This window comes from Phaenicophaeus curvirostris, chromosome Z (genome assembly GCF_032191515.1).
Source record: "Phaenicophaeus curvirostris isolate KB17595 chromosome Z, BPBGC_Pcur_1.0, whole genome shotgun sequence".
Lineage (NCBI taxonomy): Eukaryota > Metazoa > Chordata > Aves > Cuculiformes > Cuculidae > Phaenicophaeus > Phaenicophaeus curvirostris.
The window spans coordinates 63,343,077-63,486,202 of NC_091431.1; the positions used below are offsets into that span (position 1 = coordinate 63,343,077).

At 41.5% G+C, this 143,126-nt stretch overlaps 5 protein-coding genes across 6 annotated transcripts; 3 read left to right on the forward strand and 2 right to left on the reverse strand.

The window, feature by feature from the left end:
• Nucleotides 1-10,558: 10,558 nt before the first annotated feature.
• Nucleotides 10,559-42,551, forward strand: NADK2 (NAD kinase 2, mitochondrial). 2 transcript variants are annotated; one of them, XM_069880129.1, is made up of 12 exons: nt 10,559-10,709; nt 23,046-23,134; nt 23,494-23,582; nt 24,769-24,850; nt 26,175-26,258; nt 28,337-28,473; nt 29,531-29,609; nt 34,881-34,976; nt 37,164-37,219; nt 37,303-37,356; nt 37,850-37,973; nt 39,797-42,551. In XM_069880129.1, the coding sequence occupies exons 4-12, from the start codon at nt 24,780-24,782 to the stop codon at nt 39,933-39,935; spliced, it is 840 nt and encodes a 279-aa protein (XP_069736230.1). In that variant the 5' UTR covers nt 10,559-10,709; nt 23,046-23,134; nt 23,494-23,582; nt 24,769-24,779; the 3' UTR covers nt 39,936-42,551. The 2 variants fall into 2 exon arrangements, with proteins under 2 accessions (XP_069736230.1, XP_069736231.1); XM_069880130.1 differs by having other exon boundaries at nt 10,581-10,709; nt 34,833-34,976.
• Nucleotides 42,552-43,234: 683 nt separating this feature from the next.
• Nucleotides 43,235-55,676, reverse strand: SKP2 (S-phase kinase associated protein 2). Its single transcript, XM_069879775.1, has 10 exons — nt 55,570-55,676; nt 54,523-54,788; nt 52,904-53,015; nt 52,481-52,624; nt 51,769-51,903; nt 50,392-50,490; nt 48,770-48,897; nt 47,114-47,165; nt 46,333-46,440; nt 43,235-45,206 (listed from the first exon to the last, which is right to left on the reverse strand). The coding sequence occupies exons 1-10, from the start codon at nt 55,575-55,577 to the stop codon at nt 44,993-44,995; spliced, it is 1,266 nt and encodes a 421-aa protein (XP_069735876.1). The 5' UTR covers nt 55,578-55,676; the 3' UTR covers nt 43,235-44,992.
• A 10,831-nt stretch (nt 55,677-66,507) lies between these two features.
• On the forward strand, nt 66,508-88,792 carry LMBRD2 (LMBR1 domain containing 2). The gene is made up of 17 exons (XM_069880103.1): nt 66,508-66,736; nt 67,683-67,762; nt 70,362-70,457; nt 71,183-71,350; nt 72,652-72,862; nt 74,041-74,115; nt 74,456-74,569; nt 75,138-75,321; nt 75,847-76,028; nt 76,783-76,916; nt 77,145-77,250; nt 77,995-78,092; nt 80,023-80,126; nt 81,211-81,257; nt 83,558-83,660; nt 84,909-85,038; nt 86,949-88,792. The coding sequence occupies exons 1-17, from the start codon at nt 66,563-66,565 to the stop codon at nt 87,007-87,009; spliced, it is 2,067 nt and encodes a 688-aa protein (XP_069736204.1). The 5' UTR covers nt 66,508-66,562; the 3' UTR covers nt 87,010-88,792.
• A 20,315-nt stretch (nt 88,793-109,107) lies between these two features.
• CAPSL (calcyphosine like) lies at nt 109,108-117,065 on the forward strand. Its single transcript, XM_069880187.1, has 5 exons — nt 109,108-109,760; nt 111,711-111,847; nt 112,745-112,922; nt 114,018-114,227; nt 116,361-117,065. The coding sequence occupies exons 2-5, from the start codon at nt 111,711-111,713 to the stop codon at nt 116,460-116,462; spliced, it is 627 nt and encodes a 208-aa protein (XP_069736288.1). The 5' UTR covers nt 109,108-109,760; the 3' UTR covers nt 116,463-117,065.
• Nucleotides 117,066-125,473: 8,408 nt separating this feature from the next.
• Nucleotides 125,474-141,056, reverse strand: IL7R (interleukin 7 receptor). The gene is made up of 8 exons (XM_069880120.1): nt 140,809-141,056; nt 135,308-135,446; nt 133,775-133,929; nt 131,803-131,957; nt 130,566-130,743; nt 129,656-129,746; nt 127,656-127,731; nt 125,474-126,640 (listed from the first exon to the last, which is right to left on the reverse strand). Exons 1-8 carry the CDS (start codon nt 140,906-140,908, stop codon nt 126,137-126,139), a joined length of 1,398 nt encoding a protein of 465 aa, XP_069736221.1. The 5' UTR covers nt 140,909-141,056; the 3' UTR covers nt 125,474-126,136.
• Between the last annotated feature and the right edge of the window lie 2,070 nt (nt 141,057-143,126).

The following is a 143,126-nucleotide window of genomic DNA, read 5'->3' on the forward strand; positions in this document are numbered from 1 at the left end:
AATATATTTGCTCAAAATAAGCAAAGAGTCATTTGATAGATACTTAAGTCCTGTTCATGCATACCAGGCATGTAATCAAACCACAAGGTGTAGTAAGGAAGAGGTAAATTAGTGTCTACTAAACCTTTTGTAAGTGTGTCTGTTTACAAATTAAGATGCAAACCGGAAGTAACATCCCACAAACCCTGTTTTATGTAATACAGCAAGTTTAAACCCTTTTCCACATAGGCAAAGCTGTGTCAGAGACTTCCTTCTGGGAAACTTGGATCAATCACATCATGCTCTATGACTCAGGTCTGCTTCCAGAACATTAAGATAATACCTACTGGTTTGGATTTACTCTTTAAAATACCTATTTAATATTTTATCCTTATAATGCTTGCTGTGGGCATTAATTAAAGAAAATGTAACATGATAACTGAATAGCCTCAAATACTGTTCCATATACAAGCTTGCCTCAGTGGTTGAAGCTGATCTGTTTTTCAAAGAAAAATCAAAACAGCTCAACATAAAAAGATAATACATGAAGCACAGAATCCTGGAGGAGCAGCTCAGTGGCCAAATAAGTTGTAAAATAGATACCATTGAGAACAGAGCTGTAAATTTTCAAAGCCGCTTACATCTTTTTGGTCTGCAGGATCTTGTAATACCTACTGCTTTGTACAATCCAAAAGTTAATGGTTAAGCAGAATGAGGTATTTTCTGGTTAGCAAGGGAATTAGTTATGTTTAATTACTCTCCTGGTAATCTGGTTTGAGATAGATTCCTTCAAGGCTAAGCTAATTAGCAGATAGAAAATCTTCCCACCATCAGTAGGGACTGGATGGATGATATTGTTAAACAAGAGTAGGGAAGGGTTGAGTGGTTATAGCTGCTCTACTTTGCTAAGGCTCTCTTCACAAAGCACTGTAGAAGGGTGCTGCACTGAGGTTTAAAAGCTGCAGCTTCAACTTCTCCCTGTAGCGACTGGTCACAACTTCCCAGGGAAGGAACAGGCCCAAGGTGAGCAATGAAAAAAACATACATACACAAGGCTTTACGTGTGGAAGTGCTGCCTGTGGAAATCAGTGCCTGACAAAAATCACACAGAACATCTAAAAAGCTTGCTTACAACATTAAAAACTAACTTGGGGTCCATTATTCCATTTTTCTCGTCTGGGCTTGCGAAGTGCAGGTGCATGGATCTGCAACCAGCCCTGCTGCCCTCACCTCATTGGCTTCTCCTGTGCTTCCTCTGGCACTGCCATAAATGTCATAAAATCAGGAAGAACCATGGGAAAGAGAGGGGCTTCTCAAATAGAATGTTTCCTACCACATCCTCACAAGTGTGCCCAGGTGGCCAAGAAGGCCAATGGCATCTTGGCTTGTATCAGAAATGGTGTGACCAGCAGGTCCAGGGAGGTTATTCTCCCTCTGTACTCGGCACTGGTGAGACCGCTTCTCGAATCCTGTGTTCAGTTCTGGGCCCCTCACCACAAGAAGGATGTTGAGGCTCTGGAGCGAGTCCAGAGAAGAGCAATGAAGCTGGTGAAAGGGCTGGAGAACAGGCCTTATGAGGAATGGCTGAGAGAGCTGGGGTTGTTTAGCCTGGAGAAGAGGAGGCTGAGGGGAGACCTCATTGCTCTCTACAGCTACTTGAGAGAAGGTTACGAGAGGTGAGTGTTGGTCTCTTCTCCCAAGTGACACGGGACAGGACAACGGGAACGGCCTCAAGCTCCGCCAGGGGAGGTTCAGAGTGGACGTCACGAAAAATTTTTTCACAGAAAGGGTCATTGGGCACTGGCAGAGGCTGCCCAGGGAGGTGGTTGAGTCACCATCTGTGCAGGTTTTTAAAAGATGGGTAGACGAAGTGCCTTGGGGACATAATCTAGTAGTGGCCAGGTGAGTTTTGGCTTGATGATCTCAAAGGTCTTTTCCAACCTAGCCTTTCTATGAAGACACCATTTAGTCCTCGTAAAACAGAACCTGCTGCGTTATTCTAACTCTGCAAGCCCCTTTCCTCAGCCACGTTTAACCAGGAAGCGGGGAAGCCTCCCCAGGTTCCTCCTCAGCGTTCACGCAGCCCCCCCAGCGCCGCCTCCCCCTCCACCCGCTTCACCAGCTGCAGGCGGCGCGGGAGGAGGCGGGACTCGCCCCTGGGCAACAGGACCTGGGGGCGGCCTTGGCCGCCGCTGCGCCCCGATTGGCGGAAGCGGCAACCCGTGCCGAGCGCGGCCCCGCCCCCAATGTGGGCGGGGCGATCAGCGGCGCTGTCCTCTGATTGGAGGAGACGGCAGAGCCCAGTCAGCGCTCTCCTCTGATTGAAGGAGGATGTGGCAGTCTGGTTCGCCTTCCCCAGTGGGCGTGGCTTACAGCCAGCGCTGTGCTCTGATTGGCGGGCGCGCTGCAGCTCTGGCCACGCCCTCTTTGTGGGCGTGGTTTTAACCCAGCCCTCTCTTCTGATTGGCGGCGGCAGCGGGAGTCTGGCCGCCCCCTGAGGTGGGCGTGGCCTGCAGCCAGCGCTGAGCCGCGATTGGCGGCGGCGGCGGCTGCGCGGGGCGGGGCGCGGCCGGGCCATGTGTGGCGAGCGCGGCCCCGGGCGCGGAGGGGGCGGACAGCGCGGGAGCCGCCGCCGGGCACCGCCGCGGGGCGCAGCCGGCCCGGGCCATGTCCTCCGCGCGGGGCTTCCTGTACGGCTCCTTCTTCCTCGCCAGCCGGGCGGCGGCCGCCCGCCGCGCTCTGCCGCTCTGCCCGCGGGCGCCGGGCGCTCCCCCCGCGCCGCCGCCGCCGCCGCCGCTCGGCGCCGCCCGCTGGAACCTGCGAGCCCTCGGCGGCCCGGGCGGCGGGTTCCGGCCGTCGCGGGTGGCCGTGGTGGTGAAGACGACGCGGTACGAGTTCGAGCAGCAGCGGTACCGGTACGCGGGGCTCTCCGAGGAGGACCTGAAGCAGCTGGTGAGCGGCAGGCGCCGGGCGGTGCCGCCCCGGGGCTGCGTGCGGGCTGGGTCCGAGGAGGGTCCCCGCCCGGTCCCCGCCGCCTCCTCGCGGGGTGAAGCGCGCGGGCGGTCTGGAAATCCCTTCCCAGAAGGGAAAGGTCTCACTTTCGTTTCCTCCGGCTCCTTTGCTCGCAGTCCTTGCCTCGCTCCATCCTTCAGCTGCCTTTTTTTCTAAAGATGCCTCCAGCTCTGCAGCCAAAGCTCTCGTTAGCATCCGGCTGTCTCGGAAAAGCCTTTTTGTTTGGTCTTTAAGAAACTCATAGTACAAAAATAGGTGGTTGTTCCACTGATGAAGATGTGGCAAGGAAAGCAGGTATCTTGAAGAGTTGATACGTGCACCTAATGTGCAGTTCTTCATCTCCGCTAAACTCAGAGGCCGCATCCTGTTCTCCATGCAGCCTGTGGCCGTCTCGTTCCCCACCGGTGGGTTAAAGGACAGTACCTGAACTTTGGCTGCCAATCGACTGTGCTCACCAGGTCATGATCACACGTTGTTGTCTTTACTCTGAATAAGACCATTAGTTTGGGTCTGTCTGGTCTTTGGTGTCTTATAACTGGAAATAGTTTAGACCTCTTTTCATTTGTAGTGCTTGCATTATGGTTGTACAAGTGCTGAGCTATGTAGGAGGGACAGACGAATGCTGTGGTTGCATATCCTTGCTTTGTAAAGCACTAGGGTAAAAAGGACTGTGTCTACAGTCAGATAGTTCTTACAGTCTTCTGCATGCTTCATTTGGTCATCTGTCTCCTATGGAATTCCTTTCCAAACATCTTTTACATGCAAAAGCTCTCTTGTAAAATTGCATATGGCAATTGCATATTGTGGAAACATCAGCCTGTTTTCTTATTCTCACCTACATGTAGGTTTCTGTTGTTGAGATGTCTCTGTATGTCCTTTTGTGTACTGGCTGTGGGAAAGCAATGTCTTACAGCTCATCTGTAAGACTGCTTTTCTGTCTTCCTTTAGGCTTCTCTTGAGGAGGCATTTCTTGCTGTTAAGTGTAGAGTATTGGATTGTCTTCAGTGCGCAGCTAAACCCAAGAAAAACAAAATGGCCTGTTCACTCACCATTCCCTAATCGCTGTGTGCAGGTAGGAATGGGACAGGGAGGCAGTTAGCAAGTAAATTCATTAGTGTTGTGGTTGCTAAAGGTGCTCTTGACTGAATGCAGTGATATCTGGAGTTTCTCTTACGAGAATGTGTTTTACATGCTTGATAACCTGTTTCAGTCTGAAGATGCATTTTTAAAAAAGTAACTGTGAACGCACAGTGTCCAGTTGTAGTAGTGGCAGAAGTACATTAGAGTTTCTCCTTTTGTATAAACATGTAGATATAAGATAATTCTCTGCATTTTGGGGAATTCTAGAGTTCTTATTTGAGGCCTGGTGCTTTTTTAAATCTAGCTTTCCCCTGAAAATGCTTTCATGTGAGGGATTGCAGCAATAGAACTGTCATCAGGTATACAGAGCCTTACTATGGGTGTAGCAGTATTAAATGAAGCCCTTGCCATGCGGATGGGCATACTGAAAGACTAGTTCAAGAAAACATTGAAATGCTCTTCCAGAGTTATATTTTTGAAATAGGAAATAAGAGTGAAGGGATTGTCCTTACTGCCTGATTCTCAAACTTTTTTAGCTGACCTGTAAAAATTTCTGTATTTACATTCACCTGTGTTTCTGCTTGTTTGTCTTTTTTTTTTGTCAAGCTGCCTGAGCTAATGGCAGCCTCAGTAAGTAGGTTGGGTGAAGGTTTAGTAAACTCTTCCTCCCTCTGTTGTGGACAGGCAGCAGAAGGCTTGCAGCAAAGTGTCCTTCCCAGCCTTGCCCTCTCTCCTCTGGACAGATACCAGTGCTCAGCAGAGTGGTTGCTGCAAAGTGTCCTTCCCCCTTTGTGCCATGTCCTTTGTGGGCAGCTTTAGAACATGATGCATGTTGCTTCCAGAGGTTAGCTGCACTCTGTTCTCTCTGTGTCCCTGCTTCTCCTGGGGATGCGGCAGAAGCTGGACCCAAGGCTGCTGGTCTCTGAGAAGCAAGGCCAGGCGCTGCTCTTGGACGTGCAGCGAGTTCCTGCTGCTGCTACCCAGGGTAATAGTTGGTTCTTCCCAAAGGCTGTGAATTAAATCTGATACGGGAGTTCAGTCACACCAAACGGCCCCACGGTGGGCAGGGTGGGAGCTGAGGCTCACATGGAAACTTGCTATCGGGGCAGTGGCAAAGAGCGAAAGTGAAAGCGCAAGGGGGAGGTTTGGCTTGCATGATGCTGTAAGCTGTTAGCTAACCCAGAGGGTGGTGATTGTCTTGCATTTCAGGGGTTCAAGCTCGCAGGCCCTTGAGCTGGCTTGTGGAGTGGCAGCATTGTGGTGTGAGGGTGCCAGGGGAGGAGCACAGAGTTGCTGTCGTCAGTCATGGATCTTCAGATGCCCAGATGCTGAAACACTGGAAATATTTTTCAAGGCGGTGTTGGAGGCTTAGACTTGAGAGGCCCTCCCTGGGCTTGTTTGCCTACCAGTTGTGGGCAGAAGTGGTGTTTGCAAGTTCCTAGAAGATAACTGATGTTTGTATTTGAACGCTGCAGATTTTAGTATAACACAAAAAATGATCATTGTGGACCTAAGCAGCTGTGCCCTATCACCGAGACAGGAGAGCAGGCCTGAACTCTGCTGTTCCCATGGGTGTGTTTGTTCGTTACCGTAGAAAATGCCGGAAGTCCAATGCAGACGTGACAGTGCATGTGTACCTTGGGCACACGTCCTCGTTAAATGGAATTTGTTCCATATTAGAGGAAGGAGGCTGAAGGTGAGTCGTAAACATGCAGCAATAGATATTAAAATATGATACAGATGACAGCATTTATCATATAAATGATATACTCTATAGTATAGTCCAGGAAGCAGAATATCTCTGTGTCAAAGGTGGCTGGCTGGTTGACACTTATAATAGGCAATAGAGGCCCTGAGCAGCTGTGGCCTAAATACTCCCCTGGCCTTTCTTTTGGACACCCCAAGCAAGTTGTGCTATATGAAAACTATTACACGTTGCAAAGTCAAAGCTGCAAGATCTTGATTCCTGAATTCTTTATCTGTGCAGACAGAGATGGGAGAGGTGAAGTAGCAGTCAATGCAATAGAAGAGCAGGATAGATCAGGGAGGGATGGAAAGCAAGAGTAGACACTCTTGAAGAGTGTTTGGTAGATTTGTGAAAGGCTAATTCTTTCATTCCATCTCTGTGTACGTGTCATGCACGCTTGCTCTAGGTGGTTGTTTTTACCGATCTTGTGACAGATACTTACACACTTTAAAATTACTCTTAAAGCTGTTTATAACTGTACTTAAACATATCTGGCTATCACAAGCAGTATTCTAATTCTGAACTCTTCTGAAAGTCATCATTAAGTACATTAAGCGCTGTTGTATGGAGGAGGTTTTCAGAGTCATTAGTTCAGAAGGGAGATTAGAAACCTATAAAAATGAGAGATTTCTTTTCTAATACTAGGAAAGAAAAATGCCCCCAAATGACCCAGGCCTTAAAAAAAAAAAGTATCATTGCATCTGCAAATTCTGTGGAATCACACAAGGAATAATTCTTTTGCCTTCATGAGTTTAAAGAGGCTATTGGATTTCTAATACTTGCTGTTACCAGCATGAAGTTAAAAATACTAATCATTTTCCTAAGTTCCCTACAAACAGTTTGCTTACCAAAACTGACAGCAATTGAGTTTCCTCTGACCTAGTTATTGGGATTGGCATCTAAATATGGCTGGGTAAAAAAAATGAATGATCCTGTCAACTAATCCTGCTCTATGTCCTGACTTTTTAGTTCACTCTTAGCAGAGCAAACACTACTGCTGTTCTTACGTAAACTAAGGGAACTGAATATCCCTGATCGGCCCCTCAACCCCCAGTAGATAAAGCTAATTTCCTGAGTTTCCACATTTTTTTGTTTGAAAGTGCTATTGAGATGCAGCTGCCAGCTTCCAAACAAACTTAATATGTAGTTTTAGTTATCTTTGAAAATATCTTGTCAGATGAAAAGTTCTTTTTGTTTTGGTCTTAATTGGAATAAAACTATTCAGCGTGGCCACAGCTGATACTCTCTTGTGGCTGGTTATGTGTCTTAATTGAAGCAGGGAGGGAGAGCAAGGAGTGGGAAGTTTGGTATGAATTTTAGTTCTTTTGGGCCACTGCAATAAATATGCGGGGTTTGTTATCTCAGAAATGTGAATGAAGTTCCTATAGCTTTCTCGAAAACAGGTGTCTGGGTAGAGGAAACGTTAGCAGGATAATACCTTCCCTAAAAGACACAATGTGAACAGCTCTTCAGCATCGTGTACCAAGATTATATTGACCAGGGCTGGTCAGGGAGGGAGGAAGGAAGGAAGGAGTGTCTCCCAGCAGGTAGGAGAGAGTCAGTCGGAGCTTATATGTTCTTGTATAACAAAACACACCCCACAGAACTGGGGAGAGTGCTGGGGGTGTGCGTGTAGTACGTGGCTCCCCTGTCCTGGTCTAGGTGCTTATAGCACCAGCTGTTACTAATCTGTACATTGGAGTTTTCGTATTTCTTAGAGAATTTGCTCTTGGTGAAAAGAGTACTCTTTTGCCTGTAACTCGATCTTTTCTTTAATTACAGAAAAAAAATTATGTAATTTTGCATTAAGTGGTGAAAGAGACATTTTTGGTATCACTTTTGAATTGCCTTTTGCAAGTACTAGTATTTCAGGTTTGTGAATTTCACAGCACTGCCCCAGGGCAGGCTTTTGGAAACTAGCCAGGTATTTCATTCTTAGATTTCTAACAACTTTTACAGTTGCACTACCATTTTTACAGATGCAAGGAAGGTAGTAGAAGGAAAAAGTAATACGCAGGCTTCTAATTTCAACTAAATTCTATTTTTAAAATGAAATAGTATAATTCAAGAGAGTCTTTTTCTTAAATTGTTGTAATTCTTTTCTTTAAAAAAAATTGAGCTATTCTAAAAAGCATTATCTATCAGGGTATTTACCCTGTGTTCTTTTGTGGATTCACATATGCAGTGGTGTGTTTGAAGGTAGTACCTTTACATAGGAACTTATTTAATGAATGAAGGAGTGCTTCATGAAGCTTTTAATCTTTCTGGTGAATTCGGACTACCCATCTCTGCTTATTTTGTAATGTGAATTATTTCAGTAGATGTTCTTCTTGGGAGCACATAAAGTGTTTAAAAAGTCATAGGAGTGTAGTTGACTCTACTTCACCCTGAAAAAAGAGGAATGAAGTATCATCTCAATCTACTAAATTTGAAGTATACGGAATTCCCGGCACAGGTTATAGTACACTGAGGTTATATGCAGCTAAAGGCTTTTTTCAGAAATAAAATTTTTTAGTTTATCTGCTAGACACTGAGATGGTGTAAATGTTTTTCAGATTACACAACCACAGTGTGCGTTTGTTTATCTCTGTGTTTGAAATCTGATATACTTATATCAGTTTTAAGTAATTACTGTTGCATCTGCTTTGTTAAAAACTTCCTTCTAGGTTGTCATTATGCCATAGAAGGACTCTGGAAAATTATGGAAACATTAAATAAATGAGATGTAGTAATTTTTCCATGGCATTTGTTTTTTCCAGCGCGCTATTCAAGTACACTCAGTCATATAACACAAACAGATGAATAAATAGGGCATTTCAGTGTACCTAAATGAAACTTCCTGGGCTACCTCACCATGTGTCTGATTATATGGCTGAAAAAAGTTGGGTTTTTTTTGAAGTGATTTTGATATTAAGTACTCAGGTAGTTGTAGTTTGTGACATGATGTTGGCATAATTCTGAACTAATGAGAGCTGAATGACTGAATTGCCTGGATTGCACTGGCTTTCTGGAAACCCAGTACTGTGTGAAGTAGTTACTGCTCTGTTTATAGTTAACGTAATAGTTTGCTCTGCATTAGCCTTTGAATTAATACTACTATGCGTTTTCTTCAGTTAAAGTGACAATAACACTTTAATGTGGTAGATAAGAATTAGAAAACAGGTGATGGCATTTTTACTTTTGTTTATATATAGATAAAACTCTTGCCCCAAAGCAGGATTTCTGTGAAGCCTCAGGAGCATCATGCTGCCAGTTTTGCTTACCAAGTGAAGAAATTATCCAAGTCAACTACTTCAGAAATAATGGCATTCAAAATGCTACAACATGCAAAGCACTTAATAATCATTACTCTGTAGCAGTTCCAAAGGCAGCATTTGGAAGGCTGCCATGACTGTGTAATGGCAGTGAGGGATCTAAGTTGCTGAGGGAAACAGTGGGTAAAGTATAACCTAAAAAGTTCCCCAGCTCAAACAGCCCTTGGGCTTCTACAGCACAAGGGGTGATATAGCAAACTGGAAGAAAGCTAGGAAGTGGCCAGGAACAGTAATGGGAACAATTCTGGACAATCAGCAGCTGGTTAGTGCATCAGTCAACAGTGAGTGCAGGTCAGGTAGGACTGGCATACTGCCTTTCTTTGATGGTAGGTGCTGACCTACTGCATAGTTTAACTACCTCGTTTTTTATAAGCCAGCAATTAATGGGCGGTGTAATAACCTAGACTGGGAAGGGAAGAGGAACTGGGCTTAGCATCTGCAGCTTGCAACTCAGTAGTAGTTTGTAACTGAAGGTTTGATTCACATTTAGAGCTCTACGGTGAACTTAAAACTGAACCTAGGTAATGCTGATTCTCAGCAGGACTTTGTTTTGGGAAGCTGCATTGTTCTCTGCTACTTTAAATAAGGCAAGTGCTCATTATTAAATCCTTCCTGTAAACAATACATTGAGTTTGTGGACTACATTTTTAACTGCTGGATTATCTGAAACCAAAGCATTTCAAGTTCAGCCAGAAACTGCAGCTGCTCAGTGAAACTGGTTCTCGAGCCCTTACCTGGACTGCAGGTCCTGGAAAGACTTGGGTGTCCCAAAATGTGTTAATCCACTAGGTACCGTAAGTGTGATTCTCCTGAAGTCTGCCTCATTGTTAGCAAAAGGCTGAGTGAGAAGCTTATCAATCAAAGCATCAGTTCAATGAGCCTGGAATTTTTCAATAAAGAGTTAGATTTGCCTAGCTTTAGTCGCCACATTTGGAGAAAAATACTATAGCATTTTTTTTTCTCCAGCAAAACCATGAGACCTCATTTGATGCACTTAGTATTTCTAATGCAAAACCAAGTGGCAGAACACACTTGCCCTTTTAAGAAGCTTGAAAAGCTTTAAGACAAGCAGCTTTTGGGAAGGCAGAGTCATAGAATGGTTTGGATTAGAAGGGACATTAAAGATCATCTGGTTCCAACCCTTCTGCCACAGGTAGGGACATCTTTCACTAGATCAGGTTGCTCAAAGCCTCATCCAGCCTGGCCTTGAACACCTGCACAGCTGGACATCCACAATTTCTCTGGGCAGCCTGTTCCAGTGCCCCACAACCCTTACTACAAAATTTCACACTAATAGCTAATTTAAATCTATGCTCTTTCATTTTGAAACACTCCTATCACTACACTGCCTGATAAAGAGCTCTTTTCCATCTCTCCTTTTGGCCCCCTTTAAGTACTGAAAAGCTCCTGTAAGGTCTCTCCAGAGCCTTCTCTTCTCCAGGCTGAGCAACCCCAACTGTCTCACAGAGGAGGGACTCCAGCTCTCTGATCATCTTTGTGGCCCTTCTCTGGACCTGCTTGCGCTGAACAGTGTCTGTCTTGTGCTGGGAACCCAAGAGCTGGGTGCAGTACTCCAGGTGGGGACTCATCAAAATTAAGTAGGGGGGGTGAAGCACTTTGTTGGCCAGGCTCTTTTTGGTGCAGCCCAGGGTACAGCTGCCTTTATGGGCTGCAAGTGTACATTGCTGGCCCATGTCCAGCTTCTCATCAACCGTTGCCTCCAAGACAACCTCCTCAGAGCTGCTCTCAATTCCTTCATTCCCCAGCCTGTGTCTATACTGGGGTTTGCCCTGGCTCTGATGCAGGGCCTTGTATTTGGCCTTGTTAAACTCATGATATTTGCATGGGCCCACTTCTCAAGTTTGTCTAGATCCATCTGGATGGTGTCCTGTCCCTCCTTAGTATCAACCACATAACTGAGCTTGGTGTCATCTGCACAGTTTCTGTCGCTGGTATAAATACAGCCAACGAAGCTCGTAAATGGTACTTCTCTTGACAGTTTTCTAGTTAGAAGATATTGATGATTGCATGTCGTCCTATACTTACTATGAAAGTTGGTGTCGTATATAGGAATCAACATCTGTTGTATACAGCCTCCAAATTCATCTCCATCAGTTCCAGCTGGTGCTGGAAAAAAGCACTGAAGTATCAGGGCTGTGGTTCAAGGTTGCTGTGGCTATGCTGCTACCAGACTCTTTTCTGTGGAACACTTGAAATGTTTCTCCAAGGTGCACTTTTCTACTGGGCAGGTTCTGCTATAGCTAACTGCTCTTATGTGTTCTGTGTTTTATTATCTAGGATTCAGAAGCTGAATCATGCTTCAATCCCCCTTATTTGTATAAAAAATACTTCTACAGTGCGAAATACAATAGCTTCATATGTGATTGGAGCCTGTAAGAAATCTGAAGATTCAGGGTCTGCTTTAGTGTTAATGAGTGTTAACAGGAAAATTACTTGCATGCATCTATAGGTTGCCAGTCTTTGACTTTGGTATTTCTGGGTAGACTGGATAGCGGTGTTCTGTTTTTGTTTTCATTCTGGTGTGTGCATGTGTGTGTGTGTGTGGACAAGTCCATTGTGGAAATACGTGAGAGCGATTGTTTCTTTTTTTTTTTTTTTTTTTTCTTAAATTTCAGTCAGATGCTTAGAATCATAGAATCACCAAGTTGGAAAAGACCTCTTGGATCATGGAGTCCAACCATTCCTATCCACCAGTAAACCATGTCCCCGAGCACCTCGTCTACCCATCTTTTAAACAGCTGCATAGATGGTGAGTCAACCACCTCCTTGGGCAGCCTCAGCCGATGACCCTTTCTGTGAAAAATTTCTTTCTGATGTCCAGTCTGAACCTCCCCTGGCACATCTTGAGGCCATTCCCCCTTGTCCTGTCACTTGGGAGAAGAGGCCAGCTCCCTCCTTTCCACAACCTCCTTTCAGGTACTTGTAGAGAGCAATAAGGTCTCCCCTCAGCCTCCAGGCTAAACAACCCCACTTCCTTCAGCCACTCCTCTAAGACTTGTTCTCCAGCCCCTTCACCAGCTTTGTTGTTCTTCTCTGGACTCGCTCCAGAGCCTCAACATCCTTCTTGTGGTGAGGGGCCCAGAACTGAACAGAGGATTCGAGGTGCGGTCTCACCAGTGCCGAGTACAGAGGCAGAATAACCTCCCTGGACCTGCTGGTCACACTGTTTCTGATCCAAGCCAAGATGCCATTGGCCTTCTTGGCCACCTGGGCCACTGCTGGCTCGTGTTTAGTCACTGTCAATCAACACTCCCAGGTCCTTCTGCTCCAGGCAGTTTTCTAGCCAGACTTCTCCTAGTCTGTAGCTGCACAGGGTTGTTGTGCCCCAGGTGCAGGACCCAGCATTTGGCCTTGTTAAACCTCATCCCATTGGTCTCAGCCCAGTGGTCCAGCCTGTTCAGATCCCTTTGCAGAGCCTCCCGACCCTCCAGCAGATAAACACTTCCATCCAGCTTAGTGTCGTCCACAAACTTGCTAAGGGTGCACTCGATGCCTTCATCCAGGTCATTGATAAAGACCTTGAACAGGGTTGGACCCAGCACTGAGCCCTGGTTGACACCACTTGTCACTGGCCTCCAGCTGGATTTAACTCTGTTTCCCATCTCTCTCTGGGCCCGGCCAGCCAACCAGTTTTCCACCCAGGAGAGTGTGCGCCTGTCCGGGTCAGAGGCTGACAGTTTCCTGAGCAGAATGCTGTGAGAAACTGTGTCAAAGGCTTTACTGAAATCCAGTAAGACTACATCCACAGCCTTTCCCTCGTCCAGTAAGTGGGTCCCCTTGTCATAGAAGGTGATCAGGTTAGTGTGGCAGGACCTGCCTTTTTTGAACCCATGTTGACTGGGCCTGATCACCTGGTTCTCTTGCATGTGCTGTATGATAGCACTCAAGATCTGTTCCGTGACTTTTCCCAGCACTGAGGTCAAACTGACAGGTCTGTTGTTCCCTGAATCCTCCCTGCGACCCTTCTTATAGATGGGCAAAACATCAGCCAGCCTCCAGTCAAGTGGAACTTCGGCCAGGACTGCTGGAAGGTGATGGAAAGGGGTTTGGCAAGCATGTCCATGAGCTCCCTCAGTACTCTTGGGGGGATCCCATAGGCTTGTGAATGTCTTGGCCAAGCAAGTCTCTAACCACTTCCTCTTGGATCATGGGAGCTTTCTTCTGCTCCTCTTGCTCCTGGGGATGTGCACGCAAGGGCCAACTTTCCTTACTATTAAAGACTGAGGCAAAGAAGGCATTAAGTACCTTAGCCTTATCCTCATCCTTTGTCACAGTTGTTCCCTTTGCATCCAGTAAAGACTGAATATTCTCCCTGGTCCTCCTTTTACTACTGATGCATTTATAGAAAGAGTTTTTTATTATCTTTCATCAAATTGGCCAGTCTAAGGTCTAGTTAGGCTTTAGCCCATGTAATTTTTCCTCTGCGTGATCTCTCTTCCTCCTTGTAGTCCGCCCAAGATACCTGTCTCTTTTTCCAAGTTCATAGAGATTCTTTTTCTTTTTCATGTCCCTCAAGATCTCTCTGCTCAACCAAGCTCCTTTTTTTCCCCGCTGGCTCATTTTCTGGCACATGGGGACAGCTTGCTCCTGAGCTGCCAGGATTTCCTTTTTGAAGAGCACCCAGCTCTCGTGGGCTCCCTTGCCCTTAAGGACTGTCTCCCATGGGACTTAATCAACCAGCCTTCTGAACAGTCCAAAGTCTGCCCTCTAGACTTTTAAGGTGGCAGTTCTGCTAACCCTCCTCCTCACCTCACCTAGAACTGAGAATCCTGCCATCTCATGATCGCTTTGCCCTAGGCGTCCTCCAGCTGTCACATCCCCCACAAGTCCTTCTCTGTTCACAAACATAATGTCCAAGAGGGCACCTTCCCTTGTCGGCTCACTCACCGGTTGTCTTTCACACACTCTTGTCTTGGGACTTCTCCCAGTTGTTTGTAGAAGAGCTTATCGGCGTCTCCTTCATGGCTAGGTGGTCTGTAACAGGCTCCCATCACAACATCTGTCTTCTTGTGGGCTCCTCTGATTTTTACCCACACACACTCAATCCTGTGATCACTGTAATTGAGCTTAATGGTATCAAAGCACTCTCTAACATAGAGGGCTACACCACCACTTCTCCTACCTTTTCTGTCTTGCCTGAAGAGTTTATACCCCACCATAGCTGCACTCCAGTTACATGAGTTGTCCTACCACATTTCCATGATGGCAACTACATCATAGTCTGTTTGCCCTGCAATAGCTTCCAGTTCCTCCTGTTTATTGGCCATGCTGCATGCATTGGTGTAGATGCCCTTCAGCTGGGCTGTTAATCCCTCAGCTCTCATAAAGGGAGTAGTGTTCATTCCCAAATGACTGGTCCTTGGATTATGTAACCCATCAGTGCCAATTACATCTTTTCCATTACGAGATGTACTCGCCTCTACTCGCTCTGGGCTGATATACTGGAGGTCCTCGCCAATACACCATCCTTCAGGCACTCGAGTGCCATTTCCAGGCTCACTCCTGACTAGCCTGGCTTCATCCCCCTCCACCATCGTGTCTAGTTTAAAGCTCTATTAATGTGCCCTGCTAGATTTTTGGTCAGGAATTCTGTACCCCTAGGAGACAAGTGTGCCCTGTCTCTGGTAAGGAGACCTGGAGGCGTATAGGCAAGTGCATGATCAAAGGACCCAAAGTTTGCTAGTTTAGTTTAACTCCTGAATGAGCAACAGCCATGAAACAACCAATTCGTATGCCAAGGCACTAGATCCATCCTGGTGCCATGGCACTTTAAGGCAGTGTGAAAGTTAGTGCTGTAAATTCAGGATAAGCCTAGTAATTAGAACATGAATATGTGTTTTATACATAGCCAAAATGTATCTAAAAAAGTTCCTGTTAATCTTAGTGTCCTGGGATGAGATGTAGAGGGTGCTGACTTCACTATTTCACTCTGAATGACATTCATATCACTGTTTTGGGGAAAATGCAGTATTTTATTATAATGCTTAGGTTAGCAATGTCAGTGAGACCTGGCTATGGCATTTATTTTCCCCATCATCTAGATGAAGGATCATAATCCACATATGTAGACAACAGTGGGTATTCGGATGTTGCTTGGCTTCTTCTTACTTCTGTATTTATAGCTACAAGCCATGTCCTTATTCTGCGACGTTGTTCCCAGAGGGCCAGCATTATTCAAGGACAGCAGGCTCACAGAGACCTGCTGGAGGCGAGTGCAAAGGCCCCAGAAGGAAGGCAGTCACGCAAGCCTCTTGTGTAAATGGCTGTTAAAGGAGCTCCGTGAAAAATTATCCTTTAATTAAAAAAGGATCAGGACAGAAGACACAGGAAGAGCTTTTTTAGGCGTTTGGTCTGGGCCTTTTCTCTTTTAGGCTTATAAGGAAAAATAACTCTGTTATAGAGCATGTTCTGCTTGCCTGAGTATGTTTTCCCCTACAAGCTCTTCTGGAAGCCTGCTTTGCATTCAGTCTCTGCTGTGAGGTGTAAGAACATTGCTGAAGGTAGCCTGAATGTATTTGGGCCAGTTCATCTCTGTTTTCATATGCTAGTGTACTTCTAGCTAGAATAACTCTCATGTATACATTCATACATTTTGTTTTATGATCTTGCATGTATTGAGGTCAGATCAATAGGCCTAGAGTTGTACTTGTTTCTTCCCACACTCCATGAATACTTCTGCTTTTGGGTACTTCTGCTACTGCCACCTGTACCTGGCTACCCTTGTGCTCTGATGTGATGTTTCCTGTGCACTCTACCCCTACATTTTTCCTGTTCAAGGAGCCACAGGAAGTGGGACTCTGGGAACTCTGTTTCTATAGGAACTCTGTTCCTACAGATAACTTGTATTTATCATTACTTTTCGGTTTCCTTTGCTTTTGTTGATCTTTCCAGGTAAGGGCCAAAGAGGTTGCTTAACTTCCAGTGCAGGGCTCCAGACCTATGTGTGGCCCCTCACGTAGGCTCTCAGAACTTCAGCAGCCAGAAATGCCAAGTGTTCTCCGGTTTGAAGTTCCTGAGCTCTGTAGGAACACAGTTTTCATATTCTAGCCCATGTCTAGAAAGTCAGTCTGACAATTTCTAGAATAATTTTGCTAAGTTTAAAAGTTTTGTATTTTGCAAGATGCTCCTTGTACTGCACTGGCAGGCTTCTTAATGTTCTTCGTAATTTTTTAGGTTTTCTGTGTTAGTATGGGTAAGTTTAGTATGGGTAAGTATGGTAGCAGGAGTATGTACTAACTGCTACCTCATGACACTTAGTTTAGGTTTTTTTCAACTTTCTGAGCTTTTGATCAGTGTCATTGGCAGAACATCGCCACATATTTCGTGGAAGGAAGTGGCTTTTCATAAAAAGGTGAATGGGAAAATTAAGTTAAAGGATTACTCTGCATGAGATTTTTTTTTCCTGTAAAACGTCATAGCTCTGTTTTGCTGCATTTAAGTCTTCATGAGGATTTTGAAAAATAAAACCTGAATAAACTACCTTACAAAGTTACTTATATAAATTTTATCAGATGTTTGGTATAATTCCATTTTTCTTCAGGTAACCTTGATACTCAGATCAAATTGCTACTCTGTGCAGCTTGAAATACCAAGTAAACTCAACATGGGTCTGTCATAATAGTTGTTTTTTTCAGATTTTATCCAAATATGTCAATAGTTGGTATGAAGATAGTTGGTCTGTGAAATAGTCAGACTTGGTCTTGGACGTTGCAAGTGGAGAGAGTAGCCTTATCAAACACCTTCCTTTTGGAAGGGTGTCTGTAAATCAGAGCTTCTTCTGAAGGAAGAAGAATTTACAAGTTGTCTTCATGCAGAAGCTAAAACCAATGGGTCTTTTTGAGGGGTTGGCTGGTAAGACCCAAGCCTGGCATGGGTTCATGTGCCTGTTCTATCAGTGAGCTCGGGAGCTGGGCTGCCCTGCAGCCTGGGTTTTTCTGTGTCACAAGTTCCTCCCAGGCTCTTTGGAGAGGCAGTTGTGCACACAGCAACTGGAGTGTCTGGTCTTTGCCTTCAGCCTTTTCGAAGTTACAAGGGGGTGGTGGTGTCAGTTTGCCTTATTCTTTATCCTCGGTGCAGTTCTTTTAGGAAGCAGCATTTGTCGATAGTTTTAGCATGGCTTTCAGGCCCTGGGTGTGATGCAGGACCCCAGAGGCAGTGGGCACAAACTGGATCATGCGATAGTCTGTCTGAACTTTGGGAGTCACTGTTTCACGGTGAGGATGGCTGAGCACAGGGACAGGTTTCCCAGAGAGGTTGTCCCTCTGTGAAGATTTTCTAAAGCCACTGGACATTGTCCTGGGCAAGTGGCTCCAGATGGTCCTGCTTGAGCAGGGGGTTTGGACCAGATGACCTCCAGGGGTGTCTTCCCACCTCAGCCGCTCTGAGTCTGTGGTCTCTGACCACATGAATTTGCTGGTTCTTTGGAGTAGTTACATGAGAAGCAGCTGATGATTAGCGTTCCTGTTGGATATACTTGACTGTGGTTAGGCTGAGGCAGGCTGGTCCTTTGCGAGTTCCGAGATGAATGAAATTGTGAGTTATTTGTCTCTGAGCTAGCAGGATGGGGCTAGAGATAAGTAGACTTTTAATCTCTGAAGCCTTTTGCAAATTAGGACGATTTGTTAACTCTGTAGATGTAGCTTAGCCATTTAAACTCCAGGACCTAGCTTTTCATTTATCTCGTAGCTTACTCATAACTGCTTCCTTGTTCTAGAGCTAAATTCAGAGACGAGATGTCTCCCATTAGATACCTGTTCTGCAGTCCTGCTCTTAGTGCAAGAGTAGAAGTATCCGTAGAAATTGTTCAACCAGTCATCAGGATACTGGTTGCTTATTTGCTGAGCATCCTCTTCTGCCTTGTGAAGCTGTTGATGAAATAATTTAACATGCCTAAGGCAAATGTGAGCTACAGAATAGACTCTACAGCAATGACACTGCCTGTACCTCTCCTTGCTAGTAATGCCAATGAAAGCTTAGCTGTAGGCTTGCTACTGATGTTGGTGACTCAAAAGGCTGCAATTGGTCTTATGGAGATGCATTACACTGTCGCTGTTCTGAGGTAAAAGCTCTCTTGGCCAAGTTGAAAGATAGCATGCTGACAAATCACAGAATCACAGAATAACCAGGTTGGAAGAGACCCACCGGACCATCGAGTCCAACCGTTCCCATCAAACACTAAACCATATCCCTCAGCACCTCATCCACCCGTGCCTTAAACACCTCCAGGGAAGGTGACTCAACCACCTCCCTGGACAGCCTCTTCCAGTGCCCAATGACCCTTTCTGTAAAGAATTTTTTCCTAACGTCTAGCCTAAACCTCCCCTGGCAGAGCTTGAGGCCATTCCCTCTTGTCCTGCCCCCTGTCACTTGGGAGAAAAGGCCAGCTCCCTCCTCTCTAAAACCTCCTTTCAGGTAGTTGTAGAGAGCAATGAGGTCTCCCCTCAGCCTCCTCTTCTCCAGGCTAAACAACCCCAGCTCTCTCAGCCGCTCCTCATAAGGCCTGTTCTCCAGCCCTTTCACCAGCTTTGTTGCTCTTCTCTGGACTCACTCCAGAGCCTCAACATCCTCCTTGTGGTGAGGGGCCCAGAACTGAACACAGGATTTGAGGAGTGGTCTCACCAGTGCCGAGTACAGAGGGAGGATAACGTCCCTGGACCTGCTGGTCATGCCGTTTCTGATACAAGCCAAGATGCCATTGGCCTTCTTGGCCACCTGGGCACACTGCTGGCTCATATTCAGTCGGTTGTCAACCAACACCCCCACGTGCCTCTCCTCCAGGCAGCTTTCTAGCCAGACTTCTCCTAGTCTGTAGCAGTGCATAGGGTTGTTGTGCCCCAAGTGCAGGACCTGGCATTTGGCCTTGTTAAACCTCATGCCATTGGACTCTGCCCAGCAGTCCAGCCTGTTCAGATCCCTTTGCAGAGCCTCCCTACCCTCCAGCAGATCGACACTTCCACCCAGCTTAGTGTCGTCCGCAAACTTGCTAAGGGTGAACTCGATGCCTTCATCCAGATCATTGATGAAGACATTGAACAGGGCTGGACCCAGCACTGAGCCCTGGGGAACCCCACTTGTCACTGGCCTCCAGCTGGATTTCACACCATTTCCCACCACTCTCTGGGCCCGGCCAGCCAACCAGTTTTCCACCCAGGAGAGTGTGCGCCTGTCCAGGCCAGAGGCTGACAGTTTCTCAAGCAGAATGCTGTGAGAAACTGTGTCAAAGGCTTTGCTGAAGTCCAGGAAGACCACATCCACAGCCTTTCCCTCATCCAGCAGCCGAGTCACTTTGTCATAGAAGGCGATCAGGTTAGTCTGGCAAGACCTGCCTTTTGTGAATCCGTGTTGACTGGGCCTGGTCACCCGGTTCTCTTGCATGTGCTTCATGATAGCACTCAAGATCACCTGCTCCATGACTTTCCCTGGCACTGAGGTCAGACTGACAGGCCTGGAGTTTCCTGGGTCCTCCCTGCGGCCCTTTTTGTAGATGGGCACAACATCCCCCAGCCTCCAGTCCAGTGGGACTTCCCCAGTCTTCCAGGACTGTTGGAAGATGATGGAAAGGGGTTTGGCCAGCACATCCGCCAGCTCCTTCAGTACCCTAGGGTGAATCCCATCCAGCCCCATAGACTTGTGGGTGTCTAGTCGGGCTAGCAAGGCTCTGACCACCTCCTCTTGGATCACGGGAGCCTCATTATGCTCCTCTAGCTCCTGGGTTTGTACACAGATGGAACGACCCTCCTTACAACTAAAGACTGAGGCAAAGAAGGCATTAAGTACCTCAGCCTTTTCCTCATCCCCTGTCACTGTTGTTCCTTCTGTGTCCAATAGGGACTGTATGGTCTCCCTAGTCCGCCTTTTATTATTTATATATTTGTAGAAAGATTTTTTGTTATCTTTCACTGACTTGGCCAATCCAATTTCTAGCTGAGCCTTAGCCCTTCTGATTTTTTCCCTACACAATCTCACTTCCCTCCTGTAATCCACCCAAGAGGCCTGTCCCTTCTTCCAGAGGCCATAAACATTTCTCCTCTTCTTGATATCCCTCAAGATCTCTCTATTCAACCAAGCTGGTTTTCTCCCCTGCCGGCTTTTTTTCTGGAAGATGGGGATGGCTTTCTCCTGAGCTGCTAGGACCACCCTTTTGAAGAGCTCCCAGCCCTCCTGGGCTCCCAACTGGAGTAGTTAACACCAGAGTGCCTGCATCTCCCTTAGCACCCCGAGGTGTGTTCTCCCCCACTTTTTGTGCGGTGAGGTACTGGTGGTCCTCACCCGCGCACCCTCTCCCAATCACCAATTCCCCACGTCCAGGCTCGTTCCTGTCTAGCCTGGGCTCAAGCCCCTCCCCCTTCACATCTAGTTTAAAGCTCGATTTATGAGCTTGGCTAGGTTTCTAGCAAGGGCTTTAGCCCCCCTAGGAGACCCATGTTTCCCGCCCTTAGCGAGAAAGCCTGGGGGTGCGTGAGCCCCCCCATGATCAAAAAAACCAAAGCCCCTCTCCTCGCACCAGGCTCGGTGCCTGGTGATGAGGCTAATAAATGAGCCTAATAAATGAGCCTAATAAATGAGATAAATGAAATTGCAAGATGGAGTTTGTGTTTCTGTTGTGTGTGAAAGTAACAGACTGGGAAAATAACAGCCTGAAAAATGTATGCTGTGGCATCAGCTTGTCAGGTGCTCGTGTTTCATTCACAGCAGATACTTCTAGAGAATGCATGAAAGGGAGCCCTGATTTTAGTTACACGGTTGATTTTTTTTTTGAGGTTATTTGTTGTGGATTTCTTGTTCTTTCTGGTGGTAAAGCATGGTCAATTTGTGCTTCAAATGTGCAATTGAAAATGCCTCTTCTAGCAAATTAAACCTGTGGTGCTCAGCAACAGATGCTCTCTCTGGGAAGCAAATAACTTCTTTTCTCCTACCCACTTTCTCCTTTCTTTTCCAAATTCATCTTGAGAGGCTGACAGGAGACCCAGCAACAGGCAGCACTGTAACTGGCCATAGCCTTGCATACTCTTTTACTCCCCACAGCTGTGCAGTAGCAATGTGCAGGTTCCAAATGCAGCACTGTGGGCTCTGGAAGGGAAAGAAGTGTGTGGGAATGTGCATGCATTGCACCTGGAGAGTAGAAACAGAGGGTTTAATGTGTGAGGCAGTTAAAAGGACATAACGCCTCATACCCCAGCAAACCAGTACTAACAAGGTTTGTAAAGTTGACTTGAAGGCTTTGTCTAGATGTTTTCTGATCACCACATGCTTATCTATGTGTGACCAAGCGCAGCTGGAAGCCTTTCCCACTGACTGCCTGGAGTGCTGTTGGTGACATCCAGGCAAAGTCTAGGAGCATCTCTTTTGGAGGTGGTTTCCTTATGCCAGCTGTAAAACTACTTAAAGATTTTGTTCCTGCAGGCTAATTGCTGATTGTGAACACTTGAGCAGGACAGCCATGCAGCTCCAGAGTTGCCAATTCCATTCTTTTCTGCAATTCTTTTAGTGCCGAGTCTTTCCTTGTGCTTACCTCATGGTTGGGTTTCTTGACGCCGGTGGGTGTCAAGTGAAGAAAGATTGCTTTTGTTGTGTAGTGGATTGCAGTTAACTTACTTCCATATCCTGCCAGTCCTCTCGGCTGTGCTGTGGAATTCTATGGTGTGGGATTCTTCATAGAAATGGGATTAGATGTGGCTGTCTGGCACCACTTTGTTTTGGAAGGATGTGTAACTGAGTAAAGCCAGTTGAATAAATTGCTGGAAGTGCTTGTACAAACCTTCTGGCACAGATTAATTTCTCTAGAGAAATGCTAGGTGAAGTTCTGTTACTGAGCTGGTAAATTAGTTTTAACTCACTGGGCAAAAGGAAGCAGTGACAGCATTATTGCAGGCTAGAAGAAGTCTCAAGAGGTCATCTAGTCTAGCCAGCTGCTCCTTTTGATTAATATCCTTTTTACCCTCTTTCTCCTACTTGCTTCATCTCCATGCAGACTTCTATTTGTCAGTACCAGCCCCAGATGAGCATGCCAGAGGGAAGTGAAGAATGAATGTATACAGATCGTGACTGAATTACTCACACAGAAACCTGTTGCAAAAAAAATTTAATCTTCAGCCAGTAGTCTTGTCTGCCTGCTCATAAGAGTCTTATCTGCATGAACTGCAAAATATTTCTGTGGTTTAATGAGTATGTCAAAATTAAGTATTTAAATTCTCTAACATCGAAGAAGAATGCTGCTAGAATGCAACTGTTAAGTATTGTTTCTCTTGTTATTGATATGAATTTGTTTGAAAACTCTGGTCTGTAATACAAGGGACAGTATCAAATGTAGTAGGTAGATTGTCCTTAAGCTTTTTTTGACGCAGAAGAAATGTCACCTTTGCCACCACTTGGCAGTCTTCCATTTTAGTTCAAATACAATTTGAAGGTTAATGCTCTAGGTATTTCAGTGGTTCCTGTTTACTTAATTATCATTCCTGTTGCTTTTTCTGTTGTCTAATACAGTACAATGCTTATAACTCTTCAGATAATTAGCTAACTTTGTCTGGGTGCTTTTATCATACAGTAGGAGCACACTTATACTAACTACTTTATGTAGACTTACCTAGAGTTTAAATTACTTAGCAGATTCAGGGAAAGGAAAGTGTCTGAAGTGGCATAGAAATCAGTGTAATATGCCTGCTTGCATATTTCTGGAAAGGCTTCAAAAGGTCTGTTGTTCCTGGCTGCTGTGTCCATGTAGCTCGTTTAATGAAGTAGTCAATGTAAGCTGACTGGAGATGTAACTGATGGGGTACTTATGAAAGCATGTCTCGGCTGAGATAACATACCTGCTTTTTTACAGCTTCTATTTGCTTTACTCAGAGCACTTACTGTAGTGATTAACTTCTACAATATCAATTTATGTCTTGCAGCTTGCGTTGAAGGGATCTAATTACGCAGGTCTTCTGGAGCGGCACCGCATTCATACTAAAAATGTGGAACACATTGTCGACAGTTTACGGTAAGGATGTATGGGTGCTGAGAATTCCAGACACAGTGCAGATATCTATGGATTGTGTAAAACAACGAAGGAGGCTTTGTGTTGCAAGCTGTAATAAAGTAGGAATGCTGAAAACAGGGTGATGCAGAGGAACAGTCATTCCTAAAACAGTTGTTATGTGAAGTAGCTCAGTTTAGTTAAGTAATGCACAGCATTATCATCTTGAAAACAAACGAAAAATATATAAAGGATTTGTGTGAATGTCAGATGCTTACAAGCCAAATACCATTGTAATTAGTCCTTAATTACATGTCAGTTTTTCAGAAGGATGTGACAAGGAACAATATAGGGCTCATTCAGGCTTTTTCTGCACTTTGTAGGAACGAGGGGATAGAAGTTCGTCTTGTTAAACGTCGAGAATATAATGAAGAGACAGTTCGATGGGCAGATGCTATTATATCAGCAGGAGGTACGACTTCATTGAAGGGAAGTATTTGTTCCAGTATGTTTTCATGGTTGCATTTTCCAAAATATTTTGCAGTGTGTGAAGTGTCTGTAGGTATTTACATTTTGAAAGCAAATTGCCTAATTGTCAGAAAATATGACCAAATGCAGTGCTTGTGAGTATCGTCTCTGCTATCTAAAATTGTAGTGCTAGGATGTGAATCCCAGCGCATGGCCACTTTGGAAATATTTAGTATTGTCTTGTGTAAAACAGTATAAACTGGATTTTGCTATGTTTTTCAACTAAAGAGGGTAAAATACTTACTCTCATGATTATACATAGCCCTAAACCCTGCTCTTTGTTTTTTGCTTTGTGAGGTGGAGACTGGCATACTGCCTGCTCCTCCTCTTGCTCAAACTGTCTGTCTTGCTTTCATACTCAACTTCATTGACTGGAGTACCTAGTTGGATGGTACTGGTATAAGTATGCAACTTCCAAGTTGCCTATGCCACTGCTTAGAGCTTTTTAAATGAACTGATAAAGCAAATAATCTGATTGTTTCTTTTTAACATTGGATTGCAGCAATCCATCCGGTGTTTTTTTTTGATTGCTGCAAGTACTGCGGGATGCTGTGATCTGGCGTAATGTTCAGTCACCTGTGGCAGTTAGGCTTGACCACTGTGCTGCCTTTCTCTCTTTCCCACTGGTCCGGTTTACCTCTAGCTACTGGTTACTATGCAGAATGAGTAGAAAGGGATGTATACATTCCTGATGCATCCTAGTATACTCCCATGGCTTTCAAAGAACTCCTCTAAGCTGGATATTAAAGTGTCAGTTTGACTGTGGCAACAACTCTGATGGTTTTGAGGCAAGCAGCTGGGAAGTGGTACTTCATCAGCTGTTTCAGAGCTTATATTTTGGTGCAAAGACTGATTCAGGTTATAAATCTCTTCCCATACTTGCTTCTGTCAAGTTCAGTTGTCTGGGCACATAGAGCTGTCAAATAAGAAGTACTTTTTCCAGCCACATTGGTCATCTTTAATTCAGTTGTCACTACTCCTCTTTGAAAGGTTTGATCCCTTTTTTGGTTTTGTGCAGCTTACCTGATGGGTGGTTGTACAAAAGCAGGTAGTGGTAACACTGTGAGACTATTTTATTTGGGATACTAGAGTGTGGAGTGAAACTAACTTTTGGTTTGCTTTTTCTGTAGGTGATGGTACGATGTTGTTGGCAGCCAGTAAGGTCTTTGACAAATTTAAACCAGTTATTGGAGTAAATACTGATCCTGAAAGGTAAAAACAGATTTGGGAAAGCAACACTTTATTTAATATCAGGCACAATATACTTCTGTTTCTAAGATTTATGAGGCATGCCTATGGCGTTTGACAGCGTAAATGTCTGGTTTAGTGAACTGTAGTTATCAAATGAACTTACTGTTTTATTAGAAAAGTTTCCGTGAAGAGTTATCCTGTCTTATCTGAGGTAGTGTTGGATAATTATGATTGTTGAACTGCTGCAGCTGTTTTCACGCACGGGTGTAACAGCAGTGGGAGCTAGTTAACCTGTGTTATTAAGCAGAATTTTGGGGCTAGAGATGGCAGTGTGGGTCAGAGACGGGGAAAGGGACATAACAAAAGCAATTATAACAGTGTGGTGATGCCTGAACACAGCAGCACTTTTCTTTGTGAAGAAAGGAAATCCTGTTGCATATCTGATAGTGCCTCAGATGAAGTTTGCTCTGGTTTCTTCATGTAAACTATCTCATGCCTCAGAGGACGCTGTCACCTATGCCAGTCAATGGTATTTAGTTGTCCTGTTATAAACTCTGCACAAATTGCATCCACCTATCCATAAGATTGATTTGGGCAGGTGGAAGCAATGTTTTAGCGCTGCCTGGTTGGTGTAACCTTCAAATAGGTGGCAAGTAAAACTCAGAATTTACCAAGGCTCTGTCTCCTCAAATATCCAGATTTAGATTTCTGCTTTTGATATTACTTGTTAATTTAATCTTAGTAGATAAGAAAGACGTGGCCAAAAAGTTTTAATTTCTTTCATACCTTACTTTTATTCTAAAACTTTTGGAAGCTGTTGTGAATATTTTACAGTATCAAGCCTGAATATCAGGGTTCAAATAACACATGTCTTCAAGTTATCAAATATCACTTACGAAAGGGGAGCAATGTTTAGTCTTCTAGCTTTGGCGTGAGAGTCTTTTGATCTTAAGCATGTTGCTTACCTGTCTCATATCACTAATTTGTGTGTAAATTTTCTTTATAACTGGCAAGGTTTATCAATCTTGAATTGCTTGCCTAGTACTATGGTGACTAGTCCTATGGGAACTCTATTATTACCTATATATCGCAGCAGGATTACTAGCTGAGCAGCCGGTTATTAGGGTAAATGTGGGAGAAAGATCCTGTGTCTCACATATGTACACTCCAGGGGCTGACAAGAGTCCTGTTGTTGCTGATGTGCTGTTATATAGGAATAGTATAGGTTCCTAAAGGTCAAAATCTAGCTTTGATTCCTGTAACAGAAAGAGACATTTGGTTTGGTTTTAAAGTTACCAAATCTTAATAACTTACTGTCATTTTCATAGCTTTTTTTTGCTTCCAGATCAGAGGGTCACTTATGCTTGCCTGTGAGGTATACACACTCATTTCCTGAAGCACTACAGAAACTTTATTGTGGTGAGTTCAGGTAGGATTCACTGATCTTTGCTTTTCCAAAACTTATTAGGATCGGAAAATACTTAATGATGTACAATTCATAAGGAGCAGACGATGCTTAGTAAAATCTTAGTGCCTCAAACTGTGAATTCTGTGTAGATGTTAAATGTGTTGAAAAATGGGTTTGTTGTCAAGATTGAGATGGGAGTACAAAGGATAAAAACTGACTGCCAGATCCAGTAAGAAGACTTCTGTTATGACCTTCAGTAATGAAGTTTACTTAGCAAATTTATAAATGAGGAACTGCATTGTTGTAAAGTATTGGTTTACCTATTTTAACACTTAAAATCATACGTAGTACAGTGATGGGCCATAGTAAAGGAAGCTAATGAAGCCTATACAGTTAGGAAGTGGTCAGTGTGTTGCATCTGGGTTTTTGGTGATTACAGCAGGGTGGGTGGCTTAAATTTTGTCAACAGATTAGTGTAAGGCAAAGCTTTTCCTTATGCTGAAAATAGCTTGATGTTTCCAATACTAGATATTCTTTACATAGAAGAATCTCACTTGAATTAAGAAAGAAGCAACCTAAATTCTAAAGGACAGACTAGGGAAGACTTTTTACTGTTTTTAAATAATGTGAGCCAGCAATGCACGCTTGCATCCCAGCTGTAGGCCAACTGTATCCTGGGCTGCATCAAGAGATGCGTAGCCAGCAGGTCAAGAGAGCAGCCCCTCTGCTCCACTCTTGTGAGACCCCACCTAGAATATTGTGTCCAGTTCTGGAATCCCCAACATAAGTAGGATATGGAACTGTTGGAACAGCTCCAGAGTAGAGCTTCAAAGGTGACAGACAGCTGGAGCACCTCTGCTGTGAGGACAGGCTGAGAGAATTTGGGTTGCTCAGCCTGGAGAAGAGAAGGCTCTGGGGAGACCTTACATTGACCCTCCAGTACCTGAGGGGGCTATGGAAAACTGGGGAGGGTCTTTTTCCAAGGGCAGGGAGTAATAGGACAAGGAGGAATGGCTTTATGTTGGAGGGGAGAGGATTTAGAGTAGACCTTAGTATTCCTCACAATGACGGTGGTGAGGCACTGGTACAGGTTGCCCAGGGAAGCTGTGGATGCCACATCCCTAGAGGTGTTCAGGACCAGGTGGGATGCCTTGAGCAGCCTGGTCTAGGGGCAGGTGTCCCATGGCAGGGAGTTGGAGCTGGGTGATCTTTCAAGTCCCTTCCAATGCGAACTATTCTATGATTCTTTGATTTTAAAAGAGATTGTTCTCTGGTGGATTAACATTACAGAATACTTCTTTGATGGCAAATCGTCAAAACCATGAAATATATTGCAATTGGATTGTTTATACTTTTAGCATATTTAATTAGTAGCTTGAAGTGTAACTGTATTTGTGCCTTAGAGAAGTTCTAAAATGAGATGAATACAGTCATCAGGACTGATTATAAATAACTGAAGGAAACTATTTGGTTTTATATAACCTCTAAATTCTGATGGGAAAAAGAGTTGATATCTCTTCTAGGAAAAGAAATAAAAAACCTGAATGTTGTAATAGTTTAAGGAGGAATGGCTTTCATATTCTTCTCTTTATTCATTTGCATTTCTCTGCAGCATCCTAAAGTTCCTAGTCTAGGAGAGAGTATTAAAATGAGAGGATACTTGTGCCCTTTGCGTATAAAGGGACTAGAGCTGCTTTTCTGGATGTCTTCAGATATAAACAAAAGACTGTAACAATACAGCATGTATTATTTGAATTCCTGAGAGCTTGTTGTTCTCAAAATCATTGCGTTGGACATGAATTCATAAGTTAGGATCACTTGCCTAAAAAGATGTGTTGCTATTTGTAATTTTTGTACTTTTGGTCAGTGTCCTCTTATTTTATGCATACAAAAAACATCAGGTAGCAAGGTGGTTAAGTGTAAAGTATTTTTATTTTAGTATGATTAACTTTCTAAATTTAGAAATTAAAGTGGAACCTATAGAACTACTTGAAATATGACTTTGAATATATTTAACTTATCTAAAGATGACTCTGATCTTATCTAATTCTGTGGTTTATACTTCGGCTACTGATACCACCTTCTTTCTCCTCTCTAAGGTGGCAGTGGCGGCAAAGAATCCGACTGTATCTTGAAGGAACTGGTATTAACCCAACTGCTGTAGATTTACATGAACAGCAGCTAAGCCAAGAGCAGCACAGCAGGGCTCATATAAATGAAAGATTCCAGGATCAAAGTAAGTTAAAATCTAATAAAAATACAATAATTTTGCCATGAAAACTTGATATAGGAGATAAGGATTTGTAAGAGTTGAAGTATTTTAAGTCTAATCACTGTATCTTGAGAGTCAGGGAGAGATGCCTCTCGTTAGCTGAACACTTCCATTAAGGTTTTTTAGAAAGGGTATCTTTTGTTTTGATATGTTTATTCCTGACTGTACACATGAAAGCAGTCTTCAGTATTAAAAGTTAATTTAGAAATGTTTATAAATAGCAAAATCTGATGGCAAAATAGCTGAAATTTTTTCAAATATTCTCTCTTTGGGTTACTGTAGACACTTGGGGTTAAAATGTGGATATTGTACCTTGCTTTCACTGCTCCACAGTAAAAGAGAGAGTGTGTGTGTGTGTGCGCGCGCGTGCGCCTGTGCATGCACTCTAAACTTGTGTTAGATTTGGGGTAGGTTACTTCACAATTGAAAAAGTTGGTCATAGACTGCCATCAAGCAAATAAGAAACTAGGAGGGTGAATCTCTCCCTTGGTAATTCTTAGGTCATCAGACACCTTCAACTAATTTCTTTATGATGGATTAAAATGCATGATTCCGTGCTTAACCTGTGTCTAGCAATGGCTTTCCTTGCTAAGAGGTCCTAAATCAATATGAATAATTTGTTAATCTCCTTTCATTATGCTATGGTATAAAGTCCAGTTCTTTGAACTTTATCAGAAATGTCCATTAAGTCACTGTCAGTGAATCTAAGTAGTCGGGGAGAGTGACTGACAGAAGATAAGTCTTCAATCTGTGTGATTACTATGAGTTTTCAGGAAAGCAATGTCTAAACATAAATGTCATTGCCTTATTGACCTTGATTCAAATACTTGTGGTCTCCAGTAAAGGACAGTGACAGGCTACAGATTAAAAGCAGTGAAACTGAGTCTTTGAAGAAAACAGAGCACTAGGCCTAGAATTCAAACCCAGGCAGCAGTGTGCGTCCTCCAGTGAGTTGTGAATTGTTAATGAAAATCTGGGATTTAGAGCCATGATTCAAAAGTGTTATATTCAATATTTGCAGGATCTGATATTTCTGGTCCTCATCTTTTACCAGTGAGAGCGCTCAATGAAGTCTTCATTGGGGAATCTCTTTCATCCAGGTATGTTTAATTGTTTGTTGTTGCAGCAAAGCACAATTGACTTTTCTTTCTTGACAGTTGACAATTTATTTTTATGACATTGCGGGGATTTTATGACAGTCAGTGATGAGATGTCTTTGCTGTCAAATTTCAGTTCTATTCCATGAATATAGAACACTAATTGTGTTGTTGCTGATTACAAAGTGTATTTTAAGTGCAGCGGTGTTGATTTCTGTTTTTACACTTTCCTGTCTGGCCATTCTTTCTCATCTCTCATTGTTCCTATCTGCTTCCTTTCCTCTTCATCATTTTACTCCTTTCCTGCCTATTTCTTGTGTAAACAGAAAATTGCCTTTAGTTACTGTCTTTACAGTGTATTGAAGGCTTAAATATCCATCATTAAACTTCCTCCTTGACTGTACCTCTTCTTAAGTCCAAGCAAAAATAGCTTCCCTGCACCTCTGTCATGAGAGGTGAGGGTATCAGCTTGCCTTTGGCAGAAGCTTTTTTATTGTGGGAAAATAGCTTCTCTGAATTACTGTTGTTGGCTAAAACACCCTTGTTTTAAAGTAGTTGGTATCAAATCCTTGCACTGTCTTATCCAGGATAGCTTTGACTGACCTTTCTGTCCTGAAGATCAATGTATTTCTGCCAGCCAAACAATTAGAAGGATGCAGGTAACATGATGGGGGCTGCAGAGAAGGAGTTCAAAGATGATCCTCGATCAGGACTTGGCCAGGCTTTTACTTAAATATTTTACCCCTTTTCCCTTTATTCTGTTTATTTATTCTTTTAAAATTTTAGAGTGTAACATCATCTTGTGTTTGTACAGTGCCTGAGACACTGTGATTGTTGCTGGAAACAATATAAAAGTTCCATGAGTGCTCTATTCTCCATCTGGATTGCAGCCTCAGACAGGCAGAAGGAATTAGTCTCAAAGAGTTATAAATTTTGCTCTCTCCTAAATCAAACCTAATTTTATCAAAATTCTAAAAAGCTTCTTTAACATAACAGTGATAGAGGAACACAAAGCTGCTTTACAACACCTTGTAATTGTCCTCTATTTCTGAATGTCACAAATACATTGTGCTCTTTGGTTCCCAAATATTTGAGAAGCATTGAGTAAGACCATGCTTGTAGGAACAAATGCCTAGTAGTAAACTTTGTGTTAATAGCACTTTATGCTTTGAAAACTTTAATCTGTGTGACGTCATTCTTTATCTTCTGTAAGGTTCAAATACACCAATCTGCTGTGTAATTAACACAAAATTATGCTAGGTCCTTCTTCCAAGGTCTTATTCTGCATGTCCATTAAGAAAACAAGGGAATTGAAGAAAAAAAAACCCCAAATCTGTCATACCTAGCTTGCAAAAATTATCTTGAACGGAATCAAGCTGTGCACTAGTGTTCTTAGTTTGATTACAGATCTTTCACCTTCCTATCTTCTCAGAGGTGTGTATACAAAATGCTCTTAGTTACTAAGAGTTTAGACTGTTTGGCACCAAATATTCAAAAGGCTTACTCTTGGCTGGTCTAGACTGATACTTTCATCACCTAAAACAGCTCAGTAAGCTCCTTTTACTAAGAAAGGTGAAAATCAGTCATGCTTAACACAGTGAATGCTTTTCTATAAGAGGGTACCTACTAATCTGAAGACTATATCATACTGTTTGAATTAGGCATTATGAATGTCAGCAACTTGAGTTCATAAATCATAGAATCATAGAATAACCAGGTTGGAAGAGACCCACCAGGTCATCGAGTCCAACCATTCCTATCAAACACTAAACCATTCCCCTTAGCACCTTGTCCACCTGTGCCTTAAACACCTCCAGGGAAGGTGACTCAACCACCTCCCTGGGCAGCCTGTTCCAGTGCCCAATCACCCTTTCTGTGAAGAATTTTTTCCTAATGTCCAGCCTAAACCTCCCCTGGCGGAGCTTGAGGCCATTCCCTCTCATCCTGTCCCCTGTCACTTGGGAGAAGAGGCCAGCACCCTCCTCTCTACAACCTCCTTTCAGGTAGTTATAGAGAGCAATGAGGTCTCCCCTCAGCCTCCTCTTCTCCAGGCTAAACAACCCCAGCTCTCTCAGCCGCTCCTCATAAGGCCTGTTCTCCAGCCCTTTCACCAGCTTTGTTGCTCTTCTCCAGGTGTATAAATATACACCTGGATGTTCTGAAGCTTGCAGAGGGACTGTCTAGTCTCTCTAGGCCTAATGTTGAAATTCCCTCATTTGTGACTAATACTATGCAGAATGATGATTGTGCACCACAGTTTACTATATTTGAGTTTTGGGAAGGATTTGTCCTGGAGGGAAGTGTAAGCTTGCTGACTGTTTTAAAACTAAAACTGTTTGTGAAGAATCATAGATCATTTTCGTTGGAAAAGACCTCCTGGATCATTGACTCTGACACTGCCAAGTTCACCACTAAACCATGTCCCTAAGTGCCACATCTACATGTCTTTTAAATACCTCCAAGGATGATGACTCAGCTACTTCCCTGGGCAACCTGTTACAATACTTGACAACCCTTTTGGTGAAGAAATTTTTCCTGCTATCCAATCTAAACCTCACTTCGTGCAACTTTAGGCTCTTTTCTCTTGTCCTGTTACTTGTTACCTGGGAGAGGAGACCAACGCCCACCTCACTACAGTCTCTTTTCAGGTAGCCAGAGTGAGTGATAACATCTCCCGTAAGCCTCTTTTCTCCAGGCTAAAGAACCCCAGTTCCCTCAGACAGTCCTCATAAGACTTGTGCTCCAGACCCTTCCCCAGCTTCATTGTCCTCATCCAGATATGCCCCAGTCCCAATATCGTTCTTGCAGTGAGGGGACCAAAACTGAACATCGGATTTGAGGTGTGGCCTCACCAGCACCAAGTACAGGGGGACAATCACTTCCTTAGTCCTGCTGGCCATACTATTTGTGATACAAACCAGGATGCTCTTGGCCTTCTTGGCCACCTGGGCACGTTGCTGGCTCATGTTCAGCCAGCTGTTGACCAACAGTCTCAGGTCTTTTTCTGCATTTCTTCAGGACAGTTTTCCAGCTGCTCTTCCCAAAGCCTGTAGTATTACACAGGGTTGTTGTGACTCAAGTGCAGGACCTGACCATGAGTTCTGGTGAACCTCACACAGTTGGCTTTGGCCCATTGATCCAGTCTGCCCATATCCCTCTTCAGAGACTTCCTGCCCTCAAGCAGATCAACACTCCTACTCAGCTTGTTGTCTTCTGCAAACTTACTGAGGGTACACTCAATCCCCTCATGCAGATAAGGAGTAAATATACTAAACACAACCTGCCCCAGCTGTGCCCTGGAGAACACCACTTGTGACCGGCCCCCAGGTGGATTTAACTCCACTCACTGTGACTCTTTGGGCTTGACTGTCCAGCCATGTTTTCTACCAAATGAAGATTACGCCCATCCAAGCCATAAGCAGTTTCAGGGAGAATACTGTGGGAAACTGCATTAAAGGCTTTACTAACATCTAGGTAGACAGCATCCACAGCTTTGTCCTTGTCCACTGTCATTCTTTAGCTCCACCTGGGCAAGTTTGGCAGCTAAAACTGTGCAGTTGAGCCTCCAAAATCCTCCCCATTCCCTGTGCCCCCCAGGAAAAAGAAAGAGGGATATGAGAATAAAAAATACTTCTGGGTTGGAAACTAGAACTGCAGCTTTCATGAAATGCTAATGATAACTATGAAAATAGTAAGTAATAAAATATAGACAAGTCTATGAGATCACAACCCCACCCCTCAATGATTCTACATCACCACAAGTACTGCAGAGCAGACATGAGGGAATGGGGCCATGGCTAGGAGGGAGGTGGACTAGGTATTGATTTTAGGAGCACATGGACCTGGGATTGGGAGCCAATCACACAGACTAGGTCCTCACTGGATGTCAGCCATTGCAGAAGAGGGTAAGATCCTTGTGATCTCTCAGTTTATACTGAGTATGATGTATATGGGATGGAATACTCTGTAGGTCAGTTTAGGGTCACCTGCCCTGTTTGCCCCACCTCACAGGTATAGCTCCTTTTCTGACAGCTTGAAGGTGGCCTTGGTTAAGTATAAGCATTGGCCTTTTTCCATACCACTGTCCTGTGTTATCACTTTAGAGAAAAACACTGTCTCAAAAAACATGCAGTTAGTTTTCAGAGAATTAAGTTACTTCAAGCAAGTTATTCATAAAACTGACTCAGATTTACCTCAAACTACAACACCCACTAAACTGGTCAACTTGTCCTGGAAGGAGATCAGGTTAGTCAGGCAAGACCTGCCTTTCCTAAACCCATGCTGACTGGGCCTGGTCACCTGGTTGTCCTGAACATGCCATGTGACGACACTCAAGATTATCTGCTCCATAACCTTATCCAGTACCAAGGTTAGGCTGACAGGCCTGTAGTTCCCCATATTCTTTTTTGCCCCTTCTTGTAGATGAGCATTACATTTGCTGACTTCCAGTTAACTGAGACTACCCTGGTTAGCCAGGACTGTTGATAAATGATGGAAAGTGGCTTGGTGAGCACTTCAGTTCCTTCTGTATCCTTGGGTGGATCCCGTCCAGCACCATAGACTTGGGTGTGTCTAGCTGAAGGAGCGGATCGCTAGCCATTTCCTCTTGGATTACAGGGACTCCATTCTGCTCCCCATCCCTGTCTTCTAGCGCAGGGGGCTGGGCACCCAGAGAATAACTGGTCTTACTATTAAAGTCTGAGGCAGGGAAGGCATTAAGTACTTCACCCTTTTCCTCATCCTTTGATGAATCACAATGCTTTTTTTTATTACCAAAATGATCAGGAATTCAGCTTGAAGCCATGGTATTGCTTATTGATGCTGGAGTCCTTACCTCATTGTGTTCTCTGATGTAATTTTATGAGACCTAGTCACAGCATACATACAGGTTTTTGGTAGTTCAACAGTGACACTAGGAAGATAAGATATTTGTAGTTTCATTTCTAAGTCCAGCAAATCCTGCTTATACACAAAGTCTTTCCCAGATGAATCATGAGAGTTTTTTTCTCAGAATTTAATACAAAAAGTAATTGCTGAAAAGCTTCCTAAAGGCTCATGCTGCAAATCACTTTTGTCCATCATAAGAACTGCTATGAGACAGTGAATCAAAAGTGGCTGCCAAATCAGAAACAGCATGCAAAGCCTGTGAAATTTTCACCCAAATTTGAAACTAGCCTCTCTAAATATTTATGTGCCTGATAAGGCTGTGTGTTCTGTCTTATTCAGGGAGAACTTTAAGTCCTGCAAACCCAGTTTTAAATTCTCGCTTCATAGGGCCTCCTATTATGAAATATCAGTTGATGATGGTCCTTGGGAAAAACAGAAGAGTTCAGGGCTTAATGTGTGTACTGGAACAGGATCAAAAGCATGGTAAGTACATGTTGCTGCCTTGATATAAAATACTGCTTCAGATAAGCTAGATGGAACAATTTTGTTTAAGCACGTTGTCCATACTGAGACTCTGTTGGGCTGTAGGTGTCATGTAAGTAAGTGTATGTCAGTCATATCCAAATATTCTCACTGTCAGTGTAGTTTAAAGCTGTCTCAGGTATATGAGAACAGGAAGCACCCCTCACTTGTAGGTACGGAAAGAAAAGTTTAAAAGGCAAAGAGGTGAGGCATTGAGGAGAAATTCATCTTAGGTATGGTTGTGATTAAAGAGATTGTATGCTTCATGTGGAGATGAATAGTAGGGGGTGGCAAAGGAAAGAGATTCTGCGTTGACTTGCAGGGCATTTTGTGGTGATCTCTGAACTACTCTGTTGCCTAAAATTAAAATGCTTAGGTGACGTAGCTCAGAAAACTCAAAAATCTCAGCTCTAAGAAGAACAGAAAAACATGTTCTTGGAAACAGTGTTAAATGTTCTCTGGCATATCTACTGTCCAATCTCCTTTCAAGCCTCTTGCCTCTTTCAAACTTAAGTGAAAGGGTACAGTCTCTTTGCCAAAATATCCCCCTTAAACAAAGACAGGCATACCTAAGCATTGCTGTGGTAGCTTAATCAAAGGGGTAAATTATCTTAACTCTAGTTTAAACTGCATGTAACTGCATGTAAACTGCATGTAACTCAGATCAATTTAGTTTTGGGATGTGAGAGATGTGTACAGTGAGAGCCTCCTTTGTTTGGAAATCTGGCTGTGCTTATGGTTGTAGAACAGGCCTTGGATTTATGTGGCAGGCTGAGATGAACTAAAACTGAAGCTTCTAATGAAATTCAGAAATGAATATTCATGCTGTAACCATGGTCACTGGGTTTTACTTTTCATTGTAATACAGAGTTTTGTATGCAAGCAGCATAACTTGGTCCTGGAGGCTGCCAAGGATGAAACTGGCAGACTGCTAGGGGAGCTTTCCTAGTGTTCAGTACTTTGGGAATGTACAGTCCTAATTCAAAGCTGTTCTTACACATTTCTTTTGCTTATATGCTCTGTACTGAATGATCACAGAAGCAGGAGCCAAATTCCAGAATTGCCTGTGTATTTTTCTTTAATCAATGTATACTGCTGAACATCTACACTGAGGCCAGGCTTTGGTGGAGTGATCTTTCTTAGCCTGTGGTCTAGGAGCTCTCCTGGGATTTCAGACCTCCTAGGCCTGAGAAGCATTTAAATGTCCAAGTGCTTCCTTCAGCTGCCAAAACTTGCATAAAAGGATATCTAGTTGAGAGAGAACAGTTTCAAAATGGACATCTCAGATTCTTACCAGCGTCTGCTCAGATTTGCAGGTAGGTAATAAGTGTAAGAGAAGGAGCCTTAGACAACCACCATCAGCAGCTCTGTGGTCTGTTAGATGTGCAATGTCTTTTGCAGTCAGAGGTGTCTTGCTGCAATTACAGAAGTGCTGGACTGAGGATTTTAAGCTGCTTAGTGACCTGGGAAACTGAGATGTTCACAGTACCGCTGTATGGAGGCTGTGGTTAGTGTCTAGTCCTTTTTGAGCCTGGGCATAGGAAGATTTTTGTTGGATTTTCAGCTTGGTTCAGACTTAGGTTTTATACTGGCCCGTTGTGCATCCAGATGTGGCAAGTGCAAAAGTGTCTGATCCAACAGTGGAAGGCCACACCTTAGGGTATGGACAAAGAGGCACGGTGCTTGTAAAGAAGTACTGAGTCCTGTAAATGAGAACTAATAGCGGGAATTGATTAGCAAGAGGTGGATAGAAGGCATGAGAAAACATACAATCTGTAGAGCTGTCATGTTTCATTTAAAATGCACACTTAAATCAGCAGTTATTGGGATTTTAAGGCAGGAGGATCATTGATAAAGAGACTAGATTGTGTTTATCATGCTCTTCTTTCCTGAGGACTTCACTTAATTGTTTATTAAGGTTTACAAAGCCACAGGTAAATGTCAGACAAAGAGTTTAAGGTATATTTTTAGTAAGTTTTTGTCAGCTCTCACTTAGTAGTGTTCTTTACTTTTTTTCTTCTGTTGTTGAACATAGTTCTCCATCCAAATGCAAGATTTTTTGTTTTGGCTTCGTTTGGTTTTGTTTTGGTTTTTTTGGTTTCCCATGTTGTATTGCTTAATAAACAAGACTTCTACTTCTCTGTCTAGGTCCTATAATATTAACAAGATGGCACATCAAGCTGTGGAAGAGATCCTTAAGATTGGTGAGTGATCAGTGTGGCATTACTGGTCAAGTTTATGTAAAGATACAGCTGCCTAATTGGGGCTCTTTCTCTTGGCTCAACAGCTAAAAAGCATGGAAGTTTGAATATGCCCTTGAACGCAGAACTGGTACAAAAAGGTTAGTGAAAAAGGCAAGATTTCTTTAAGTATCTTAACTTTGACCTTTTCGGTTTTGTGGTACTCCTTATTACTCAGTATTGTTTTCAGTATTTTAGCACTCCTGCAATATTGGTCTTTCTTACAAACATTATTTAGGCACAATTGGTGAAAAATGTTTGATTTGATGGCAAGGCACTTATTTAGACTTTTGTATAGATCTATACTTTTTGTATAGATAGACTTTTTGTATAGATCCTCATGAGAACTTCAGTTCTCCCAAGATATAAGACAATATTTACTAACCTGAAGATGGCTATTGAGTGTCATGTAATATTGCTGAAAGAGATCTTCTGTAGCACACATTTTTTTGCAGGTGAAGGCTGCTAAACATCTGGAAAAATTCAATATTCCCTCACGGTAGGGAGGCTGCTCTTTTCCTGGAGAAATGTGTGTGTTTCTGGGAATAGCTGATTTTCTCTGGAAAAACTAATGGCTGATTTATCTTTTTACAGTAACAAATGATTACAATGAGTCCCTGCTCTACAGTCCAGAAGAACCAAAGATGTTTTTCAGCATTCGAGAACCTATTGTAAACAGAGTTTTCTCAAGTAGCCGGCAGCGTGGCTTCTCTTCAAAGTAAGTGTGGGCTGTTACATTCATCAATTCACCAATTTTCATTCTGTGTATTTGTGAAAGTGTGAGTAATGCAGAAGTTGTTCTTAAAGATTTTCAACATCCAGTTTGTGTTTTGAGAGGCCTGATTATTGATAACAACAGGAAGAAAATGTTCCCAGGTTGTTTTATGCCTTTTGATGTTTGATCCCTGCACAGTCTTACAAAACAAAAGAATCTTGCTGTGCCCAGTTTTAAGTGTGTACCATTTCGCTCTGTATAAGACATGGACAGTCACAAACTGGAGTGCATTCAGGAGAGACCTGATGAGATGATTAGGGGGCTGAAATAAGTGATTTGTATATAAAGGCGAGACTCAAAGAATGCTTTTGTTTCTTCTGTCTGGAGGAGACAAGACTCAGCAGAGTGGATCCAGTTGCTGTCTTTAGCTGCCAATGGATGGTTATAGAGGAGATTGAGTTAAATTGGTTTCAGAGCAGAATAAGAGGCAACAACCATGATACGGGCTGTAAGGATAGGATATTAGATTCTGATAAAGAAAATGAAAGATTTTTCGTAGTGGGAATGGTCAGGCAGTAGAGCAGGTTGGCTGGAGACCGTGCTAGTGGTGTCCTTGGAGATTCTTAAAACTTAACTGGACAGGGCCCTAAACAACCTAATCTCCTTTTAAAGTAAGGCCTGCTTTTCTTTAGTAGCTGCCCAGAGTGAAGTGAAGGAGTGGAACATGCTTCCATGTCATTCTGCAGTGTCCAAGCTTTGCTGTGTTTTAGTGATGCACAGGCCAGTTGAGCTTTGACACTGTGGCTATGCTTCCAAGCTTTTCATATTTGTGAAAGATGCATCTTCCTGAAAAACTAAGTCATTGGATAATTGTTGATTAAATTTTGGAGGTCAGAATGTTTGTCTAGACCAAGGCCTTAGTCAGAAACGATCAAACACATCCATTTGAGACTGCAGTCTTGCAGCCACTCTGGCACGACTATCAGTTCCCATCTACCAATATGAAAAAGATTTGGAGAACACTTTATTTAATAGTGTTCTTGCTTTCTGTGTATGTGAAAGGATAAATTCTGATGGTTTAGTTAATTTTTTTTAAAGGTAAGTGAAGAGGAAGACAGTTAGACTTTATTCTGTCTTGCCTAGCTGCAAAAGAGCTGCCTTAAATTTTATAACCTTAAATTTACATTTATTAGTGAAAGATACAGTAGTCAGACTCTAATACTGATGGTAGTATGCTGCAATACCTATTTATGATGTTGCCTAGCAAGCATTCTGACCTGTAAATTCATGTTTGAAATTTCTTTCCCTTCTGTCAGTGAATCATTCATGTAACAAAATAGACTATGTTAATGTCCAAACTATATGAATTTCAAGCATTGTAGTTGAGACTACATGTTCCACTTAACATGAAGACCACACATTAGAATCATAAATTAATTCAAAACTTTTCGGTTGAAGATTAAGTAAATCACTAATAAATGGCATCATCGTCAGCTTTCTTTAAAATACACCTAAAATACAGCTTTCAGTATCAGGTGTGGTGTTATAGGCTGTTCTCAGACTCTTGGAGCAATAGTCTCCATTTGAACAAGTCCTTCACTTCTCTCTGGATTCTTTGCTACGTCTATAAAAAGTTCAGGGGGTTCTAGTGCTTAGTACCATACTAAATTCTTCCCTAAGGATGCCCCCGTATGATTAAGCATTTACTGACCCATGAAAAGGAATTTCCGAGAACCAATCTCGTTCTTCAGATAAGCATTTGTGTGAAATACTGGATCTTTTAAAGCTACCTTGTGAAACTTATTTTTTTGTTTTTGACTTTTCAGAGTGTGTGTCCGTTCCCGTTGTTGGGATGCATGTATGGTTGTAGATGGAGGAACGTCTTTTGAGTTCAATGATGGGGCGATAGCTTCAATAATGATTGATACAGAGGATGCACTGTGCACTGTTCTGCTAGAAGAATGAAGGACTTGAGTGTCTTCTGCTGAAATGGTTCTGGATCTGGAGAGGGAACTCCTGGAGACAGACAACACATCACAATGCTACATTATGTTGGAAGTTGGCCTTTTTGGATCCAAGAGTATTTGGAGGAAGTTGGAGATGCTTTTCATTCCTTTGGGTTGGGAAACCTTAGCCTGATGTTTAAGCTCTTTTTGCATCCGGTGTAAAAGAAATGTATCTATCTGAAGTCTTCTTACCTCTAACTTCAGTGAAAACTGGCATTTTAACCTGTAAAGCAAACATGAAAGAACATCTTTTTAAACACAGGTAGATGGGTTCAAGTATTAAGTCAGTAGCATTAAGTATTCAGATGTACAGTTTTTTAGTAACAGTCTGGGACTGATGAAATTAAACACCTTAATACATATACTTTTGTAGAAAAGTTGACTGTCAGTCTAGCGATTTGATGCAAGGATATATAGATTTTGGTAAATCCTGATGTTGACGTAATAGAAATGGAAATACAAACCTTTTGTATGCTTTTCAAAAATTTTACAACTTAGTAGTTTCATATGACTTGTGACATTTTTTTTTGCTCTTTCAGTATTTTTTCTACTTTGTAGACTTACATCAAAAGTAAAACTCTGGTTTAATTATGTCTTGAACAAGGTAGCTCTTTTACATTTCCTCCTTGGCTAGAGGGACTTGAAACCCAAGGGTTTTCTTGAGCCTTTTAACAGGAATATACAAACATGTCGAAGGATGATATATCCTTCGCTTAATGGGGATTAGCTGACTAGCAGCTGTTAGTCACAGAGATGTATGTAAGTGGTTATCATTAATAAAGATATTTGGCCTTACTAAGTTGAATGGTTTGGAATTGCAGGTTCTGAGTTTCTTTATAACTGAACAAGAATGAGATGTGCTGGGTGCTAGTAATTGGAGCATAAGTCAATACCTATGTCTCCCAGTTTTCCAAGTATGTGTTTTTAACTTCCTGAGGAAGTATATGTTTCCAATCCTATGCTGAATTCTACTGATATTTAGTTGGCAACAAATTCATTTTGATTTTACATGTCTCTGATGATTTATTAGGTAGGCAAGTTAGTAAAGGAAAAAAGCTCTGGTCATAGAAAAGGAAGTCACTTTTTAGGTAGTGTTTTAGAAAAACTGTGAACTATGACTGCCTTTGAGAATCTCTGCTGATTATTTGCATAAATGAGAGGGCAAGATTTGACAAAATGAAGTCTCCTTCAGCAGGAATTCTTCTGCTGCATGACTTGAAACAAATATGTTTTGTCCTGTCTACTACAGATCTGTTTCCAAAAGTGAGTTTTCTTCAAACTGCTTTTGAATGAAGAGACTTCTGTAAGAGATGTTCTCAGGTCTAATGGAAATGTTCTCCAGTGTGGCTGATCAGTAGGGACTTTTTCCTTCTTCTACTTGTTTGTATTCACTGTATGCCACAACTTAGAGGAAATTGGTTTGGCCAGACCATTCAGCTCTAGAAAACTGTGATAACAATGGAGCTTTTTGAATAAGCTATTACTGTTTGAGTACATTTTACCTTTTAAATTTGCTGCAGATCAAGTTATTTACACTTCTGCTTGAGTTGTCAGGATTGCAGACCAGAAGGAGAAAATCAAAGGAGCCAAATGTTCTTCCAAAACTTAGTAAGTTCAAGAACTATTGGAATAAACCTCTTAATTTCTACAATAATCTGCAAAACTGTTCTCAAGTTAAAGATGCAGAAGACTAATCTTTCTGAAGGTTGGTGGTGCAGAGACAAGGGTGCTTGGCTTATTCCTAATCCATCTGTAATTATTTAAGGATGGTTTATGTGCCTCTCTCTAGTACACTAGTCAGTATGCTGTTAAGATTCAAAAAAAACCCACAACCCCCTGCCATTAACACCAATTTATGACTTCCCAGAACTTTACCACGGTGTTAGATCAGAGGTTTAGGTATTGGAAGTGTTCTTGAATACCCATGTAGACAAATTTAGGGCAGAAATCCTGTTTTCTACTTATTTAGACACCTTTATGTGCTGCAATGTTTTAATGGAGACTGATTAGTCTGATCAGGGTGCATACCTCTTAAAAGATGTGTCATTCCTTATTATGAATGCTGAGACTAAAAGGCAATGTTTTAAGGCCCTGCAGAACCAAAGTATCATGTGGTCTAGGGCTTAGAAAGAGATTTCTCGGTCAAATTCCTAACTTACTTAGCAAAGCAGAAACCTGACCTACTCATGAGGGGCCTCTACTGGTTTTGTCTATATTTAATTGCACTTCTGTTGAAGCATTTACTGGTGAATGCTTGATTTAAATAACTAGGGTGATTCAGAGATCTATAATAGATAATCAGTAAGCAGCTACCTTTTTGTTATTAAAGAATTATATAATCCTTTTTAAGGATCCTTTATTACAAAGGATTGCAGTACAGAAACCTTATACTTGGTAGACAGTATTCCATGACAGGACTACTATTGGTTTAACACAGGTTTAACATCTAGACTGGTAGCAAGCTCTGCACCTCTTCTACCTGCTGAATCACATCCTTGGTCTGTTCATTTAGTGCCAGTCCACACTGTGTTCTGCTAAACTAGACCTGTCATTATTTGCTTTTTTTTTTTTTAAAGTGGCATTTATACATCATGTAATAAATATTAAAAACTTCAAAGATACATGAAGCTGTCCTGTGCCTTACTTCAACTTTCAAAGGTGTTATTTTGTCAGCTGCTTCTGGCTTACTGTGCAGTTTAGTTTGTTTTAAATAGTGGTTTCTAAACCTTCATGCTTTAGGTAAAATGCAGACACCTCTGGAGAAGTTTTTGGTATGAATTGCTCAGCGCTACCAAATAATTTTTAGTTAGGAAAAGGCCAGTGTTGCACCTTACCAGACAACTTTCATTGTGTCAGCTGCATCTGCCATAATCACTAACAGACCTGCAATAGAAATGTCTGTCCTCTCCTAATGCTGAGCCTATTACTTGAGAGAACAAGGTCAGGACTATTCCTTCTAGTTAAAGCCATACTACTGTCACAATTCTGTGCAGGGTTTTAAAGCACAGTCTATTAAATACTAAGTGTATTGGTGATAACACCCTGTCCTCTAAACCACCCTTGTTTAGACAGTGCTTGGACAAATTTCCCTTTTTTTTTTTTAACTCATGACACAAAGTTGGTGGCAAGGCAGGGAAAGTGTTCTTGCTCCATCAGTCATTTTGTACAACATAGCAATTCCCTAGATCCTTGGTAAAGGCAAGGTGGATGGGGTTACATTGTGCATAGGGAGAAGAAGATAGAGTAGTGTTATGCTGCAAAGATATATTTTATTTCTTGAAGTAATTTAAGGCATAAACTTAAGGCTGCAAACTGAAGTGGAATATCCAGTATCTTCCAGCCTTCCATCACATCTCCAGCTTTCACAAGCTCCATTTCCCATTACTCAAGTTACATGCATTTTGTCAAATTTAACAACAAACAACTTAGAACAGATTAACAAGATAATGCTGTATTTGCTGTATGATAGAAAATTAGTTAAATACCAAATTCTACTATTCATACATTTTTTTCCACAGTGATTAATCTGTTCTGTATTACCAGGTATTTATCCCCAAACTCTTCAGAGTGAGATGGAAAATGGAAAACACTGTACCTGCACAACAGCCCCACTGTAATGCTGTAGGCTAACCTTAAACATCCATAAATAAATTCTCCTGTTTACTGTAATTAATGGTAACCACAGCAGTATAGTCATGCCCTTCACAGGATACAAGTTTGCCCTAGGACTTATCAACTAACACTCATACTGCTGGAACATTCCAGGCTTATGCGTGAGGACCCTGAGCATAGACTCAGATGGAAGTTTTAACTCATTACCTGTCCCTATCCTTAGTTAGGTTTCATTGGGGTATTTTGATTTTTTTGTTTTGTTGGAGATTTTTGGTTGCTTGGTTCTTATTTTTTGACAGTTATTCAGCTTTTCATATGACTAAACACAACCTAGATGGTAATGGTTAGCATACAGATAGAGGAAGCAAAATGATACTACAAACAAGCTATTACAAAAGAGAAATTGGAGTCTCTTAACAGCACCAAAGCATCACTTCCTTTCAGCTCTCTTATGCTATGGTCCCAGTTTTGGTCTGAGATCTAGAACAATTTGAGCTCTCCTCCAGCAAGACTTCTGCCAATTTATCAGTTGCTCTTCAGAGGAAGTAAGAAAACATTTAAATAAGTTTCATCTGATACCAGCTCACAGAACCTACATTAAGGTTCTGTAGTACTTTGTTAGAAAACCAAGCACCACATCATGAGAAGAATTGGTAACAAGCATCTACTTCTACATATGCTTATTCTGAATGGGCTGACAATGAAGAACACTAAATATAGGTGTTAACTTTGTGGCCTGCTAAAGAAAAACTTGAATGTAGCTCCTTTATACCGCTTTTTATCTTGTGCAGCACTCAGCTCTTAGCTGCTTTTGTGTAGATATCCCTTCCCATATATACTGTTTTCAGGTTTGGTGACATCAGACTCAGGCATCTCTCCCAGACAGTGGGTAGCTTCTCATGTGACTGTACAACTTGTTAAATTAAGGATTTCAATAGATCAAATAACATCCATTGAGTTCTGTAAAATCAGACAAAGGCACATCCTTAATAAGCATTAAAGACATCTAGCACCTCTACAATCTGTTTCAGGAGTGGTAGTGCTGGAAGAGCTAGCTAACCAAAAGCACCTTTCGAACACCTTACAGCAACTAAAGCTGCATCAGAACAACAGTTGCCAGAGGCTGACATATATTTTAAACACAATGATTGTTTCATATTTTCATGTAAAAAAGATCCCCGGTAAAAAAAAGGACTTAAAAATTCTACAATCACTCATCAGATATCTAAAGGCTTTAAGTACAGAAAATACTGCAAAAATATATACGAAACTACATTAAGGTGTAAGACGAAGTTAGAATGCTTTTTACAAAAACAGTACTATGATTAAAGGTGCTCTAGCACTCTGCTTCATAAGTAGCTTCACTACACAGTGCATCCATCGCATCCAGTGCGTTGTACATGGTCATAAACCACTAGGACTGCTCAGCGTCAGTCTGCACTTGATGCCCCAGATCTCATCGTTCTTTTTACTATCAACAGTTGGCCTTGCAATATTTGTAAAATGTGAACAGTTGATCTCTACGTCAGGAAGCGTTTCCTTGAGGAGATGGAGGGAGCAATCAGTCACTATTCCAAATACCTGAAGAGTCTTTAATGTTGGAATTTCACCAAGTTCTCTAGAAAGAGAAAAATAGGAAATTAATCTTGAACATGAACTCTTTTTGCAGTCTGTACCCAAACTAGATAGCTGCATTTCTACTAATTTTTTAGAAGTAAGGTAACTACTTATGCTAGATTGCCCTTCCTGATTTTTAGAAGTATATATCTGAAACTAGTTCTCTGTACTGATAATACAGGAAGCAGTCTAAATAACAGCTTCTTGCTGTTCTTTTCCTCTCACTGAAAACAAACTAGCACCTCCCCTTTCATTTCTCTGGACTCAAATATTCAGAACAAGTGGAAGAATTGCCCAAGATGAAGCTTCAGGCCATGGCTCAAAGAACACAAGACCCTAGGGTACAATCAGTCTCCAACTCTGTTATGACAATTTGGTAGGTAGCGAGCACTGTGTTCTCAGTTGCTTCACGTCTACCCAGTCATGAGTATATATAAGCAAGTATGGGACAAAACTGAAAGGCAGATGCACACAAGCTATGACAGCACGCACCACTACAGAAAAGGTTCTTCAGACTCATATTTTCATAGTCCTGTTCCTCTCAACCTTTTTCTTGTTGAAGATTTCCTTAGGACTGACATCCCTTCCTGACAAGATTAAGATGGATAGCTGCTGTAAGGCAGAAAAAAAAACCACTCTTAAGCTGTGTTTCAGTGGCAACTAATAACTGCTACAGGTGCACGCAGAAGCAAAGAAATACCAACTCATTAGCTAGTCAACTGTTAACTTTTCTAAAGGAAAAGTTACCTTCCTTGCTGTGTAATTGAAAGCCTAATATTGACAGAGATACTGGTCCTTGGCAGAACTGGAAACTGCAGCTATACCTCACAGTAATAAGTACCAGTAGTGCAGTGCCTTAAGGGAAGACGCAATGTGTGCACTGAGAAGCAAGTCCCATGAATACCTACAGGCATCATGGAAAGATTGTCTCAGACCTGTGGTTCCAGTCTGGATTTTCAAAGGTACATGATCTAGCCGTATCTTGTTATTTTGGTTCCTGATTCTGAACTCCTCATACGAATAAGCTTTTCAAAACAGTACTTGCAATTTTAAACCTAAAATGAAGAAAGTTTAAATTAACTCATCCTTTATGAATTGCAAACTAAAGCCATTTAGAAATTACTTACACTAAGGCCGCAGGCGATATCTGATAACATCGGCTAAGACACAGATGTTGTAGAAAGATGAGTTGACGAAAATACTGAAAACACTCAGGCTTCAACATCACACTGTCACTGTTCATAAGAGCACATGAAATGGAAGTTTAAGCGCAAAGTGGCAGTAGACTTGGTATTTCCAAAATTCAGACAAATGTAATATCAGCTTCTTTTCCTACCGCTAAGTATTTTTTTTGCACAATGTGGAATTAACTCATTTCTAATGTGTGTGCATTTGTTGTGAAGGGGGGAATTTTGATTTTCACTGAAGGCCAAGTGAAGCAGAAGCTTCTCTGCAGGCAGATATTCTGCAGCAGAACTCCTGCCATGAAAAGGGAATTACTTTACACATCAAGAGTTCAAAATATTTTAATTTACTAGGTCAAAACAAAAGACACTTTTTGCAGTTCTATGGCCAAGTAACAAATTTCTATCAGAGTTGGACTAGCCCCCCTCAAGGATGTTAGGCTCAAACTGTATGCCTCCAGTACCTTCCATCCACTACCTATTGACTATGATCACTTGTTAGTTAACACATCTTATACATATATAACATTTATATTGAGATAACAAAGACATCTTGAGGTTAGTTATCTGCTCCAGATTAAGTCATGCCAGATAGCAAATCTTTTGTAGGTTTAGCAAAGAAAGTGTTTTCTGGTTGTGCAGTCCTTCAAAATCAGGCATTATTGCTAAACAATTACTGCACCACAAAAACAATCCCCTGAACCATGGTGTTTTCAGGACTTACCTCAGATCTAAGTGGAATAGAAAAGGACATCTTTCCACCAATGTTTTAACATCTGAAAAAGAGGTCACACAGTCAGTCCATCTTTCAGAAATAAGACAAGCATGCTTTATACAACATACTTCTATGTTTATGTTTATCTTCTCTACTAGATCCCCACATTAGAAACAGAACTTTGTTCAAAAGAGATACATTTAAGACTTGGAGCACACATTTTGCCTGTCAAGATACCTTATGGGGACTTTTATCCTCAGCAAAATAGATTCACTTAGTCCAAAGAAATGTCCTAAAAGTCAATTGTGCCAGCAACACAACACAAGTGGATAGTTAGATATTGTTGTAGATACCTACTGTGACACAGTAATGTTGAGAAGCCTGAAATTCTTACATGTGATTTTTTTTTTTTACACCAAAGATTTCTCATGCATCAAATACCTTCTCACATAATCAAGTTCTTTAGGCATCTCCATTTTTACCCACAGAAAGTTCTTTCCTCACAAAAGTTAGTTTTCTTGGTGGTCTTGAGACCATCTTTTCATTATCTGCAAATACTATAAAAGCACCTGTAGCTCAGATATCACCTAAAACACTATTGCTATTATTGTTATTAGCAAGGTGCCAATAAATATGTAAGATGATTTTGATATTTCAGAATTCACATGCAATAACTAAAGAAAACAATACCTAAACCATGATGGTTAGCAAACTGTTCAGATCTTATGCCTTATAAATTGCATTGAAACAGAACAGAATTACTCATGGAAAGTGTTTGACAAACAGAAGAGGTCTCAGCACACTTTCTAAAGGTCAGATCAGCAGAAGGTTCAAATTCCTGATTTGGGGGAGATACAGCATGTTTGTTTACAGGTTTTGGGCTCAGATAAAAAAGTAGACTGGTATATTTCCCCACAAGGGAATGCATGTTGAAAACTGTGTGACATTTAAACAGAAAAAGGAGGTCAGAGCCTGTGTGTCACTTAACTGCTTCTTAGCCAGAGCCCTATTGCTACATTTGCCCATTGAGAAAATAAGTTTCTCTTTACCAAAACCCTTTCACCTGTTATCTATGCTCTTGTCCATTTTGTTGTGATCTCCCCAAATCTCAACTTCTCTGCATTTTCTGTTATCCTGCTTTACCCAACTTTCCCTCCTAGAACTATTAGCAAATAGTTAATGTTGATTACTGAGATTATTTGCCTTCCAAATTAACTGGTATCTGTGGGATATATCTGGATGAAACTCAGGTAGTTACCATGGCTCTTCTCTTTTGGAAGATGTCTTCAGCAGCCACAATAGCAGAAATCTTAAGAAGGTCCAAGAACAGTATCTGGAAGGCTAATTCACAGTTCATTGTGGAACATGGGATCCAGTGTATCCTGCTTCCAGGACTTCAGAAGTAAGGGCTGTACCCTTCAGCTGAAGATGAGGTGAGCTTTCACCTGACTATTCTTAAATTTGGAAGGCAAACCATCTCACTCCTCATGGTGGTGCCAGAGACATGAATAAGATTCTGTGACAGCAAAAGCATCAATTTATACAGTGCATGAAAAATCAGTGTAAGTGCATTTTTCTGTGCACACAGCAGGTGCCAACCAGAAGAAAACAAAGCCTGCTCTTTCATCCTTTAGTGGGACAAATGTTTGCCATGCTGCTATTTACCTGACATTTGTAGATTCTGTCTGTATCCACTTAAATTTAATTGGGTTATTTTTGAAGTAACATGACTGACTGTTGCTTTGACATGGGTGGATGTAAAGTCACACCAGGACAAGTTCAGCTCCTCCAACCTATGCACAAATGAACAGAGTTGTTTGGAAGAACAAATTAAATACAGTTTGAGTTCTGATATTACCTATTACAATCGATACTTCTAACACACCTGCTACCAAGTTCCTGAATGCACAACTAGAAATTTTGCTGTGACAAAAAAATTAAGTGCTGGAGCAGGCTGCCCAGCAGTTCTGTGGAATCTATCCTTGAAGTTATCAAAACTCATCTAGAGGAAGCTAGTCCTCCTCAACCTGGCCAGTGCTAAATTTAGACCCTGCTGGAGGCAACAGTTTAAAGTGACTTTGCAATACTGCTTCCAAATGGAATGAGTCAATAATATCTTAGGGAGCGAAATGATTCTCTCTCAGGACTGCCATGAGGCACTCTTTTCATCTTACTTCTGGTTTGTGACCTGAATCTGTTTCTACTGAACAGATGCTCACATTGAGAGGAAAAAACCTATCCATTATTAGCAATGGTCAGATGACCAATTAATCCTAATTAGCATGAAATACTTTATAGTTTTATATAAGCACTGGCCATGCTGCAACCTTGAATCTCTTTAGATGTCCACTTACTTATAGCTATCAACATTTGGGCTGGGACAGAGTATTTGTTCTATATGCAGGTGTTTTAGATTCAGTCAGAAGACAAAGACACAGTGAACAGCAAGAGGACAGCATTTAGATAGCAATCTCTACATAAATGAAAAAAAGCAGTTAAGCTGCATTCCTAGGATCAGATTTGCCATCTGCTATTCACTCTGCACTGTACAGACCACCACTCTCTAAAGGGCTCATAATCCAAGTAATCAGACCAAGCAATAGAAAGCATTATCTACCCATGACAGGCAGAGAAAGATTAAAGCTTCATCTGTCCACTAACTTGTGGTTTGATTAAAAACATGCTTTTGCAGAAGCAAAGATTAAGTAGATTGTCCAGCATCTCACAGGAAGTCAGCAGAAGGGTAAGGATATAAATCCCAGCCTGACTGGGGCTCAGTGCAATGACTTCCTGCAAGTAGATGGCTTAGTCACTGCAGCTGTGAGTCAAAACACAGCCCTTCATAAAGCAGAAGGTTACTAATACATTATTCCATCATCAGTGGAAGGATACAATGTTATCTGCTGTCCATGCTGCACTCCCATTGCAAAGGGAGCTTTGGGACTCCATGTTTCACTTTCTGAGGAACACAAATTGTTTTCACTAAGAAAATGAAATCTACATGATAATCAAAGGAATATAAATAGGGTTTATTCACCAACAAGACTTCCTTTAAGGATGATTAAGGCAACTCATGAAAATTTACTGAAGTAAATCTTTGCTATTAAAGAAGATGCTTAATGGAAAGAAAATACCTGACTATTCAGCTAATAATCAGCTGTTAGGCATTTAGAAATACCAACAAAGAAAAGATAAGACAAGTATAATTGGGATGCATATGGAAGAGAAAAGGATCCTTTTTCTCAGGAAAAACAGTAAGCAGGAATAGCAAAAAATATTTGTCTTACATAGAACAGCTGTTCAACATCAGCTCTAAGGCTTCTGCAGAAAACCCTGAACAGCCACACAGATTTAGTCGGATCAAACCGGGATTCTTAGCAATGCTCCTGTAGAGAAGAAAAAAAAGTCTTATTAAACTTAAAATGTTGGAACATTGCTTCCATTGCTAGGATGTGTGATTACGTTTACAAGCAAAGATCCCAGGTACGGAATTATTCATTAAACATGCAGCACTGCATCTTTCATAAACTGATGAACCCAAAAGTCACTAAGGATCTCAACTCTGTATTTGCTGCATCACAGCACAACTTTGAAAGAAAGGGTCACTTGCCTATTTACCTGACGTTCTCAACAAGTCTGCATATTTATAAACCAAGTTGAAAAGGAAATAATTTCTTTTCATCTTCTCTTGTTACATGCCATTAAACAGACCATGGCTTATTGGAGATGACTGTACATAAAAAGGCAATCATCCCATTTCTGAAGTCGCCTCTCTGCAAGATGGAGGTTATTCCAGAACAAAACACATATCCAAAGAGCATCCCCCTGAAGACTTGCTTGCAAGATGAGAGCAGACATGCAGTTAGAAAAACCTGGAAAAACCCTTAGATACAGTATCTACACTTGTACACAAGGCAATAAACTTCCATAATCAGACCCTATTTAGTATCCAATTTTCAGATACTTTCTAGGTGCCATCAAAAGCCAAATTATATTGGTTTATTTGTTGTGGGTTTTGGGGCTCCCAGGTGTGAGGAAGGCATCAGAAAGCTCAGAAGTAGAAAGCAGGGCACCCAGGTGTCTGCCATCTGACCTACAGTTACTGGCACCTCCACACCCATTAGAGTCTCTCCATTTTAACCAAACAATACTTCACCTGCTTGCCAGAATCTGTAATTTTACAGTCAGAGGGAAGTCAAAGAACTGAGAAACAATGCAGAAGCACAACAACCATCTAGTAGGAGAGCAGCTGGAACCCCTTAAAATACAAAAGAACCTGTATGCCAGATACAGAGCTCTCTTGGGAGCACAGGAATTGAAAAATAAAAGTAGGTCTGCTATACAGCTTGGCTGCGGGAAGAGTCAATGAAAACAAACCCTAGAGATGATCCATTTGTCCAGGCTCACCCTACTCTGGAGATGGAAAAAAGAAGGCATCAAGAAACACTCTTCCAGAGGGTTGTTCCCCCTCCTCACCTCATCTTTTGGAGGCTAGAAAGAGGCAGTTCATTTAGCCTGCCAGCTAGCTGTCAGGTGCTTAAAATCGGCCATTTCAAAAGACTCCCACAACAAACAACCCTCAGCTGCATTCTTTTGCTAGTCTGATTATAATGATAACACCAAACAGAAGGTATTTACTGAATATTCCTGAACATGTCACTCACTTGATGATGGTGTCAGAAAGCACTAGTCCCTCCAAGCTGAGATTCTGCAGCCTTTCACACCGACAAAGAATACTCTCAAGACCTGCAACACACACTGTGCAGTTTGATAAATCCATATGTTGAACTTTGAGAGGTCTAAAAAAAAAAAAAGAGGGGGGAAACATTACCAAAATAGCATTAAAACTTGCTCCACAAATTCCCCATACCATAACTATACCCACTACACTACAACAGTGCAAAGCTTGCAGAAAATTAATATTATTCTATTCAACTGCACACCAGACGTACAATTATACTAAGTTCACCAAGCCTACTGCTAAGCTACTGGCCAAAATTGCAGAACCCTCATCTCCAAGGCACTTACAAGATTCATCATAACAGCTGAAAGCCTATCCTGCTGCAGTTAAATAATTGAGCTTCCCATGTAAAAAAATACCAGAGATGCTGACAATTATTCAAGTTCCAAGAGACACAGATTGCAAATGGATGATAGTTCTTGATGCTTTCAAAAAAAAATCACATGAACTTGGCTTTAATTAACTGACAGGTGAATGCAGATCCTTATATTTCAACACATGCCCAACCACTTATTAGCTTTTCCATGCTAGGGGTAGCACAAATGCTACTACTGTTGGACATGTTAAAAAAAAATACACAAACTAAATATTTGAGACACTGTTTCAGGACACAGAACATGCAGAAAAAGCCTTACTGGCTTGTTTCAAACAACGGATTCCAAATACAAGATCTTGGGCATCGGAATACAGTAACACCTGCAGGCAGCAACCGTCCAATCACTCCTGGTGGCAGATTCCTAGCAGTCAGATCAAGAGTCTGCCAGAGAGATTCATCAAACCTATGGCACAGAATTATACCCATTAGTGAATAACTGAGTTGATCGTAACTATAACCACAGAAAGTTCTCAGCATCACAAAAGAGTGTGAGGAGGGAAAGCTATTTAATAGAATTTACTACAGTTAACACATATGAGCCATCTTTTGATTATACATACATAGAACCCACATATAGCATAAATTGAATTATATGTCAATAAATAAGATGAGAAGCAGATCATTTAAGAGTCTATGGAAGCAAAGGTTTGCTTAGCACTAAAAGATGAGAAGTAATACTTACGAAAGACTATGCCATCTCTTGCAAATCAGGGAAACTTTTAGCAAATCATTCAGGGGTAAATATGCAAAGATTGCCAAAAGCAATTCATCTGGAAGTGCATCCCAAGAAACACCTTTAGGGAAAGAGGAAATGTGTTGTAATTAAAGCCGTTCATTTTTGCCCGCCTTATTTGGCTGGGTTGTTAAAATCATTTCTATAGTCTCTCTCTAGGCTATACATACACCAGCCAACTACTCATCCTCCTTTCATTGCCCATTGCTGCCTAGGCATGGCAGGCAAGTGCAGCTGTGGAAAAAAGAATATGCTGAAAAAATAACAGTAATCTTCACTAACATAGTCATTTTGGAAACAAGAGCAGCTCAGTTAACTTTGTATTCTATGGGTTGTACAGCCCTCTCCCCACCCCTGCTGAAATGCCCATCCTTGCTATACATGTCAGGCTCCCAAAAGCGAGCCCAAGTTAAGCTATGCCTTTACATAGTACACAGAAAAAAGCAGGTCCTGCAAACTACCATCACACAAGCTAACTACCATCGCCCCAGGAATTGTCTTAAGGGATACAGTGCAATCTCAGCTTCGCACAAGTAGGTACACTGCTCCAGGAGGTGTTGCAGTTCCCATGGGAGATTTCTGAGTGGTGGAGGTAAAGAACAGCTGCCCATGATCCACCACTCCCTCTTACTTAAAAGGAGGGTTGTCTGAAGGCATTCCCACCTTTCATATGATAGCCTAGGATTTGAAGGGAGTTTATTCTGGATTCCATAGTCCCTGTACACTAAAACCACACTTAATATCTGGGAAAGCACCCCAGCATACTAGAACCTCATCTTCAAGTGCTCCAGGTCTTCAAGTCGCAGCCCTGCTCTTTCCCTGCCAGTCCCTTCCCAGCTGAGGAGCCTTACAGGCTTTGTTGCACCTTCCTTGCAGGTCTCTGTCAGGGTGACTTGCATTGCTCACAGCTCGGGTCCAGCAGGAGCAGAGATGCTGTCACCCTAGCATACCTCCTGCACCATGAGAGATGTGGATCTGGATCCCTTTGGTCTCAATGACCAAGTATCTTTCTTGTTAGACGATTAAGTTAAGGAAAAGAAGTTAAAAAACAAGCCTCCTTGGGTTTCAAAATTATATCTGGAACAGTAGTGCCCATAGTCCATACTGACCCGCCAGCCAAAGCTGTATTTTTCCATACTGATCTGCCAGCCAAAGCTGTATTTTTCCCTCTAGATAATTAGCAAAACTTCTCCTGGGACATGTCCCTTGGGCAGAGCAACAGATGCAGCTCAGGGCCCTGTTGGCCTGAAGGTCCACCCAAAACCCAGGCAGCCAGAGCAGACAGACACAGGGACATACAGCAGAAACCCCTGATACACAGGACAGGGCTAATGGAGATAGGCATGAGCCAGCCACGGCTTACATGTGCCACAGCTCTAAAGCCAGACATACCACATCTGTCTAAAAGTTTACACAGAATAGGACTTATCAGCCCAAGCCTGTAGATCTAGAAGCAATGTTCTGGGGGGAAAGAGCAAGAACAGTGAAAGAATAAAGCACTATTGATTTGTGATGCTCTTTCCACCTCAACTGAAAGGCAAATGAAACATGGACTGAGGTGACACTACCTGACTCTGCCTCTCGAAGCACCCAAGGCCGGCGTGCGATGACAAAATCCTTCGCCTTCTCCTCCTTCATTTTCTGCCGCTTCCGAGGAGGACAGGGCAGTGGCCCCAGCAGGTCCTGCAGCACGTTCTCATCGCCCAGCTTGTCCTTCTTAAGGACAGACACTCCCATGCCCAAGAGTAATTCTGAGGCCTTGCTGGAGTCCCAGTTACAGGTGAAGCCGGTGGAAACATTGCTGCTGGAGGACGGGATCTCCTGGAGATGCTTTCTGCAGACACACAAAACCGCAGAGGCTCTGAAAGCACCAGCAGGAAGGAGATGGGGCTCAGTGACACCCACAACCCGCACCCCGGCGCGGGAAGCGGCGGCGCGGGGGGATGCTCGGCCCTACGGATTCACGGGGCGGCGGTGCCGGTGCGAGGAGCCGGTGGAGGCGGCGTCCCCGGGGCGGGCGAGAAGGGGCGGGACCGGGCGGAGAGCGGGAAGGCGACGCTCGGCGCTCCCCGCGGCTCCTTCCACCTCCCCGCGCGCGAGACGCTCCCGCGCGGACCGGCCCGCGGAGCACGCGCCGCCTCAGGCACCGCCAACCCATGGAAAAAGGAATAAAGCGGGCGAGAAAATCAGCGAGCCCCGAGCAGCGCGGGGCGGGGGGGGGGGGGGGCACAGACAAGGAGCAGTCTGCCCGCTCGAGCCACCCAAAGCGCTTCCCTGCGGAGCTGCTCTCCTTTCATAAGCAGCATCCCCGCCGACCCCGCGCCCTCCGGGCCGCCGGCCTCAGCCGCGCACCCTGGGGTCCCCCGCCACCTCCACCCCAAACCCCTATTCGGGGGGAATCCCCGCATCCCCCAACCCCGCTAACCTCCCGGGAGAACCCCGAATCCACCCTCCTCCGGGACCTGCGAGCGCTCCCGACGCCCAGGCTTCCCACGGGGACGCGGGCCGCCCGGGCACCGGGCCGCTCTCACTCTCTCCTGGGCACCGGGCAGTTCTCCCTCCCTCTCTCCCGGCCCTCTCCCGCCTCCCGGCGCGGCGCCAGCCCGCGCCCCTACCTGTGCATGGCGGGAGCTGCCGCGGCCCCTCGCGCGCCGCGCTTTTCAACCCCGCGCGGGGCTCCCGCCCCGGCCGGAAACCGGTGGGCGGCCTCCGCAAAGCCTACCGGGAGTCGTAGTTCGCCGCGCCCGAGGTGGACGGGGTGGGGTCCGGTACCCACGCTGCCTCGCGCCCGCCTTCGGTCGGAAAGCGATGGGCGGCCGCCGCAAAGCCTACCGGGAGTTGTAGTTCGCCGAGGCGGAAGGGGCCGTACCCACAGTGCCTTGCGCCCGCCCCCGGGGCGGTGCGTGCGGCGGGGGCGGCGGCGGCGGCGAAGGAGACGGAGCTGTTCACGGCGATTTGAGCGCTCGAGTGGAGGCCGGCGGCAGCCAGGATGGAGGGCGGCGGTGCCCCGTGAGGGACCGGCTGCTGAGCGGGGGCCTCTGCCCGCGGTGAGGGAGGGCGGCGGCAGCGCCGAGTCACAGTGGGTCGAGGAGGGGCCGGGGGGACGCGGTGACGAGGGTGTCTGGGAAGGCCGGGAGGAGGCTTGTATGGATCATTGCCTCTGTTTTTTTCCTTTCTTGAGGGACTCCAGTGCTTAAGGCACACACGATGTTTTGTTAAAGCGTCCGTAGGCTTTGATTTAGCGCTCCTTGCAGGCCAGTAGGTGCGCAGTGATCGGCTCTGACGTGCATTCTCTGTTTTGGAAGCCCAGAATCGCGCTGACAGTGATATTTTACCGTGTAAATCCTTCCTGGATTTTGGGAGCGCTTTCATTGTGAAGGCCTGAAATGAACAGACTGCCGATGTTTTTCTGGTCCTATCCCTAAAAGTGCTTTTTTAAACTCTGCAATCTTTTCACGCCAAATTTCAGATTTATACCAGGTTTTCTTTCAGTGATTTATGGGCCCTGATGGGTTGCACCCATGAGTGCCAAGAGGGCTGACAGATGTTATTGCTAAGCTACCCTCCATTATCTTTGGAAGGTCATGGAGAACAGGAGGGGTGCCTGAGGACTAGAGAAAGCCAATATCACCTCAGTTTTGAAAAAGAGCAAGAAGGATGACGTAGCAAACCTACAGGCCAGCCAGCTTCACCACCAGTCTTGGAAAGGTGGTGGAACAGCTCATGCTGGAAGTCATCTCTAAGCATCTGGACGGAAAAAAGGTTACCAGGAGCAGTCAGCGTGGGTTCACCAGGAGGAAATAGTGCTTGACCAATCCGATAGACTTATAGTGCTGGGTCCAGCCCTGTTCAATGTCTTTATCAATGACCTGGATGAAGGCATCGAGTGCACCCTTAGCAAGTTTGCGGACGACACTAAGCTGGGTGGAAGTGTTGATCTGCTGGAGGGTACGGGGGCTCCAAAGGGATCTCAACAGGCTGGACCGCTGGGCAGAGTCCAATGGGATGAGGTTTAACAAGGCCAAATGCCGGATCCTGCACTTGGGGCACAACAACCCTGTGCAGTGCTACAGACTAGGAGAAGTCTGTCTAGAAAACTGCCTGGAGGAGAGGCACGTGGGGGTGTTGGTTGACAGCGACTGAACATGAGCCAGCAGTGGCCCAGGTGGCCAAGAAGGCCAATGGCATCTTGGCTTGTATCAGAAACGGTGTGACCAGCAGGTCCAGGGAGGTTATTCTCCCTCTGTACTCAGCACTGGTGAGACCGCACCTTGAATCCTGTGTTCAGTTCTGGGCCCCTCACCACAAGAAGGATGTTGAGGCTCTGGAGTGAGTCCAGAGAAGAGCAACAAAGCTGGTGAAGGGGCTGGAGAACAGGCCTTATAAGGAACAGCTGAGAGAGCTGGGGTTGTTTAGCCTGGAGAAGAGGAGGCTGAGGGGAGACCTCATTGCTCTCTATAACTACCTGAAAGGAGGTTGTAGAGAAGAGGGTGCTGGCCTCTTCTCCCAAGTGACGGGGAACAGGACAAGAGGGAATGGCCTCAAGCTCTGCCAGGGGAGATTTAGGCTGGACATTAGGAAAAAATTCTTCACAGAAAAGGTCATTGGGCACTGGAACAGGCTGCCCAGGGAGGTGGTTGAGTCACCTTCCCTGGAGGTGTTTAAGGCATGGGTGGACGAGGTGCTAAGGGGCATGGTTTAGTGTTTGATAGGAATGGTTGGACTCGATGATCCGGTGAGTCCCTTCCAACCTGGTTGTTCTATGATTCTATGATGGGATAACTGACTGGGTAGATGAACGGAGAGCAGTGGATGTTGTCAACCTCAACTTTAGCAAGGCTTTTGGCACTGTCTCCCAAAACATCCTCATAGGTAGGCTTAGGAGGTGTGGGTTAGATGAGGGGACAGTGAAGTGGATTGAGGACTCACTGGATGGCAGAGCTTAGACAGTTGTGATCAGTGGCACAGAGTCTGCTTGGAATCCTGTGGTCAGTGGCATTCCCCAGGGGTCGGTACTCATCAACAGTTTGTTCAACATATTTGTCAGTGACCTGAATGAGGGAACAGCGTGTATCCTCAGCAGGTTTCCTCCTTCCACAGAATTGGAAGGAGCAGCTGATGCATCAGAAGGCTGTGCTGCCATTTAGTGAGACCTGGACAGGCTGGCAAATTGGGCAGAGTGAAACCTAATGAAATTCAAAAAAGGCAGGTGTGGAGGTCTGCACCTAGGGAGGAAGAATGCTATGCAGCAGTACAGATTAGGGGTTGACTGGCTGGAAAGCAGCTCTGCGAAGTACATTTAAGTCCAGGTGGAGAGCAAGTTAACTATGAGCCAGCAATGTGCTCTCGTGGCCAAGGAGGCCAACAGTGGCCTGGAATACATGAAGAAGAGTGTGGCCGGCAGGTCGAAGGAGGTTCTTCTCCCTCTCTACTCTGCCCTAATGAGGCCCCATCTGGAGTCCTGTGTCCAGTTTTCGGCTCCCCAGCTCAAGCCAGACATGGAACTAGTGGAGAGAGTCCACCAGAGGGCCACAAAGATGATCAGGATACTGAAGCGTCTCTTTTATGAGGAAAGGCTAAGAGGCTTGAGTCTGTTTAGCCTGGAGAAGTCTGGGAGGGAATGTTATCAATGTTTATAACTATCAAAAGGGTGCTTGTCAAGATGGTGGGGCCAGACTATTTTCAGTGATGCCCACAAACTGGAACACAGGAAGTTCCACCTGAACATGGGGGGACACTTCTTTGCTGTGAGGGTGACAGAGCAGTGGAATAGCCTGCCCAAAGAGGTGGTGGAGTCTCTTTCTCTGGAGATATTCAAAACTTGCCTGGACGCATTGCAGTGAACCCTGCTGTGGGTGACCCTGCCTTTAGCAGGGGGGCTTGGACTGGATAATCTCCAGAGGTCCCTCCCAACCACAACGATTCTGTGATTCTGTAATACAGCTCTTTGTGGATTTTCGCCAAACTACTTATTTTGAAATTAGTGGGGACGGAAATACTAATTCTGAACACACCCACAGCTCTGCTTTTAGTCAGCTACCTGCTTGTAAATGCTTTCCTTTATTTACTAGGTAATGATGGAACGATGTGCCTATAAAACTTGAGATGGTAATGAAACACGTGGCAAATCATATATGCAACTATTCTCAGGTATAGGCAATAATGTGACTCAAAGTAGCATTCATATAATTTTAAAAAAGAGTTTATGTTAACCATTTCCAGTTTTAACTAAAGTCATGGAACAGTTGTATAAGGTTGTTTAAGTGGATAATCAAATGAGAGAGAGGTGGTTATTTTAGTTTAAAAAAAATAAGCTGATTGTATTTTACCTGTTCTGCGCCCCATTTTTTCTTCGTCAGTCTCTATTAATGCATGGGAGATTGAAAGAAGAATTTTCTGAAAGAGATTAAGTCCAATTGTTTTTTTAAAAAAGCTCTGAATTACCAAGTAGTCTGGATTTGTCTCAGTGCACTGTTAGGATTGTAATCACGTGATTGTCTCCCATACTGACACCTGTTTCGTGAGAGTGCATTAGTCTGGCGTCCAAAGTAGCAATTTCTGTTCTTTTTTTAGATTCTTATTGCAACTGTACAGCTTTTGGTTCTGATTCTATTTTAGTTCCTTCAAACAATTTGTTTTCTTCAATGTGTTATTTCCAGAGTACTCCCCTAAATCAGCCTCTGTGGTACTTTATATCCTTTATTAGAAGACAGGACAGCCCCACGAAAAGTCAGTAAACTTCCTGTGGTTATATAGTGGTGGTCCCTGCGTACTTTTGAACACGAAAATCTCTTTTCCTTGGTAAAGAATTTAGAAGTCTTTGGTAAGGATTTGTCTTTATTTAATGCTTATAGTGTATTTCCTTGATTTATCTCAGAGACTTTATCCCAATTAGTGCAATCAGATTTTTTTTTACATAGTTTTAATTTGTGCTGAGATTAAGAAGTTCTTTGTCTGTTGTCTGCTTACAAATACTCAATATTTTCACAAGCTGCAAGTGTCAGTGTGTAATAAGGAAGTAAAACAAAACACAAAAAAAAATCCCAAATCCAAGCAAAAAAGAAACCCAAGCAACACAGTAAGCAGACTAGAATTTGAAAGTTATAAAGCGATTATTGTTGCTTGACCTCTTGTTCTTTTCTTTTTAAGATTTCTAAAATGTGAGGTTATCTCATTTTGTTGTTTGAAGTTGCAGGTGTCAAGGGCTCTTGGTGTGGGGCAGGTCTGTAAGTCAAAAAGGTTTAATTGTGTCTGTAAAGTGAAGTCTTACTTCAGGAGTCATAACAGCATAGTTTTGCAGAGTAGGGCAGGCCTGAGAAACCTATCACCTGTGTTATGAGCAACTATTTTTCTTCTGCGAGATCAAATGTACTGGAATAAAGTTGGTAGAGACTAGCACTTTATTGCTGACAGAAAGGCAAAAGGTCAGGATTGAACTGGCGTTGATATTTTGCTGGCGATAGTAGCAAGCGTAAACTGAAAGCTGCTGAATTGTGAATTCAGTTTGAGGTGGGAGATCTTGTTGCACAGATGTTTCAGTGTGCTGTTGCGTTCATTCAGTTTTGTCCATTGTGGTCTTTTGATACATTTCATATTTTGGTCTCTTTCTTGATGACAGGGTTTTTTTAGATGCAATTATGGTGTTTAAAATACAAAGTAAGGCAAGGAAATCTCTACCTGCTTGGTTCTTCAAGTGTTTTCACTGAAATATCCAAGATTTCTAGAAATGTATCTTTTACAAATGTGTTTGATCTTTATCTGAGAATGCTTTCAGAACAGCAACAATAAAACCTGATGTCATAGTCTAAAGATGGCTGAGATACCAAAGGTACAAAAACCAGAAGCATAGTGACTATATTTGTTATTAATTTTTGAAGGGCAGAGAGAGTTACAGACTGGCGGACTAGCCTGCTTCCTTTTTAATTCCTGAAAAAGAATTATGAAACAGAAGTTGTTGGAAAGCATCTGGAATGTAATAGCCGAGTAAAAGACCACATCAGTTTGTCAAGGACAGACTGTTCAAGTAGTCTAGCATTTCAGTGTTAAGCATACGGTGTATGGGAGGATCAGTTGATGTCTCCTATTCGGTCTTCAATAGGACTTTTGATTCTGTTTCTCAGGTTGTTTCCGCTGGGGAAGAATAATCGGGAACAGCTACTGTTGTGCTTAAGGAGCCAATCATTTGTCAACTGTTCTTCAGTATTTTTACAGAGTTTACATAATGCAACAACGCGTTTACTAAAATTTAGAAAGCGCAGAGGTGGGAGGAATTGCAGGCCTTTCTGAGTGTGGCCTTGAAAATTCAAAAGCCAGTGGAAGAGAAAAGGATACAATTGACAGGCAGTTTTGTGCCTGCGCTTAGGTAGGAACAGTCAACTACAAAAATGAGGATAGAGAAGAATGTTGTTTCTTAGAGGGAAAGAATTTTGAGGACATAGTAAGCAGAATACATGAAGGGAGCATCACATAGGTTATACTTCTATTTGTACATTTCAGTAAGGCATGTGAAGCAATGTTTGCCCTCGGTTCAGGCCTCTTCAGGCATGAGCTGGGATACAGCATGGGCTCCATCTCATTGCAGCAGGAAGTGGGTAGGACAAGCACAGTGTCAAGGGCAGCAATGAATAATCTGCAGAAAGTGTGGTGTTGGACTGATTGGGAAGAGTTGAAGCATCAATCACATTAGTCCACCAAATAAACAATCAGCTGGTAAAATGCAAAATTTGCAAACAGAATAACTGTACTACAGTCTGATCTGGGATTTCTGATTAAATGGGCGTTGGAGTCCATGTCAGTGAGACCAAGGTCTTTTCTTTACAGATATGCTCTACTCTTTTTAGCCCTCCATTAAGAATGTCACATTGGAGGGTCTTCATTTTTAAATTTGGTGCTATGCAAGCTCTCCAAGGAAGTGTGTTTCTTTGTTTTCTGCTGTTTCATTTAGTAACTTGAGTATTTCTGTACTAGGCAGAGTAGTTAGATCATTTGTAATGCAGATGGACAGGAGTGTGGTTAGTCTTGTGGTTGGCAAGGTAACTTAATACTATTGATAGTAGGGAGTCTCCAAGGTATTGATAGTAGGGAGTCTCCAAGGGAGTTAGGTCTGAATTGAGCCTTTTATGGTGTCTGTGAAGAGTTACTAGCTGTGTTTGGACTCTAGGGGATTTCATGTCACATTTGAAACGTATGTCCTACATGGGGGTAACAAAACTCTTCCAATCACAAAATTAAAAACTTGCTAGTTCTGTCTATGGCTGAAACAAAGTGAGGAAATCTTAAGCATGTCCCTGTCCTTTGTTGGTTAAGTTGCACTTCCAGAGCCTGTGTTTCAGCTTTTGATCTTTTTTTGTTTAATTGATAGTGGTTTACTCTCCTGAACTGAGGCCTGCTTAGTCTTCCCTTCAGAATGAGGAATTTTGTTGCTTTTTGGTTTTGCTTAATAGGAGCATTTTCTAAGCAGTTAAAGGATGTGCAGTACAACAGAAGCCTTCTGAAGTAGTTAATTGATATCAGGAGAAAATTTTCTTTAAGGGTTCAGGATTTTCAGCCAGCTGATACTGGGGAGCCGTGTGAGAATAGTGAGAAGCCTGTCTAAATAAAATGAAGAAACAGAATTATGGACTTGGAATTTAACTTTCTTCAAGCTAACAATCAGGTGCAGAGGCAAAAGCTGCTTGCCACAGGAAGGCATGACTTTATAGCCCACAGTAATACATTTTGAGGTCTGATACAAATAATTTTAGTAGGACAGGTCACAGATATGACAGGATTTGGCTCACAGTAAGGGCTTTTGAGCATTGCTTTTTTCACCTTGAAGATTTTTTTTCCATTTAAGCTGTTTTTACTGGAACTAATTTGAAGTGTTTTCTGCCTAAAGATTTTGAACTGTAATTTTGAAAATGTATATGTGTTACCTCGGAGCAACTCTTATTTGTCATCAGTTGCAGCCTTATAAAATTAGGCCTCTCGTTGTGTATTTTGAGATTAAAATAGGAACCAGGTGAGGAACAGAAAAATGTAGTTTACTTTGGTAACTGCAGAACTGCTTTTGGCTCTGAAAGTGAGTTAATTTGTGGTAGCACTGAATTCGCCTTCTATTTTAGCATATTGAGTATGTTTCTATCTTTGTGGAAGTTCCCTCATGATGGTAACTGAGTGTAGCATCCTGCACAAAAGCTTTTCACCTTCTAGTTTGATAGCAACTTTTTAGGTGTGACAGTATTAAAAAATTACATAGGTGTGACTAATGGAGGGTATGCTGTGTAATTTTTTTTGTTTACATCGCATAAGGTGTGTCTATAATGGGCATCCAAAGCAAAGCTTTGTTTGTCAGATAGCACTGCCTTAATGAAGTCAATACATAGTGTTTGTTTTCCATCCATCATTTTGGTGGAATTTGCTAATATACTGTAAATACAAAAGACAGTTTTCTGAGGAAGCAAGAGTGGCATGATAGAATAGACAAAGGCTTGCCTAGAATAAGTGATTGAGAAATAGGTTAAATCTCCTGCATTCCCGATTTACAAATGATCTAGCCAAAATGTAGTACAAACAGGTAGTAGGGAGGTGCTTTAACCTGACAGAAGTGCTTGTAATTTGAGACACACATTAGACACAAAGCAGGAGGTAAAAAGTAAGTATGTGCATCTTTGGTAAGAAACTGGAAGGTAACTTGAGCTGTTTTCAGAATATGGGGTGCTCTGTGTGTAATAACCGATATGGAGGAAACAGAATGCTGTGACTATTTGGAAATTAAATGTGAAAGTAGTGAAATGAGAGGAAAGAAATGTTTGGGGAAAAAAATCACAGAATAATTGTCCCACGTGTCCTCAAAGAAGTACTGGCATCACAAACCGAAATTTTTAGTTGCAAATAAAGGCAGTTTTCACCGCTTAGTGTCCTTATATGTAACAGGTCTACTTAAGCAGTATAGTGAGAGATTAGTAAAAGAAATGGATGAGGGAAAAGCTGTGGATGTGGTCTTCCTGGACTTCAGTAAAGCCTTTGACACAGTTTCTCACAGCATTCTGCTCAGGAAACTGTCAGCCTCTGGCCTGGACAGGTGAATGCTCTCCTGGGTGGAAAACTGGTTGGCTGGCAGGGCCCAGAGAGTGGTGGTAAATGTTGAAATCGGAGAGCGACGGAGGGAGTTGACCAAACTTGGTTAGGTGGTCAAAGCTCAGTTTATTGATTCACGGTTGCTTCTTTTATACAGAGTTTAATTAGCTTATACATATTGCAAAAACTTAGCTCGTGATTGGTTACATCCACCTGCAGAAGTTGCAGTCTATCATGCTTGCACAGTTATATTCTATCTTGACTACTCCCTCAGTGTGTTCCTCTTTTGACAGTAAAGTTTCTGTTTAACCAGCATAACTCACATTTTACAAGGACAACACGTCCTTGATACCTCTTTCTGAAAGCCATTGTTGTAAATATGGCTCTACAGGGAAATGGTGTGAAATCCAGCTGGAGGCCAGTGACAAGTGGGGTCAATCAGGGCTCAGTGCTGGGTCCAGCCCTGTTCAATGTCTTTATCAATTACCTGGATGAAGGCATTGAGTGGACCCTTAGCAAGTTTGCGGATGACACTAAGCTGGATGGAAGTGTTGATCTGCTGGAGGGTAGGGAGGCTCTGCAAAGGGATCTGGACAGGCTGGACCGCTGGGCAGAGTCCAATGGCATGAGGTTTAACAAGGCCAAATGCCAGGTCCTGCACTTGGGGCACAACAACCCTGTGCAGCTACAGACTAGAAGTCTGGCTAGAAAACTGCCTGGAGGAGAGGCACGTGGGGGTGTTGATTGACAGCGACTGAATATGAGCCAGCAGTGGCCCAGGTGGCCAAGAAGGCCAATGGCATCTTGGCTTGTATCAGAAACGGTGTGACCAGCAGGTCCAGGGAGGTTATTCTCCCTCTGTACTCAACACTGGTGAGACCGCTCCTCGAATCCTGTGTTGAGTTCTGGGCCCCTCACCACAAGAAGGATGTTGAGGCTCTGGAGAGAGTCCAGAGAAGAGCAACAAAGCTGGTGAAAGGGCTGGAGAACAAGTCTTATGAGGAGTGGCTCAGAGAGCTGGGGTTGTTTAGCCTGGAGAAGACGAGGCTGAGGGGAGACCTCATTCCTCTCTACAAGTACCTGAAAGGAGGTTGTGGAGAGGAGGGAGCTGGCCTCTTCTCCCAAGTGACAGGGGACAGGACAAGAGGGAATGGCCTCAAGCTCTGCCAGGGGAGATTTAGGCTGGACATTAGGAAAAAATTTTTCACAGAAAAGGTGATTGGGCACTGGAACAGGCTGCCCAGGGAGGTGGTTGAGTCACCTTCCCTGGAGGTGTTTAAGGCACGGGTGGACGAGGTGCTAAGGGGCATGGTTTAGTGTTTGATAGGAATGGTTGGACTCGATGATCCGGTGAGTCCCTTCCAACCTGGTTGTTCTATGATTCTATGAAATGGTTCACTTTTACAAATTCTTAAGGGATTTAAAAGTAAACTAAAGGAAAATTTAGTAGTAGCATTTCTTCTAAATCCAAAGTTCCAGTGAAAAGTGAAAACACTGAAAATAAAACAGTGGGGCAGCCATAGCAAAAACTATTTCAGTTAAATCAAATCAGCTAAAATGGTAATCTTATGAAGCAAGTCAGCCTGACCAAAGCAATAAACTTATTTCTTAAATGTGTGAAGTGCCTGTGGTTAGTCACTGCTTATGATACAGGTCAGAAGCAGTTTAACTAATGATATAATAGGTCTGTAAAATTTTCTCTAATAGATTTGCATAGCTCACTGGTCCTTTTTGCATGATAGCATGCCTGCATGAAAATGTGTGAACTTTCTAGGCATTTCTAGCAGTCTGGAGTGTAACCCAGAGTAACTGAACCCAGAAGGATGAGCAAAACAAAAATATATCATGGCATTGAATGACTTGAGACCTTTGTTCCTCTGAAGAAAAATAGAAGAGAGGCAAGAAGCTGGCATGCTGCCTCTTATTATGTGAAATTTCAAATCTGAAAAAGGTACATCAGAAGTAGAGTAAAATAGACTTCACTGCATTTTTATGCTGTTAACTTTGAATACAGAATTTATATAAATAGTTGAGCAACAGTCCATTAAAAAAGTTCCTCACTGGCTTTCCAGACACATGTAATTTAAACATTTAACCCATGTCCAAATTAGGGGATTTCTTCTAGAAGAAAAAAAAAATGAAAAAGCAGGATAGGATTTCTTTTGAAATTTATACTGGATGTGAAAATTAGATTTACAGTCATATTCAAGGGCAGAGAAATGTCTCCTGGACCTACTGTATATCAAACAAGATGAAAAGGCGTTATCCTAATATGTTGCTAGACTTGACAAAATTGGAATGACATGATACTTTGATCACTGCAGATGACTTATAAGAACCTTGCTGAAAATCTTGTTCTTCATTTGATTGGAGTTCTCATTGTGTGAAATAAGAAGAGTCTATTAGTATGTTTAAAAATGTCTGTTAAACAACTCTTTACCGTATAAATAGCTTCCAGAGTCTCTAATGTAATTAAATGTCTTTTTGTCTTACAGTTCTGATCTGCATTCTTAAACAAGCTTTGCTGTGTGACTGCAGTAACATTCAATAATGAGTGGTGCAGCTTTGGGTCTTGAGATAGTATTTGTCTTTTTTCTGGCCTTATTCCTGCTTCATCGATATGGAGACTTCAAAAAACAGCATAGGCTGGTGATCATAGCAACATTATTGGCTTGGTATCTCTGCTTTCTTATTGTATTTATACTGCCTCTGGATGTCAGCACGGTAAGAACCTTACGGGATTTTCTGCTTAATTGCCTAAAATGTGTATGGTAATTCTTTTTAATCATAATTGCAAAAAACAATATATTAAACAGCAAATAAATTTTCCAAATAGTATCTTACTACATTAAATACTTCTTTTTCTGTGGTAGCATCTGTGTTTACAATAATAGTATTTTTTGTTGATCTCATAGAATCATAGAATGGTTTGTATTGGAAGGGACATTAAAGATCATCCAGTTCCAACCCCTGTGCCATGTGCAAGAACACCTTACAGTAGATCAGGTTGCTCAAAGCCTCATCCAGTCTGGCTCTGAATATCTCTAGGGATGGGGCTTCCATGACTACTTTTGACAACCTGTTCCAGTGCCTTACCACCCTCACAGTAGAAAATTTCTTCCTAGTATTTAATCTAAATCTCTCCTCTTTAAGCTTAAATCTGTTACCCCTAACCCTGTCCCTGAAATCCCTGAAAAAGAGCCCCTCCCTATCTTTCCTGAAGGCCCCTTTTTAAGTACCGGAAGGCTACTATAAAGTCTCTGGAGCTTTCTGTTCTCTAAGCTAAACAACCCGAACTCTCTCAGCTTGTCTTTGCATGGGAGGTGCTCCAGCCCTGTGATCATCTTCATGGCTCTCCTCTAACAGATCCATGTCCCTACGGTGCTGAAGGTTCCAGAATTATCTCATCGGATAAGAAATCTATTTTAAATGCTTCAAAATGTCATTATTTGTTTATAACATTTTTTTAATCTGTTTAAGCAACACTAACCACTTTTGGTTTTCTACTTACTTATCCTGCAGATTGCATGTTATTTTGAGGATTTATTAGTATAATTACTCCCAAATGTAAACCTGGAGTACAGGAAATGTCTTAAAAATGGGACTTACTATTTTCTTATAAACATTGTAGTTTTATCTGTTCACTGATATAAAATTAATTGTCTTTTAGACTATATATAATCGGTGCAAACTTGCTGTTAACTCCAGCCCTGCAGAAAGTAATGGCTCTTACGTTACTCTTGCTCCAAGGTATCACACGTGTTTTCTTCTTTGCACTGTTTTTAAAAAAAGTATTTTATTATTTTCTTTTTTTTTAATTTAAATTATATGAATGTACTGTGTTTTTAAAACTAGTAAACAAGCGTTACCTATATGATATAACATTTGGAGATCGTAAGCATATAGGAGGGACAGGAAAGTGGTGGGATAAATACATCTTTGTTGGTGGGTAGTAATTTATCACAGACTCACAGAACCATTTACATTAGAAAAGACTTTTTAAGATCATCAAGTCGAATGGTAAACCAAGTCCACTACTAAAGCATGTCCCTGAGCACCACTTTTCCATGTCAGCTCCAAGCAGCTTTCCAGCCACCCTTCCACAAGTCTATAGCTTTATGTGGAGTTGTGACCCAAGTGCAGGACCTGACACTGAGTCTTGGTGAGCAAGAGCTCTCTGTTCAGCCAGGCCAGTCTTCTTCCTGGCCAGCTTTTCTTCTGATACTTGGGGGCAGACTGTTCCTGTGCCTTTAAGACTTCTTGAAAAATGCCCAGTGCTCTTGGAGTTCTTTGTCCTTCAGGGCTGCCTCCCAAAGGACTTTGTCAACCAGGTTCCTAAACAGGCCCTCTGGAAGTCCAAGGTGGCCATTCTGCTGACCCCAGTCCACACTTCTCCAAGAATCAAAAACTCCGTCTTTTCAAGGTCACTGTGCTCAAAACGGCCTCCAGTCATCACTTCACCCACAAGTCCTTCTCTGTTAGTAAACAAGTCCAGCAGGACACCTTCCTTTTTTAGCTCACTTGCCAACTGTGTCAGGAAGTTATTTTCCACACACTCCGCAAACCCCTAGACTGTTTCCTCTCCACTGTGTTGTATTTCCAGCAGACATCTGGTAGATTTAATTTCCTCAGAAGGACAAGGACTTGTAATTGTGAGGGTTCTCCCACCAGCTTGTAGAACTGTACAGTAGTTCTAACTGATTACTTAAATATTCCTTTTTTTTTCCTTTTTTTAAATATCATGCTAGATTTATTCTGTTTTGTTGTTGAAGCAATGGAACTAAGCTTTTTGAGCAACCATAATTTTGTATTAGGAGAAGCATTGATGCATGGTTATCTTTCCTTCACAATCTTAAAGGCTTTAGACCTGAAAATCTAATTTTATACCTTATGGATTAATCTAGGTGGCTTGTCTTAATATATAACCAGCATATCCAATTGCTTATTAAAATTGCGCATATATGTAGTAGTCAGAGTTTTTGAAATTTACTATATTCTACCGAGTTTAACGAAGTGTGCTCACTGTTTTCTGGAAGGAAGTAATCCCTAAAATATGGGGAATGTAGATGAAGATGCCTTCCATGGCTGCTCATTCTTTAGCCTCCATTGGCTATTTCCATATCTTGTAGATGCATGCAGTGTAGTTACCTGTAAAATGGTTAGGAGCATTTAAGATGCCAGTTGATATGTACATCCAAAGTATTTTCAATTTTGTTGCTATCCAGATGTTGTATAACTGTGAAGAACAGCAAAATGCCAGACACCTTGACACAACATTGTACCCTTTATGTAAGATGTATGTTAATTTTAAAAAGCGTATGTTAATTAAACAGTTAGCTAAATTCACAGTTTTAAAACTGTTCAGTAGCCTTTCAGTTTACTTACAGTTTCAGAACGTGCTGATGGATGTTTTGCTGTAGTATATGACTTGAGTATATCAAATAGAAATACCAGCTTAATTAGTAAGTGAACAGATAGGGTATTGGTGCAACTCAGATCTTAAAACTTTATTTGAAAACTTTAATCACACTACCTATCATTCTGTGGTAATTTGATAATTTTGAAAACATTTAAGCTGTGTACATAAAAACTCAGGCTTGACTAGTTTGGCTCTGGAAAACACCAATTATTTCTCAATAGATACTGCATTCTCAATGGACTGCATTGCCCCTTGAGTCACCATTGTCTCAGTACCAAGACACCTGAAGCTTCTCAGTGTGAATGGACACTTTCTTTTGCTTTCTTTTTACTAAAAGGCTCCCATAGCTTTTCTGGTCTTCTGAAGCTAACTGCGCCTGTCAGAAAGTCATTGACTCGACAAACCACAGTTTATATAAGCCTGACTATATCCAGCTGGGTGACAGATGAAACAACTAAGCTAAGTAGGCTAGGTAGTAGAGATAGGTGATGGGATCCCTGGGTATTTTCTAAAATCCTGCTGCACTAACTGAAGTTGAATCATCTTGTGTCTGCTGAAATATGTTTTCTTTGTATGAGGAAAGTATTTCAAGCCTAAGAAGGAAAATTGTAACCTGAAATTCCTTAATTGCTTATTTCTCTTTAGTCTTTGAACTACTGTTTGGTTTTGGTTTGTTTTTTTTTTCTCTCTGAGAAAACAAAACTGTCTTGTCCAGATGTGTTATTTGCAATGAGGAGAATGAAAAATATTTTCAAGTGGTGATAAGGTTTCTTTTCTTTAGACATGGTTGATGATTAACTACTTACTCAAATAGTAGTGCATTACTTCTATGCTGTTTTCAAAGATCTTTCTAGATAGGGGAATTTACGGAAAGTGGTTTTTATACTCTTGATCCTGCAAGTAACAATAAGCCTCTTTATGTTGTTACAGCAAGCAAAAATGTTTTAAACCATGGAGTTATATTCCTAGTGGAATTATGCCAATTTTCTGGCGTGTTGTGTATTGGACATCACAGTTTTTAACATGGTAAGTAAGGGAAAACCATATGACAAAAACTATGATATAGATGTTATTTTTAGGTGTAACATCTTAACAGTTATAATATACTCTTCAAGAATGTATCACTATGCCCCAAAGCTACCTAATAATGTGTTATGTGCCAGCAGTGGAACTTCTCCAGTAAATACTGTACTAAATAGAGCATACATTTTTTTAACTCCTTTTCAGGTGGCAGCCTTTTACTCTTGGTTTGCTTTTATAGTTGAAACTGGGCAACTTACACACAGAGGTGTTTATGGATAGATTGTCTGAAAAAAGTGAGTTTAGGCAACAGAACAACCATTAAAAGGTTGGTTGATTTTTTGAGTAATATATTTAAGTTATTTGGTTTTATTGGATATACTATATAAAGCGATAGATGGAGCTACAGCAAACAAATTGTCTGTGCTTTTGGCTTAGCCAAATATGTGGTTTCTGATCAAACTGTCATCAAATAATTATTTTTGTAGCTTAGCTAAGAGTGTCAGGGTTTGTAGTGAGTTCTCTGTTAACACAGATTTTTCATATTAAGGGCAGCTTGTTTAAGGTTTGCCATTAGACCAGTACATCTAATGAAAACATTTAACTAGCTAGTTTTGTTAGAAGTCTGGGAGTCTTTAGCTTAAGCACCACTGTCTCAGTACCTGCCACTGCCAAACTACTTGGATTTTTTTTGGCTGATGTGGTTTGGTTTTGTTTTGCTTTCCTCCTAGGATTCTGCTGCCTTTCATGCAGTCATATGCTAGGTCAGGAGGGTTCTCCATTACAGGAAAGATTAAAACTGCATTGATTGAGAATGCAATCTACTACGGCACCTACTTGCTGATTTTTGGAGCATTTTTAATATATGTGGCTGTAAACCCAAACTTCAATTTACAGTGGTAAGTATAATGTCGTAAGCACTTGCATGAGTTCTTAAGAGGTTGTAACAGGTAATCTCTTCTGTACATGAAATGGGTATTCTTTAAAAAAGAGTATTAATTGATCTGATTTTTGTTAGACAGTTAGAAAGTTTGATAACCTTTTTATGAAAAGGGATTTTTCACTCTCCATAGAGATTTCTTTTGTTTTTCTGGTTTTGGAATGTAGGGCAGAGGAATTCTCTTATGTTTGTAATGTGTTTGGTTTTTTTCTCTTTACAAATGCATTTGCAAAGTTGGCACAGGAACTTTCTGTGTTTTCAAAACAATGCCTTTCAAAAAGTCTGTGTATTTCCTGTGTAGTGCTTCTGTCTTCTGTAGATTCTATGTAAAAGCCATAAGATAGGTTAAAATAATGGTATTTGTAACATTTCTAGTGTTCTTCTATACTGGACACAGTAGTAAACACTTTCATGTAGTGCCTAGTTACTTTGAACTTCTGAATACAAACCCTGGGCTCTGAGTCTATTGCTTATAGTGACTTCCACTAGCATGTTTTGACCTTACTTTCAATAAATTTTCTAAGTCCATGTTGTTTCCTAAAGGAACATAAAACATGTCCCTGAGCACCACATCTGCATGTCTGCAAGGATGGTGATTCAGCTGCTTTCCCAGGCAACGTGTTCCAAAGCTTGACAACCATTTTGGTGAAGACATTTCAGTACCCAATATCTGATTTCCAACCTAAACCTCCCCTGGCACAACTTGAGGCGATTTCCTCTCATCCTATTACATGTGACCAAAACTCACCTCAGTACAACCTCCCTTCAGTTAGCTATAGAGAGTGATAAGGTCTCCACTCAACTTCTTTTACTTCAAACTAAATAACCCCAGCTCCCGCAGGTGCTCCTTATAAGACTTGTGCTTCAGATGCTTCACCAGCTTTGTTACCCTTCTCCAGACATGCTTCAGCACCTCAATGTCTCTCTTGTAGTGAGGGGCCCAAAACTGAACACAGGATTTGAGGTGCAGCCTCACCAGAGCTGAGTACAGGGGGACAATCACTTCCGTGGTCCTACTCGCTGCACTGTTCCTGATATAAGCCAGAACACTGTTGGCATTTCTGGCACACTGCTGGCTCACTACCAACACCACCAGGTCTTTTTCCTCCGGGCAGCTTTCCAGCCACTCTTCCCCAAGCCTGTAGCACTTCATAACATCGTCAAGTGCAGGACTACAAGGTTACTTCCTTGTGGGTGGGTAGGACGATGTTGTTTGTTTGGTTTTAGTTTTTATTTCTGCTCCTGTTTTTTTTTCCTTAGGAGTCAACTACAGACTATTGGAATAGCTGCTGCAAACACATGGGGTCTCTTTCTTCTTGTCTTGCTTTTGGGTTATGGTTTGGTGGAAATACCCCGTTCTCACTGGAATGGGGCAAAGAGGGGTTATCTACTCATGAAGACCTATTTCAAAGCTGCCAAACTGATGACTGAAAAAGCAGATGCAGAGGAGAATTTAGAGGATATTATGGAGGTAAGTAACTAGCTTTCTCTGTAACATTAGTGAAGGCTGCTGTTAATTATCTGTGAATTTCCATCTGTTGGACAGATGTGAAGAAATTGGCAACTTGATAGCTATGGCAGCTCAGTAGCTGTTATTTATTGGTTTTATTGTTTTATTGACCCTTCGGGAATAATATTGATCACTAGTGAATAATATCGATCATTAGTGAATAATATCGATCACTAATGAAAATATACAGTATGAGTGTTTCACTAGTGTTCATGCAAATTGTGTATGTCTGCTTTTATGCTCAGCTCCCAGTGTATTCGTGGAATCCTGAGAAGAGTTTCCAACTTGGATTTGTGGGGCCATGCTATGTGACTTTTGAGAAGAGAATATATAGATCATTGTTTTTTTCAAAGAGTTTCTTTTGAGACTGTGTTTGTTGTTATTTGTGAGTGAGCGATAGAGTCTAATGTAATTCAAGAATAGAGTGGAAATGCCACCCATTGAATAGCTATTGACTGCTCCACTGGTCTGACGCCATGGCTTGGAAGTAATACTTCTGAAGAGTTGTAGGGTAGGGTGGTAACTTCTATGATATGTCAGTGTTAAACAATAGTAGAATCTTCATTCTTCAGTAGTAGCGTTTTGAAGAAATTGCTAAAATCATCTTGGTGGGACATAACTACAAAACTTACTAGAAAGTGAGCAACAAGAAGTTTGTTTACCAGTTGAGCACTTAGAATAGACCAGAGCAGACAGAATAGAATATTTCAGTTAGAAGGGACCTACAATGATGATGTAGTCCAACTACCTGACCACTTGACCAAAAGTTAAAGTAGATTATTAAGGATATTGTCCAAATGCCTGGAGAGGGAGGTGCTGATCCCTTCTTCCTGGTGTACAGTGGATGGACTCATAGGAGTGGTTCAAAGCTGTGCCAGGGGAGGTTCAGACTGGACATGAGGAAACATTTCTTTACCATGGTGGTGGTCAAACATTGTAACGGGCTTCCTGGAGAGATGGTCTATGCGCCAAGCCTGTCGGTGTTTCAGAGGCATTTAGGCAATGCCCTTAATAACATTGCTTTTAAGCTCTGATGGTTATCTTTTTCATCGGGAGGTATGGAACTCTTACCTGACCCTGTAAAATTTTTTAATCTATTTTACATAATGTAACAACGCTTTGTTTTTTTTCCTCAACAGGAAGTCCGTAAAGTAAGTGAGAGTATCAAGTATAACCACCCCTTGAGAAAATGTGTTGATACAATACTGAAAAAGGTAACAAGCTGGTCATCTTCAGCCATAATTGTTCGGTTAGGAGGGGGTGCTTCTGCTGAATACTTGCACATTTTCTTTTCCCCTTAACTTAAAATCTCTAATTGACATCTTCTGAGTTTCTGAACAGACAGACTTTGAGTTGAAATTCTTCATGGAGTGCTTTCTTATGATGTATATAATTATCCGCTGTATTTTGATGCATGTAATATTTCAGAAACAGAAAAATCTATGCTCAGATCGAGCTTTTCAGTTGCGTGAAATGCCCCAAACATTTACAAATAATTACCAAGTGCACTTGCTACTCCCTCATCTTCTAGTTAATTTTCCCTTTTTCTTCCAGTGTCCTACTGAGTACCAGGAAAGAATGGGTAGGAACATGGACGATTATGAAGATTTTGATGAAAGACAGAACAGTTATCCAAGTGAAAAAAGTTTGGTCAAACTTCACAAGCAGGTATGTCAGTAAATAAGGGAATGTTTATGTAATGACACTAAATGCTGAATGTAGTGGGTGTGGGGATTGCTACTTTACAGAAACTTTTCTCAGTGAAAGAAAACATAGAAGTTTAATATTGGAAGTGATGTCCAGATCAAATACTTGAATGTGTACAAAAATGTTCTTATTGCTTTGTATCTTGACAGTGTTTTAACTGTCTGTGAGTAAGGCTAAGGCTTGTAATGCTTGAAAGTGCATTCTAAAGAAGAAAGTCTAGTTAAACTTTGGTATTCACTAAGATGCAAAAAAAAGTGGTATTTTGAAAAAAAGTAGGCTGTTATTGCTACAGATAGACTGTGATAACAGAGGTACAAAACTTGGGAATCAATTATATTGTCCTCTTATGATTTATACGTTTAGAGAATTAACTGACTGAATCATAGAATCACCAGACTGCTTCTGTGAGTATACAGAATTAATCTTTCAGATTCTGTAATGTAGACATTTTTAAGGGATTTTGCAAGGCTTTTCTCTCATTTCTTGAAACAAGCATGATCTAACCATAATTTCTTGGAATTTATTATAGGTAATCTATTCAGTACAGAGGCATCGTCGTACACAGGTCCAATGGCAAATTCTTTTAGAACAGGCGTTTTACCTAGAAGATGTGGCAAAAAATGAAACCAGTGCAACACGACAGTTTGTTCATACCTTTCATTCCCAGGAACCAGAGAATAAAATTATTCAATATTTCTACACACCAACTGTTGGTAAGTGTTATCATGCAGATTTTGAATATGTAAAGGAGTAAAATGGTATCATTTTGTACAAAGAGCCAATTGTTTTATATAAAATGTTCAGTTACGGTAGAGGGAAGCAGGTGTACATCTTACTGCATTTATGTAGTGGAATAGTTATCAGCTATTGATTTATGCTCTTGACAATAAGCTAAATTTTTTTACAAATTTAATGGCAGTCACATGTTATAATAGCAACAGTGAACCTTGAAGCCTTGTAAGAAGGCACCTAGGCCCCTCTCCTCCAAATCTCTTTGCAAAATCTGCCTCCCAAATCCCACACAGTTTTTGCAAGTTGTGCATGTGATTCCTTTGAACTGAGTGAGACCTGTAGGCATTGGAAAAGCACTGAAATAAAGTGTATGACCCCACAGATTCCAGTTAAGGGTGTGTATGCCAGAAGTTCATATCAGCCTTTTTGTGAGGGAGTTACCGTTTCTAGTTGTGTCATTTTCATAACCCATTCTGGATGTGTGTGTGTTTTGTTTTTTTTTTTAGAGTGGTACTGGGAGTGTCTTCTACGACCGTGGTTTTACAGGGTGCTTGCAGTTGTTCTAGCCACGTTCTCTGTAATTGTTGTGTGGTCAGAGTGCACATTTTTCAGCACAAGGCCGGTTTTATCGCTATTTGCAGTTTTCATACAGCTGGCAGAAAAGACATATAATTATATATACATAGAGGTAAGTTTGAGATAATCACTGAAAAAAGTCTTTTCAGGTAAGCTGTTGTTACGGTGGTAGTAGACCATGCTGATTTAAAAATAAGTATCAAATAAGTCTTTAATGTACACAATACCAAACTTTGTTTTTGTGGAGGGAGTCTGCTTTTGCCACTTACTACAATGTTGCAATATAAAGTGAAAGTGTGACCAGTTGAGCTGAATATCATGTGTAGAGTGATTTGTGAAACCTTAGCTTTGGTGTTCAGACTTCATGTTTGATTAACCATGTGTGACCTCTCTTTCATAAACAAAAATTTGCTGCTGACCAGAAATCCAGTCACAGGCATAGCTAGCATATATATGCACAAATTTATCTCTAAAGGAACTGAGCTGAAAAATTCCAGTATACTAGCAAAATAGGTTGAGTTGGAAGCACTTGTTTTTATCAGTTCTTGTGGGGAGAAATGTAAAATCAGTCATAGTAATTATCAAGGCAATTACAGCAATTTCATTTGCAAAACAAAAGGAAGTGAAATAAATGTTCCTAGGGTCAGTTATGTTAGCTTATATGAAGTGCAGAATGTTACAGGTATCATTCTCAATTTCAGTGAGTTAAAAAACATTGTGAAATTCTTCTCAGATCTGCTGTTATTGTCCCATATCAAAATGAAAAATGAGCCTGCAGTCAACCTGTTTCATGCACAAGTATGTCCTGAATGCATTATAACTCTTAAGGGAGTTCTAGATTTAAACAACTTTTGTTTTTCCCCCAGATGGCCTGTTTCCTTACCATCTTTTTCCTAAGCATCTGTGTTTACTCTACTGTCTTCAGGATACGTGTATTTAACTATTATTACTTAGCTTCACATCATCAGACAGATGCCTACAGTCTCCTTTTCAGTGGCATGTGAGTATGAGGCATATATTTTGCAGTTTTTCTGTCAAGTAGTGAACTGAGAATGTCCATTCATATTCATGTTTCATTCATATTCTTTTATTTATAATCATGGGTTTAAATCCTAATGAGCTGTATGTTATTATTCTGTAATATATATATTCTTAATGTTTGTAGTTCAATAAATTTGTAGTGCAATAAATTGTTTTCAATGCTGTTGTCCCTTGCATAACCTTGTAGGTTATTTTGCCGTCTTACTCCACCATTATGCTTGAACTTTTTGGGCTTGACCCATATGGATGCAACAATCTCTCACCAAAAAACTCAGCCAACTGCTTATACATCTGTAAGTACAAACAATGTGGGTTTGAGGCTTTGGTAAGGTTTGGAGAATAGGTAAAATATTTTTAAATACTTCTTACAATAAGATCCAGATATTCAAATCTTTTCACTAGTATTAAACAAGGTAGAAACACAGACAAAGAGTTTGATAATATTAGATTGCTAGCTAGATTGCTAGAAGTCATCAATAGCTCAGTTTTTCAGTTTCGGTCTCTATCCTAAGAAAATGAAGTATGCTGAAGAGTTCAGACTGCTCTTCACTTCCTAATACCTTTGTCTTCCACTGTCATTAGTGTATGGGACATCTTTATCCATTTGGAGCAAACCTAACTTGCCACTGAAAAGCAGTGAGTTTGGTTCTACTGAATAACTGATTTCTGTTGGGCCACAAGGTACATCTCTCATCTTTGTTGTTAGCAGGTAGATTCTTAGTGTTGTCCAGAGACTACTTTCGTAGCAGATGGAAAGACTAACCAGACTTAAACTGGTTTTGGATTAGGCATGACAAGATGATCTAGCATCTTAGAAACATCAAAGTGGGATACACCGTTAGAAGTGGCCTTTGTATCAGGGCGTTCTGGGTAAACTGAGTCAGATATGTGATGGTAGTACTTAATTGTGTTTTAGTAACTGTAAAGGATTGTGTGATTGTCTGTTGTGGGCTGAAAACAGTAAGATGGTGCAGTCTTTGTGTATAGACATAGAATATACTGGATTAGAGCTTGTTCTTATGGATTTTTTTTTTCAGATAATGGGATCTATGAGAGTGCTGTCCTTCATTGCAGATGGATTCTATATATACTACCCAATGCTTGTTGTCATTCTCTGTATTGCCACATACTTTAGGTAAGTAATTTACAAGGTGTTTCTTCACATTAATGGTACTAGTTTCAGCAGTCGGGAAGAGATTGACTTCTTCCAGCAGTTGAGTTGTGAGATGTTAATGAAAATGCAAAACTTAAACCAATACATTGCTATTTATATATGTTAAATATGTAAATTTTAAGAATATCAACTGTATTAACTCGTAACAGAGCTCGGAGAGGGGGTGTCCCTGTTAAACTTCATTCCTAGATTTTGAGATCTGATTTTTCAGTACTTAGAGGAGGTTTATAAGAAAGATATGGACACGCATTTTAGCAGGGTCTGTTGCAATAGCAGAAGGGGGAATGGTTTTAAATTGAAAGAGGGTTGATTCAGTCTGGATATTGGTATCAGACAGTGAGGGTGGTGAAACACTGAGCAGGTTGCCCAGAGGGGTGGTAGATGCTTTGTTTCTGGAAACATTCAAGGCCAAGTTTCACAGCTTGCTCACAGCCCTGTGAAATCTAATTGAGGATGTCCCTGCTCACTGTTACAGTGGTAGGATTAGGTGACCTTTACAAGTCCCTTCCAACTCAAACCATTCTATGATTCTTTGTTCTGTTCTGAAATTTCTAATAGACTCATAACAAATTTCTGAACCATTACCAGACTTCAGTTTGAAAGCATAGTGGTATAAATAGTTTGATCTTGTTTCTCTAAACCACATTTTTTAAGGCTGTAAAGGTAATTGCAGACAGTAGTGTTATATGCCTGCTTTATCCTTGTGTTTCAAAATGTGTGCTTTTAACCATTGTAAGGGATGAGATACCTTCAGACTGACGTTTCTTGGCTACATTTATATTCAGTTCTTGAGTTTTGCATTACCATTCAGTCAGACACAATGTTTTGAGTCACGTAGAATGTAGCTACACACCTTGAATGTCCCTTAATACCCTGTGTGTATCCATAGATAGTAAGACAACGAGGACTCAGTCCTAGGTTTTCCCTGCTTACCTTTAGGTTAGGTGACAAAAATGTTGGGGGAGCCAAAAAAAAGCCCCATGAAAAGCAAGCAGGAAAGCTAATGATAAAAAATAATTCATGTGACTTCTTGTCCACAATGATCCTGGGTCTTGAATGCCAGGTTGAAATGGAAGAAAAGAAACTCAAGGAGAGGAAGTTACTTTGTATGAACTTCAGTGTCCTTTAATAATTTAAATACATGCAAAACTCAATGTTTAATTAAAATCTTTTCAAGGAAGGCCGTCTTCCTTGCTTAGTACAGTAGTCTTAAAGTTCAGATAGTATAGGAAAAAACGTTTTCAGTGTAAATATACAGTGAAGCCAACTTTGAACATGATATTGTTGCCCCAATCTGGAGAGACGAATACAATGGCAAAACCAGCAGTTGGGTTCTCTGGAGTGAAGTTGAAAAGGTGAAAGTGGTTTCATGCTATCTAGTTCCAGGACAAGCTTAAAAAGATAAAGCAAGCTTGTTATCTGACCGCTGCAATGGCAGCCAGCATTGTTACAGCTGAAGAGTATGCCACACATTTCTCTTGAGATGAGGGTGTCTTATCTATGTTATTACTGTTTGAAATCAAAATAGGCAGAATTTGGATAGTAATTGTTTTCTGACAAAGAATAATCAAGGACATAGCATAGGTATAAATTCTCTTATATATGAGAACATTTCAAGCAATTGTCTTAAATAGTTTCCACTATTTTTAGACTATAAACAATTTTGTCTCACTGTTTGAATAGCATTATTTCATCGCTTTCGGTTGAATGCGTCACTGTTCTGAATTTTCTGATTTCTCTGCTAGTATAATGATCTGTCTTTTCTTCTACATTTTTTTTTACTTTAATTGTCCATACATTTATAAATAATTCATTTTACGTTTTGCAGTGTAGTCTAAATTACTCATTGTAGATTTACTAAGGGAATTGCTACTCCTTCTGCTTTTACCAGCTTAGGAACACGTTGTCTGAATCTTTTGGGATTCCAGCAGTTCATGGGGGATAGCGAAATGACCTCTGATTTGATTGATGAAGGAAAAGAGCTAATCAGAAGAGGTAAGCTAGGTCCTCTAGTCTACTCTTCGTAGAAAATATAATATGTTGTATTAAACTTGTCTAAAGTGTTGCTCAAAAAATGAAGCATATAGCTTGTCAATATTTTGAAAACTGTACGGAGGCATCCTCCTGCACACAGTGCAATAGACTTAGAGCGTTGTGGTTGCAATATAAATAGCGCTTGACTTTGTTGACATCTAAAGTGAAGTATCACCTTTACTCACCCAGTATTTGAATTTTAGATGTTTCTAAATATTTTGCAGTTCCTTTAAGTGGTACTCCTCTGAAGTTGTTTCTGTCTGGTAGTATTCCAACAGGTGCTTCTGTAATCTGTCATAAAGGATAGTTAATACTTAAGTTGTTTTTATCATCAACAAATTCACTTTAATGTTTATTTGTGTACACATGTTGATTGAGCTTCCCAAATTCTGTAATTTCCTTTAGGACTTTTTGCTGTTTCAGTTGACTGCTGTGTTTTATTGTGCAAAGCATGCTGTTCCTTAGAGCTGTAATTATCTGTAAAAACCTCTCTGTTGGAGAGGTTTTTAATTGTTTTTACGTTAATTTTTATTGAAAACATTTCTTGAAATTTGTTAAAAGCTGTTGTGGTTCTTTGTTGCATCTTGAAAGTTCACGGACTCATTCTGGGATGCAGAGTGAGACAACTTTATTCTGAGCCCCACTCCTTTTGTATTCTTCTGGATACAAATCATGTAATAACTCTAAAACTTACGTCCAGTCAGAATTGTTAGCATATACCTGTAAACCAAACAACTAACAGATTATGTGCTGATTATGCACCTGTTTACTGCTAACTTAAGGTAATGTTTTGATAATTTATTACTGCTGTCAACAGGCAAGGCAAAAGCTGGGGATTAGGTATTTTGAAACACTTAACTAAACAATGTCACAATGCTCTATGCACTTCCTTGTGTGTACTGAATTCTTGCTTTCTCATACCACAGTTTTGTTTTGTCAAGCCTAACAGCGTCCTTCTCCCAGGACCACTCTCGCTTCATTGACATATTTGAGCTAGCTTTGGAAACTCCCACAGTTCTTGAGTAAATTATTTTTTTATTTATAGAGAAAAGAAAACGACAAAGGCAGGAAGAAGGTGAAAACAGAAGAAGGGTATGAGAATCTTTTAACTAATTATAATATTAATATAATACATTATCTGAGGATTTGCAGTTACTATTTAATTCAGTACAATCTACTTCACAAAAAAAAATGTCCCATATAATAGGTAGAACCAGTTTAACCTTGCAGAATAGTCTTGGCTGAGGGTGGAAAAATGTACATTTTGATTTTAAACCATAAGAGGGCGATAGTGGTCACACTGTTAGAACGTTTGCATTACTACGTGTGCTGTGGGAACTGTGTATACGAGTATTTCTAACAAGCATTAGCAAAAGGTCCTGATTTCTAAGATGCAGAATAATCTGAAGTGACTTCTTACCAGTGTCTTCTGTTGATACTGCTTTGTTTGAAATAACCACAGTTGCAGTGTTGGAGTATTCTCTGAAATGGGGACTGTATGCTCCTGCCAAACTTACCTGTTGCTTTGTGTGTTCATTGAAAAGTAAGTTTTTAGTCCAGAGAGGAAATTACATTTAAGATTACCACTGAGTAATAAACAGAATGTTTGATTCAAGTAATCCTTTGAATACATATTGAATTGAAAAAAATCTGTGGAGGTACTCGATCTGAATAAACAGCAATCCAGGCAGCTTAATTTTAAGCAGCTTCCATTATGTATAGCTTTAGGTTTTCATCAATTTATAACATTTGGAATTTAGTTTAGAAATACACAAACAAGGGGAAAAATTGAAAAGATGCATGGAAAAAATGAACTGGCCAGGGGAAAAATTCTGTCTGCAGAAAGGCAATATAATATTGGGACTAAAAACCTGTTGCTTTTCAAGCTCAGGGATGTTTCTGTTCTAGATGACAGCCAATAGTGCATAGACCTTTCTTCTGATCCTCTCCCCCTCGTCTCACTTTGCACTGGTGAGACCGCACCTCGAATCCTGTGTTCAGTCCTGGGCCCCTCACCACAAGAAGGATGTTGAGGCTCTGGAGTGTGTCCAGAGAAGAGCAATGAAGCTGGTGAAAGGGCTGGAGAACAGGCCTTATGAGGAATGGCTGAGGGAACTGGGGTTGTTTAGCCTGGAGAAGAGCAGGCTTAGGGGAGACCTTACAGGAAGAGGGCTCTCTACAACTACCTGAAAGGAGGTTGTAGAGAGGAGGGTGCTGGCCTCTTCTCCCACGTGACAGGTGATAGGATGAGGGGGAATGGCCTCATGCTGTGCTAGAGGAGGTCCAGAGTGGATATTAGAAAAAAAAATTCACAGAAAAGGTCATCAGGCACCAGCAGAGGCTGCCCAGGGAGGTGGTTGAGTAACTGTCCCTGGAGGTGTTTAAAAGACGGGTAGGCGAGGTGCTCAGGGACACGGTTTAGTGGCAAATAGGAATGGTTGGACTCAATGATCCAAAAGGTCTTTTCCATCCTGGTGATTCTATGATTTGATGATTCATCATTTTAGAACTTACAGTGAAGCCAAACAGTATCAAATGCTTGATGTGTATAGTATAAACTGGAGTGATCTGACATTAAGCCACAGTTGTAGTTCATCAGCAAACTTGATTTCAGACGTTACCTGTTATTTTGAGTCTGTGTTAAATAGAGTAGCACATCCATTCTTGAAACTTTGGAGGTTTCTAATATTATCTTTTTCTGGATCATGATTAAGTGCTTGATCCTTCTGCATCTTAGAACTATAATGTATGACATAAATTAGCAGAGTATTTTGAGAATACCGATTCCTGCTGCTCCATAATCTGAGATCTAGGTGTGAATCTAAAACATATTAAAGTTATTGGAGCAATTGGAAAAATTTGTATTGACATATAAAGTTTTCTTCTAATAAAAGGAGAAGTTTTCTTCTTTAATATTTCATTATTATTCTAAAACATGATAGGATATAAACACAACAAAACAACAAGCATAGTAAACATGGTACAGATATGTGTTGTGTACTATCTGCATGTGGTTATTTTACCATTCTACCACTAGATGGAAGCAGAAATTAAAAAAAAGCAAGTTTCTTGCCATAGCTTTGAGCAGTTGTGTTAACTTTTTGCACGGATTTAACACGCAGTCTGTTTTCTGCAAGGTTTTTTTCTAAAGAATTATGATAGTAACTGGTTCAGTGAAGGGAGGTACATTGAGTTTAGAACAAAACAAAAATTCTTAAAGTGTCAAGATACTGAACAGGAGCATTTTCAAAGTATTGTTTTCATGACCTGATGTGATTGACAAAAAAAAGTGACCCACAGTTGCAGGTCTGGAATATTTCTTGATCCGATGTATGCCTTTGTTGTGTTACTTTTTTCTCACACTTTGTTTTCTTCTTTTGCCTTTTTTCCAGGAGTGGAAGGAACGGTATGGAAATAGAGATGATTCCACTAGAAACAGAGCTGTCCACACAGACCCGAAAGAATCCAGCTTCTCAGAGACCAATACCAGTAGACGTAAGCTTTGTGGGTTTTGAGGGGATTCTATTTTGGTTTATTATTTTAATATCTTGTCTGCACAACACTGCCTGTGTGAGTAGCTTCAAATAGATTCCTTTTTGTTTTAGATGATGTGCTGATATGTTCTTCTTTGTGACACAGTGCCATCTTGCCCATTAGAAATACCTAAAAAGAATGCTGTTTCTTCCTGTCTGTAGTACTTCAGCTGGTTGAACCTGGAGATTCTAGATAGTCTGGATAGTCTGGATAGATCTAGTTACTAGATCCTCTTATCAGCCATAAATCATTATATAGATTGCAATTTCAGTAGCAGTTGTCAACAAGGAGACTTTGTTGACCTATGTCTTGAAGTTGGGAGTTTTAAATCTTAGAATTTACCTCTCTACTTGCTAGTCAACTCTTTCCAACTGAAATAATGGAATGACCAGGTAGATGACCAACAAATGTAAAGCCAGTAAAATATCACACTAGTGTATACATGTTCATTTAATGACACGTTAGCAAAAAGCTTGTTTGTGGTTGCTCTAAACTTCCAAAAAGTTTATTTGTCACGGTGTTAATTATTTTAATACATATTATGTGCTCTTGTAAGCTAACAAGAAATAAGAAATTAAAACAAAAAAAGAAGAAAAAATGGGGAGGAGCAGGGAAGATTTGAACATGCATTTGAGACAACTCCGGTAGATATCCGCCTCCTCTTTGCAAAGTTGGAAACTCAGATTTTAAGTGGTAGACTAACTGAAATTCTATGAAATTATAATTTAATGTTAACCATGTGATTATGTAGCATTCCAACATCAAAACGAGCTCTAGGTATTTGCCTAGAGAAGGTGACAGTGAACTGCAAAAAAACCTATTCATTAATTAGTGAGATTGCTTCTTTAAAAACAAACAAAACCAAACATAAACCCTCCAGCTAGCATAGTTAGAGGAAAACTGGGAAGAAAAATTGATGATCAATGGATTTAGAAGTAAAATCTATGTATAACTGCTTATTTTCTTTGAGTCTTTGCAAACTAGATCTGATCCTACTTGAAAGGAAAAAGAAAAATAGTAGTTACAAAGATAAAATGCTACACATTTCAGAATGTAGCCTGATTTGGTTTAATATTGAATCTCCTCCAAATCACTTGTACTTTGGATAAGATACTAGCAAATTACTATTATGGTCTTCTAAGTCTGATGTCCCCACACACCCTGAGGTGTTCATAAAATAAATGCCTTTTCTTCCTTTTACCTATTCAGCACTATCAAAGTATACCCGATCAAATGGTAGGACTGAAAGAGACAGAATAGAACTTCTCCAGGATGCAGAACCTTTGGATTTTAATGCAGACTCAATTAATGATGACCCTCTTGAATCAGACTCAGGAAGGTGAGAAGTCTTTGGTGTTATTTACAATTAAAAGATACTAATGTCTTCTGTCTTGTGACCTATGACAGCTACATCAGATGGCTTTATAAAAATAGTTTTGTGAACAGAATTTGTCATCTCACCTAGCTCTTTTTTTTCTGCCTCCCCTGTGGTGTGATATTTGTTTCAAAACCAGTTGAAACCTGAAGGTTTTTAAGTTGAATATAAGTTTGTATATTTGCATAATCTGAAAAATATTGCATGAAAAAGCAGAAATGAAAGAACTGTAGGACCATCTGGAAATGCACAAGGTATGGTTTTCTCCAATTTCCTACAAGATTTTAGAAAGCCAGCTTATATTTCTGGCATAAAAAGCATCATAAAGGGCTGCAAGAAATAAAAGTGAGTATTACGGGACCAGTAGTTGCTGGAATACACCTGGGGATCACATCTTGGAACTACTGGAGTGAATTAAAATCTGAATTTACTGAACAAAAAGTCCCAGACTGCACAGTGTAGCTCTGTCTATAATAGAGAGTTCTGTGATTCCATGAGTGTGACAGCAACACCACATTTCCTCAGTCTTGAAATAGTGTCTTGCATAACTTCTAAGCTTTGCTCGTGTTTAAGAAATAACTAATGTGTTTATGGGTGCTTTTTTAATCTAGGTATTTATGATGTAGAACCTTTTGGTGATAAATAATTTCAGATTTCCTTATAAAAAGTTACAGTTTACATTAGTTTTATTGCTAAAAGTAGGATACCCAATCCAATTAAAAAAAAAAAATCATAAATGCCTTCAGCCAACTTCTAGCTACAACATCAACAAATAAATGTCAGTTCAAAAACATGCAAAGAGTGACTTGAATGACACTGTCAGGTTTTACAAATTGATTCAGGAATGTTAGTTTGTGTCAACAACTAACTTGTATAGTCTCATGTCACCACGTTTCATAATTTGGTTCTTCTCAAGCCCAGGAGTTTTAAGAGGAACTAGCCTAGCAGTTCTGTCAGCTGTTGACTTCTGTACATTGTGAAAGGGATAATAGTCTACAAAAATAGGAATATGCATATAAAATTTTTCTGGAGCAACCGTTTTTCAGGTACAATATCTGAAGTATTCTGGCACCTATATGGACTTTGCAAAGTGGAACATTCTGAACTTTTTCTGTAAAAATAAAATGTGGAGCCACAGAGGTTAGTTGAGCTGTACAGTAACAACTGGCATCTCATTTCGTAGAGGTAATAAATCAAGAATAATTGCATATGCAATTTGAATTCAATTAAAAATAGCCTGTTTAACACTGATTTTTAAAACTAGCTTCTGCAATAGTTACAAGAGTCTAGGAAAATAAGAGCAATAGAGACACTAGGTTCTGGGCTATATGTCTCTTCAGGTTTTTGTAAGTAACATGGAGAGGAAGTAAACTGTGCTTGCATTGAAGCTTATTTATGCTTTTAAAATGCTTTTAAAGTATGGTTGACCAACAATTTGTGAAGCTTCTTTTTTTCTCACAGAGCCATTTGATTTCATTATCTTTGATAGTGTACTTCTTCTAGGAATAGCCAGTGAGATGTTCTGTTAATTGCCCGAACTATTGTTGGATACTGTTGTTTTGGGGGCTTAGGGAGGTTTGGAGGGGAGGGGGGTTTGTTGTTGTTTTAAAGAAAAAAGTCGCGTTCAGCAAAACCAAAATCTTTCCTTTGTATCAGGGAACAAAGTTCTTTAAGACTCCCAGTACTCATACCAGTTTTTCTTGGTCACATGAGGTTTAATTTAGTGACTGCCTATTAACTCCTCATGGAAATAGTAATTCAATAGAACTTCTGATCCTATGGTTCATTGAGAGTTAAGAAGTACGAGTGCAGTAATGGGTCTTTATTTTACTGTTTCCTGTGATTCTTTTTTGTATTTAAAATTGATTCTGCAGGTACCAGCCTGGTGGGAGATACCTGTCAATGTCTCGAAGCAAAATATTTGATGATGTCTAGGCTCCTCAAGGCTAAAGAAAATTCAGTGGAAATCTATTCCCTACTCATTGTTCGGAAAAGACTGTATTTATGATATATCACTGAAACAGAAAAGAACATTTTCCTTTAATAAAAGAATATGAAGGAACAACTATTCTGGAAATACATCTCTATGATAACTACTACTCATGACAAGAATATAATTCTTCTGTTGTAGAAATTGTTGTGCATCAGTGTGGACTTCTGTATCACAACCAAAAGGGGATAATTATTAATTAAGTTAATAGAGGGTAAACTTCATAAATATACTTAGAGCTCATGTTGAACTGTAACAATGTAAGTTTTAGGAAGAGGATTTTTTTTGAAGGATTTTTTCTGTATTTAACAGGTGCTGTGAGAGCATCTTAATGCATCCAAAGTGCAGTTATATCAGTTGCTATAGGAAAGCTATCCATAATTTTTCTATTTGAAATTTATGCCTAATTCAATATCTGCTAAATTAAGCTAAGGCTTCTTTTGGCTTCAGTGGTCTTTGGATCAGACCTGTGTGAGTAGAAAGATTGCATGGTAGGCTATTCTTCATAAAATTTGCATAAATTTTGGAGCAAAATGTATTGGTCAAGAAAAGCTATATTTTTTTTTCCCAAATATTATATGCAGATAAATTATTTTAGGATGTGTATATAGTTGAAATTGAATGTGGACCTGAGTTTCACTGTCATATGAGCATATGTGCAATAGCAAGAATGCATTATCAAAGATATAATGCCTGCTTAAGATTTTTACAGTTGTAATGGTTTAAAATGGTTTAGGGAGGTGGTTGAGTCACCTTCCCTGGGGGTGTTTGAAAGACAGGTGGGTGAGGTGCTGAGGGGCACAGTTTAGTGATTGATAGGAATGGTTGGACTCAATGATCCAGTGGGTCCTTTCCAACCTAGTGATTCTATGATTCTGTGAAAATCTTGGCACATTAATGGTTCTGTAACTGTAAAAGACACAATGTGAAAATTGAGGTAAATGCTGAAACGTTATAATTTGCACGCACCTCAGGCACGGCTTCAATCTGTAGACTATTTCTTTAAAAGAAGGGAAATACATAGCATGACTAGATAACGAAACACTTCTAATGTCCCAAATGCCCTGATTGCATTATATATCTGTTTTTATGGTGCCTGTATTTTGCATTAAGTTGTTGCAAAAAGAATAATACTTATTCATTTGAATGCCATTCAGAAATGCCAATTATTAACAGTGTAAAAAAGCTTCACATTAATTTCATTGATGTAGGTATATTAACAAACTGTAGCTAGCTGAGTGAGTTCTTAAATGTAATCATAAGGTAAAAGATGTGGTCAAATTCATGATATCTTTGAAAATTTGATTAATTTAAAATGTTACTTTATTGCAGTCTGTTTTAAGCCTTTACCACTTGGAATTTTTTTTGTTATGTGCTTATCACAAAGTTACGTTGAAAACTGAAAGAGAACATCTTCGTGTAATAGTCTTTACCATTAAAAAAAACCAGACATCCCTTGAAGCAGCTAGGAATGAGTTACCCTAAAAAGCAAGTCTTCATCAACGGGATGTTCTACTAATTTTTTAGCGTAGTCTTTTTTTTTTCTGAAGTAATTGTTAATGGGGATCTAATTCTACCTCCTGTGATTTAGTACATTGTGTATACTAACAGTAGTTGTATTTTTAATATATTGATCTGCCTGCTTTAAAAATGAATTGTTACTCTGAAGGAGAAAAAATACTCTATTTGTATAGAAATAATTATATTAATAAATTGACAGACATAAAATGATTGTCAGTTCTGTTCTTAGGTGAATACACTGAACAGCAGCCATGCAAGCTCATGCAATTTCCAGATTACCTGCAACAAGGCACGTTTTTACTTTGGGTATTTTGTGTAGAGCTTGGTCAAAATCTTATGGCTGTGTTAAGGACTGGAAGTTGAGAAAATGAGACTCTTTATTCCAGTAACTTTATTATTTTATTCTTTAGCAACTTTATGTTAGCACTTATTTAATTTATTTTAGATCTGCTTAGAAATGCTATCTTGAATTCAGCCATCTGTGAAAGAGGTTCTGTATGTTCTTGGACATTCCTTTATGTGAACGTTCTTAGACTTAATATTTCTATTTTTAAAATTTTTATTTTCTCATGTAATTGCCCAAAAGTTTATTTGTAAATATCTTTTGCTAAGTGTTGAGATCTTTGTTTAACTCCTGAAATGTCACTGCAAAGGGATCTAATTCATTGCTAATGGGAAAATTATAGAAGGAAAGTTTGTTTTTCTGAATGTTTGTGAAGTATCCTTACGTAGTGTCTACTGACTTCAGAGAGTTGGATTGAGCCTTCTTGGGGCCTGTTTTTTCACCTCAGAAACCAGTGGAATGGCTAAAAAATGAAAATTTCAGTGGAAACTTGGTCAGAATTTTAAATTGAAAAACTATCTAGTGCCTGGCATAAGTCCTCTGTGCAGCTTTCATTGAGATAGAGTAATTTGAGGAGTTCACTGTAGAAATTAATGGCTTTCAGTTGCTAACGTGGAAATTCTGAGCTCATTGAGGTGGGGATCCACTGATCTTGAAGTTGCAGTGAAGTAATGGAGTAAACAATGCCTAATTTTTGAAAGCAGGGGAATTAGAGATCTGAAAATTGCTCAAGAGTTCTCTGGATCGCGCTTAGAGATGCCCAGTGTCCTGTGCTGCCTGTATGCTCAGTCTTTAAGTAGATGATAATTGAAGTCATGTTTCATCCATAGGGTTCCTTGTTGATCAACCATAGTGTTACTCTTACTCTAAGTATGTGCAATTTGTAGGCCAATTAATCTAAAGTGTGCTTTGAAAAGTGATTATGAATTTGTAAGACTAAATCTGAAAGACTTTTGACAAAGAAATGTAGAGTACAACTGTAAAAGAACATTGTAGAAATAAGGGATATGCTCACACATTATTTACTGTGTACTTAAGCTACTCTTACACTAGTAGTTTGGTTACTGCTATTAAAAAATGATCCAGAACTTGCCTGGGGGCTACGTGCCCAAGGGTTTACCCTATGCCGGAGATGTTGTAGATGCCCCATCCCTGGAAACATTCAAGATGAGGTTGGATGGGGCTCTGAGCAGCCTGATGCAGTTGAAGACATCCCTGCTTACTGCAGAAGGGTTGGACTAGATGTCTTTTACAGGTCTCTTCCAACGCAAACTGTCTGTGATTCCCAGCAAGATTGTGGCAACTCTCAATGAGTTCTTTGCTGCTATAGCTCTAGTCCTATCTAGCTTTGATATGTTTAAGCAGTGACTGTACTTCAGGCTAATGGTGTTCTTACATCACATTTGATGCTTTAGATGAGGTGATTTAAAATATAACTGCCTTGCAAACTATGCTTTTGGGAGCTGAATGTTGGTGTATTTATTCTGTCCATGTATTGTCACATCTCTTTGCAGCCGAAGAATATAAATTACGAATTTCTGTATTATTTTGCTTTCTAAATTACTGAGCAGTTAGGGTATGCTTCCATCTCATCATCATTTCTGCAGTTTCCTCTTCAACTGTGAACAGCAAAAAAAACCCCAAACTCCCCCAAAACCAAACAAGTTAAGAACAGAAGTTTGAAATCTTCATGTCAAAGTTTAAAGCAGTGAAAAGAATCTGTGCTAGTTGTAATGAACTTTAGGGATGAAGACAGTAACTACTTTAATAGTGGTATTAGTGCTGGAGTTCTTAAGAAGTATGAATAGCAAAAAGCTCCAGTCAAACTTACTGCTCCTACTAGATTTGTAGTTCTGTTTTTTCCCAGGTGTTTAAGAATACGTATATTCTGATATCCATACTGGAAAATCGTAGGATCATGGATGCTCTGTGCTGTAGGAAAAGTGCAGCTCTTAGCTATGAAGTTAAGTGAGGGAGTCTTCTTATGAGGGAAGATAGAGGATATGCAACTTCTAGTCTGTGCTAATAGTGACACTTTGGGCAAACTGTGATATATTTTATTATTTACAATGTGTTAAGTAACATCAAACTTTTACTACTGTAACTTACACTACTGGAAGAATTGTGGTATATAATCTGCATTTACTTTGCAGTCAATCACTTTTTTAAATAAATTGTGCTTAACAGTATTAATGGGGATGGTGGAAGGCTGCTATCTTTTAAATATTTATTCTTTCTATTTGAAAATATAACCATGACAATGATTTTTACAAATGAAGTATTAAAACAGTGATTACTCAGATTTCCTGTAATTATGGTAATTTGTATTTTATTAAATTTATCTTGGGATACTGTAAATGTTATGTGAAAAATTCAGTATTTTGTTCAAGCTTTTGTTATTGCTGTAATTACTTGCTATATGAGTTACTTGAAATCTTTTGCATTTCAATACCAAACAGAGATCACTTTATGAAGGAAAACTTTTTATGAGTAATCTTAAAGAAATCTAACCTATTAATTCATCTTAATTATTAACAGAAACACTACTTACGGTGTCTCCTAGTTTTAATTTTTTCTTAAAAATTCAGAAAATGGTTATTTTTTTCAGAGCAACTTATTTATGAATCTTGTAAACTTTCTGAAACTTTGACATTCCTTTTTCCTAATGGACTCTGCAGGAATATGTATTGCTTGGTGGCAGTTCTCAAATACTAGCTGTGCCTCTAATTAAGCAGTCTAATCTGAAGCTGAGACACTCCTACACCATTTGATTATGGTAACAGAAACCCAGCATTCCTAGCAAAAAAAAAAAAAAGCACCTTGAACTAGATCCCTTTCTAATACATCAGTTACTGTTGTTGATTATGTTGCTTTATATTTGATAGTCATATGGTAATCCCAGTCAGATTTATTTTTTGTTTCTATTAAAATGCCCTGGAATGTGTCCCTCAGCATGCTTTTATGTGCTTTCATTGTAACTGGGATGCAATAATAATATGCAACTTTAGGTATTTCTTCAGAATAGTGTTGTTATATTCGCCATATCCCTATGAATTATAATAGTTTGAGCAATAGCTTAGCTATCACTGTAGAAATTATCTAGGGTTAGGGTCCGTTAGGGTTAGGGGTAGGGGTAGGCAGTAGGGGTTAGGAGTAGGGTTGTGGTTGTCCAGCCAAGAAAAGAGGAAGCTCCAAGGACGCCTTAGAGCAGCCTTCCTGTACAGAGAAGGGGCTTCAGAAAAGCTGGAAATGGGCTCTTGATCAGGGAGTCCAAAGACAGGATGAGAGAGACTGGTTTTCATCTGAAAGAGTAGAGATTATGATGGGATCTTAAGAAGAAACGTTTCATATGAGGATGGGGAGGCAGTGGCCCAGGTGTCCAGGACAATCGTGGCTACCCCATCCTTGGTGGTGTTGAGGAGGCCAGCTTGGATGGGACTTGGAGCATCCTTATTCAGTGGAAGGTGTCCCTGCCTGTGGTGGTGGTGGGAACTGAATAGGTTTCCAGCCCAAACCAAACCATTCCATGAGCATCCCTCCAAGCAGTCTGGGCAGGCATTCCTGCCCTTGTTGGAAAGAAGACAGTTCTACAGTGAACTTGTCATGCAGTCTGCACTTGGAACCTCTACCTTGTCTTTTAATGTTGTACTTTACATAAAGCTTCCAAACCAAGAGTCAAAATTCTTGCTTTTATTTCTTGTCCCTGCAAACTTTTCCCTGCAAATTTGCCTTTTTCAATATGGAAAATAAAAGTGGATCTCCTGATGGCTTTGACTGTAGGATGATGATGTTCTTGAAGTTCAAATCCAATTCTCTGTTGTCAGTTCCTTGTTTTTAGGGGTTTCAAGGGCTGCAAGGAAGGTGAGAGAAGAAAAAGAGCCCCCCTAACACTCAAATCCAACCCTTTGCAGCCCCTGGAATTTGGGGATCAGCGTTTCACTTGTGTCAGGCCAGCCACTGTGCCTGAGGCCAGCCAAGTGTGTCCAATGCTGAAAGAAGTCATGGTTGCCCCGTCGCTGGAGGTGTTCCAGGCCAGGTTGGATGGGGCTTGGAGCACCCTGATCCAGTGGGAGGTGTCCCTCCCCACAGCAGGGGAGGTGGAACTGGATGGGCTCTTGAGGTCCCTTCCATTAAATAACACTCCATAATTCTATGAAATTTGGGAAGATTTGAGGTGAAAATCAAGCTTTTGGGGAGTTTGGAGAGAGTTGTGAGGAGATTTTGAGTGAAAATTGCATTTTTGTTGTAGTGAGGGATTTGAAATAAAAGACATGGTTTTGGGATGCTTGTGAGTGGCTTTGTGGTGAAAGTCATGCTTTTGGGGACTTTGGGGGCTTAATTCCCACTTAAAGGTCTTAATCCTTCCTCAAAGGCATTAATTCCCTTCTCCAATATCGCTAATACACCCAAAAGGGAGTTATTTCCCCCTCTAAGAGGGCTAATCCACCCTAAATGGATTTTTTTGTTTTATTTCCCCCTCCAGTGGGGTTAATCCCTTCTCAAGGAAGCTAAATTCCTCCTCTAAGTGGATTAATTCCTCCTCTAAGTGGATTACTTCCCCCTTAAGAGTATTAATCCCTCCCCAGGGATGCTCAGTCTCTCCTCAAGGATACTCAGTCTCCTCTCCAAGGTGGTTAATCCCCCTTCCAAGGAGCTCAATCACCCCTCTAATGATAATCCTCCCTCAAGGATGTTCAATCTCTCTCTAAGGGTTTTTATTCTAGAAGATATGAGAATTTATTTGTAAATACATGTTTAGTAATAAAAGATCTTCATTCTCCACTGTGTATCAAGGATAGGCTGTAGGAGTGCTGCTTATGGATAGACTATGTTCTTTTGCCTTATGATACACGCATGTATGAGTAATACCTTGTTTTGAAATTCACTGAGTTATAAAGTTTTCTCTGTAGTATTCTACATTATTGTTGTACTGGATGTATTTTTTACATATGTGTTAAATATCTAGTCAAAGAGCTAAGTTGGCATGAAATAAATAATTTCTGCAATACGTTTTCCCTGTTGTATTTTAGATATTCATGCTTCTCTGAAATGTTTTTCATAGTGATCTTCTGGAGAAATTTGACTTCTTGCTTTCTCCAGGTAGTAATTAAGTTTACAACAGAAGAAAACCTCCTACATCTTCTTTAAAGCAGATTAAAAAGGGAAATTGAAACACCCTGGTATGCAAGCTTCTTCTCAAGTCCTGGAATGAGACCTGAACCCACACTTTGGGCTGGCACCTTTGCTTGCACCTCATCCAAGCTGTGGAAGCCTAAGCAGCTTCTGACAGTGCAAGGAAACAGAGAAGTGCAGCCATCCTAGCTGAAGAGCTAAGCTTCCCACAGTGCCTGAAGGAAGCCTGTGAGGACCCTGTATGCTCATGGAGCTGATTAGACACTGGGTAATATTGTGGAGCATAGTGTAATTAGTCAAGCTGAGACATAATTCCTTCTAGATATCTCTGGCCATCGGTGAGAAGAAAGGCAAGAGACTGTTTCCCCTATGTCTGTAAGAAGACAGGCAAAGTAAGGAAGGAGTTAACTCATATCTCTTCTTTCACTGCTTGCAAATTTATCATTTTTGTCTTCTCTACCTAAAAAGAAAAAACAAACAAACAAAAAAAAACCCCAAAAAGGCAAAAATAAAGTTCACAGAATCACTAGTTTGAAAAGACCTCCAGGGAAGGTGACTCAACCACCTCCCTGGGCAGCCTATTCCAGTGCCCAATCACCCTTTCCATGAAAAATTATTTTCTGATGTCCAGCCTAAACCTCCTCTGGTGCAGGTTGAGGCTATTCCCTCTTGTCCTGTCCCCTGTCACTTGGGAGAAGAGGCCAGCTCCCTCGCCTCTACAACCTCCTTTCAGGTAGTTGTAGAGAGCAATGAGGTCTCCCCTCAGCCTCCTCTTCTCAAGGCTAAACAACCCCAGCTCTCTCAGCCGCTTAAGTTAAGGAAAAAGAGATAATTTTTGGCTCAATTTAAGTATTTTATTGTTTCTATACAGGTACAGTGGCAGGATATGTTTTTAGGTTTCTTTTCTCATTGTGATAAAGTAGCATTTTTCTTGAGAGATACAGTTATATCTTCTGAATGTTGTAAATCAAAAAACCATACCCCGGAGGAAATAATAATTCACCTTTTTAGCACATCACAATATTTATAAGAGCTAAGACTGGTTGATTGCTGTCTTTGATTGTTATCTCCTGTACTTAATCTGCAACTTCTGTTCTAAGTGACTTGCAGGAAACATTTTGCACTGTCAAGACTGGTCTGTGCCATTGCTGCAGTTGGAATGTCTTGGCACTGTTGGTAAAGATCTCTCCTGTCACAGCTGTTCTGGGAATGTCACCCATCCCTGTTCTGCTGCACTACCACTTCTCTTTTTTGGATCTTTTTGTTAGGCATTTTTAATATACGTAGGTTCAGTACAATGTAATAAACGAATGATGCATGTTGATATTAAGATTAGTAACAAACTTCAGTGGACCAAACCAAGCCATCTATCATAATCCAGTGGGTGGGAAAATTCATGGGAGAAGAGGTAGGAGTAGCAGAACCATCTTCTGTGTATGTGTTTAGGATTTTTTTTCTGGAGACATTTTGGATATTGAAGTGGATCACTCAGCATGGTTAATCTGCTGCACTCTTTCTTGAGACTTATGTGATAAGTAGCTACTGTAAGCCTAGCAGCGTGTAGTTCAGAGGATGGGAGTTGTCCTGGTTTAAATATTAACTTGCCATTACTCATTGTCAACTTTTTGTTTGCTCAGAGAGCAATATGAATTCTGTTGTTTAATAGTCAGCAGTTGCTAATGCAGCTACCTTGCTTGCTCAGTGAATTTTAAGTCTTCTAAAATAGCCTTTTGACTCACTGAATTATCAGGGCTGTGAATTAACCTTGCTCTGCCCTTCTCACTTCACCTCTGCCTGCCACAGTGTGTTTTTGTTCATCGTAGTCTCTGCTCTGCATACAGTGATAAAGATCTGAACCCTTTCTCTTCATAAACATCCTATCTTGTTATGCACTGGTTCATTACACACCATTGCTTTCAGGATTTTTTAGAGCTTTATCAAGAAGCTGAAGTTGGTCAGGGACTGACTGGGACAGAAGCCAGTTTTTCTTCCCTTCTTGGAAAAGTGATCTGAGCTGCAAGGAACGATTCAGCTCATAAGCAGAGGTCAGATTTTTGAGTGCTTTATGAATGTGGCTTATGCACAGATACAAGAAAAGCTCTCAGGTTCCTTCCAGAGGAACAGCTTATCTGGTTAAAGGTGTGTATTTTGAGTCACTCAGTCAACATCAAAGCAAAGGTGTAACTCAGACCTTGCCTAAACATGCTCTGTGGAAATCTCTTAGGCCTTTGAAACCTGAGTGAACACTTACAGTTAAACAATTCACTGCCAAACAAGATAATTTCCAAATCCTAGGAAAGGTCATCTATTCTGAGTAAACTTCACACAGGCTGGATACTGGTAAGAACTTTTCTTGCGTGGTTTGTGTTTCTCTTCTTCCCCAGGGACTGCGTCCTTCCATGAGCACTAGTACTCCTGTAAAAACTTTATATTTTGGAATATGTTGCTGTTTTTAAATCTATGGGAATCAGGAAGATGTAAAAGTGGTGTACTGACAAGTTTCCAAGAGCAAGCAGCAACTTTCAAGCCCAGGTTTCACAAATGACTAGCAAGTCAATTGCAAGAGGCTAGTGTCTGTGGCAGCCGGTGTGACCCAGCATCACCCCTTCAGAGGTGGCTTGTGCGTGTCACACAGCGTGTGGAAAGCAATGAGGCAAAGTGAACTCAGGGCAGAGAGAGATGGGACAAAGGAAGTGGGTTGAGAGGCAGAGCAAAGCGTGGGAGAGTATTTGAGCAGCGGTGACAAGGAGGGCGAGACCTCTGCCTGTTCCTGGCATAATTTTGCACCTTTTCCTACTCAGAGCCTCACCTCAAATCTTCTGTAGGAATTCTGACAGCAACAGGCTGATGACTGCCCCTAGAAATCTGAGAATGTGTAGCACTGACTGCAGAACAGGGATAAAGCCTGTGTTGGGCTCAGTACTGTGCAAAAACCTTGTAGCATTTGCTTCTTATTTCAGGTATCTAAGCCTAGTACTACTCATAGCTTGAAGTTCAAAGTACCCTGACAGAGGGAAAAGGAAGGGGATGAGTTGGGAGAGAGATGGAGAATGTGAGCAAGCATGGTGCAATTCAGAGCACCAAAATAAAATAAAGATTTGTCTTGTGTTATTGCCTTTCAAAGGCATTTCAGTGGTAGGTTGGGAAGACATAGAGAGTTGGAGTCAGGCTTTCTGTGCTAATGCTTAGAACATCTTTGCAAATTATCAGAAACTTATCCACTATGCGTGATAAACCTAACAGAGGCTGTGGCTGCAGACTTCAATGCTGATAGCCAAGTGAGCACAGCACAAAAGGACTGGGATCTGCAGGCTCAGGGGAGCAGGTGGGTGGGCAGGGTCTGTCCCTGATACTCACAGAACCCCTGCTAAAGGGGGCAAGAGCATTAACTTTGACAGGTGTTGTCCCCCGCTTCACTATTCTAAGTGATTTGGAACAAATTTAGAGCTAGAAAAAAGTAAAAACTCAAAAACACCTCCAGAAAATGGGATGGAGTTGCTTCCTGTTTAAGCAGACATCTGTTGAAATGCAGCAGCAATATACTCAGTTCAGTCACCATTTACCAAGAACAATAACTACTGTTGAGCCTTAGGAGTTACAAGCTTACTCTGTTCGCTGAAATGAAGACCTTTGTCACCAGCAGTTGCAGACCATGTCTTATGTGCTTATTTCTCTGGGAACTGTTACAGAAATTGTCTGAATGCATTAGTGTATTTGAATAAAGAACAAATATGAAACCAGTTTTTAGATTAGCAATATATTCTAGCTATTGGAGCCCATAGGTAGTTGATCCTGCTGAGGGATCCAAGTTTTAATGTTCACAATGTGGCAATTTGAGTGCAACAACCACAGGGCAAGGTGAGACTTTGATTTACCTTGGGGTAGGTAGGCCAAATTAATAGTCTTTTGGAAGAGTATGTGCATCGAGGAGGCTGAGAGTAGCTGGCTCAATATCACAATTTAAAAAGCTTTTAATTTTTGCTAAACTTGCTGAACAACAAAAAAGTGACAGTTGTGAAACGATTCTTTGGTTCTAACAGTATTGGTGTTGGAATCAAGCAGTTATTTCCTTGGATACTTACACTCTTGAGATATTTTTTCACATCTCTTACTTTAAAAGCAAGAACTCCAACAGTCTCTGCTATCTGCCACACCGTAAGGAAGGGCAGGCTGGCAACTGCTTCCCTATGTAGATTAAAAGAATTGTCAATGTCTTTGGAAAAAAAAAGGGAAACCCAAAACCAACGTTATACATAGGCAGTCAGATTTGTGTTGGATTTGATTTTTCCTTCTGTGCTTCTGAAATTTGGTCTGTTCCCAGCTTTCTGCTACCAGTGGTCAGAGATACAAAACTCTAGTTCACATGTCTCCAGAAGCCCATAGCTAAGTGGGATGAAATACCGAGATGCAGAACCACCCATCCCAGCTTGTGACCTGCTAGCAGTAGGGAGCTCTGCTACAGATCACACCTTAGTTTTTCTGCAGCAGAGCAGGAAGGACTAAAAGAATCAATTGTGTTATGCTAAAATTCTCTTTCAAGGAGTCTTTAGGTATTAGTATGCCAGCTGATTCACAAAATTCAAGTAAGTGCTGAACATCTGTTTGTGTGGGAAGAAAAGCAAGATTTTTTAACTGAGTCCATTGGTTTTGAGCATTTTAATTGCTACTCCCTCATCAAATATGTAAATTGTGAATTCTGTAGATTTTAATGTTAACAATGTTTTTAAGTTAAATTTTATTTTAACAGATTTGGTTAACTTTTCAATTAGTCCTGTTGAAAAGAATAACAAAGGGTATTAAAAAACTCATGCACTAATACTTCTGGATTTAAAAGATACCATTGATACATGTTACCACCAAAATCCATACTTATGAGATAAATTACTTTCAGAGCATGTCTGCTTAAGTAGGAGCATGTACCTACATCAGCAACCTTCTTGTCAGCTCTGTGTGTGACTATCCCACTCAAAAGCTGCTGCTTCTTAGTGTGCACCACAGCACTCTTCTAGACTGCTTGCCACTTTGCTTGTGTGGGCAGGAAACCATGGGTTGCTCTTCAAGAGAAGCATCACAGTGCCTGAAATAGTCTCAGCATTCAAGTTAGGCAAAGCCCTGCCCCCCAGGAAACCATGGGCAGGCTAGAAAAATTCTGGACAATGGCTTGTGCTAGTAGGCAAAATCCACTCATGTATCTCTTGGTGTTTATAACTAGCTGGCTGTCCATGCCAGCCACTTGTTGTCTATCATAGCTCCAAACTCACCAGTCCCTGAGCTCAGTGTAATGATCCTTTCATCTTCCTCATCAGCTGAAGACCCTGTTCCCAGAGTGATCTCCCAGGTTTTGCTCTGATTCTGGAAGAAGATTTGGGGAAGACTGGAGCAGAATTCATCAAGAGGATATTCCACTACTAACACCCCACCACCATTACCTTGTGCTGGTGAAGGACTGTACTGAGCTCTTATAAGGAGCAGGAGTTCAGTGTTCATTCTGGATAGCATCTGAGTTGTGACAGTTGAGAAGAGCCAGATGTCAGGAATCCTTAACTTGGTACTTTATCTGTTTCCAGGAAACCTGTCTTCAGGGAAAGTCCCTGCACTGAAGAATAGATGAATGTAAGCGTCTTGTAAAGTTTGCAAAGGAAAGCTCCTAACGCCCAAGATTTCCTCCAATGCACTCTCTGCTGAGTTAAACATTATGATAGGGCACTGACACCTTACCCACATCACCCACAGAAAATTTCTGACACTGATCCCAACCAAAAATCCAAAACCTTGGGAGAAAATGTCACACCACCTAATTAAGACATGCATTCAATTTTGTGCGTCTTTTTGGTTTTGCATACCTTACTTTGGGTAACAGCCCTATGTTGAAATGTCGGTGACAAATAAAGAACTACACTGACATGAGTGTTATGCCAAGAATTGTTCTGTAAACTGAAAGCACAAAAACCACCAGGCAAATCCCTGGACCTGAAACTGCAGGACTTAATTCTATGAATGGATTTACCTGAAGTCTGTTTTATTTTGCAGCATCTTAGCTTTGGCTAAGAATGACACGGTAAAGAATCATGTGTGCATGGGCATGGGAGAGAGACCTGCCACTGAATAACTTTAGCTGCCTTACCTCATTGTTTAAAGCCTTGTATTTAAGAAGTCACTGTCTGAGACTGAGGAGTGCTGATGGGCTTTGCAGATAATCCAAGCTGTTAAAGCGGCTGTACACAGTGATCACCAAGTCTGTGTACCTGCCTTCTGCAAACTTGTCAGTGTTGCTGGCAAAGCCTTTTTTGTATTAATCAGTGCAGTCCTGGCCATCAGAGTACTTGGTACCATGGTAGGGATTGGACAACTCCTATTTTAAACTACAAGGTTTTTCTAATTTGGACTCTTCAAAAATGAGGAATGAGTCAACATTTACTTTTACACAGCTCTGGAACAAAAGGAAGCACTTTGTCCTTAACTAAGAAACAGTCACTGATTTGTACCATGTAATCACAAATCCTCCAAGATAAGCTTTTTCCAAAGGCTGAGGGACCTCGGTTTTACTTGTGGCTAGAGGAGGTCTGGTTCCTTACAGGCAACCAGATACTGGGGTGACGCTGCAGTTAGGAGTTTTGTGTCAATAAAGTGCTGAAAGCAGCCAAAGCAGTCTAAGGTCTCTGTTCCCACCTTTTCTCTTGATGCTACGTGCCATGTTGGTGGTGCTGTGCCTGGTCAGGCAGTGCAAGCAGGGAGCAACACCTGGCAATGTCAGACAAAGAGCCAAACTCACACACTGAAGGTGTGTGAAGGTGCTGCTTGGCAGAGCCTCTTACCCTCAAGGACACTGCAGGGAGTAACATGCATTGACTGCAGTGTAGCACTGAGGCCTCTGTCCTTAGCAGAGGCAGCTGGCAGTATTCTAAACGCACCATTACTAGAGTTTTCATAACATTTACAGTAATAGTGTAACTGGGATTCACATTATTCATGTGATAATCTATTCTGAGAAATGTTTGTTTACTTTTTGGTTTTACTATATGAGCTGGAGCTTTTTTGGGTTTTGTTTTTTTGGTTTGTGTATATTTTGGGGGCAGGGGGAAGGTTCTCTTGGAATCATCAAAAGAGTCATCTTTGGTGACATCCGGATCGTATGACTTTGTACAAAAACTTGTGAGGTTTCATCCATCAGAAGATAGTGACTTCCTCCTGTAGATAACAAGCATGCCAGATTATGCAATTTCTGGGTAGATAAAGTTAAATTCTTGTTAGCATTATCTGGGCTCAAATGCAGGAATAGTGTATCAAAACCTGGCAGTATTTGTAGTCTGGTCGCTTGTTCATACAGCTCAGCTACATTTTTCACTAGCATAAATCATTTGAGATGATTTGACCAACTTGGTTTCGAAAAGGTCAAGTTTTTAGGCAAAAAACTAGTTTACAAATATTTAAATGCTGACTTGTGGCAGTATCTTGCCTGGATGCTGTGTAAATAACTGCTTTCTCGTTCCTGGTAGTGTTTTTTGCTGCGGTAGAGTCCCCATCAACACCAGTGTCTGTAGTGGAGCTACACAGGGAGACACAGAGTGAGAACATTAGCTAGAATGAATGGTCATGGCTGAGGTGACTAACTTCAAGGAGAAGTATAGATAGTGGATGCTTCATCTTTATTGCATCAGGCATAACTGCATGTGTTAGGTGCCACATTTCTAAAATCAGCAGGAACTTTACTAGGGAGTGAAATTACATCTTGACTAGCACAGAAGGTCTTGAAAGAGAGTCTCTCAACACGTAACTTGTCCTGTGGAGCCAGAAAAGTTTGGGGAATCCTGCTACCATTTTTGCAGCATTGTGTTGGCCTACTTCTCTGCATTTCCCTGTTGGATGTTGTCTCCAACATATGCCTACAGTGTTCCTCATTCTGTTTCTACAAAAGCTTTGTAGTCCTCTTCTGCACTGTGCAAGGCTGATAAGGCTTGTGACTGCCTGGAGGCTGTAGTGTCCCACTTCTGGTGACACTCCCACCTATCCTGCAGCTGGACAAGAGCACCTGGGTTAGGAAAGAAAAGCTGGTGTGCATTTTGGCAGAGGTTAACGTAGTTGTTTGCTCTTTTTGTTTTGTTTTGTTTTGTTTGCAGCAATTGTTAAACTGGAGGGCAGGTGGAGAGCAAATCTTGCTGGTGTGAAGGAAGGAGCACGTCACAGCTGGGGCATATTTCGTCATAAGCTGATCAGAGGATCTTTGTTGGGACAGCTGAATAACTATGTCAAATGTGCTGGGTATAACCAACACATGCTTTCACCTCTATTTAAAGTTGTTCCTGATTATATGCTAAATAGGGATCAAGAGTCAAGTGAGTGGCATACACAAAACCAACACTACCCTGCAGCCATTCTAGAGAAAGATATAACCTGCCTAACTTCCCAGCCAAAAGAAACTCACCACCCTATTCCGAGGGAAATATTCTAAAAGTGGCAAATCAATCTCACTTCTGAGACAGACCTCAACTCTATGAGGTCTTCAGATGTGAAAATATTGTTGATGCTGTTTGCAGCTGGCAATATGTGTCATATACGTAGAGAAGAGCATGAGTGATGTTACAGAGTGCCTTTTGGCCCCTCGCTAGGAACTGAATATGAAGAAGCACCCATGCTCATCTTTCCTCCCTTCTGTTACTCTCAAGGCCTTGTTTATGGTGAAAAGAAGGAACACCTTACATGTATGTTAAGCCAAAAATTTATTGTTAATTGAAATTTGAAAAGTCTATTACTATTAGTCCAAATCTAATTGTTGTAGAAAAAGAAAGAATGATAATGCAGTTGAAGTACATTAATACACAGAAAAGTGTTGACAGTAGTATTAGTAATGCAATTAAAATTATAAAGCGTACATTTTCTCCTTTTTCTTGGGATTATGACTACCCTTCTGTTGTTCCTCTGAGTCTTAAAGTCAGCTTCTTTGGCCTTTAGAAAGACTGAACTCTAAATATTCACCTTCTGCTGTCCTGTGTTTGGAAGATTATCATGTTGATGCTCCAGGAGCAACTTGAAGGTGTTTGTGTTTCCTGACACACATTTACACCTTTTTCTTTTTTCATTGGTCTGCAGCTCCACATTACAGCTGAATTTACTGTATGTGAAGTATGTCACATATATTAGAGGCTATTTCTTTGTTATCTTTGCTACTCTTAAACCCAGTTTTGTCCAGCTTCAGATCAGCATTTCTCTAACAGATCATAGTTGAGAAGCCGTGGGGTCTCCAAAGCCAAACCTGTGTCCCAGATTTATCATTTCATGCTTGTACTCCTCAGTGCTGCATGTTGTGTCTCCATTTATCAAGGCCTCTGCAATTGCAGCAATCAAGTATTTCTCTACCCTGTATTGTATTAGTCATAAACACCTCATTAAACATAGAATTACTGTTTGTTACTGCTGTCTATATAAAAACATATCATGCAACGTTAAACAAAATTAAAATAAATTAGCTGTCAACAGCTGTTCTGTTAGAGAAATTGCTGCCACAGAAAATATAAAACAAAGCTTCAGGCAGATCAGGAAAAGCTCACAAAAACAAGCCTGGCAGGCCCTCATCCTGAAGCTGTGCGAACGCACTGCGATTGACAGCAATGCCAGGCTACAGGCTACTACCCAGCTGCACTTCCTGGCATTTCTTGCCTGCTCCTGGGGAATTAGGTGTGCTATTGCTTTCAGTCCATCTTCAAATTTCTGTCATGCAGTATGCCCTATACGCATCTATACCACTCTAGTTGAGTGTTCACTGATGAAAGAGAGAATCCAGATTTTGAAAGCTTTGGACATCAATAGCTATCAATGGAGAAACAAAGCAAGTAATAGCTTTTGTTTTTTTAACCTCCTGTGTCATCTTGCACCTGTGAATTAGCTTTCAGTGCACAAGCATGCATTTCAGGACCTTTCCTACCACTAGTGCTGTGCTGCCAGACTGGAGTCAAAGGCATGAGAAAGTCTTGCTTGTAAAATAATCTCCTCAGCACTATCATTTTTGTATTTCAGTAGTTTGTAATACCCAGGGGGTATTAAGGAGACAGAACTAGTTTCATGTGCGCTCCTTCATGTGAATTCTTTCTTAAAAAGGATTTTTAAACCAAGATCTGTTTGGCTGAAGCCACCAAAGCAGAAAGAGATAGAACGGTATAGGCAAATAATTTGTCTGAAACTGCAGTGTGGGAGAAAGGAGGCCTGTGGGATTGAGATCATGTGCTACTGAAAGGTATTCTCTGTATTTCATTCCATGTTAAGAAGCATGAAAACAATTGAGAATTTTAATACTAACATAGATGGTTTGGTTTTAATTCTGCATATCAAAAACTAGAGGAAAAAGAGAAGCATCTTTATATTTTATTGTTTCAACAATGGCTGACTGGCCAGTAAGATCCATGCCAGAGCACTTTGGGTTTATCAGAACCGAACCTTATAATTTATCTGAAACTGTGCTGCAGAAAGCTTTTTTACCAGAAATTTCAAATGCGGTTTTGTCTTAATTTACAGTGAAAAGCAAACACAGGATTCCCTTTGAACAGGAAAGTTGATGGTATGTTTCTCCTTTTCACCTGCCGACAGACCTACCCCCCAAGCAGTACTTTGCTTTACTGTTTTGAGATCTGGCCCTGGCTCTGTAGCCTGCTAACTCATCCCTGAATGAATCTGGTCTTTGCTGCCAGAGAAACAAGGTGTTCTCTGAGGCAGCAGCAGCTCATACATCAAGGTGGCACCATCTCAGGGCTCAACATGCGCAGAGGAGCCTGACAATAGCTAATCATTCTGGGAGGCAAAAGTCACTTCTGAGGTGAGCAGGCCATGGAGAGAAGGGAATTTGGGACATCACTAAGCTCTCTAGACTTCTGTGGTATCATCAGTGTGTTGACAAGAATATGCATGAGAAAGTGGCTGCTGGGGTAGGTAGGCCTGTGCTGAATCGTGTTGCCATGTCAAGCCTGTCCTGGTAGGGAGAAGTATCTGTTTCACATGCCACCAGCAAGTTTTTGGAGATATGGACAAAACCAGTCACTGGTAGTTTGGAGAGGAAGCTCCAGAGAACAACATAAAACACATCCTATTCGCAGTTACTTTAAAAATGGTGCCGCATAGGCTGACATAGTAGCTACAGTCAGACAGGCTCCATGGGCTGAGAAGAGAAGAATTCCTCTCTCTGGCAACTAACACAGTTTCTCCTCCCTGCAGCCTCCAGCTACTCCTCCAGCCAGTGCTTTGCTCATGTCCTAGAAGATCCTCTGCACTCTCCTGTGCAAATACCACGTTGCTTCCTTGCCACCTTTTTCCCTCCTGCCAAATTGCTGTGCAAGCCTGTATACCTCTAAAAGGTTTAGAGGACTGAGAAGGTTGTCAAAAATTATCAAGGCTTCCCCTCTTGGCATGTGTTTGTTCCAAGAGCAGAGACTTCACAACCGTTCCTCTTTCCCCAGCCTATTCCAGCACTTCGTTATGACCATCTTTAGAGAGGCCTCTTGGAGAATGTGCTAACTGGAATCTTCTCCTCTCCGGTTTTGGCTCCCTTTTCTTTACCACTTCACTGAGGACAGATTTTCAGGTTTTTTTTCTGCAGCAAGCTGCAGGCTGCTTTCCTGGTCTTCCTCACCTCTTCCCCCTCTGCAAAGATCCAGCACAACTTTTCAGCATGAAAAAGTATTTGGTCCTACTAAATGCTGGGTCCATTTAACTATTTTAATCTGTAGTGGAAATAGAGAGAGAGGGAGGCGAACATAAAAGTTTCTCACGCATATTATGGCTTCACTACACTGAGCACAGTTGTTTCTCACACGTTAGACCTTCATTATGTTGTTTGGATGACAGAAGCTCATCAGTATTTTTGAAAAATTCGAGGGAATGAAACGAGCCCACACAGTACTCATGAAGTTTTTTCCACTTTGTGTGAACTGTTTAAAACTTTAATTATTTCAAGGCACAGGATAAAAATAATTTACTTTTGGTAAATATTTGTTGCTAAATTTCTTAAAAAGCTGAAGTATCTCGTGTTTTCATTTTTCATTCTCCAAATGAAAACAGATTTGGGTAGATTTGCAAGAAAAAAAGTACTTCAAAATAACTATCTGCTTTTCTGGAATGCTCCTGATCTCAAATCACCTGGAAAAAGCTTGTCAAGTAACGCATGCTTTTAACAGCAGACTTACTGTTAAAAAAAAATAAATCTGTTTGTGCTTCCTCAGAGTGAGAGGAAAAGGTGAGGTAAGAGAAGGTAAAGGTAAGGTAAGAAAAGGTAAAGATAAGGAATGACAAGATGTGTAGCTGGGAAAAGCAATTCATCAGGCAGTGCACCATGTACTTCCTGGGCTGGAAAAGCTCCTCAGCCCCAAGGGATGTGCTGAGGGTCACTGCTGTGGGATTCGACCCACATGGGGAGACTGGGCTGTGTCTCTGTTACTAGTGGGGCTGGGGACTGTCCCCAGCAGGCAGGCTGGATGTTACCACTCTGTGGAGAAGAGTTCAGTAGCATGGACATAGTCTACATACGCCGGCTGGTCTGAGCTCTTGAGAACTATCATGAGCACAGTTTCAGATGGATCACTACAAACAACACAGGGAGACACAATTTTTGGTATAGAAGCATTTTATTTGGTTTGGGAGTTCAATTTAATTGGATTACAGCTTTGCTTTAAACGGAAATGCTTTTCCCTTGACAGTACTACTTACTGTCAAGAGTTTATTTCTTTGGTTATATGAAACTTTCTCAATTTTAATAGCAGGAACACCCCCAAAAACTGTCCTTAGTGTATAATGTTCTAGTACTCCACTCTTGTGAGACCCTGCCTGAAGCATTGTGTCCCATTCTGGAATCCTAAGAAGGATATGGAGCTGTTGGAATGGGTCCAGAGGAGGGCTACAAAGACAGTCAGAGGGTTGGAGCACCTACCATAAGATAACAGGCTGAGAGAGTTGGGGTAGTTCATCCTGGAGAAGAGAAGGCTGCAGGGAGACCTTATAGTGGTCTTTCAGTAGCTGAAGGGGGTGTACAAGAAAGCTGGGGGGGGACTTCTTCCAAGGAAGGTAGTGATGGAATGAGGGGGATTGTCTTTAAATTGGAAGGGTGAAAATTTAGATTAGACATTAGGAACAAATTTTCACGATGAGCTTGGTGAGGCACTGGCACAGGTTGCCCAGAGAAACTGTGGCTGCCCCATCCCTGGAGGTGTTCAAGGCCAGGTTGGATGGGGCTTTGAGCAGCCTGATGAAAGCTGTCCCTGCTCATTGCAGGGAGGTTAGAACTGGAGGATATATATATTTTTTTTTAATTATTATTAACCTGTTAATCTAGTTGTATCACAAATTAAACACCATGCTAGATTCCCTACTAAGTGCAAGCAGATGTATTCATATCTGTACTGCTCACTGCTGAAGAACTTCTCTGCAGTGGTGGTCACAGGTAGCCCATTAAGAAACAATGCTGGTGTATGGAATGTGGCAAAATACCCAGTAGCTTCTCTCTTTTCTTTGAGACACTATGCATTTCATATACCTCCCCTGCTGCCTAAATTCAACAAGAAATATGAATTTTTGGAAACTGACATTTACAAGATCTCAATCTCTGCAATGAGTTTATAGATCATGTTAGATCTTATAGGTTTTCTTTCTAGTAGATTCAGTCTGGTGCTGAACCACAAAATGAACACTGTTCAGACTGAACAAAACCAAAATCAAACAGACATGTATTCAGAGCTACCTAGCAAACTGGGAGGAAAAATCCTAGAGTTATGAAATCTCTATCTCCCTTTGATAGATTCTGAATTGACTGAGCTCTGCTTACAGCTTTGTGCACAGTAACAGGGTAGTTACAACCAAATAAACTTAATTGCAGCCTGATGTAACCTGAGACACCTGAAACACCTGAAAACACTTTAATTATTGTCCAGACTCGTAACTCATTAATCAGCTCAGGCATGGCACAGTCCAGTTTTCAGAGGAGTGTGTTGAAGGCAGACCAAACATCTCTCTGCATGTGTATGTGCACACGCACCTAAGTCTGAGCTCACTGGCAGAGACAGGAAAGGCAGCAGAAGGCAGCCGAGTATCCAGATGTTAAATTAACGTATTCTTTTGCTTTCAAGAGCCTCTTCTCACTGTTCCAATCTGCATGCACCCCCCTGAAAGACAGTGCAAATTCTGCATCTGAATAATTGCTTTACTCAGGTGGGATGTTGAATCTCAAGAACCAAGTTATTGTTCACTGAAAATTATTATTCCATTCTCCAGTGTCTCTGTTTTCCCTTTGCAGTGTGTGCTGGAAGACAGCAGGGGCTGCTCCTCCTACATCCACAGCCCAGGTCAAGTTCCCAGCCCCTTATCTCTCCTATGTTCCCAGGAGGCCTCTGGAGATCAATTCACAAAGCAAAGATAGCAGACAGGGGGATGTTACATCATCACAAAGTCAATATTTTTGAATCACTGAATGATTAAACAAGCATTGTTTCCTGCTTGGGCATTAATGTACAATCAGATGCCAGATGGGAGATATAAAGCATAGATGAGTCTTGCGCAAGCTACGGTTTAGTACCAGGAAGTACCTGTAGATGAAAGATAAACAGCCCACCAGGATGCAAATGTTATTACTCTAGTAATCACCTTCAAAAAAAATTCTGCTCCCGTCAGAAAAAGATACACTTACTCATTCTTTCTTGCTGTTTTATCCATAGGAAGAACCCAGGCTTCTCTGTATTTCTCACATGTTCTCATGCTGACTTGTGTGAGTTGCCATCAGCCCTGATCCTGTGTGTTTAGCTCGCTGCTGCTGGGGAGGGTCAGAGAGCATAACACAGGCTACTTTTTACCCCTAAGGAATCATATCAATACACAGATTCCTTCTCCAAGTGTTACACTATGCCAGTGGAAATGTTTGCGACCTTCTGTAGACAGAGTTGTTAATAGCTGTGTCTAGACAGAGAACAATTTTTCTTCGTCCTATGGGTGTTTAACCTTTTCAGTTTTATTCTTGCTGCAAATGAACACAATCTCTGCATCTCCCCAGAGGTACTTACCACCAGCAAGTCTTCAAAATGTCAGTTAATCAGCAGGGAAAAATATGCTGACAGCTTGGGGTTTGTGATACACAATCAACAGGCTTTTACTTATTTTCTCCTGTTGTGTTTTGAGTAAAGTATTGAACCAGCGAGTTTTTTCAACCCTGTCAGCTGTGGAGCAGAGAAATGTGTTATCGGAACAGCCATGCGCAAATGTGGCACAGAGATACAGCACCCTCCAGCAAGCATCACCTGGGAACCTCGAGGAGGGGCAGCACAAGATATCTCCCACTCTCCCTCCCACAGGTCATGTAGGCAGAGAGGAGAATGAAGGCATTGGTGTAAAACAAGGTTAAATAAAAGGGCTCTTGCAACCCAGCAGCAATCGCCCAGGGAAGCACCGTAATTGCAGATTGGGCCAGCACAGCCACCAGTGTCACCTTGGAGACCAGCTGGTAAACTCCAGGCCTCCCAAAAAAAGGGGGGGGTAAGGCAGCCGGGTGTGTAAACAAGTAAAACGAGATCGACAAGGAAGCTCTGCAGTGAGCTTGGGCCTTGCATCCCTTCGTCTTGTCGCCTGAACCCAGCAAGAGCCCGGGAGTGAGAAGGCAGCTGGGGCACAACGCCGTCCCAGCCCCCCACCACCTCCCAAGTCCTGGGTGGGAACCCCAGGTGCAGGATAGCATTTCAGGTAAAGGATTTACTCTCTTGTTTGCTAGCTCGCACCGAGCTTCTCTGATCGTTGAGCTTGTGACTCAGCCAAGACTTTTATATGCATGAATCATCATCATATATATATGTGTATTGCCCCACAAAAATATATATGCAATATATATGTATGCAAAAGAACAGCAGTAATGCCCCACCTGCCAGAAGATGGGAGACAGATGATGCTGGGGACAATGGAGAGGCAGAGGGGAGGCTGCAGACTGCTATGAAGGGTCAGTGTGGCTAGGAAGCCAGATTTTCAGGGATGTGTTTAGATGGTTGCCAAATACTCATGCAGTTTTCATGTGTTTAATTATTTAATGGAATTATAAGGAAAAAACCAAATGTGTTCAGTTGGTCTAGGCCATTTAGTCTGTTTCCAGATTGCTGGTATGCAACTCATTCATATGGTCAGGGCAGGGGCTTTCAGAAGCCTGTGATAACCCAGAAGCTAGTGTGGGTTTCTACCTGGCACACTGGGGTGTTTTCCAAGATTTTCACAGGAGGCTCTTGGGCTCAGCTGAAGGGTAACGTACCAATGAATTGTGCTGAGCAGGAACACAGCTTAGATGGAATTTAACTTTTTTGAGGTTTAAGCCTTGAGCTTAGAGGAATGTGAAGGGATCTGGTTGCGGAACAGCCTGAAGTTCTTCTGGAAAAACCTAATCCAATCTTTCAGGTTTTGGATTTATATAGAAGAAAATCTTTTGTTTCTGTTCAGCCTGCACAACACAACATTGCCCATAGAAATAAACAGTAGTGAGAAGGTGGGGTATTGCAATTGTTCATGTCCCAGGCTGTTACACAAACCAAAACTCTCTAGTGTTCAGAATGAAATTAACTAGCCCCTTTTTCATTTCACTGTGGGAGACATTTGATGATCTTGGAAGAGATATGTAGTCTAGAGGCATACTGCATGGTGCTATCCATGTGTTCTGCACTGTCTATGTAGGTACATGGGCATTACATATCTATTATGTACGGTATATAATTATATAATGTAAACACAGTTTGCACAGTGTTTATGTAACCTCGCTATATTTTGTATTCTTGCCAGTCAAACATCTCCCTTTAAGGACAGGTCATTATTTGCAGAGAACATTTTGGACTCCTGGTCTCACTTAGCCCTAAGGTCCTTCTGGTCACTTGTTAATGAGTTCCCAGAAGATCTTTGTTCATTCTGGCTGAAGTGGTCTCTTTTATACCACATAAGATAACTCCTGCAATAAGTTTGCACTGAAGACATCTGGGGACAAAAAAACTTTTTATTTTTCTGTTTCTTCAAGTCCAGCTGGTGTTTTCCAGAGGGGCTGCAAAATCCAACACTCATGACGTTGCCAGCTGCCATAGCCAACTCAATGTAGATAGAAGTGGAGTAGTTAAGATGAAACAGCTTAATTCCGTGCTTCTCCGAAGGTTTCTCAGACCATTTCAATTTACACTGCTGCATGTGCCATGACGAGACTGGCAGTTCAACATGCACTGACAGTGCCTCACAGGGCTCACTGCCTTCTTCATCTCCCCGTCCCAGGACAATCTTTGCTGTCACTGCTCTGCCTGTGGGTAAACACTAACTACAAAGATGTGGAGGCTCAGGCGAGCTGCTACGGGTGTGGAGGTAGCAGTATTTTGGCTACCTCCATACATTTTCGCTGTGTTTATACGCTGTACCACGCTTTCATATTTGCATCTGGATTAATCACACAGTGGTTGGCTGAGATCTCCTTTCAGGGTTTGTGGCCTATATTGGTGATTTCCCCTTCTAATAAAAGTATATAAGGAAAAGGAAATAGAGGGTCAAAATAAGTCCTCATGAGAAAGTTTTCAGCACCTTCCAAGTAAGCGTTTTGGCATGATCCATATACTAAGACAGGTTTCAGCACTCAGTCTTGTGTATGTGAGTCCATCATGTATGCGTGCTTTGGTCTTCTAGATGCCTGGCACAGCAAGGCATGACCGAGAGATGGCAATCCAGGCCAAAAAAAACCTCTCCAAAACCACCGACCCTGTAGAAAGACTTCGCCTGCAGTGTTTAGCAAGGGGATCTGCAGGCATCAAAGGACTTGGCAGGTAAGTCTAAGTCATCCAATCCGTTATGCAGTGTAATAATTTCAGCTGCAAGACACTGATGGAATAAGCAGGGAACAAAACTTGAGGTTTCCATTTCCAATACAAATGCCACAATCCACAGAGCCTGGGCTTGCGGATCTTGTATTTTGGGAGAAGGGACTGACCTGCTAGCCTGTTGAAGGACTGAGGAGCAGAGATCTTTCAAAGGAAGATGCTTACTTGAGACCCAGAACAACCCCTGCCGGGGAAGCAGGGGAACATAAAACATATCTCTCTCTTCAGTATTTTCTATAATTAACCTCAATATCTCAATACTGAGGATTTTGTCTCTTTTCCCTTGGGGCATGATTCACCATGTATAATGGTGTGTTAGCTGTCTAGTTTATGGAGCGCACCTAGACTCCTTCTGCAGTCACTCCAAGAGTATGATCATTGCACTGCTAGGAAATGGGAGCTATAGCCTGCCTTGACACCCCTCTTGGGCTCCGTTAACCACAGAGGAAACCCATATGACCAGCTGAAACTTCATTTATGTGTGCAACTTTTAGACAGCTCAATATATAATGAATAGGAAGATTCCTTCAGTGAAAGCAGACTTTGCCTTATTTAACTTCTGCTGTGTAATATTCAGGTATTCAATCTAAGCAAATCATATCCACTGCCATTAGGCATGGAGAGAGGGGCTTGTTTTCAGTATCCAGTTTTCTGGGATTTTTATTTGTTAATTTGTTTGGGGTTTTTATTATTGATTGGTTATTTTTTTTTTTCTCTCCAAAGAGTGTACAAAGGGGAAATGTTATCTCAATAAGGTGTCCCCATGTTCTGGCATTGTGCTAAATTGCTGCAGCATTATCCCAAGTTTTCCTTTGCATTCCCCTGAAACTGCATTTTCCACAGAGTATTTCGGATTATGGATGATGACAACAGCAGGACCCTTGATTTCAAGGAATTTTTGAAAGGATTGAATGATTATGCTGTGATGATAGATAAGGAAGAAGCACAAGAGATTTTCCGGATATTTGATAAAGATGGCAGTGGAACGATCGATTTTGATGAGTTTCTTGTTACACTGAGAGTAAGTATTGGAATTTGTGTTACTACTGCATTACCTTGAAAAAAACCCTTGATTTGTCACTAGCTGAACATGAAACACAGCACTTGTTGTCCACCTTAGTAGCCAGCAGAATCTACAGCTGTATTTAAGAAGTCAGTAACTCTTGAGAAGTTAAAATATTCCTTTTCCATCTAAATATGCTAAAGGGGGAAACTACCCTAAATTACACCTCTATGGATGAGAAATACCAAAACCTAGCATGTCTCTGCAGATTTTTGGCAAGGCGTTAGGCTCCTGGTGAGTGGCATGGAATGGAATGGAATGGAATGGAATGGAATGGAATGGAATGGAATGGAATAGAATAGAATAGAATAGAATAGAATAGAATAGAATAGAATAGAATAGAATAGAATAGAATAGAATAGAATAGAACTGAACAGAGCAGATTAGAATAGAAAAGAACTGAACTGAGCAGATTAGAATAGAAAAGAACTGAACTGAGCAGATTAGAATAGAATAGTTGCACATAAATAGTTGGGTTTGGGGTCCTTTGTTGTTTATAATTGTTTGTTTACATTTGCTTGTTTGTTTACAAAGTACTGCCTCAATACCCAATTCCTATATGCGATCCAGGTACCTATGTGGTTCAGTCCCTTAATCTCACTTCTTTGTCCATCATTTTATGATAATTCTCCTTATGAGATAAGCTAACCCAGTGGGGGCATTCTCTAATCAAACACAGTGTGACTGCTTTTGGTTGGGGCCTCTTTGCTCTCCTAAAGCCTAAACAATTAAGAAATAAAATAATTAATGCTTATAATAATTTGTAGTTTCTTGTTAAACATATTTGGAACAAGTAGAGGAGAAAAGTGTTCTAGGTAGCATTTTTTCTTTTATTGTCCATTTACTATTGTATTGCTAGACATCAAATAGTCTCAATCACACTGCTTTTGGGTGATGCATTGTCCTTCCTTGCTCACAGACAGTGTAGGCTATCAACAAGTTGTTGTTTCAAGTGCCTTGAACTGGGTTTACTATTACCAACAGCGATTACTTGAATTTGGAACTAGGCAAGTAGTAAGCAGATATAAAATTAATGTCAATATTTCTTTACAGCCTCCCATGTCAAAAGCAAGAAAAGAGATCATCATGCAGGCATTTAGGAAGTTAGATAAGACTGGAGATGGTGTCATAACAATTGAAGACTTACGGGGGGTATATAACGCAAAGCATCATCCCAAATACCAAAATGGAGATTGGACAGAAGATCAAGTTTTTAGGGCCTTTCTGGATAATTTTGATTCACCCTATGACAAAGATGGGAAGGTAGGTGAAACACCTAATGTCAAGCCATAGAATCACCTTCTGACTCAAAATTTGGCTTAGATGATTAAATGTGAGAGTAATCACAATATCAAGCATGCATTTGGATCACATTTATGGAGAAAAGTTAAATGGATGCATGACCGCTGCATGGGACTGTCAGTGCAGCTTGCTTACATATTCAGAGGCAAAGGGCCTCACCAAGAATTTTGAAGGTAGACATGAGATTGTGTGAACAGGCATGTAGCCTTAATGCTGCACTTTCAAAGGCTACTTTAAATATATCTTCCAACTCACACAACTGCTGGTTTCCAAGATCCACTTAAATTGGAGCATTTTTCACTTCTTAGGAGAATATATAACATGACCCGGTTCAAAAGCATGTTCCCTAATATGTAAAATACTTTACAGCTAGTGTTTCTCTACCGTGTGTAATTACTGAAACTCTCAACTTTGAAATCAGTCCCTCAGAGACAGATCTATGCACGGCAAGCTGAAGGGAGGGCAGGCTTGGGGAGAAGTAGAGGGAAGGGGGTTGCCATTAGCTGTGTGCCCCAGGGAGCCACTAGATGTGAAGGGCTGGAAGGCCTTCTTGTCCTCTGCCACAACTCTCTGGTGCACGTGCGAAGCCCTGGCACCCTCTGTGGTGGACTGCTCATTCTTCTTCTTTCTAACTCTCTGCAATCCAGGCATACTTCATCTCCCCTCTCTAAGTGTCTGCAAAATTTTTTGGTTGTAATTTACACATCTGAGCAACTCAGAGAAATAGTGGACCTCAACAGTTCAAACGGAGATATTCTCAGTCCAAACAGTTCACGACAACAAACTAGATAAAGTTTCATCAGCACTTTGTACAATGTTCAGTTCTGAAGTGGCATCATGACTACATGACACTAGTGACCACTACATGTCTAATGGCTGGCTACTACACCCAAACCCTCTGCTTGTTTTATTTGCAGCAGGCAGGCTTTTGATTTATAGCGAAGTGATGGCCATGACTCTGCACTTGGTAGAGCTGAATGTCATCTGTATTTATTTTGTGTCATCCGTTTTTATTTTGTGTCATCCTCAGATGTACTCTTCATCTGGTTTGTGCTGTTTCTTCTCTGCAGCAGTGTCTAGCAAACCTCAAGCAATATGTTCCTGCTTATTGTGCTGTCATACGCAAACACATTACATTAGTCCTCAAAACGATCCTTGACAAGCTCGTTGCCTTGTGCCTCATAAATGCTGCAGTGTTTGAGCTTACAGAAAAGTTACTTTGAGGATTCACCTCTTGTTCAGCCATCCTTACATTAGCCGAATCGATTGCAATTTCTTCTGAGAAATGACTGTGACTTTCCTGTGCCTGAATCAGAGATCACTATTGACACTCGTATGAGCTGAACACCTGAAATGTTTTTAGCAGAAATGCCTCAAGGCTGAGCATCTGCTAGAAAGGCCCTCTTCACTGTGATCTTGCTGGATGTGCATTTTACTTAGCTCTCAAATGCAAACCTCAGTAGGAGCAAATATTTTTCTATGTGATATTTTATTCAAAGAATTACCTAAATGGTTCAAGAGGCATTACATTAGGCGTATACCGTTTGCATCTGCTGATATGATTTTTTTTTTAATGGTAATTTTTAAACCAATTTCCCCATAAAATATCATAAAAGATCTTCAAAACTCTTAGGTACTTGAAAGAATGCCTGCTTCTTTGAGACCTTTATGAAGCATCTCTAGTGGCTTATAAAGTGGATATAAAGCTTCTAGCTGCCTCTAGATTGCACCAGAAATACCATCCACTTTTATTAATGATAATTCAAAGAAACTGATTATAGCATCCCCAGAAAAAAATACATTAAAATATTTGTCTTCTTGGACAGCTCTGATTTAAGTCCAGTTCCTAGTAAGGTTAGTTTAACTCTGTGTGTTTCATTTCTATCCAAGTGTTCCTGAAAGACTATTTCTAGTAAAGAAATGAGCTTACACACAAACTTTTAGTGTCTTCGTTGTTCTTGTTGGATTCCTTTTCAGTAGCAACAACATGAAACAGCAGAGGTTAAGGTTCACTTAGAGTTCTCAATGTGTGGTTTTGACTTATAGCATTAAAAAAAATAAAAGTTCATTTTCCTGTTTTAAATCCTGTCTCAGGTCACAACAGAAGAATTCATGAACTACTATGCAGGAGTCAGCGCTTCAATAGACACAGATGTCTATTTTATCATCATGATGAAGAACGCTTGGAAACTCTGATCATACAATTAAAGTAGCAAGACTTTACTTCCATCTTCTGTAGGACCCCATGATTAACAGTATGCACAACAAGACGTATGTAATAACAGCTTCCAGTAACTGTGCCAGTTACAGTCAATCTGCAGAAATAATTCCCAGGTGCTTCAGTAGGCTCAGCCTCAGGGGACTGGAGCATAATTAGAGAATAGATATGGCATCCAGCCACTCCAAAGACCCATCCCTTTTCTTCCTGCAACCCTGACATGTCTTTTCTTTTCTGAGACAAGGCAGTCGTTTCTTCTCAGACATCCACAGTAGGTCCCTGTGGCTCCTGAACACATCTCCTCCTCCAGCGTTAGATACGCCTATGTTTGACAGAGGATGCAAGAGGAGGAAGCAGAAACATTCTGGAAGGGTGGTGTTTTGGGGAAGACTGTTATAAATGTGAGGAAGCCTGAACCAGGAGGGTCATATAGTCCTCTCACCTGTAGCACTGCTGCATCCTTTCATTTCTCAGGTCTCACTTGTGAGACAGAAAACGGCTCAGCCTGCTGCTGGGAACACGTGAGTTTGCACTGCTCTGAGGATGGAGAAAGAAACAAATCAAGAACAGGAGACACAAACCAGAATAAATGCAAAAGACTCTATAAAACCCTGTTTCCCCCTCTGCTTACAGGGATCTTCCTTGTGTATGCCTATTTTCAAACCTTTCTGGGCCTGCTTAATAGCTTTTCTCCCACCTTTGATTTCATTCTTTCCATACTGTGGGATTATCTCACTAATATTTTTCTTTGAAGGGCATTTTGTGTTACACTACCTTCTTGCTTTTCTTGGAACATTTGTCAGTCCAATAGCTATTGAGTGTACATACATATATCAAAAGTTGCTTATTGCTTTCTGTATTTATACTGATCTATGACCAAACTGTGACTTAAGGGAACTTTCTGAGAACTCAAGGACTTGTAATCTTCTGTTTCTAATGCTGAAAAAAGGATGAGCAGCTGCCTTTCTGGTCACAGCAATGAAACTGTCTCAGTTCTGAGATCTTCTGTCCTTTCCCTAGAGTGGGGAAATGGTGTACAAAGGAAACTGTAAAAATAACCCCAATAATAAAAAGAAAAAAAAAGAAAAAAGGAAAGAAGTGGAGGAGGATGTTGTCTAGCTATTCCTGCCTTCATTTCTTTTCCTTTTGTTCTATGCTTTCTGCTTTTCTCACGTCACCCTGCTGCTTTCCCAGACTGACTTGCTGCCATGGCAGAGAACAAATGACTTGTACAGGCAGCATTTGCTCCGTCTCAGGTTTGCAGCCACCTAAAGGCAGTTCATGCTTATGGAGTGGACTTTCAAAAGAGCTTGAGTGATGAAGTCTCAGCTTTTACTTAGCCTGGACTGCTAGGTGTTTATACATTGAAATCCTGAGTGCTTGCTTCTGTGGTCATGCGCAAACTCTGCTTTTGTTTTGTCCAGCCATGATCTCAGTATAAGAAATAGCTGCTTGCAATTCCTTAGTAAAACCTACACAAACTCAATTATTTTCTTTGATCAGTAACCCTCCAGAAAGTTGCATACTGCCTGGCACTGGAAATCGGTGGAAAGAGTCTCTTTATGATTGTCATTGATCATAAGAGGAGCCTTTACTTACTGCAATGCTACTGAAGTTCCTCATATGGGGACAGGGGCTGTACACATCCTGGTAGCTTTAGTAGAATCCATTTATTTCTCGTTTATTAACTGGCTCCACAACAGAGTGTCATGTTATCTGTTTTCTATGTTTCAAATAAAAGAAATTAATGTGAAAATGAAAAAACAGTTTACTTTTGACACACTATCTCATGTCTTCAAATCCCACAGTAATCTGTTGTGTTGTTATTTAATCAAGGGCAGTGGAAGTTTTAATCTGAATAATTGCAATCAGTTTGCTCTTTCAGTGGTAATACTTTCCAATTTTACTTAATCCCAAATGCAATACCTTTTCAGAAGGGAGGAGTGGTTCAGAAATTAACTGCTATTTTAAAACCAGCAGAAGATTTGTCAACAGGCTGTGGGAGCCTTAGCCAGAGCCTGTGATAGCTGGTGAAAGCTCAGGGCTCAAGGACTGGATTTCTGCACTGATCTTGATTAATGGGGTTTTGTGTGGGGACTTGAAAGATGTGAGCCAGGAGACTTCAAGCCCTCTCATCCTAAGGAGAGATGCAGCTGATACATCCCTAGCGTCCTTAGAGCAGCTCTTGGCTGCTCAGGTCTGCCTGTGTGTGGACCTCATTGCTCACTAGACACATTTCTCAGCATCAGGACATTCTTCACAATGTAGTACATTCAAATTTGTATGGACCACTTTTCCAAGGGCTGGTTTCAGATTCCTTTGAGGTCAGCAGCAAAATGTCCTTTCCCTTCTTTGAGAACAGAATGGCTTCTAGAGGAATCTGAGTGAAAAATAGTAACTGCAGAAAAAGCTTAGTGCTTCCAGGAAAAACTAAATAACGCGGGAAGAAAATAATGTGATTTTTCACTTGTAATCAGACATTGTAGAACACAAACTGGAATCTGTGCTGCAATAAATCTCATTTGGCTCATATGTCTGCAAAGTCATGCAATAAAAAACAGGTATTGCACTGACAACTAGGTAGGAAAATCTCTACGAGGAGACAGGCAGTCCTAATGATACACTGGGCATACACAGCTGAGATTCAGAGAAAGAGCTTTGCAGTGGTTAAAGGCAAGTTAATAGGGTTTGAACCAGACATAAAGGAATATCAGGGCTAACAGCGGGTGCCCAGAATTGCCCTTTAGCCCTTCACTGTCCCTGTCTGCTGGAGCTGCTGCACTGCAACGTTGGAGAGCCAAAAAAGAAGCTCAATCACCCATGTTCAGCCGCAGGCTGCAGTGTGCTGGTTACCGACCCAGCAGATGCTGGAGATAGATGGTGATGTAGGCTGTCCTGCCAGTCTGTGGTTGCACAGCATGCACGGCAGATACTGAGAGATAGGTGGCAATGCACGCGATCATATCTGACTCGAGCACCAAGACTGTCAGATCTTGGTCGATGCTTCATGCTTGAAGCACTATTTCTTCTTTCTGATTGTGCAACAGACACTAAACAGGATGGCACAAACCATATGAACATCTGAGTCTTCAGGGCCAATACCAGAGACAAAAGTTTTGCTTGTACCTTGAGTTTCAGCACGCCCTCTGTCAGGGCTGAGCTCTGCCCTCTCCACCAGGCAGCATGGAATCTTGCTCCAAAAGTGCTGCCTGGTGGTCCCTGATAGAAAGAAAAAGCTCTCTTATACCTCCTCCAAAACTCTGCCGTCACTCCCTACCTCTACCCGAGCTACTAGAGCATCTCTGTGACACTCACACACTGAAGAGGCACAAGGGATGAGAGTGGAAAGGCAGCAGACAGCCTCTCCATCTAACGTGTTCCCTGAGGAGGGGTGACCCTTCTGCAGTGTCTTTCACTGCATTTTAGTTTTAGCCCTTGCCTGCATTCTGTGGCTTCCTGTCTTTGTCCTGGTGGGGAAATTTTTGGCTTGATATGGTCCAGAACTGTTATTTGGCTACACTCTCTGCTGTGGCATAAATTTCTCTTTGAAGCAACTGAATTTTAATGCAAGCCTCACTCACTGGTGCATATTCTTGAAATTAGATGACAAGGTATATTCAGTGATCTGATTCATTCTGTTGGTCCGCTTAGCACAAAGCTGTCTTGGCAGAGGCAGTGGAAGCAGCTAAGGGTTTTGCAGATGAAACCAGCTGCGTACATAGCTGTATAAAAGCCAGCTTGCCTTTATCTAGCAGCTTTTACATGATAATACCTCAGACCTCTGCAGTCACATGGGCAGAGCAGAGCTTTGCCATCCCAGAGCTGGTCTCATGGCCTCCCTGTCACCAGCTGGCAGAAGGAGTGACCCCAGCATATTGGTTATTTTCTGCCTCCCAGCTCCTGCAGCAGCAGCAGTAGCATCATGCTCAGCTTTTCTTGGTAAAACAGCCAAAGCCAAGAGCAGCCTGCTGCTCTTGGCAGCTCCCCTCTTTCTGTGAATTTTGCTATGATTATAGCCTATACTATTTCTCTTGAAATCCTTTTTCATAGCCAGCCCAGAAGGCAGGGAAAATCAGAAAGCAAGTTTCCTAGTGGGCTGTACTTAAGACAAGGTCTTCAGGTAGGTGAGAGCAGCCTCAGTATTTAAAGCAGACCCAGGCTGTACTGCTTTGCACCAGGTGAGTTTGAAGCTTCTGTGGTTGCAAAGCGAGTATTGATTTTGGCTCTAGCATTCCTCAGCTCTTTCACCAACAGAGGCTGCAGGAGATGGAAGTGCTGTAGGATGCAAAGCTTCGGTTTGTTGGTTTGCAGCTGACCCCAGGTACAGCGGACCCATCTCTGCTGATTCCCGGACCCAGGCTTCCTCCCACCTTACAAGGTTGTCATTGATTCCAGCGGGAGCTGCAGCTGGAGAATGGGGATAAGACCCAAACTTTGTTGAACCTCTTGGCAAGCAGTAAAAATGAGAAAAAAAGGAACTTGAATGTTTTGTCAAAGTTGTGGTAAAGTGTAAGCAGTGTTTACTTTCTAGAGAAAATTATGTTCTTTTACCATTGAAAAATATGACATTTTTGCCAAAACCTGCAATTTAAAAAATATTTTAACTTTCAACTGATACTTCAGTGTTCAAAATTTATTGATTTTTTTTTTATAAGCATGTAAATATTTCTGGGAAAAAAAATAGCAGAATGCTTTAGAGAAACTCTGCCTCTGTCACAGATTTATTCCTTTAGACATTTCCACCAATTCATTTCTACCTTGTTTCTCCTTTTATGTTGCTTGACTAATCTTTGGGGCTTTTCATATTCATCTGGTGATGGTGCTAATGTCAGACTACTCTAAAGTTGCTACAACATCCAAGTTGTGCCATCAATAACGAGAATAACTTTTCTTATATTCATTTTTCCAGAACACAGCAATAGTTCTGTCTCCAGGTGCAAGAGGCTCAGTCCATTGATCTTAGCATCATTGGACCAGTTGCTATGTGTAAGCTTGCAGTAGCAACACATCTTAATGTCAGGTTAGGGCTGTCTAACCTAAAATTAGTCTCTTCTGGAAGATGCTAAAGAATTATTTGCAATATATGGAGATGTGTTACATAAACATGTAGCTTTGGGCCACAATATACAGCCATCTCACATTGTGAGCCCTGTTTTTTTCTAATTGTTAGGTTAAAAAAGACTTTTTAAACTGCTATTCTGGAGTTAGTGCTTCTGTGGACAGTGATGCGTACTTGATTTTAATGATGAAGAAATCTTGGAAGCTCTGACTTCTGTTCTAATTTCCCGCACCTTCTTCAAGATCAGAGACTATAAAGAAGTGGAACATTGTTTACTTTGTTGAGTTTTTCCCAGTTCCTGTCTGAGCAACCTTTTCAGAAGAGCTGCATAATTTGATGACACTGGCAAGTGTCCCTGTGCTGGCCTCTGACATGCGGCTTTGTGCTTCAACAGGTGGCGCTTACAAGCCAAGAAATAGCCAGCCTGACTGAAATCTAGAACTACAGAGAGAGAGCAAAGGGGTGCGATAGTGGATATAAATTAGCATTTGCATCATCAGTGGTTTTGTTGTGTGTCTGTACGTTAGATTTGTTTTGCCAATGTCCTGTTATACACAGGAATGCTGATTTGATGCTGATTCACGATCATAGGAATAAAGGACTGTGTGATGCTAGAATAATTCTTCACAGGGATGGTCATTTCCTTTGCATTACATTTTAGCTGGTTCTAAAGGGTAGTTTCAGAAACTCACAACCAAAGTGATCACTAGCTCAAACCAAAAGCATTTTGACTAAATACCTGTTGCTAATTCCCTCAGGGCTGCAGCACTGCAGTATAAACGCTGACCTTCAAGTCAAAAGACACTTTTACTAAGAAGCTTAGAAGTCTCTTGCTCTCAGAAGAGATTCATGGTCAGCTTATGCCTTCATAGCACTGCCTCAAATTCAACTACATGTCCCATGTGGCAACGTTGGCCAGGCCACCCTTCACCATTTATTTTGTGGCTCAGGCTTTACTGCACATCTTGTGCATTTCATCATCTCTTCACCCTGGCAGAAACATTTCTCCTGCCTCCCCACACTCAGCAGTTCTTCTACCACCCCACTGACACACATCATATCGTTATGTGCTTCATCATCCTGCCTAATGAACATGCACAAGACAAAGCGATTTGGTAAACAAACTAATAAATTCAGCAGGGGACAAAGCCTGCCTTGGGAGGTAATTAACATTTTTTTGTCATCATTAAAAGTAGGCTGTGACTCAGTATTATATCTGACAAAGGACTTATTTCATGGATTAGTGTTTTGTGCTGCTAGGAGATGTCTGCATAGTGCCAGCGAGCTGCACATAGATGAGGGGAGAAATGAAGATGGGAGACCAGCTGTGTTGCACCGCTGCTGCAGAAGAGGCGGAGGGAGTCTGACGGGTATGTTCCAAGAGCAGGCAGCTGCCAGCCATGGTGTCGTAAAGCAGCTGTCTATAAACCAGGGTCACCAAGCTCTTTTTATGTGCGCAGCTGAGTATGAGCACAGGAGGCAGAAAGTGCGGAGGAGGACAGTTACGCTGAAGTATGTAAGATGCATGGAGTATGTCAAACTGAGCTATATCCCTGTATGGATGTTGAGTAAGATTGGAATTTGTGAACAGCTGTGGGGGAAGTTCTGTCTTGTAGAATAAGGAAACTACTCAGCCCTGACCTGGTGAAGCTTTCTCAAGATGTAGCTGTCGCTGTACCTTCATGTATGTACTATGCATCTAAAAGCTCATCATGCACCAGACGTACTTGTGGGATTTCTTGCTTTGGTGCATATTTGGATTTTTTTTTTCCAAAAGGAAATTGGAAGTTTTTATCCCTGTATACGCCCAGCAGATTTGTGCTGATGAGTGTATACACATATACATCACATGTGATGTTCAGTGACACTGATACCAGGACTGCTCAAATATTGGTACTGAGCATCTGCAAAATAGCCAGGGACCGATTTTCCCGAAAGCTTTTGCTCCCACAGTTCAGGCCAGACTGCTAAATCTGAAGGAGACTGCCTAGTCCCTGTATGTTTCAGAGCAGCCTAATCCCCAGAGCTATCTGAGGGGAGCTTAGCACTTGTGAAAGGTCAGCCTGACAGGATTTAACTGAACACTTTTGTAATGACCCAGTTGTTCCACTGGCTTGGTAGCAGCTGGATGTGGTTCAGTGAACAGTTTTCATGGGCATTTCTGGGAATCAGTATCCTTCAGAAATTTTAACACTAACCTTTAACTTGCCTCAATTTGTCTGTGCTTGCTGCTGTTCTCCTGGAAAGAAACTTTTCTGGATAAGCTACACACAGGGGCTTGTGCAAATATTCCGGCTCACCTGAGCAAGTACAAGCCATTATCAGGAGATGGGCTTTGTCTGTCTGCCTCCTAGAGCTGTTACCTCTCTTTTCTGGGTAATGAGGGCTGGATGGCAATAAGAGTCTGGAGCTGCAGAGAGGCTTCCTTGGCTTGGAGGTTGGTGGTGATGAAGGGGGAGTGATGCTTGCTGTTATCCTGCAGTGCTTTCAGGCCTTTTTGCTGCCTGGATTTGGGCTAAGTAGAGCCTAAGGAGTTCTCCTAATTTCAGTGAGAGCACAGTAAACCCTGTCTCAATACATGTATATTAGAAGGCTGAATTAGAGAAGCAGAAGTAGGTTATGCAACAAGCCATGTCCTTTTAATGCAGTAAAAACATTTTAAGATGAAGATTACATGTTACCTAATTAAATAAAATCACAAGACATTGAAAATAGAATGAATGCTTAAACATTAGCAGCTATATGAAAATACGAGTACTACATAGGAAAAAAATAACTATTTCAGCATCATTAAAGTAAATAAACATCAGATTTCTACTGGTTTTTCAGTACTAAAGGGCTGTACACCTTTCTGGACAAACAGGAAGACTATTATACATAGGTACCATACTCCTGAAATAGTGCAGATAAACATTTGCAATGTCCCTTCTAATTCTTAAAAATGTGTGTTTGACTTTGTAACCAGCATAGCTCATACTGTGCAGGATTTTTCTGATGCTACTTTGCTTCTTCCTCCATCCCCTTTATTTTTTGTCACTGTGCTACTGGAAGAGGCTATTTTTCCAGTGCAGTCTGCCTGCATCTACAGTCACACTGTGCAAGTCAGCACAGTATGAGCATTACCAGTGGCTCATTTTGAAAAGAAATCTAAGCAATATACAGCAAATTAATGTCCAGTACTTTCATCTTTTTCTACCATATTAATCAATGTTTCATTTAGTGAGAAACACCAATGAGAAACATTCTGTAAAGTGTCACTGGAGTGCTATGAGCCAGATCCTCAATCCGTTTGCATGCAGGGATCACGGAGTTGTCCCTGCTTGAAAGTTTCCATGGTGCTGGGTGGAGGTGGAGAGGGTGGAGTGTTGTCTTGGGACTGCTATTCTTCTCCAGCAGGCTACATCAAACATAGCAACATCTCAGTGACTATTACCAGTCAGAACAAAACTTGAGTGTCTCTGAGGATGAGGGAGGACTTCATACCCTTAGACTCTGGGAATGTGAAAAAATTTCAGTGAAGGAGAATTTCAAGCAGCTAGAGGAACTGAGACTACACAATGAGGTAAACCCCAATCCCAGAATGCAGCAAAGCAGCTTGGACTTCCCATGGCCACGCTGCTCTGACTGTCACGAAACGATGTGGCTGTAGCAGCTTTATCTTCGAGTGTGTGCTCTGCAACATGCAGCATCCCAGAAGGACTGTGAAGTGGCTCAGCCAACTCTGTTTGGAGGCACATGCAGAATCCCTTAGAGCTGGGCACAAAGTCCAGAGGAATGGGAATGGGAAGGGACAGGATGCCTTCCTCTGTCCCTCTGTCATAATGTAAAAAAAAAAAAAAAGAAGCTATCTCCAGGCAATTTACAATGTACTTTAAAAAAATATATGTATTCTGATCACTGATAGGATCTATGATACTCCAGCCATCTTCCTAGGTCAGGTGAGAACATTGCCTGGCCAAAATCAAAGTACTTTCATACAGCCACAGCCATTTGGAATAATGCTAGTAAATGAATAAGGTCCGCTCAGCCCTTCTGTCCAGGAAAGCACTTACATGCTGCACTAATGCTTGCACGTGAGCTGCAGAAAGAGGCAGCATTTATGTATTTTATATCCCCAATTCAGTTTATAGGAAGAGATAAGACTTCGCTTTTCAGTGATTTTTTTTTCAGATTTGATTCTATTTAACAGAAATTTGCTGCTTTATTTCTTGTTTAGGCATTAATAAGATCTTAACACTGCAACCAAGAGGTTAAGAGAACACTTCACTAACTTTTACAAGGCGTGCTGTGATCCTCAGCTAGGACTGCAGTGTCATTGCTCTGGGTTAATCAGATATGAAGATTAAAGTCAGGTTGAATCATATTTAATTTCTGCTGCAGTGAAGACTGCTACCAGCATACTGAGAGCTGAGGTTAGGCCACCACCACTGAAACGTGGGAGAACTCGTTTCCTTGCAGGTATAGCGCTGCACTGCGAGCAGAGTGTGTTGTGAAGGTGGGAACACACAGGGCACAGGAAAACAAAATAGAATGAATGCTTCAGTGTCCTGCTTGTTTTAGAGAAAAAATTGTAATTCGTCATTCCTGTAATGCTTACTGAATTTTGTAGAAGCTAGACATTGTGACGTAGGCTTCCTCATTGTTTGGTGACCTCATTTCACTGGTGGGCAGCATTTGGGGCACTGTGTCATTGTTTAAGTTCTCTGGTCCAGGCTGATCAGAGGGATCTGGGGGAGGAGGGGACGAGAGGTTGAAGCCATCATCACACAGGGGCACAACGTTGCTATGGCACACCTCATACGTACTGGAGCTGCGGTTTGCTTCAATGACTGGAAACTGGCTAGTTCCCAGGAGTTTGTTCAGGACTTCAGCCGGCCAGATTCCTCCAAAAGTCACAGACAGGTCTATGTTGCTTTTGTCTGTCATCACAGGGATCATCTTCAGGTCTGATTCACTTTTAAATTTTTCTGGAAGTTTTTTCTCTGGAGCAGTTGACAACTGCAGAAAATTTTCCAATTCAGCTTTTGCTCGAATGCCATCCACTTTATGGATATGAACATAACCAAAACTCTCTGGATTAAAGCTTATATCAAAATTCTGTGTGGCAAAGGAAACAGTATAGTCAGTTAACAGAGGGTATTAACTTAACAGAAAAGGTGCTTTAATAATTCATTTGATTTTAGAAGGGTATTTATTATTTCTTTAACTAAAAGTAACCCTGAGCGGGCTGAACAATAGATTAGAAGAGAACAAAATTGTTGTGTGGGTTAAAATCCTTTTCCATATAAATCTAAATATACCTAGTGGCCTCTAGCAGGCAGGGACACAGGAGAGCATTTTATACTCTGCAAAGTGTGCTGGGAATAGTGTTTCAGAGACTTTTCTGAGCCATGCTGTCTATTGTACACTTGACATTTCACAGGAATTTGTGTGCTGATTCAGGCACACAGTTTTACCTTCCTAATTTTGCAGTGAGGGGAGTAAGTGTTTGCCACGATTTACTGAAACACATTAGGAATCCCTGCACTGGGGAATGCAGGGGGTGGTAGAGTCATTAAATTAAGAACACACTTCTTAAATTAAGAACACACTCATAATATATTATATGTAGACAACCTCTTCTCTGGGCAACCTACTCAAAGTTTAATTGTTCTCATGGTGTAAGGTATTTTTCTTGTATCCAGATGAAGTTCTCCCTGAAGCAACATGTGTCTGTTGCCTCTGGTCATGTTACCATGCAGCCTTCAGAAGGGAGAACCTCCACCTTTCCTCTACCTACACTTCAGATATTTGAAGGTTATGATCAGTACTCCCCTCCCAAACATCCTCTTTTCTATAAATAAAATCAATTCCTTCAACTTCTCTTCACATATAAAGTTCCTCAGCCCTCTGTAGTTACTTTGCACAAGTCAAAGCTCAGGCACTAGTTGAACTGTCTGTTATTTCCATACCTTTGACTAGCATCTGCCTGTGCAGATGTGGGCACGCTTCAGTAAAATGAAGTAATTTCTAACTAATGTTCCAGTTTGTGCACCATGTACTGTCTGTCATGAATGTCAGCTTTGTTCCCAATAGTCTATACTCCAGCAAAAACAACAGTGGAAATACATACATTTTTTGGCTTCTTGCACAGTTGCTCCAATGTTTTTTTATGATCAGAAAGGTTTGGCCACACAGCAGGCTTGATCCTGAAACAGCGACAGTAGAGAATAAAGGATTCAAGGGTAGGAAGAGAGGGACAGAGGGACCGGAATAGATATCAGAGATTTGTATTGCCTCCTTTGTACACTCACAAAGCCTTAGGGTGGGTTGGCATTACAGGGAATAACGACAGAGAAGTCCCAGAATACAACAAAGACAGGAGGAGAAGAGAGGTTATGAAGGTCACTGAAGAGCCATTGTTCTTTTGAGAGCTCTAATTGTCACAGTTAAAGACTCTTCACCAAGTACTGGAAAAGCAGCAAAATGTGCTGGTGAAGATCTCATTTGCATCTAGCTATGTTAACTGGGGTTTGCATGATGAAAACTATTTCTGCAAATGAAAAAAGATGCTGTGGTTAAAGTGCAAATTTGCTGATATTTGCCTTTCCACATTTCATCCAAGAACTGCGTATAGTCCCACTACTTGGACAGCTATCTGTGCTTCAGATATCTGTTTTGTAGCCTTGTCTCACAGGGCTAATTTTACTCTCTTGCTTAACGAAGTTCTCACGTTGTGCTGCTGGAAAATCTCAGCTATGATGTGTCTCGAGAACATTGCCTGCCTGACATTCAGTGTTGCAGTGATATAAATACAGCTATAGATCCATATTAATCTGTATTTCATTTTATGTGTCTGTACATGTGGGTATATATACACACACATATAAAAACCTCTTCTTTTTAAAAGGGAAATATATGGATTAAAAAAGTTTCACCATTTAAAAGCCTATTTTTTTCAGTTTATGTGCATAGAATTTCTAGCAAAGTTAGAGAACTGCAGGTGCCTGGTAACAGTAAAAAGAGCTAGAAATCTCAAGCCATGTCTGTATTTGCAAATAAAATAGTACCACAGAACATCCTCTGGCAGGTGACTCAAGTGTCTAATATGGTTAATTATTAAAATTGTTCTTGGCATGGTTTCACTTGGGCCAACTAACACATTCCCAGGCAATCCCCATGTGTAATTCAGGAGTTGTTACAGCCCAAATATGGTCCCCTCAAAGCAGCCCACATGCAGCCATCTCTGTGAACATTAGTGGGGCTGGATGTCATGGATGGGGCTGCTCTAAATGTCACCAAACTGTCCTGGGTTTTCAGCCTTGCTCAGAGTTTACCACCTATGGTTAAACTTGGGACTTTTTCACATTAGATTCTGGTTTCATCAGATTATCTACATATCTGTTAATTTTCTTAAAGTTGTTAACTAACTGTCTATTCTATGTAAGCACATGTAGCCATGTATTTAAAATACCATTACAAGTAGCTATGTCTTGCTGTGTAGCCAATGAATTAGAAAAAACAGCACAGACAAAGGACTGCCTGTGTAATGAATATATCACCTGTGCCATGACTACTTTGGCAGGGGATGTAGGTCCTGGTTTCGCCACATGGCTGGATGTGGACCCAGCTGGGACAGAGGCTGATGCCATCAATCCCTTGTTGCAGAGAGTTCTTTCCTGCTGCTTCCAAAAGTGCTGCAGAGTGAACTACTTGCTGATTCAGCCTGTGAAAGGGAAAGACACAATCGCCCCACTACACTGTTCCTACACCTCTTGGGAATTCACTAAAACCTGCAAGTTGCTTTCTTGTCTGGATCTTGCTTGAAGTTTTTGAGTCAGATTTGCCTCCAGTGAGACACTGTCTGTGTGTTTCATGGCAACTTCAGCTCCCCAGAGGTCCCAGTGTTTCGAGCCCAAGACTAAGGTCTGTTTGAAGTGGCAAATCTTCTGCCTGCCAATGCCCCCTCTTGTATTTCCCACTTCTCTCTGCCTGATCTTGGTTTCATATAGAGGATCAGAGACAGAAAGAGAATTGTTCACGAGTATAAGAGTGAAAGCGAGAATACTGTCAATCTTGGCAGGACAGGATTGGCTTTCAACACTTTCTCTGATATGAAGAGATATAGATTACCTGTTTTCCCAAAAAGTTCCAATCAGGACAATCATGACAATGGACAGCATGAATCCCAGGATAGAGAATATAACCAAGACCACACTACTATCTAAAGAAAAACAAGGAACATCAGCCAGTGCATGTAAACACCTCACTGTTAAGCCACTGTAAGCGTAAGATCTTTAGGGTCTTTGAAGGCAATAAATTAAGAATTAATGCCAGGCATTGCACTTTCTTATCACCGGTCTGGGTCAGTGGTGCTTTTCACCAGCAGGAAAGAGGTAGGCTGCCAGAACATCCGCACCTGGCTGAACTTCTAGCTGGGTTCATAAGTTGGATTAAAGCAGCTCAAAGTCTACTGCCTTCCAGTGCATTGAAGCCACAATTTGTCATGTCCTTACAGAAGCAATAAAGTGACTGCAAATGCATGCCCCTGGGGAAGGAAGGGATCCCAAGGACCAAAAGGATTAATCATGTTTGCAACTGCATTGATAAGATTTTATCCAATCTGCTATTTGTAATTTAGGTGCTGTGTTCATACACAAATCTGAAGCCCTGAAACAGGTCCTGTTTCACCATTCTTTGTGCCCTTTCTGAATGCTCAGTGCAAGCTGGTCCTTCTCCCTGTACTTCACTTGGCAACAAAAAGGGGTGAGTCAGCCTTCACCTTCCTCTAGCACCCCTCTCATGACCTTTGAGCAGTATTTCAGCTGATCTTATTGCCCCTGTGTGAGATTTAACTTCACAGAAATCTCCAGATGAGACCACATTCTGGGACAACTTCTCTGGGGTGTCAGTGACTGTGAGGGCTGACCCTGCTGTGACCATGGGCTCTTCCCTCCCCATATTCTCATCATCACTGCTGCAGGGAGCTGAGGGCCCCTCGTCTGCTTTCTTCTAGGTGGACCAAAATGATGTCTGCACTTACAGCTCTCTGTGTAGTCCTGCTCCGCTGCAGTCCTGAAGCTCTTAGAAGCACTCCATTGACTCCATGTGCCCTTAAAAAAATCTCCATTTGGCTGTGAACGTACTTTCACCTCATATGATGCATCATTTCTGAGGTTTTTTCCCAGTAATTTTACCTGAAGGAATGGTGACTCTTTTGTCTAAACACACAAAAAAATCCAATTACTCTTCTAGAAGATAAAGGAAGAGGATCTTTCAGTCTCAGAAAAATGTATGACGTCAAGTGCATTCCTGCAGTACTGTGCTGTTTGTTCCTTCTCTTTGCTTATTATAAAGAGCGGGCATTGCAACCTTAGTCTAGTTTAATAGCTAGGTAGTCCAGAGACTATCGAGAAGAAAGGCTAACTCTGGCTAAAAGCTCTTTGGGAAACAGTTGGAAGAATTAATTGTGCTTTGCTGCTGCCAACAATGCAGTGGGAATTATACAAGTCCCTGGAAGGCTCAGAAGGGAATGGGGGAGAAAAATGCATTTATGTGGCATAAAAACACAACTTCTGAAAGAGCAATTATGGAGAGAAAGCTGAAATCCCACAGTGCAGCTCTAGTACTATATATTTTAAAGTATTTGGTTCTCAGAATAATTTTCTAATTACAGTGCTCCTATCTTCCTCCTGTAAAAAATGGGTGTATCTCATGCTTTAGTGTTTGCATGGCTGCTGTTGTGACAGGGGACACATAGGTCCCAGTATCTGGGCAGCCCAGCCCAGATGCAGTTCAGAGGCAGCTGCAGCCTAAAATGTGGTCTGAGATTGGGAGACCTGCAGGGCTACACCCAAAGCCTGGAGAGGGTCAATGAAAAAGGGACGCAATGAAATTGTTGCTAACCAAAAAAAGGTCATAAAATTTCCTGACTGATGAACACAGAAAATGAAGGCAAAACAACTGTAGCAAAGATCAAGCCATCCAAACATGGTTCTGTTTCTCTATTAACATTGTGAGAAATGTTCCTCTCTTGCCACTGCAAAGCTCAAACAAATGAAAATTCGTTAGCCCAGAGAAGTGTCTAATACACACAGGTGCTATCAGTCTGGAATTGTTCAGATTCATGGAATTTCCAAATGTCAAATATTATACTCTTCCAGATTTTCAGCTGGAGAACTATAGAAAGGCAAAACTCAGGATTTTTACATGATACTGGTATTTCTGGTAATGTATAATTTCAGAAATTAGCTTAAGATCATTTATACATCATCATTTACCTTCCAAGTGCTTTCTTCCGGCCGGTAGGCTGTTTGGTGTATTAATTTGTCTTTTAAGTATTTCTTCATTGAGTGTGGTGTACTATAATGAACAAGATATTCATTTGCCTCCTTTTGATATGTGATGTTTATGTTGAATGGTACTTCAGGCTTAACTGCAAATGATAACAAACCATGTTACAACAGGAGTAGAATAATGTTACTACAAAATAGACAGACTTTGAAAAGGAAAACAAAAGTTCACATCAAGTTCGCCTTTGGGGTGACCTGCCTTGAGCAAGGGCTGGCCTAAGATGAGTGATCCTCACACTGAGCCCCAGCTCATCCTTATGCCTTGGTACTGAGAGGGGCTTGATGTTGACCAGCTGGAGCAGTGCTGTAACCATCAGCGACAGCGCTTCCTAAGGATGTGATACTTAGTCTTGGAAATCAATTCTTGAGCATGTGCGTCCCTGCTCTAGTACTGCTTGATGATCTCAAATTCAGTCCCTCTCCCCAGTGTTCTGAGATGGAGACCCCACATCAAACCCCATTGCTGCTCTAGGAGGAACTCATTGTGGAGCAAACCACGTATGGGTACAAGTGCCAGTGGCCAGCAGGGTAGGTGGGCAGAGGAATGAATGAAATAAGACAGCAGAGGAGACCATGGCTCTAGACCCTTACTGTGAACCGCCTCCTGACATGATCTGTGGTGGGAAAGGGTGCCAAATGATCCTCTGAGCAAGTTCAAGTCAAAAATTCAGCCCTTGGGACTGCCCCCAAGCCATTCCTGAGCTGGAAGGGCTTAAGGTCTGCAGAGACCTCTGTCTGTGCTACTAAAGCTTCCTGAATATGTCATGTAAAAGAACATCAGCTCTCACAGGAACAGAGAGCCCACACCTCTCTCCTCTCAGGAAAATGTATATAGCCAGAAATAATGCCCAGTCCTTCTGTATCACTCTAGCATATAATCCTTCCATGTAGAACCAGCAGTTTTTAGAGGAGAGGCCACCAGAGGTGGTCTAGGCTGTCCAGTAAACTGTGGAGTAGTGTAAGACTATTACAAACCTATTGAACTGAGGCAGAAATGTTTCATACGAGAAGGATGTTGCAGTGTCTATTGCCAAAGCAATATAGCACCAGAACAGAGCCACTTTGTACAGGCTTTTCTGCAACCCTTGAATGAGACCAGCTCCCGAGATGGATAGCTTCGAAGGAGCCCCTCTTCCCCCAGGTTCCCTATTTCTTAGTTCAGGCAGGTCTGAGCTTTGAATCAGGGTTTTGAATGTTCCCTCCTGTGCATGATTTGGTCTGATTCCATGTCTGGGCATAATTCAGCTGCACATTTTGAACAAAGGATAATAATTTCTGGCTTTAAAGCAAGGGAAACATCACATTCACCCCAATACAGCCTCTATGCCCTGCTAGGGCAGTATTTTACATTGGCTTTATATCAACCTGACAGGTGTTTAGGCTTTGCGCTGTGCTATTCCCGTGCCCCCTCCGGTAACCATTATATGGTTACTGAGCGACGAAGCTGGTGAAGGGGCTGGAGAACAGGCCTTGTGAGGAACAGCTGAGAGAGCTGGGGTTGTTTAGCCTGGAAAAGAGGAGGCTGAGGGGAGACCTTATTGCTCTCTACAACTACCTGAAAGGAGGTTGTAGAGGGAAGGGAGCTGGCCTCTTCTCCCAAGTGACAGGGGACAGGACAAGAGGGAATCGCCTCAGCCTGCACCAGAGGAGATTTAGGCTGGACATTAAGAAAAAATTTTTCACAGAAAGGGTCATTGGGCACCGGAGCAGGCTGCCAAGGGAGGTGGTTGATTCACCTTCCCTGGAGGTGTTTAAGGGACAGGTGGATGAGGTGCTGAGGGGAATGGTTTTGTGATTGATGGGAATGGTTGGACTCGATGATCCAATGGGTCTCTTCCAACCTGGTGATTCTATGATTCTATGATTTTATATCTTAAAAAGATCCAAGATGGTGTCTTACCGATGTCAGTTACCACTAGGCTCCTGCAGACCCTTCTCTTTGTCTCAGAGTCCATGCAAATGGCTTTCTTAGAAAGTATATCAGTGAATTGTAAGAAATAAGCATCTTCCTGTTTCTCCATATTGAGGCACACATTATTGCTGTCTTCCTTGGTGCTGTTGATCAAAGCAACACAGCATTAGTTCCCTCTCAGACTTACCGTACCATAGTAAGGGACAAATCCTTGTTGCTCATTTCATATTACCTGAAGTGAGACTCCGTGCGAAATACAAAACTATGTCATGCAAATAAAGAGTTTCAAAGATTGACACTATTTTACTTTGTGGTCTTTGAGCACCACGCTCAAGTGATGCGTGTCACAGTAAGAGCCTTGGAGCTCACCAAGGAAATAGATGTAATTAGTAAAATGGAGAGGGAAGTGTTAAAAAGCTTTTTGTCTTTAAAAGTGATCTTACCACTTCTATCTTTAAATATAGAGGAATAGATTTGGACGTTCACTGAAATTAAAGCAACAATTCCTGTTGACTGAAGTGGTAGAAAATATAGGGTCAATAGTCAGCCAGGCCATGAAGTAGTCTTATGGCAGAGTTTCAGATGTGGAAATGTATCTGATGTTCCTCCATCTCTGCGACTCCCATGTTTGAAGACTGTAATGAAATTTCTGTCAAAACCCAGAACAAACCCCATGAAAATATAAAACGTCTAATAAATTGGGTGGAAAAAAAATTAAGTAGTGATTACAACAGCAAGATGTGGGGGGAAAAAAATCCACTTCTTCTGTTGGCTGCAGCAGAACTTTCAGTTTCAGGAAAAACAGGCAAAAGCAAAAGTATGCCTTTAGGTGAAGCAGAAGTACAATTAAAGAAACAAAATCTGAACACCTTCAGATAGATCCATCAATTAAAAAAAAGGTTGAAATGAGCTTCAAGGCCTGATGAGAAGTGGAGATGACTGATGCATTTGGTAACTCTTGCGTATTTGTTTACACATTCTAACGTGGTTTTGCATATATATGTATGCAAAGACAATTATTTAGTTTTTCTTTTGACCTAGATAAAGGCATTTTCCCTTCAGTAGGAAACAGCCTTCTTGCAAAAGAATTTTCTGTGGAAAGATTCAGCTTCTTCAAGAACATTTTTACTTTTCACTTGACAAAGGCTAGGTTTGGGTTTGTTTTTTTAAAAAAACCCAGACATTTAATTTAAAGGTAAAACGCTTTCAGTTCATGTTGGGTCACACCAGTAACAACAGGTGTTCCAGAGCAAGAGATGCACAATCAGGGCTATTGGAGAGGTTATAATGCCCTTTACAGACCCTATCAGCTGACTTGTTTTTTCTTATCAGTGAATTCTATTCTGTTTCAGTAAACTCTTGTTCTTCTCTCAATATAGTGTTCAAACGTGGTAAAATACTCTGAAGCAAAGTTTCTTCTAACTTTTCTGCACCTATTTCCAGTATATGGCAGCACAACTCACTGGTGCTTAGCATTTCACCTCCTGGTAGTTCATCAAAGGATGGACTGACAGTGCTTACCACAGGGCCAGGGTATAGTTAGTGTTGTGAGAAGGCAGCTCTGTAAAATTGCAGGTCAGACTGCTATAGGAATCCTTAAATTCCAACTGGCTGAAGCAGTTGATGTCAAAATTGTCTGGTTCATCATCTCCGAAAGTCCCTAAGGAGAGATTTGCAGGATGTTATTGAAGCAAAATAGTGAGTGTATTCCATTTGCAGCTCCATTGTTGGAGGTTGTTTCTTTATGCAGTTGCCTGAAAGGACAAGAATCAATGTACCTGTTCTGCAAGAAGCATAGAATGTGTGTTCAAAATGAAATTAAAAACCATTTGCACCTTTTAAGACTGTTGTCCTGGCACACAGTGAAGCCCACTCACTTCCTACGCATTCTCTGTCATTGATCTGCAAGCTATGAAATGCCACAGTGTCGTGGATGGCTTGGTCAGATGAGACAACCTATGTCTGCTTTTTCCTATTAACTATGAGCAAAGAGCGGTGCTGATGTCAACCTGGAAACTTCTGCGAAAAAGTCCCAGCATCAATTGCAAAGTGATGGAAACACATTGCCCACTCTGCAGTTTAATTATTTCTAAGTTTTAGCCAGGGGAGAGGGGACTTCTTGTTTTAAAACTTATGGATGAACTTTCTCCAAAGACAAAAGTAGAACCTACTCCATCTGAAAATCATCTCAGGAATTTCCTGTTTTCCTATTAGGAACCACAAAATGCTGCTTTCCTTGGGCTTGGGCATGCAAAGGGCAGCAAGACACCTTCATACTTGTTGAAAAGCAGAATATTCAAGTCAATGACCAAAACACTCTTGAAAATAAACAGAACAGGAACATGCACTAGAAGATGCATTCAGCATAGTTACTTCCAGAGGTGACTGAGGCTGATGCTCAGGGCAAACACCTGTTGAAAAGCAAAGGGTTAGTTTCAATGGGAGATATTTTTAAGGGAATTTCTGCTCAGGATAGCCTGAATGTGTATCAAACACCTTGTAGCTCTGAAGTGGCAGACCCACAGCTGAGGATGCCTGATTGGATCACTTCATCAAGACCAGGACCAGGACCAGTTGCGTTGCAGGCAACCGAGAGCACCTGAGCAGTGTCCTCCTGCCTCATCTTTGTCCACACTGTGAAGGTCTGGTTTGTCACCAGTTTCCTGAGAAAACCAGAAAATTATATGTGTGGCTTTGGGAAAACAAGACTATTTTGTTGTTATGAGGCATTTAAGTCCCATTTTGATCATTCTGCAATTTTCTGAAATGTCAGAAATTTGGGCTCAGTAGGGAAAGCTCACACGTTCTGTCAGAATGCACAGCTTCCTGCAAATTTGCCTTGATGATTCATAAACCAATTGTGATTTGACTAAGAACATGTGTTTTAAGTCCCACACTTGGCATGTGTGAGATCAGTGAGGCAAAACCTGATGCTTCTGAGAGGACTCTTCTCCAGAAGAGACTGCCAGTTCAGTCTCATTTCCTGAAATCTCACCCTGAATGGACAAGAAAAGGGTTATTGTCATGACCCCTTGAGCAGATCCTCAGGGCAGGAATGCCCCTGCCCCCTTTTACCAGTGGTTAAGGATAGCTGTGGTGATATATAACCCTCTTCCCAGTGCCTAGGGACTATCTGGGATCCCTTACTTGGTATTCTCCCTGACTTTGTATGCAGGGTACTCGCTGCAGTGATATCAGGACCTTGGTGGCTCAAGAGATACTGGTGACTCACATTCACAAATAGTGTGGTGAAATGCCCATGAAAACATTTCCAATGGAAAACACTTCCCAGATAAAATGATGCTCATCTCTGCTCTCACCTAGGTCAATTGAATCTCTGATGGGTTATCTGCTACTTAGCTGCTTGGACATAATAAGTCATCGTCCTATGATCTTTGGCCAATCCTGCCAGTGCACAGGGAGACTTTGTCCTGCATGGGAGCACATCTGAAGAACGAAACCGGTTATGGTTTGAGAGCAGGGAGAAATCAAGGGAGAGTTTCTTGACCCCCCTGGGCTGTAATTAGCAGTGCTTCATCCTGACCTTGGAGCCAAGCTGCATCTTGAGTCAGGCTTTGAGTAAGAGATGGAATTCAGAAGTCATTCATGAATGCAGATAAAAATGCAAAAGTGGTGTGGGCAGGGACTGTGAAGGGGGCTGCTGCCACCAGCAGTGATGGTGCACGGCAGGAGGGAAGGGAGCATCTGATGCTGCACTGATCCAGCACCTAGAGGTAGTTCCCCTGAACTAAGACTTAGCTGTGGTTTGCCATCATGAGCAACCAGTGCTAGTCTTCCCTTCTCACCGCAGCCTTGGCAGTGTCTGTGCCAAGGGGAGCTCAGCACTCCCAGAGGGACAATGAACTGCAGCATCTTCTTACCAGCATTGCAGGTTTGAGGGGATATCCTGTGCAGCACAGTCAAGCACAATTCAGGTGCTTTATAAAACTACTCTGTTTTACCATCATATTTAAGAGAGAGACACAGAGCTCAGTACAACTCCTGAACAAACCCTGCAGGAGTTTCACATAGATGAAAGCCTTGACCAATGTAGCCCTGCACCACCTGGGCGGACACATATGTACAGAAATGTATTACGTAAAGGTACATGTTTGTGGGTGGAAGTATATTTATGTAGTGATACACACATTAAAAGCTCAGGAGATAACAAATATCTTGATATGAATCTACATAAAATGGAAAAAGCACCATATTATAAATGTATAGAGGTATACCCAAAGTTCCATTGCAATGGTGCGTCACATTTTATGCATCTTTACTTGCAACTGCCAGGAGATCGACTCACATTCATAGTTACTTCAAGACAACTTTAAAACATACGAATTAAAGACTTACTAAAACTTATGAGCCCATTTGGAAGCATTGCAGTGCAACCTGCTACAGGTGACCCTGCTTTAGCCAGGGGGTTGGACTTATCTCCAGAGGTCCCTTCCAACCCTGGCCATTCTGTGATTCTGTGAATCAGAACGAAAGAGCTCCTTTTACATAAGAGAAACTTTGCATAAGAGACTGCTTAGCACTCTCTGTATAGAAATATTACATACACCAGATTTTGCACAAACACACGAAACAGATAATCATCATGTTAATATATACTATATCATAAAAACACCCTTTGACTGTCTGCTACTGCTTTGCTGAAAACAGACAGAAATTTTAATGCAGTCTGAGTTAAAATTAAAAAGCAAGAAAAACATTTGCCTGCAGTCCAAACAGACATTTTATGTTTAAAATGCATACATGAATGTGTGTCTATATTTTGATAACTCCAATATGACTCACACTGATAAGGTCTCTTAACACAATTAAAAGTTTCCAAGATTACTTGTTTTCCTTGAGCGTGTCAGACTAGGCAGAGCCATAAACTGAAAGCAAGCCCTCTGCTGAAGTCAAGACAAGGCTTTGGATGGGCCAATTCCAGTGGGAGAAAGACTGATTTATTACCACCATGGCAGCTCCTTCGCAGAAATGGTTGTCTCTTGCATTTGGACAACGCTTACCAGGATGGTTCAAGTCACAGCAGGAATCTCATAAACATTTACCAAGAGAAAAGTGTTAGCAGACACTGTGGACATGCTCCAGCTTTATGTTGTGAAGCCACCAGGGCTACCCAAAATGTTTGAAACCAAAGGCAGCAGTACAAGCCTGCAGGACAAGTGACTGAATTTCTAAAGTCAACGAAGTAACCGACAGTCATGCAAAATCTCTACAGCTGATCTGATTCAAGAAGAATTCATTTCAGTTACAGCAGTTTTGATATGGGTTGGACAAACCATGCTAGTCTGCATAGGAGGGCCGCTGAAGCCAGACTTTCTGTCTGAGGTGTGCCACCTCCTGCTCCCCCTTCTCATGCCCTTCATGACTGCTCCTTGTTAGCTCTGCTTGCAGCTCTCTTAGGGCTTTGAGGGATCTGCCAGGCAGCACTTGGGAGGCAGTCTGCTGCTAAGAAAAGAGAAGATGAAGGCAAGCGCCACAATGAGATTTTCTGTCCTCTGCCCATAAGAAGGGGTGAGCTCAGACCTGTGTTGGCTGGTGGCACTTCGACATGGTGAGTTGGAAAGGTGAAGAGTGAAAGCTAAACATGGATTATGGGTGATTTTACTCCAGATTGTTTAATTTGTTATCCATGCCTATGAGATTCATAAAGAAATCATAAAAGCTGCTAACAGCTCAGTGGGGTTTTTCTGAATCTGTTTGTCTTTAATTCTAAACAGACTATTAATCAAGCTTTACTGGAAGGCAGTGACAAAACAAGGAAAGATCTAGTCATATCTGCTTTTGAGAAGCCTGAAGATTTCAGTGACCCCAGTGATAAATCACTAGTATTGACCATTCATCACCATAGCTGCATCTAAACATCTGCAGATTGTATAAATCAAAAACAAACAGAAAAACCAAGGTTTATAGATGCAGTTGTGAGCCACTCCCCATTTTCTTCTAACTGAAAAAGTTATCATGCATAGCCTGTCTATGTATAGACTTATTTATATACATATGTATGCATACATACATGTTATAATACACGACACGCAGGGGAAAATGAGATCCCCTATCTGTGAGATAGCATAGGAATACAGTTGTTAAATTCTTAAAAAAAACCAAACCCAAAACTCTTTTTCTCCCAGACAACAAAACCATAAAACTACCAGTAATTTAGTGACTGCCTATATCCTTTGGGCACAGTGCAACAAGCTCTGCCACTGCTGTTTGTTTAGTGTTAGACAAGTAAGAGTTAAAAGATCTGGAACTGAATCTGTAAATCAATCAACTCTCTTTTGAAAAAAGAGACAACAGACTGAAACATTGGTTTTGTTGCTGCCTTCTATGCTTTGATTTTTGATTGTGATGCTGCTAAATAATTCTCACTTGTCTAAATGAGAGAATAAAATCTGCAGTAAACCTGAATTTAAATTGTTGAATTGATTTATAATTATTTGGTTTGTAAGGGATGAACATTCTTAGTGATGGACACCCCATCTGAGTTGCTGTTCAGGGAGGAAGACTGGGGATATATAATTGCTTGAAGAAAAAAAGAGAAAGCATGGTTTTTGAAGTGGAACAGCTTGGGCCAATTTTGAGGTACACTGAAACATTTTCTTTGGAGGAAACTGCCAAGAGCACAGTAACCAGAACTTCACATCTCTCTGATGGCAGTTCACAGTGACCATGGACTGTAGAAGAGGGAAGCAGCTCCCCTCTCCTTGCGTAACTATTCACATGAAGATTAAATACAACAAAAGAGGAATAACAGATCTGATCTTGCTTGCCCTCCGCATACAGCTGTGCTCTCCCATATTTCATAAGAACTGAGACATGACAAGGGCAGCAAATTTGGAAACTAAGTAAGAATCTTTCAGCTTCACTTCTGCCTCAGGTACTGGCACTAAGAGAGAAAGACTGGAGGCTAAAACACTGACACATTTAACCCAGCAGTTGCATTTGGAGCTCTTAAGTTTTTCAAGATCATACACAAGTGGAAAGATGAACATGAAATGACTCACCATCACCATCTGCTGAGGTGCAACCACTTTCCCCAAAAGTGGTGTGAAGAAACAAGACGAAAAGGCTCAATACTGTACTTGTCTGTGTCATCTTGAGCATGCTGCATGTGTGCAGTACGTGTATGTGCAAACCCACGCTCACTTACTTTATACTAGATGCAGAACAAACCCATTGCCTGATAAAGAGACCGCAGGCAAGGGGAAATGTAAACATGCCGGCAAGGATGCCTAGTGGCAGAGAGCAGGAAGGCAGCATGAAGATCTCTGCAGAGCTTTTACTTTGAAAGCAGGCTCTTGCACAGAACTGACTGCACCAAAAAACTCTATGTTGGAGGCATAAAGGAAACTGAGGGCAAAGTTAGTAACAATGCCCAAGCAAACAGAAAAATGATGACACTGTAATAAGGAGACTCAATATAGAAGCCAGAGCAGCTTTTTAATTTGAAAAGAAATCATTTAAACCACTCACCAAACTTATGATGACATCTCAGCCCTTATATCTAGGAAAGCGTCCTTGCCAGAATGCCAGGGACTGTCCTCCAGTGCAACTTGCTGCCCCGAGCAGGGGTCAGAAGGTAGCCACGAGGTTTTTACTGGGCATTTCTGCCCTGTTTTAATTGGAAGAAATGGCCCTTTTTCCATGAAAGAAAGAGAGCCTCACTGCCCAGAGGATGGACCCTGATGCTTCCCATCAAACCACTCCCTGAAGTTGTGCTAAGTCTTGGCAGATGCAGGAAAATGTTTGGATTCTTTAAAACAGGAAGGACACGGATCTGTTAGAGTGAGTCCAGAGGAGGGCAACAAAGATGATCAGAGGGCTGGAGCACTTGCCATACGAAGACAGACTGGGAGAGTTGGGGTTGTTCAGTCTTGAGAAGAGAAGGCACAGGGGAGACCTTAGAGCAGCCTTCCAGTACATAAAGGGTGCCTACAGAAATGGTGAAGCGAGGCTTTTTATCAGAGAGTGCAGTGATAGTACAAGGGGTAATGGTTTCAAGCTGAAAGAAGAGAGATTTCGATTAGATATTAGGAAGAAATTTTGTACTGTGAGGGTGATGAGGCACTGGCACAGGTTGCCCAGAGAAGTTGTGGATGCCTAGCCCTGGAGGTGTTTAAGACCAGGCTGAATGATGATTTGAGCATCCTAATGTGGTAGAAGGTGTCCCTGCCCATGAAATTGTATGATATTTAGGGTTCATTCCAACCCAGACCATTCTATGATTCTATAATTCTATGATTCATCGATCAAAATGTAGGTATTTATGGTGTATATTCCTACATCAGATCTTCTCATACTTTGCTCCTGTCTAGCCAGTGGAGAGTGTGATTCATCTTATCCTAACAGAAACTTTCAAAAGATTAAATCTAAACCCTTAAATAAATTAATTTATTTTCATTGAATACAAGAAGAGCCTGAGGTGAGGCAGGGTTTGGGTGTCTGCTAGCAGACCTCTATGGTACCTCCTACCCATGAACAGAGCAGGAACCTGCCAGGCCTCAGCGACCACCTGTACAAAGCAGAGCAGGAGCTGGACACAGTTCTGGAGCCAAGGAGCCACTTGACACGGCAGTACCATGATCTGAACAGCCCTCACTTCAGAGCTTGACTTCACCTACAGAAGTTCTTACGGCACTGCCCCATTCACACAACAACCATTTAAGAAATCTCCTCTTTCAGAGGTCTGAGCCAGCTGGAGTATTTTAGGAGTAATTAGTCCTCATGTCTCTTTCACAAGTTTCCTGTGCTTGACTCAAGCTCATTGAAGCAAAACTTCAGTCAATGAGATTGGGCCCAGGTCACTTTGCATCCCAAAGGTCTACCCTTGGCTTGGTGTAGACAAACGAAGGATTTCGGCACCTGGCTTCATAATATTCAATATCGTATTATTCGAGAAGCCCTCAGGTGAATTTCTACCTCATTTTCAGCCAGAAATATAAATAAAGGAGGTATATTCTGTGCAAAATGATTGTTATCAGAAAATAACACCTTATCACTTTAAATTTGTCTTGTTTATAATTGAGTGGGCTATCACTTTGATATTTTTTTTCTTTTTTCCTGTTTCAGCTGGAGAAAACTAAAAGAAAAAGTCTTTTCAGGCATAATATTTTGGTTGAACATCAACAATCTTATTATCAGGTCTGTGCTGTTCAGGGGATTTCCATGTTGTCATAGCTGCATTTTATCTGGGTGGGGAAATGAGGGACCACAATGAAAAATAAAAAACTAGTGTAGAGAAGAACTTTGAAGCAAAAGTACATTTTATTTTACTTCTGGATCTCTGCTTCAAAAGCTGTCTGATTCCCAAGATATATTTTAG

Coding starts and splice junctions, on each gene's coding strand:
- NADK2 (XM_069880130.1), top strand. CDS start 24,780: ATGTTGTTGGCAGCCAGTAAGGTCTTTGACAAATTTAAACCAGTTATT. Junction 37,357..37,849: donor CGCAGAACTGGTACAAAAAG/GTTAGTGAAAAA, acceptor ATCTTTTTACAG/TAACAAATGATTACAATGAG. Junction 37,974..39,796: donor CAGCGTGGCTTCTCTTCAAA/GTAAGTGTGGGC, acceptor TTGACTTTTCAG/AGTGTGTGTCCGTTCCCGTT.
- SKP2 (XM_069879775.1), bottom strand. Junction 53,016..54,522: donor GCTTCGAGAGGCAGAGTCAG/GTAGTGTCACCT, acceptor CTTTCCCTAAAG/GTGTTTCTTGGGATGCACTT. Junction 48,898..50,391: donor ATGTTGAACAGCTGTTCTAT/GTAAGACAAATA, acceptor ATTTGTGCATAG/GTTGGAGGAGCTGAACTTGT.
- LMBRD2 (XM_069880103.1), top strand. CDS start 66,563: ATGAGTGGTGCAGCTTTGGGTCTTGAGATAGTATTTGTCTTTTTTCTG. Junction 78,093..80,022: donor TGTATTGCCACATACTTTAG/GTAAGTAATTTA, acceptor TGCTTTTACCAG/CTTAGGAACACGTTGTCTGA. Junction 80,127..81,210: donor AAAAGAGCTAATCAGAAGAG/GTAAGCTAGGTC, acceptor TTTTATTTATAG/AGAAAAGAAAACGACAAAGG.
- CAPSL (XM_069880187.1), top strand. CDS start 111,711: ATGCCTGGCACAGCAAGGCATGACCGAGAGATGGCAATCCAGGCCAAA. Junction 112,923..114,017: donor AGTTTCTTGTTACACTGAGA/GTAAGTATTGGA, acceptor ATTTCTTTACAG/CCTCCCATGTCAAAAGCAAG. Junction 114,228..116,360: donor CCTATGACAAAGATGGGAAG/GTAGGTGAAACA, acceptor ATCCTGTCTCAG/GTCACAACAGAAGAATTCAT.
- IL7R (XM_069880120.1), bottom strand. CDS start 140,908: ATGCTCAAGATGACACAGACAAGTACAGTATTGAGCCTTTTCGTCTTG. Junction 135,447..140,808: donor CACCTCAGCAGATGGTGATG/GTGAGTCATTTC, acceptor ATCTCTCCTTAG/GGACTTTCGGAGATGATGAA. Junction 133,930..135,307: donor AACTATACCCTGGCCCTGTG/GTAAGCACTGTC, acceptor TTTGATCAACAG/CACCAAGGAAGACAGCAATA.